The sequence below is a fragment of the Rhinolophus ferrumequinum genome, chromosome 17, assembly GCF_004115265.2.
Source record: "Rhinolophus ferrumequinum isolate MPI-CBG mRhiFer1 chromosome 17, mRhiFer1_v1.p, whole genome shotgun sequence".
Lineage (NCBI taxonomy): Eukaryota > Metazoa > Chordata > Mammalia > Chiroptera > Rhinolophidae > Rhinolophus > Rhinolophus ferrumequinum.
The window spans coordinates 48,626,682-48,769,327 of record NC_046300.1 but is presented as its reverse complement, the minus strand read 5'-3'; the positions used below and the strand labels follow the sequence as shown (position 1 = coordinate 48,769,327).

General features: G+C 47.3%; 3 protein-coding genes and 1 pseudogene across 5 annotated transcripts; 2 read left to right on the top strand and 2 right to left on the bottom strand.

Moving 5' to 3' along the window:
- Positions 1–10,125: 10,125 nt before the first annotated feature.
- Positions 10,126–56,242, top strand: DCP1A (decapping mRNA 1A). Its single transcript, XM_033132031.1, has 10 exons — positions 10,126–10,340; positions 13,450–13,490; positions 15,805–15,932; positions 33,517–33,583; positions 38,331–38,469; positions 43,708–43,821; positions 51,288–52,040; positions 53,933–53,998; positions 55,431–55,649; positions 55,951–56,242. The coding sequence occupies exons 1-10, from the start codon at positions 10,206–10,208 to the stop codon at positions 56,029–56,031; spliced, it is 1,743 nt and encodes a 580-aa protein (XP_032987922.1). The 5' UTR covers positions 10,126–10,205; the 3' UTR covers positions 56,032–56,242.
- A 14,280-nt stretch (positions 56,243–70,522) lies between these two features.
- Positions 70,523–93,190, top strand: TKT (transketolase). Its single transcript, XM_033132174.1, has 14 exons — positions 70,523–70,751; positions 77,828–77,945; positions 78,812–78,925; positions 79,747–79,844; positions 83,538–83,729; positions 85,368–85,486; positions 87,262–87,455; positions 88,160–88,324; positions 89,499–89,655; positions 89,779–89,909; positions 90,596–90,679; positions 90,786–90,879; positions 92,124–92,246; positions 92,906–93,190. Exons 1-14 carry the CDS (start codon positions 70,645–70,647, stop codon positions 93,079–93,081), a joined length of 1,872 nt encoding a protein of 623 aa, XP_032988065.1. The 5' UTR covers positions 70,523–70,644; the 3' UTR covers positions 93,082–93,190.
- Positions 93,191–99,282: 6,092 nt separating this feature from the next.
- On the bottom strand, positions 99,283–102,215 carry LOC117036704 (60S ribosomal protein L32-like; annotated as a pseudogene).
- Positions 102,216–113,541: 11,326 nt separating this feature from the next.
- PRKCD (protein kinase C delta) lies at positions 113,542–142,347 on the bottom strand. Of its 3 annotated transcripts, none has more exons than XM_033133038.1 (18): positions 142,112–142,347; positions 126,162–126,284; positions 124,772–124,971; positions 123,418–123,478; positions 123,087–123,249; positions 122,957–122,988; positions 121,772–121,857; positions 121,418–121,547; positions 120,649–120,749; positions 119,941–120,037; positions 119,617–119,717; positions 119,316–119,489; positions 118,979–119,070; positions 118,339–118,401; positions 117,189–117,327; positions 116,824–117,012; positions 116,097–116,225; positions 113,542–114,222 (listed from the first exon to the last, which is right to left on the bottom strand). In XM_033133038.1, exons 2-18 carry the CDS (start codon positions 126,274–126,276, stop codon positions 114,064–114,066), a joined length of 2,031 nt encoding a protein of 676 aa, XP_032988929.1. In that variant the 5' UTR covers positions 126,277–126,284; positions 142,112–142,347; the 3' UTR covers positions 113,542–114,063. The 3 variants fall into 3 exon arrangements, with proteins under 3 accessions (XP_032988929.1, XP_032988930.1, XP_032988928.1); XM_033133039.1 differs by having other exon boundaries at positions 119,617–119,714; XM_033133037.1 differs by lacking the exon at positions 142,112–142,347 and adding an exon at positions 141,922–141,944.
- Between the last annotated feature and the right edge of the window lie 299 nt (positions 142,348–142,646).

The following is a 142,646-nucleotide window of genomic DNA, read 5'->3' as shown; positions in this document are numbered from 1 at the left end:
ACAGAGAAAGACAGATGTGATGTGATTTTGCTTATATGTGGAATCTAAAGAACAAAATAAACAAAACAGAAACAAACTCATAGATATGGAGAACATTTTGATGGCTGCCTGATGGGAGGAGGGTTGAGGGAGCGGGTGAAAAAGAGGACGGGATTAAGAAGTACAAATTGGTAGTTACAAAATAATTGTGGGGATGTAAAGCGTAGGGAATAGAGTCAATAACATGGTAATAACTATGCATAGACTTGTCAGGGGGTCACTTCTTAAAATATATAAATGTCTAACCATATGCTGTACAGCTGAAATTAATATAAAATACTATTGAATGTCAACTGTAACTGAAAAATTAAAAAGGGGGGGAGGGTGAACAGCAATAAGTGACCCAAATTTCCAGATATAAAATAAATACGTCATGGGGATGTAAAGTACAGCATAAGGAATATAGTCAATAATATTGTGATAGCGTGGTATGGTGTTATTTAGTTGCTGGACTTACCATGGTTATCACTTCTTTAGGTATATAAATGTTAAGTAACTATGGTGTACACCTGAAACTAACGTAATATTGTATGCTAACTATATTTTTAATAAAAATCTTTTAAAAAAATAAAATGAGCATGCAAAAAAAAACCAAAAAAAAACCAAAGCACCAGAAACGTGGTGCTTTGTCATCATAACAGAGCTCAGATGTACTTTATCCGTGTTCTTATTGTAGAAATGTCCAGTAAAGATTGTTCGATCAATTTATTCTATACAAAATTGAACTGCCTGAATATCTATTGGAAGAAATGCTACTGAGTCCTCAAAGATTTGTTGTTTATGTTTTTGGTTTAAAGTTAGAAGTAAACTGTTTTAGTATACATATATCTGATGGTGATGGGTTTTAATAAAACTGAATTGAAAAGCTAGGTAGATCAAAAGAAAGCAAGGTCTGTGTTTTTTTCTCAGCTTTTAAAATGCTATTTTGTCCCCATCTGCATCTTGGAGAACAGGTGAACATAAAGCAGAAGGCATGGCCACCACGAGATCACACAGTCAGCAGTTTGCTTTGCTCTGCTCAGTCCTGTGAACTACTAATAGATCTAACACTAATAGAGCTAATGAAATACTAATAGGTCTAATAGATATAGGCCTAGTCCACACTTTCATAAAGGTCAGTTCTCTTTTGTTTCCCAATATTAGTACATTTACCCTCTGCCAGACCTAAGAAGAATGATATAAACTCATTGGCTTTGCCTCTGAAACCTATTTTACACTACCAGTTTCCAGGACAAAAATCCAAAAAAACTACTCCATTTTTATAGTCCATGATACTTTTTACAAAGACCTTTCTAGCTTACATCAGGAAAGATCTATGCTATTCGAAACTTTAAAAATCAGTTGACTTTGTTGAGGGAAAGAAAAGACTTCTTGCTTATTCTGCGAAGACACACCAAAATATGACATTAAGATTACCTGTCAGTTTGGTTCAACTGATGCATTTCTAGCAATAGCAAGCTACACAGCTTCTTTGGTGTGATATGTCTTTCAATAGATCTCTTGGCTGTTTCCTATAGATGATATACCACAATCCTCAGGAATTCACTGACTAAAGAATTTGAGATTTTTTTATTCACACATATTCCATTATATAGATTGTGGATGGACATTTTTTCCTCCTAAGCCTCAGTTTTCAGTACAATCCTTTAAATGCAGGAAACTGTAGAAAGCAGAAAATGCCCATACGGTAATGTTTCACCTAAGTAATCATATTTCCATTACTAAACCATAAGGCAATTTAGCTCAAAAACAGACAAATGGAAAGTTTGAAACTGTGTATATTCTCAGGGTTTTCATTATTGAAAAATAAAAGGCCATCAATCATTGGAAAACAAAAATAGAAAAGGGGTCGCTAAATAAGAAAACAAAAACTTTTCTATATGAAAGCATCTATCAATACTTAGGAAATACATGATGTTTAGACATTGACAAATCAAAAGCTCCAACTTCCCCCCAAATTCCTCAAAACTCAGTTACATCTATCACCAACAGTCCCCCTTAGATTGTCTTCCGGTATTAATCATTATACAAATACACTTTTAAAATACTTTGTAAAAGCAACAACAAAGACTAAGAAGCATCTGAAAGGTTAAATAAACATTAAAAATAACTTTTCAAAACTAGATGTAGCTTTTTTAAGAAGTAACTTTGCCAGATTTTGCTGCTGGAAGATTTCACAGAAAAACAACTATATAACATTTTCATATAATTTTATCCAGAAAGACATTTATGTTGTATGATATTTTTAATACCTATCTTTCTTTTTTCGCTTGTACTTACCAGCAATCTAAGTAAAATAAAATTACAAATATACAGAACATACAAAATGAGACTCTATTTGGTTCACATTTTAACATTACCTTTCTACACCATCTGCCTCTGGATTTTCAATGAAAAATCTTTTGGTTTGAAAATCTTCATCTTCACCAAAAGACAGTTTCTAGAGCTTGGGAAAGTTGTCACGCTAATACAATCACAAAATGAAATGGCACAGAGCAGCTTAGGAAGATATAGGAGAGTGGGTGTTTTATTACATTTCTGTACCAGATCATTGTTTCTAGGAGGTAATCTATAAATTTTTAATCCTTCTAGTGTTCTTGAGCAGTGTAAAAAGGACTGCTCCTGACCTAGTTCAACCTCTTTTATCACAGGAATGGCAATAATTTTATTGTGCAATTAGTGCAATTTTATTGTGAAATGGTTATTCTATTATCTTTTGGGTTAATGTCTTTTGAATGGTAAGGTGTAATTTATACTCTTCTCTTTAGATAATGAATAGTAAGATCTCCTTCAAGGTTCAGAGCAGGTACTATTCCTTAAATTCAAGGCTGCAGGCAACATACAGATGAGTGAATGGGTTTTCATAGTGTGATGGTTAATCTCCATTCAGTTATAATACATCAGTAATTCAGAGTGATTTTAATGTATCCTGTTCTACATCAATTTCTGTTATAAGTACAATAGAGTGGGAGGGGGAAAAGAATAGAATTTCCTCATAAATGAGCTTTCAGGATAAATGAATTCAAGTTTACCAAAATAACATAAACTATTATGTGGACCACCTTTATTATTCCACAAATTATATAATGAGTGGTTTACACAAGAAAAACTCCCCATGAATTTTGTCAGTTTTGCCTCAAGTAGACCACATGTTGAAGACCCAAATTAAGACAATATGTAAACCAAAAAACCAAAAAGCATTAAACTTATGTATGTAACACTGGTTTTACCTCACAGTGGAAAAGTGCAATGACAATAAATAATTCATTCTTAAGGATATTTCTGTGCAAATTCAATTCATTGGAGTTCAACAACTTATTAATATGCCCTAGCCACTGAACAATCAAATTTCAGGTTCAGGAAAGCTAAAAGTCATTAAATGAATTAAATGCATTATGATGTAAAAATGATTATGATGTTCATTTGCCCAGATAAACAAATGTTAGTAAATGAATAATAATAATATAAGAACTGAACCTGGGAAGCTCCAGAAAAGAATTCAGGAACAGAGTCTATAGGTTCTGTTATCAGTACTTCTTATGTTTTCATATTAATCTGTAGAGTCAACCAAGAAGGTTTCAGGTTTCAGAATTGACACAGGCCTTTACTCAAATTCTCCTTATTGTGTTGGCTTAAGAAATAACTTGTATTTTAATAAGCCGGGGGTAAAAAACAGGCAGAATTTTTTAAAAAGTCTGAGCGTGTACGTGGAAATGCTTATGGAACAGTGCATTTTAAATGACAGCCTCCCATTTTGGCTCAGCAGGTTACCTCATGATGCAATCACAAAATCAATTGCCGACTGGCATAGGCAAAAATATGTTTGGTCTTTAGCCACTTTGTGACTCTGCAAATTTGTTTGCCTAGAACTGATTGTAAATGCAGAGCTCTGGCTGAAGTTCTTTTAAAATCTTGACTTATTGTCAAAGCACTAAGCAGTGTTCTGGTACATCACATGCCTAATTTTAATTCTACTTCAGGAGACTCGGCTTTCACTGCTGACTTTCTAAACAACCTGGAGCAGTGTAATTAGTTGGTATAGGCTGGACTGAGGTAACAGAAAGACTCCAAAATACACACTCCTTCAAACCCGACACAGTCCACCTCTCATTCACGTCAGTCTGCTGAGAACGGTGCCCTCGTCAGCAGGCAGCCCTCCTGTGTGGTGATTCACGGTCCCAGCGCTTTCCATCCTGTGGCTCTGTCACTGCTCCTGGCCTCTCAGCCGCCTGCACCCAGCCAGAAGAAGGGGGAAAGAAAGTGTAGAGGGGCAAGGGGCTCCTATCAACCTTGGCCTGGAGAAGGCACATAGCGTTTCTGCTAACACTCCACTGGCCAGAATTGTGTTATAGAGCCATACCCAAAACCGAGGGTCTTGACTGAACGCATGACGTGGATTTAACATGTAGCCCCAGCACTCAATTTAGTTTCTTCACAGCGTGCTCCATAAGCCTCATTTATTAACTCCCGAGGCAGCAAGAAACAATGGCCATGCCCTGACTATTGGTCACAGGTATGGGTTTAAGCTAAAGATAAACATCATGCCCTAAGTTGTGTTTCAGCCCTGAGCCCTAAAGCAGAATGAGCCCCTGAAACCAAGCTGAGGGGCTCCAGAAGCTGATCGCAAGGCCTGAAATTAGGATTTACTGCCCGTACCTCACTCTTGACCAATCAGTTTCACAACCCCAAACCTCTTACTCATGATGACTTATGATTTTTGCTCTATAATGCCTTTTGTCTGTAAGCCATCGGAGAGTCAGGTATTTTGGAGCATGAGCTCACATGTTCTCCAGATTGGCGCCAATCTTAATGAACTAGTTCTTTTCTCCACTGTAAACTCCTGCTGATGAATTGCTTTCAGTTTGTGCACGTGGGCAGATGAACTCTTGTTCAGTTTGGTAACATAACCCAAAGGAGCTTGGGAAGTAAAGCCTAGCTGTGTGCTTAAGGCGATGGAAACATATAAAAGGACTGCTGGTGAACAGCAAACAATTTCTGCTATTGGCAAGGCAACTAACCTTGTACCTCTGGGCTCCTTCATTTACAAATGGGTAACTATTATCTACATCCATACACCAATCTTGAGTTTGTGACTATGTATACCAATGAAGCATTTGAGTTCCATAGGTAAGCAGTGTGTCAGTTGAATATACTATTGTTTATGCCATTGCTATGCTATTGTTAATTTGAAAAATTACATTGGGTTAAATAACAGTAAAAAACATAGAACTTTCCACCAAAGAGCATTATCGAGAATTCTATGTTAAATGCAATCTTTCCTGACAATAAAGGGATAAACTAAATGGTGTCCTAATCCCACATTCTTTTATTCTAGTTACATTACTCCATAAGGAACAGCTATTTCTTTCTTCCTGGTTGAAAGCATTAGTACTTCTGCACCAGAACTGACAGACTAAACTAGTTCACAATCATAAATGTAATTCTAGAAAACATCTAGCACCTTTTAAAATACTTTCATAAAGTAACATTTAAATACAGAGGTATGAGACCTTTCTAGAGAAACTGAAGAAAAGAACTACCATCCTAAGCATCTGCTAAGGACCAGGTAATGAATTTTATGGTAAGTCCACAACCTTTTGGATGTCAATCATGTAAAATAAGTATCAGTAGTGAGACAGCAGCACAAGGATAGCCAGTTTCACTCACGTGCGGTCAGTGTAATTTAAGAGTGTGCCAGGCAGAATGGCAGCAAGATACATGATCTACCTGGAAGCCAAGGCTAGAAGATGCTAATCCCAACTCAGCAAATGAATCATTATATGACCTTGGGAAAATTAGCTAGTTTGGTTTCTCTGCCTAAAATGACAAACAGTAATAAGCAGATACTTTTTGAACAGATCTTTAAAATCAGAGAGGGAGAGGGAAAAGAGGAAGAGAAGAGAGATGGAGATGGAGAAAAACTAAACATGGGGAAATTTACAAGACTGAAAATGTGCTGAATGATTGTTCTGGACTATATTAAAACTGTATTTGCTTCAGGAGGCATAGAGCCTAAGAATCAAAATATATTAATACAAGCAAATCAGGCATTATTACTTGTTTAGCACTTATAACAAACAAATGCTTTGTTAGATGTGAAGTTGAAACAACCATCCCTTCTCTCAGGTTTATGCAACAAAGAAAAAACATCCTAACATTCCAATTAATCCAACAAATACGTATTAGATCTTGCCTCTGGCCAGGCACTGAGAATGTGATGGTAAACAAGACAGACGTGGTTCCTGCTTCATTGAACTGACAAGACAGACAAAACGTAAGTAAACTAAAAAATTACAACTTGTCGATGAGTGTTATGAAGAATGTGGACGAAAAAGGGGTGCGGTAATAAATCTAACCGAAAGTAACGTGAGTGATCTGATCATAAATTCCTAACTGGGTAGGTCAGGGTACGAAGTCACGCCCCAGGCCTGCAACTTCTTTAGTAAAAAGTTTTTAAGCCAGCCCTGTCCCTTGTTCTTGTGCATCTAGGTTAACACACCTTTGAAATGCCAGAAGTAATCTTCTTTTCCTGACCCCTCAAGGAAGCACTTAATTTTGTTAGCTACTGTGTTTCCCCAAAAATAAGACCTAGCCAGACCATCAGCTCTAACACATCTTTTGGAGCAAAAATTAATATACGACCTGGTATTATATTATATTATATTATATTATATTATATTATATTATGTTATATTATAAGTAAGACCGGGTCTTATATTAATTTTTGCTCCAAAAGACACATTAGAGCTGATGGTACGGCTAGATCTTATTTTCGAGGAAACATGGTATTCTGTAACTTGCTTTCTCCCACCTTCTTGTAAGCTTCCTTCCATCCCCTCCTTAATTCTAAATGTATAAAAGAAGCTGCAAAACTGTCATTCTCCAGAGATTTAAGATGTTGCTTCCCAGCATGTCGTCAGTTTGGCTTGAGTAAATTCTTATAAAAATTCTCTACAGGTTTGGACATTCTTATGTTGATGAGAAAGTGAGGAAAGGGACGACAGGATATCACAGAGATACCAGAGAGAGGAATGTTCCAGAAAGGGGAATAACAAGTACAAAGACCCTGAGGCATGACTCATTTGGGGTATATATGGGAATAGCAAGGAGGTTGGAGGCTAGGAAGACTAGGGTGGAATAACTGAAAGGGCAATTCATGGAAAGTGGAGATGGAAAGGCAGCAGGAGGCCGGACAGAGGAATGTCTCCCAGGCCATGACAAGGACTTTGGATTTTACACTGGAGAAATGGGAAGTCTGTGACTAACTGACAAAGTTACACAGCTGGCAGATTTGGAACTAAAACACTGACCTTCTGACAAGGATTCTAGCCAGTTCTACCTTAGACCCCATGATTTTAAATGGAAAGTTTTTTCTTTTTTTACAAAGCCACCCAGTCAGAGAGACGTGGGGTTTGGATGATTGGAGTTTACCTTTTCATATTTTAAATTATTTGTATTTTAAAAAAAAATAATTGACATGAAACACAACTCAAAAGTGACCAAAGGTTTTCCAGTGCAGAGTTAAGACTCCTTCCCACCTCTGATCCCAGGCACCCACCTCTTTTTAGTCTCTTCTATGGCCTTAAAGGTGTTGGATTTTAAGATGACATTCATTCACTAACACTTATTGAGTCTACTCTGCCAGGGGCTGTGCCAGGTACTGGGGACCTAATAGACTAAGGTGAATCTCTGCTCTCTCAGAGCCTATTACCTGCAAGACACAAGAAATGACTTAATGGGGTGGCCAGGTGGCTCAGTTGGTTAGAGCGCAGTGCTCATAACACGAAGGTCACAGGTTCGATTCCCACATGGGCCAGTGAGCTGTGCCCTCCACAACTAAATTGAAAACAACTTGATTTGGAGTTGATGGTCCTGGAAAAACATACTGTTCCCCAATAAATAAATAAATAAATAAATAAATAAATAAATAAATAAATAAATAGAAATGACTTAACGTTTGATTGACAAATATTTTAAGGCAAAATCAGACCGCACAGTAAGAAAGGATGATTTTCAATTCCAAAATTATCACATTCTCTTTAATAAATTTTATGAGCTATATAGGGCATTAAAGACATTAACATGTTTTGGGGCACAGAAACGTGCATTTTGAAGGGATTTTCTATTCTGAATATGAAAACTCCCTAAAATATCTTGGTGTTCTTCACTAGTCTAGCCCTGCTCGATCAAAAATAATAAATAAAGGATGTCTTACATTATCTTAGGAAATCTATGTAAAAAAAAATAACTAATGAATAAGTCAGGGATGTAATGTACAGTATGGTGACTATAGTTAATAATACTGTATTGCATATTTGAATGTAGCTAGGAGAGTGGATCTTAAAAGTTCTCAACATAAGGAAAAAAACTGTAACTATTATAGTGACCGATGTTATCCGGACTATTGCAGTGATCGTTTTGCAATATATACAAATATCAAATCATTATATTGTACACCTGAAACTAATATGTTATACGTCAATTATACCTCAATAAAAAAATAATAATTTTTAGAAAGAAAAAATCAAATTCAGTTTCAGGTGCGCCTTTGAATTTTGTACCTATTCAAAAAGTACTTACATTGTATGTGGTTTTTTTTTTTAATTAGGGTACAGATTGTTCAAATGTTTGTCTGAAAGTAGGTGTACAGCTGTGTCTTCAGGAGGAAGAAAGGCAGCCAGGCTGTAGAGAAAAGGACCGTGGGGTAAAAGGGAGGAGTCCCAGTATTCTTATACCAGATCCCGACTCCTGTGGATCTTTAAGCCAGTGAGTTCTCCACCAGGCTTCAATTAAATCATCTGTCCAACGAGGAGGACCACACTTTCTCTACCTCACCATTGGAGTGTGAAATGGAAGGAGCTACTAACTCCTGAAGCACTAATTCAAACATTACCTCCTCCATGAAGCCTTCCTAGACTTTCTTGAGGAGATGGAGTCGGTGGTTCCATCCTCTAGGTTCAAGAGAACCATCTCTAACACTGTCCCAATTTCCTTGCATTGTCCTACTGCTTGGGGTTTCTCCCAGAGCCAGGTAGTTGTCTTAAGCCGTCTTTGAGGCTCCCAAAGGCCTACCAGTTCATATGTAGTTAGGAGTTCATTAAATACTTGCTTAATGAATAATACCTGTTTCCTTGTTTGCATTTGTACATGCTTCTTATGTGATTCTGAAAAGAATGTAAGACATGAATCCTCTTTCCATTAACAAATCGTCCTGGGATGTAAAATCATAAACAATACTTATGTTATGGGGGTTTTTCATTTCAAAAAATTACATTCCATTGGAGTATTTTTTCGATTTAAAAAAATTTTTAAGGGGGGGGGGGACACAGAGCTCCCTCCAAGTCTCTACACCTTGTTCTTCTCTAGCTAGTACCTAGCTCTTTAAAATGCCTTAAAATGTCCAAGAAATGTTTACTAAAAGAATGAGCTATTTTTTAAAATCTTTAAATGATGCACGACAAACTCAAGCCTTCCCAGGCTCTTCCCAAGACAGGATGTAAAGATTTACCTGGGATTCAGACGTGGAAAATAAGGAACAAAAATGGATAGCAAGACACTCCTGTGTAGTTACATGAGGATTCGTTTGGCTTTTTCCAAAATTTTCTTTCAGAAAAATACCAAATTGCTAACGGTAGTGATCTAGTGAGCTCTTAGATCTGGGGTAAGTTTCGGGGTCTCTCCCCGAAGAGAGGTCTCTACCTCCCCGCTTCTCTGTGCTTTCTAAACGGCCCGGGGAGCCTTTCATTGCCACGGCGAGGTTTTCGTTCTACCGCCCCGGGCCCTTCCCGTGAGCCAGCCGAAGTAGGCCCGCGTCAGTCTCCAACCTCAACCGGCAGGAGCTCGGAGAAAACTCGCGGGCACCTTGTTCCGGACCTCGGGACAGTTTAGTCCGCGGAAAGGAAGCGCCTGGACACCCGCCTGCCAGCTCAGCCGCATTTAGGTGTACGCGGAGACAGATGGCTGGGGACCTAGGACCCAAGGACGCCGGAACCTGGTGCCCGGGGGATGAGCGCAGCGGAGCATAATAGCTAACGTAGCGCCCCGCTGCAAGGCCCAGCGGAGAGGCGGAAGTTGCAGGCGCTGACGCACTGGGGGAATTTTGCCTCGAAGGCACCTTCCTGTCCGCGACTCCGCCCCCTCGGAGGGGCTCGGCTCCGGAAATCAAGATGGAGTCGTTGAGTCGAGCTGGGCAGGAGATGAGCTTAGCGGCCCTGAAGCAGCACGACCCCTACATCACCAGCATCGCAGACCTTACTGGTCAGGTCGCTCTATACACCTTCTGCCCCAAGGCCAACCAGTGGGTGAGTGCCGCTAGGACACTGAGGTCGCCCGCCGGGCTGCCGCCTCTTAAAGGGGCCGCGCGGACCACCCTGGGCTGGGGGCGATGCTGGAGGCCAAGGCGGCATAGACGCCTCCAGGGGCTGGAGGAGAGCCTGGCCGGCGCCTGAAGGATGTTGGGGGCCCGGGATTGGGAGAGAGGTGCAAGAGAAGTAGGGCCCAAAACATCCGGGGGAAAAGCCGATAGAGGGGAGGATTGGAGGAGGGTCAGTCTCCCCTTAGGGTCGGGTTCGGGGATGTGGGCGACCTGCCTTCTTCGCAGATGTGTTAGAGGATATGAGACCGGTGGGGTCAGAAAGATGCCTGAAAGATGGAGGGTTTGAGGGGCATTAATTAAATTACATATACATAATCTATAAAGTAAACATTCCTCCCTCCCCCCCACAAACACGTAAATAAGAGCCCCTTTCGCACAGGTATTTGGATTTAAAGCTTGAAATCCAATTAGTTTCAATTCTTGGAAAAGAGGAAGTGGGGATAGTCCGTCTTTTATCGAACTACACTGTATTTCCAGAGTTTTGGAAAAGAATTCAAGGCACTTAGAAAAAGGGCTCTCACATTAGTTGGATTCCCTTGAAACCTTTGGAAAAGAGACCCTGTAAATGTGTCTCGTTCCACCTATGCTGCTGGTGATGTCACCTCCAAAATCTCACATCAGACTAAATACTTTTAAGCTTTTTTTTGCACGCGAGGGGATCCGAAAAGTTACAGTCTGTTCACTGAACTGATTTGTTGACCCATTTGAAGCTTCGTTTGTTGTTTAAAACTACAATTTTCTGTTTTCTAGAATTGACCCTTAATGAACTCATTCAGTTATAGGCTTTACATTTACACTTAGAAAATAATCGTAAATATTTGATGGATTGAATTCATAAATTATTGATGTTCACATTTCAGTAAGAAACAAAATTCTTATGCTAACAAAACTCTGAAAGATGATCATCGTAGTATGGTCCTTTACAATATAATACAGATATGTTATATTTATACAGTAACTTTGTGAAAATCATTTGGCATTTTTAATTCAGATGAAAACAGTTGTCAAAATATCTTGCTTTGTATTCTTCTTTCCTTGATCTGGAAGAGGTATGAGAAGCCACAAAGAACAAAATTACAGATTTCTTCTTTTTTTAAGTGTAGCCGTTTTAGACATTGCCTTAATTTGAATTGTTCTGAATAATTTTTCTTTTCTTGGTCTACACATAAATTTGTGAAATATGGATTGCAGACAAATGTTGAAGACTTGGGCAAGGATTGATTTACTAACCAGCTTTTCTAATTTTTCACAGACTTTGAATTTTTTGGAATGTTAATTGTGGAGTTCTTTAAAAATAGAAATACAAGCCATAATAACCTGAATTGAGAAATAAGCTGCCATTGTTTGTTCATTTGGATTATGGCACATAGAGCATAACTAAAATCTTTTCTCTCTTTGTTATTTTACAGTGAGTTGTGACTGCATAGTGTTTTGTTTGGGCATGTTTTCTTTCACTGTGAGACAGTTGATTACCAATTTCTTATACTAATAACAAAATTGAAAGTCAAGAAAAAGCCTCTGAATCCTTAGGAAGGAAAAGCTCCATGATGATACATAAACTAGGGCAATACTCCTAGAAGAAATCAAGATAATAATTTTTAAAAAAAATTTTATCCCAACAAATTCAATTTGATAAAGTTTTCTAACAATTTGTTGATTACATTAAAATATTTGGGCCCTATCTGGACTGAAATGCAGACTAATATGGTTATTTGTTTTTGTTTTTTAAGATATTGTCACTATATTTAAGACCTAAATACACTCTTGTCACAGCAAATTAAAGAAGGTTGTGAGTTGTACTTTCTTAATCAAAACATTTCACTTTAAGCTAAAAAAATTTTTTTAATTGTTTGTAAAACCTACAATAATTACATTAAGCCAGAGAATTGTTTCAGTATTCATGATGCTTCAACAAAGTTCTAAAAATAACAAACTAGTTGTGTTTGACAGTAATTCTTAACTAACCACATTTGATACTCAATGAAAGTATACCCAAATCCCCCAATGATGAAACAAAGTATCCTATAAGATAAAATTTCCTTTTTTTCCCCTACTAAATTTGAGAAACTTTACAAGTGAAGAAATTGCTGTACCAAGGATCTTGCTTTAAAATTTAAAAATCTGGGAGGCCCTATGGCTCAGTTGGTTAGAGCGTGAGCTCTGAACAACAGGGTTGCGGGTTTGATTCCCACATGGGCCAGTGAGCTGCACCCTCCACAACTAGATTGAAGAAAACGAGCTGCCGCTGAGCTTCCGGAGGGGCGGCTGGATGGCTCAGTTGGTTAGAGTGCGCACTCTCAACAACAAGGTTGCCGGTTCAATTAAAGATTGAAAACAGCAACCGGACTTGGAGCTGAGCTGCGCCCTCCACAACTAGATTGAAGGGCAACGACTTGGAGCTGATGGACCCTGGAGAAACACACTGTCCCCCAATATTCCCCAATAAAATTTATTTTTAAAAAAATTAAAAATCTGGCTAAAACGTTTTTGCTTTAAAAAGTGAAAGCTAATTCTAGGTTTTTCTCCTTTAAAATTTGTAAAAGAAAAATGCTGCAGATACAGGCATGTTGCTGGATCAAACATTGCATGTACGTTAATATGCATCAATAGCATGGAAAGGATACCAAAAAATCTGGTAACAGTAGTTGTGGAGAGAGAGACTTACTTGACCTGTTCAAAAGTGATTAATTTTAGAATAAATAAGTTGATCTTTTCTGTTTTGTTTTGTTTTTGAAAAAGCATTGAGCTGGTCTTTTTATTTTTTTCAATTACAGTTGACATTCAGTATTATATTAGTTTCAGGTTTACAGCATGATGGTTCGACATTTATATAATTTACAAAGTGATCCCCCTGATAAGTCTAGTACACACCTGGCACCATACATAGTTATTATAATATTATTGACTATATTTCCTATGCTGTACTTCATATCCCGTGTAAATAAGTTGTTCTTAAACATGAAGTATTCTCTTTTGGAAATATTTGGGGTTGGATCGTGAGGGGGAAAAACTAATTGACTCATTGTCTATTGTAGGAGAAGACTGATATAGAAGGGACCTTATTTGTATATCGAAGGTAAGCTTTCTATAAGAAACTTTTTTTATATATGCATATATATGTATTTTTTAATATAATGGTGACAATGTCATATGAAGTGGTTCAACCCTATTGTACATTTGTCTTTGGAACCTTCCAGCTTGACCCTTCAGGTATTCATTCATCCTAGCTGAGATCCTAACCAAGCGTCCTCTGTGAGCTTTCTTGTGATTCATGATAGACAGAACTAGAACTTGCTTAGGAACATAGCAGAGCCATCTTGAAATAGAAAACATTTTCTGTTAATGAATGAGTCTAAAACAGATGCCTTCCTCCTTTCAAACACCATATTTTAAAAAAAGAAAAGAAGATACATAGTTGAGAAAAATGTAATACATGGACTACTCTATAAAACAACATAGTCGAAAGGTCAGTCCCACTGTTCCTATGGTTACGAAATGAGAGGTTATCTTCTATGACTCTGGTTCTGTCCCCTTTCCCACCTTCCCCAAAAGTTCTGGATTGTGTACATTGTCTTTAATAATGTGTATTTTTAGTTTGAGATTCCTTTAGAAAGCCTGCATAATTGCACATTTTTTTATTTTCAATTTTTCTGAGAATTAATTATCTTAAAACATGATTGGTTTGCTAATTGCAAGTTGTGTGGCCCCTAGGAGCTGCAGGATATGGTAGTCACGAGTTCCTTATTTTCCTGGATCCCTTTTAGGTCTTGCTCTGACTGGGGCAGGTTCCTTTCCTTGGTTTCTGAAGCTTAGGGATTCGGCAGGCATTATTACTGACATCTGGTTCTTTTCCCTTTTTTATTTTATTTTTCTTTTATTTTTTGTGTTGTGAGTTACCTTTTAATAATTGCCTTTCTCCATTGATGTTAGTTAATAAGAATTTGACAAATATTCTCTAAATTTTGTGGGGGGGGAAATGCCTTTATCCTTCACCTGCTTCATTATTCTTCGTAGCATTATAAATCACTAGAGACTTTTCAACTGTTGTTAGAACTTTGGTATCTGTAATACTTGGAAAGTACTTTCCTGGCCTTATTGTTATAGTACAGATCCACTAATTATAGAAAATGTGAAATTTAGTGTAGCGAGTGACTTGACTTAATAAAATTTATGAAGGCTTATTAGGTATTGATTCTAATAAAAAGAGATCAAAGAAACTCTAATTAGGAAATGTGAGAACATTTTACATACTTTGGATAAAGGTATATCAGGATGTCAGAATATCACTTTGCAGAGACCTTAGCATAAAAGAAAAATGGATTTGGGGGTCAGAAAACCTAAAGCTAAATCCTAGTTGTGTTATTTGTGTAGACACAGGCTTGAATCATTCTGAGCTTATTTCCTAATCTGTAGAACTGGATTATAAAATCTCTCCCATATACACAGAGACGAACATGTTACAGGGGAGCATTTGAGATATTGCTTCCTGGCATATGTACTTATTTTGGCATAAACTCATTTTGGCAATAAACTCATTTGGCAATAAACTCATAAAAATTTAAAAAAATAGGAGTGTTACATACATATGAAGAATGTCTAAAGGATCGTGTACTAAACCATCCTGATACAGGAACCAAGGACAATTCTTATTGTAGGATTTGAGACATTTTCTCTCTAACTCAAGAGAACTATGGAAAGATATATTGGGTGCAGGAAAAATCATTATCGTAGTGTCAGACCTTCATTATAACCAATCCTGTATCATATTTAAAATAAATTACATTTTTATTGAGCAAATGTTTATTAAACATTTATGTGTCTATCTTGGGATACATCTGGGGAAAAAAATAAGGCAAAACCCGATTTGCATGGAGCTTAAATTCTAGTGGAGAAAGACAGTAAGTATAAAAACTAATAAGTAAACAGTATGGAAAAAGAAAGAGGAGGGTTAGCGGTATTGAACTCGGGAGCAGGTTGGGAGCATTAAAAAGAGGAGTTCTCAGGTCGACCTCATTGAGAAAGTGACATTTGAACAAAGGCTTGTGGGAAATGAGGTAACTGGATTCTGGGCAGAGCTATTTAGGTGGAAGCGTGTCTGTAGGGAGAGTGGCAAGATGCTCTCAGTGTGACTGGAGCAGGAGGAGCAAGGGAGAATGTGCAGGAGGTAGATGAAGGGCGTGCGGGGGCATCAGCTAAAGCCTGTGGCCTTAACAAGGACTTGGGCCTTTTTGCTAAGGGACTGAGTTCTTGGAAGCTTCTCAGAGGAGAAGGGTTATCGGACTTAAATTTTTAATATGTGTAATGCAATAATGTATTTTTTGAAGTGGAAATAAAGAAATAACATTTCTGCAAACAGTAACTACAGATTTTTGTCTTCTATTAACTCTAAGGTCAGCTTCTCCTTACCATGGTTTTACCATTGTGAATCGATTGAATATGCACAATCTAGTTGAACCAGTGAATAAAGATTTGGAATTTCAACTCCATGAACCATTTCTTCTGTATAGAAATGCAAGCTGTGAGTATATCTGTTCTATTACACTTCACATATTTACAATTAAAAACGACTTAGCTTCTATCTGCACATTATTTTTGGAGTTACAAAAAAATTTTGGTCTATACTCTTACAGTCATAAATGAGTCTCTCAGTAAGATCAAATCTTTTAAATTGGCTTCTAAAACTGAAACACTTTTGTATACAGTAACTTACATTGTTTTAGTTAACTATATTATTCCATATAATAGCATTACATTATATTCCTGTTGTTTGTTTTATGAAGATACATTTCAGCCTTTGTTTTCTTGTGACGGTTATTGGCTGCCCATGCCCCTGAGACAGAACTTAGTTTGATAAGAGACAGGATGCGGACAGACACTGATATTTCTGTCCACAAAGTAAGTACTATCTTTGCCCTCATAGTGGTATTTTTCCACCTGTTGAGTGTCTGTTAGGTAAAGCACTGGGCGAAGAGCTACTGTACTTTAGTGTTAATTGCACAATAACCTATGTAGGGTAAGTAGGCATTTAAGTCAACTGAGACCCAGAGTTGAGTGGCAGCTACTCCATTGGAGAGTGAGGATAACTTTTTTCCTGCTGCCTAGTGAAGGGTCCTTTCAGGCATTTTACAGACTCTAAGAATGTCTGGCTGCAGTCAGCAAAGCTAGAACGGCCCTTTCAAGATGTAATGTACTAAAACGTATTCGGTGCTTGGTTCCTGTATTTTGATACGGGTAGTGAAGTTATGAGTGAGGACAGAAGACTGCTGTAACTCATCTAAGGACATTACTGGAGAGAAATGTTGCTCCTGACTTAAATAGTAAAAGTGACTGTTTGAATTTCACTTCACTAGGAGGTAACTAGTATTGAAGGAATGTCTTAAGTATAAAATACAAAAAGCTACTAGAAATACGCATCTTTTAATTCCCTGAATGAAAAATGCCAAAGTCTGTTTTAAAGCTAGAAGCCCCAAATTCTTCTCCCTAGCTAACTTTTAAGTATCAGAGTGAAATAGAATCTGTCTCTTGACGTTTCAGTAAACTATTTGTCCAGATCAGTACCTCTCAGAGATTTTCATTTCTGTGGACATACTGGAAATGCTTTTTAATATCTGTAAGTTCAGATGGATTTATTTAAACTAATGTTAACAGTAGAATTATTCAGGTGGCTGTTTTCTGTGTGCTGAACGTTCTGTTAAAGGGGAAATTCTGCAAAGGAACACAGATTCAAATTTTTTTTTTTTTTAAGAGAAATTGGCTTAATTCTGCTCTTTACTACCTGGAAACTTAATCTACGTATTGATTCTAAGAAAAGTTTTGATAATTAAAATAGTAGAGAAAATTATCAGAGGCCCATAGACGTAATTGCCATTTAACATAAGCCTGAAGTGAATCATACTGTATTTCTTTCACAAGTAAAATTTCTTAGAAAGTTGAAAGTGCAACATAACACAAATATAATCGAACCATAATTAACCAAAATTTAATCAGAGCCTCAATTACCTAGAAATAGTTCTGTATTCCATGTATAGAAGAAAAAGCAAATTATAAGAAAACAAGCTAATGTTTTAGTTTGTGAAAATTTAGCACATAATTTGAGTGTAACCTGGGGTCAGCATAAAAATGTCAGCATTCTACAACTTTAACCCCACTGTAGTAGCATAGGTTAATTGATTGTAATGGTGAGACTTTAAATCATCAGGAGTGTTTATTATCTTAATTAGAGTATTCTTGAGTAGAAAAATATACTAACATTATTTTCAAGAGATTTTCAACAAGAGGTTGAAACAAAGATTTTCTTGGTAAAACAGAAAACTCACTTAACCAGGTCATTCCATTCCCTATTAATGGAGGCTCTGAATCATCTCCTAAGGGCCTTAAAGTTTCTGATATTACTAATTAGAAATTCAAGAGCACGTCAGCATGTTTTCAGACAGAGAACGGCCCGAAAAGGTCAAGTGCAACACTATGGTTATATTAGAAACAGTCTAGAAGAAGAGCTTGGAGAAAATATTTAAAGGAATAGCTATATCGGGGAGAAGTAACAAGACAGCATAAAATGATTCTAGAAGTGTTAAGGCCTTTCTTGAGAAACAATATGTTTTGTCTGTCTTGTCTTAAAAGTGGAAAGCAGTCTTGTCAGGTCAGCAAGCTATTGAGTTGTTTAGGGGTTTGTTCTTTAAGTAAAATGTTAATTAGTGTCTGATTGTGTATATAGGTAATTATACCTGATTCTGTAGCTGCTCTTCTGTCGTTTTCTTGTGGGAAATACCACCGAGACACCTGACCCATTTTACTCAAGTTAAACCTTCAGATCTAGCTTCTTTCACTCAAATCAGGTTTTAGAGTTATTACAATAGAAAATTGAACTATAACTTTTTTCAGTTCTAAATTGTTTATTTTGTTTTATTATTTCTTATTTATATAAAATACTTATTTCTCATCTCACCCCCAAGAAAAGGTAAAATCTTACAGAGAAAATGCTTACTCTAGCCAAAGGCTTAGATTTGGTGATTTCTTGACTCTTTCGGAAGGAGTATATTTTTATATACTGTGCAAGGGCCTTTGGCAGCCACAGGACCCCAGTGGGGCTGCAGTGAAGGTTGGGGAGACTGCAGATTCTGTAGTTACCGAGCAGAAGTGATATTCCCAGCACCTTATTTCTGATTTCCAACTTACGGATGAGGAAACAGGAGTGCCAGAGAAGTTAATAAACTTGCTCGAGTTGCAAAGGTTATAAGTGACAGAACCAGAATTTAAATCTAGATCTGCTGAGCTTCAAAGTCATTGTTTTTTCTCCTCCACTGCAACAGTAAAATTGCTTCATCCATCCCCATTCCAGAGCATAGTTGTCCCATAGGTCTCTGATGATGGAAATGTTCTGTATCCCTACTGTCCCATACATAGCAGCCATCAGCCACATGTGACTGTTGAGCACTTGAAATGTGACTGTTGCAACCAAGGAAATTTTTTTCTTTTAGTTTATTTAATTGAATCAATTTGCATTTAAATAGTCACATGACGCTGGTGACTACCATATTGGACGTTTCCGGTCTAAAGCATGAATCCATGCTCAAACACACCCTTTGGTGGTACCATACCTGAATCGAACAAGCACTTGGGAAGCTTTGGATTAGATTTTTATGCCTGCCATTTAGTCATTCCTTTTTAAAATTCATAAATGATTTCTAGATAGAAAGGCTGCAGAAGATATCCCTGAGGGTGACTTTGCCATGGTGACACTCTTGGCATGGAATTCACTTTGCAGACAAGAATTCTGTTCCAGGCTTCGCCACTTTACTGACTGTAACCTTGGCTAAATCACTTAAACCACTGATGTGACCTGCTTGTCTTACGGTAAAAGGCCATCATGTATGTGAAGGTATCTTGTCAAACACTTACAAATATAAAACATTATAGAGTGTCTCTATCTTGGACTGAAGCCAAATGATCTTAGTGAAAGAGTCATAAGGACTTTGATATTCTCCAGGTTTTCTTCCACCCAAAGCCCACAGCGTGATGCTTCTTCCCATCCTTTCTGACTAGCACCGTGACAAACTAGGGACTCTGTTTATCTTTACAGATATTATTTTCAGATGTAGGAACATTATCAGGCAGCCAGAGATACAACAAGTTGAAAAAATATAAATGTTAAAATGGGAACTCTTAGAGGGCACAAATTTTTTAAAACTCAGCAGAAGCCATTCTGATCAGTAGGTTATGGTGTTCGTTTTTTTTAAATAATTTTTAAATTGTAGTTGACATACAATATTGTATTAGTTTCAGGTGTATAACGTAGTGATTAGACATTTATATAACTTACGAAGTGATCACTCCAATAAGTGTAGTACCCATCTGCATGGTGTTCATTTTTGTCAGAATACTGGAATACATAGTACCCGCCTGGCTAAAACTTTGTATTAATGTAATGTTTTAGTCTCCCTAAAAAACATTGAGAAGAGCATTAATTTTATCTGTGGTTAGTTGACAAAACATAATTCTTTTGCTGTGTAAACGTAATGCATTACCACCAATCTGCTGATCTTCTCTTTTCATTTGTAGATAGAATCCATTTTACTAACTGGATTATTAAACTGTTCTTTGTAGACTCTGAACTTCTAGGGGTTCTATGACATAGGTATGTCAAGGAAAATATCCTTCACCTTCTATCCAGCAATATCATGACCGAAAATCTTCCTACAAACATTTAGAAATGCCATATAAAATATTAAATGAATAGTTTAGTCAAAAAGGGAATAGCGGACATTGTGGGAGGCCAGCATCAAAGTGAAGACCAAAAGCTACAGTGGAAAGCTTGTGAGTTGACACTGGCTGCCCGCTGTTAGGGGGTTTTGGGGATTGGGAGCTCTCCTTAATGTAAGGACTCCATTATAATCACGTGGGATCAGAAGACAAAAAGTTGAAGCTGAGACACACATACCAGCATACAGCCAGGTCCGCTATGGAGTTACATATTAATAAATTAGAAAGATACAGATCCAGCAACCGAGGGACATGACAGGCAAGCCGATCTGTCTCACTCCGGGCTGTGAGTTAGAGGGAAGATGTCTCCCCTAAAAATGATAACCAGGAGCCTTCCCTCATTCAGATTTGGAGTTCAAGTTCTACCATTCGTTTGGTATAATTTCTTATCCAGGCCAAAAAGTTAACTTAAAATCAATCCTGAACTTTTGCCAGACATCCTTAACCCAAATTGCCCCAGGATCTCAGTGACAAGCCTCAGTAATAAGTCCAAAAGTACTAACTGTACAAGGAAATAATTCATAGTCAGTGAAGGTAGTATACAAAACAACAGAAGGGTTAGCCAGGTATAGATTATAAAATAAAATGACAGGTATGAAAAATAACCAAGTAGAACTTCTAGAAATTAAAAATTTAATTATTGAAATAAATTCTCTGCTTGGACTCAGCAACTGGAAAGCATATTGGGAAACTGGAAGAGACATCTGAGGAGAGTATCCAAAATGCATCCCAGAATAGGAAAGAAATGAAAAATATGACAGAGGATAAAACTGGAAAGTCTAACATATGACAGAAAAGAATTTCAGAATGATAAAATAGATTTAGAGAGAGGCAGTACTTGAAGAGATTATGATTATGACTGAGAATTTCCCAGATAATTCTCAGATTTAGCAGTAGAATAAGTCCCCAAACATAATAAATAGAAATAAATACACACCTGAACATGTTATGGTAAATCATCAAAAGCAAAGAGACAGCAACAACCAAACGCTGTTTGATTGCTTACAAAGAGCACCAACTGGACCAACAACATATTTAGTTGTGGCTACTGAGTGTGCAATAAAATTTCGGAGTACTGAGGTTAAAACAACCAACAATTCAGTAATTCAAGAGAATAAAATAAAGGCTTTCTCAACAAAAATAGGACTTTTGTCTCCAACAGCCCCTTGCTGTATGCGCTTTTGAAGCAGCACTGTCCAATAAAGTAGCCTCTAGCCACATGTGGCTATTGAACATTGGAAATGTGCCTCGTACAACTGAGTTTTAAGAAACAATAATGAGCAAAGAAAAGGAGGGATATCAAAATAAATATTGACTGTATAAAACAATGAAATGACTAGTTTGAGAAGCGGTATTAAAAAGGTGAAGCAAAAACACTAGACAGCAATGACACAGAAGTTCTTCAAACCTAAAGCATCCCAAAACAGAAGGGAGAAACTGATTCACCTTTGACTTTTCAATTAAGCTATGCGTGTTCAAAAGATTCAGGGTAACCACTGCAGAACAAAAATAGGATGTCCTAACTTTTAAACCAGTACGAACCAGGATTGGAAAAAAGTAAATAGAAACCATGGGAAACAGAAAGCCTAAAATAAAATGGCAGACATAAATAAATCAGTATTTAGAACAAATGTTAAATGAACTAGACCTACCAGTTAAAAGACAGATACTGAGATTGGCTAAAGACACAATTTGCCAATAATGCTGTTTTCAAAAAACTTAAAACTGGAAAACCTAGAAAGCTTGAAAGTCGGCATAGAATGAAAATATATCAGGCAACTATTAACCAACCAAACAGGGATGATGTAGCTTTGTTAATCAGAGATGTTAGGTTCTAAGGTAGAAAAACATCATCAGCGATAAAAGCTGCCACACGGAGATAAAACAATTCCAAAGTGGTTTGTACCTAGTATATGTCAGAAATACGTAGAATGTTAAAAATCCATAATTATAGTGGGAGACTTTAACAGGCCACCTCAGTAATTGACAAAGCAGACATTTTATTAAGGTTGTCAGATACTTAAACAATACAGTCAAGCTTGAGCTAATGAACATATAAAGAACCCCGCGCTTCCAGAAATTTAAGAATTTGCAATTTTTCCAAGTACATATTAAAATTTTATAAAAATTACCCCATGTAGGCCACCTAACCTAAGAAGTTAGGAAAAAGAGAAATCTGAGTTAAATTGAAGGAAAATATAGATGGATAGAAATTAATTGCAGAAAGTAGAAATTGGAATAGAACAAATCCACAAAATTGTCATAAAACTCTCCCCTATAACATGACTGATCCAACAACAGAAAGAGTAAGAGGAGACATAATAGGCAATATTAGAAATTATGTATCATGTATATATTGCAACTAAAGGTTGAGAACACACATTTTTTTAAAAAACAGAAACCACTATAAAGAACTTTTTGCCTAAAAGTTTAAAACTTAGACTGTGCAGACAGTTTCCTGGAAAAAATATGGTGTAATAAAACTTACTCAGGAATAAATACATTCGAATGGACTCACAATAAAATAATTGGGTCAGTAATTTTAAATCTCTCCCATCAATCACATCAAAAGAAACTGCTGAGAGGAAATGTTCTATTCAGGAAATGGTACTAGGACAGTTAGTTCTCCATATAGAGACCAGCTTCTGAAAAAGCAAATATGAGATCTATACATTTCTGATCTTATCACAGGAAACTTAATCTTCACAGGCCACTTTGGAAATCATGCTTCTATTATTCACTGTTCCTTCAGTAAGGATTTGGCGAGCACCTTCTATAAGCAACCTACCTCACTAAGTATGTTTCTCTTAAAAGGTGCTTTTCCCCAAGACCAGTGTCAGGGATCCTTTGATTTCTACTCCTTCACGCACATCTCAGAGGGGAAAGTGGTAACCTAGAATCTGTTTTTGTGTATATTATATGCTTACTTGTGACTTAAATTATGAAATGCCCCAAGAATGTTTTGTAAGGTGGGTTCTGAGCAATTTTTTTTAATCCAAAATTTGGTATTTGAATCAACAAAAAAGTAAAAGCAAGCAAAACCGGTTCTTCTCTTTGTTACAGTAGTATAACCTGGTTAACTGAAAATGTTCAGATAAAGTTTTGTGGTACCATTAAGCACTGCAAAATCGATTCTAGCACGTAATGATTTTCTTTTGCCAAAACTATTTCAGTAATGTCTTTTACTTTGTTTTTAAACAACAAGGTGATTATTTAATTCAGATGCACACCTTAATTCAGTGATATTTATTGAATATCTGCCCTTTACCAAGCACTTTAGCAAGCAAGTGCTACATGCCATTTTGATTAAAACTATTGTGTATTTACAAATAATTTTATTTTCTTAGTCCTTGGGTTCTATTGTATTTTCTAAGGAAATTATAAGCAGAGGTCATTAAATTGGGTGAGAACTTTTAGTGTCAGAACTCTGCCTTTCTGGTAAGAGTCAAGTTTCTTAATGAAATATGCTACTATATTAATCCCAGTGCTATGCCTATTTATTTCTAACACAACCCTGTAATTAATGGTAAAAAGTAATTATTTAAGGTCTGTGATTTGTATCAGTTGTAAATCTGAATGATTAGGCTAGTAATAGTGAAAATCTGATCCGCTAGAGAGACAAAGACAACTCTTCATGTTTCCTCCACCCACCCAACATTTTAAGGCCTGGATCTCCCACTAAATGCCATTTTTCACATTTCAAAATGTTTTCTGTAATTCAAAAGTACTTTGAGAAAAATGAATAAAATTTGTTGCTCCATAACCTGCTTAGCAAAAAAAAAAAAAATTCCGTAACAACAATTGAAAATAAAAATATTAGTGCTATTTAATATTTTTAAGAACTTACCTCCAAAAGCCTGTGAGAAGTACCCCTTCGTTTCTGCTTCACTTACAACTTTTCCTTTATATCGGGCATCAGTCTCTTGATAGAGAGCATTTTTAATTAAAATTAGGTCACTAGAAAAAGCAGGGAGATTCATTTCCATAGTGTTGAAAATGCAGCTGCCAAATGGAAAGTTTTAGTAGAGGAAATACTGTAGTGTGTTCTTTTTTCTTTCTTTCTTTCTTTTTTTTTGGTCTCTGCTTGTCCTTTCTCAGTTCAAGGGCAAGATTCAGAACAGTAGAGGTGGTAGGTGGCTGTTGGCACTTGGCGTGAATCTTCAGACTTTAAAGCACAGTGCAGGATATTTCCTTGCAAGAGAAGTTTATAATTTGTCAAGTCAAAAAATGTGAATTCTACCTCCAAACTGCAAGCAGAATTTTTAAACAATTTTAAAAGTTCCACAGGTCATTCTTTGTGATCTTTAAATTCAGTGCTTCTTACTTAGCCTGAAGAAAGGCATTCAGTCTTCCACCATCAGCAGCAGCCCTGCCGTGGTGGGTATGATTCTGTAATCGGTGAAGGAGAAAGGATCTATCTGTGGCAACTGCATTAGTCTGGCCTTCTGAACCAAGATAAGGAAAGAGCCTTGCTGTTGCCACATTTATAGATTGAGGAGGTAAAAACACCATGAAAACATAAAGTGACTTAGACTCCAAGGCTGACCCAGTGACACTGTTAGATCAGACATTTCAAAAATCTGTTACTTTATATCTGTTGTAGGCCACTGCTTCATATTCTAGTGGAGACTCTCTACCAGGTACCTTCTTAACTTTGTGAGTCCTTGAATATTTTCGGATTTACAAAGCAGATTCTTTTCATTATGTCTAGCTAATTACTGGCTTTTCCCCATAAGCTAGTGATGTCAAGTAAAAAACAATTTTAATTTTTTTTTTTGTTATTGTGGTGTTACCTTAATTGTAAAAGATTTTAAAAGTGAACCATGCATGCACCATTTATCTCTTGCAAATAATTACGTAATGTTTTCTCTTTTGGGAACTCAGTAAAGGAAGGCAACAATTACTTGTAGCTAAGGGCAGAAATGTGTTCTTAGTAATATGTATGTGTATAGGTTTTCACCTTGTGTTTACAGAGTGAAGTTCATTGTGGAAGTAAAAATAGAAACACAGAGTAACCACTAGTCCAAGAAGATTTGAAGCCAGATCTTTATTTGCAAGCCGAATAAACCTCCAGACTGAGCTGTTCAGGTTCAGTATCCCGGAGAATCCAGGCAGAGCCGAGCTCCTCGCAAAGTCACTGCTTCCAGGCATTCTCAGCTGTTTCTTTTTACTAAAAGAAAGACATAGGATAAGCATTTAAGAATTAGGATATTTTACACACACACACACACACACACACACACACACACACACACACACACACCCTCCCCCCCCCCCCCGATTTCTATCATTCTTGTGACAGAACGGCGTGTGTTCACGCAGTACCCGCATTTCTGCCGGCACTAATAGTCAGCCAGAGCTCTGGGGGGAGCTGCCTGCCACGGCCTCACTGATCCCACTGAATCCTGAGGTTTCTTATACCCCTGTGGGCATTTGCCTTACAACCCTGGTTTGGGAGATCTTTTAGAGACTGTGGAAGCAGTATTGCTGGTAAATATTTTAGTAAATCTTTTAGTAAAAATCTTTTAGTAAATTGACAGAAAAATATGTAGGAGAGAAGTTAGGGGAAAGGAGAGAAAAGAAGTCCCCCTTTTCTTCACCATTATCTGACCTATTTTCCAAAGCCCCTAATGTAGATTTTTGGAAGCCCAGAAAACAGGAATTCAACTCTGTGGAAGCCAAGGGCCTTATTTGCCACCCTTTGTTGTCCTTTATAACGCATAAAAATGACAGTATTTGTGTGGGTCACCGGGCTGAATAGACCACCAGTGGGGGTTGGACAGGTCCTACATTCTGGCACACCCATTGTCACTTGCAGCACACACTTAGGGGAATTTCTGTGCTAGTGTGTGGCGAGTAGTGTGTGGCAATAATAGCAATAAATCTTGACAGTAGAGATAAACCCTCGTGTGATTCACTTTTATTTGGGCTTGCCTATCATTTAAGAATAAAAAGTTTATAAATAAGAATAATCAGTTGTGATATTCTTGGGTTTATTTTCGTAATCCCTAAAAAAGTTCAATGGTCATTTCATGTGTCTGGATCCTAAACTAAGATTATGTTAACAGAGACTATGGAAGCAGTATTGCTGGTAAATATTTTCAGTCTTGATTTAATTTAGAGTGGGGTGCCAAATTTTAAAATAATAAGCCAAAAGAGCTTGCAGCATAGCATTTTAAAATTACCTGGCCCAGGTCTTTTAGTCAGTTTTCTATAAATAGGTATTTACAATTTATATTTTTATAAGTGGGCTCTATCTCTACCATGTTAGTGTTCAGTGATGTTTTAAGATGTGTGTTCTTTTGGCCAAAAGGAGTAAGCTGCTGAGGTAATTGAATCAGATCTACCAGCCTTACTTACAGATAAATGGCATTTCCTCCCGTGCCTGTTTGCCACCTAGCACAGTCTCCTGTCAGAATCGCAGGTAGGTCAGTCTTTGAGTCCATACCCTTTTTTCTGTCTAAGTGTGTATTCTTACACCCACCCACCTCAGAGCCTTTCTCTTCTCCCTTTCCCAACTTTTTGATGTTGATGTGGTGCCACCAGGTTTTTTTCTTATTTGAAATGATCTGTCAAGGCAGAGGCATTTGCTTTTTCACTTGCCAAGACAGGCTTATGGTTATGTAATCTATTCCATTCTTACATTATTTTTATAATCAGAAGGGTCTTCCTTATGTCTAGAGTAAATGTTTTTTACTATGTTCAGAGCTCATTTTCTTGTTTTTGTTTCCTTTTGTATAGGGGATCTTTGTCAGTATTATCTTTAGAAAGTTTATAACTCTGAACACCATTACCAGAAAGCTTTTATCAAACCCCCCTTTCTGCTTGGCACCATACTGAGAAAATCTCCAGCCTCCTTAAATCCTTTTAGAAAGTAGGTCAGATCTAAATAATAAATGAATCAAAAAGACATGTATTGGAGAGTGATTCCCAGCTCTGTTTTTGTGACATTTGGCAAAATCTCTAGAAGTCTCAAGGGATTTTATAAAGGCTCCAAATTAATTTGAATTTTCTTGATCTCGTGTATGCCATATACCACTCCAAGTGAGAAGCAGAGTGAAGCATCACATCAAATTAAAATAGGCTACTGGATCTTCAAACAAGTTCCTGGGGAAATGGAAAACTTTTGCCCCCCAGCTTTTTAGAATTTCTCAATATTAAGTAATCTAAATACCTTTAATCTTTGTCAATCTTATGTTTTACACTTTCAGAAGAAAAGGGCTGTCATTTGAAAAGAAAAGGAAACGTTTAATTTTGAATATTCTTTTCTGCGTCTTGTTATTTTTCATGGAAGTACGACCTAAAGGCAATTAAATATCCTGTCACACTCCCTTACTCTTCAGTGACTTGCCTGTACAGCGTGACTTACTTGGGATAGTTACTAGCAGCTATGGTATATAGTGGGTGTCCAATAATTAGTTTGCTTCCATCTTGAGAAAAGCCATTTATAATACAGGATGCCATCATTATTTGCCAAAGCCAAGTAATACTGTGTTGCCACATCCCTGCATCCTCTGGTATAGTTAATCAAGGAAAATCATTTTAGGTTGTTTCAGCAAGTGAATTGCTGATAGCGTAAGTTCTCTTGAGGGAAGAATACTTAGCTTTGGTTTAGAGACAAGGTCCTCCGCAGTTTTAGCTATCTGGGGAACTTGTCTGTCTTTCCTCACCAGTGACAGTGACAGGCTTAGTGGCAGGTCTTTGGGCCTTCTTGCCAATTGCATGCACTGAGCATTTGATATGTTGGCAGACAGAGCTGATTCTTTGATGCGTGTCTGAACCTCTACAGGTCTGCTTTTGGCAGAATCGAGTGTGACTGTTATCCTTTACCCATTAAGCTATCATTACGGCTTCCTTATCTTTATTTCTTCTGCAGACGTGCCTTTGAAAGCATTTGGCTCTTTTTTGGTAGTTTACTTGATAATGTACAAGAGCAGAAGGTATGTGTCTTATTTCTAAATTTTAGTGTATTTCTTCAAAGGAAAAAGGGAGGCCCTAAGTGAAGATTTGTCATAATAAATTGATACTCTGACTTATTTTGGTAATACTGAAAGAATACTGAATTCTTTCCTTAGAGTTTGGTTTACAACTCCCTATGAAAACATACTTAAATGCCTCTGGTTAGCCAAAAAAAAAAATGTGTGTTCCTCTCTGAGCCTGATGCATATCATAAACTTTTTCTCATCACCATAAGTTGTATGTGTGTGTGCATTAGAGGAAAACCAGAATCGTTTGTGTTTGAACTTTTGTGTTTTGGGTGTTCTTTAGCCAAGGTTGGAAGAGGCATATTTAGAGAAAGGTAGGTGTGTGTAATCGCCATATGTGTAGTCTTTTCAAAGCCTAATCTGATTTACTCTGTGTTGGAGCAATCTTTAGTTGCTAAGAACATAGCTAAGACTCTGCAGTAGATAATAATTAAGTCCTCTGTAACAAGGCTGCTTCTGTGCTCGTCCATTGGGATGTCAAAGCTAAATTGAATCTGTTGACTTACATCATGTAAAATATTCCAGGATTACTTGGACATTGCTTCTGTTGAAGCATCGGTAGTGTTTTGCAGTTCTGTAAACTAGAAAGACTATGAAAATGGGTTCCAGACATGGGAAAGTATTCACAGCAGGCTGAAAACAAAACCCTCTGCTGTCTCATCGTAGTGCAGTCAGTCATCTGCAGGACACGTGGCCAGGCTTGGGGTCTGACAGTTTGGGAGAGTTTTAGGGTAGCTGGGGGGTTTCCTGCCAGAGAAGCCGCCTTGTGAACGGGGTAGGAAAGAATTCCTGTTCATGCTCTTGATTCATGAAAATGAAGCCATTCACTCACTGTGTATATCAATAATGTTTTAACTCACTCTACAATGACAATAGAAAAATCCAATTAAGTTTTTATTTTAATTGAAAAGGGAATTTTTTTACATTGTGATTGGCCATGAAGTCTTTTATAGAAATATGATTATCTTAATTCACGGTAAAACAAAAAAATTCGCCATTAAAATAGCTTTTATTAATAATGGCTTTCTAAATTAATATATAGGTACTATTTTTATAGAGTTCAAATAATAGCTATTAAAGAGGGACTTTGGGGGTGGCCGGATGGCTCAGTTGGTTAGAGCGCAGTGCTCTTTACAACAAGGTTGCTGGTTCAATCCCCGCATGGGCCACTGTGAGCTGTACCCTCCACAACTAGATTGAAACAACTACTTGACTTGGAGCTGCTGGGTTCTGGAAAAACACACTTTAAAAGGGGTGGGGGGGGATTTTTAATTTAGTTTCTTGTACTAGCATTTATGTTTACTATATTCTGTCATCCTTTTAGTGTATAATTTTTAAATTACTCAGTATTTTATGCTTCTTTTATGTGTTGCTTTAATCTTCAAGCATAATTGAAGCTCATTAACTTTTTGTTTCTTTAAAAATTTGTTACTTAAACTAATGAAGCAATAGATATGTAGTGGCAAGATTATTGGCTTAGGAGTGAGAAAATCTGAGTTCTAGTTCTGAGACTGTTTTTCTCTGATTTGTTAATAAGTCACTTACTCTTTCCATGAGTCTCAGTTTTCCAGCCATAAAAGTGCATAATGATACTTCTGATCCAAACAAAATGGTCTTGTTTCTCCTTGCTTCTCCCTGTTAAGAACTTGTTTCTCCTTGCTTCTCCCTGTTAAGAACAACTACAAAACCCAGAAATAACACAAGAGACAGTCAGAAGAACTCTGAAGGGTAGAAAGAGGAAGACGATCGTTGTAGGATCCAGAGCTAACAGAACAACACAGCAGCAGAGTGTCTTACAACCCTCCCACTCAGCAGAATAAGGGGACCCACACATGGTGTTTCTCAGCTTCCAACCTGGTAACAGTGTGGCCCATGTAGGCTCATTCTTCCACTAGATCAAGTGGGACTTCTGCGAACAATACCAGATGAATCCAGCAAAACTGGCAAAAAGGATGAGAAGCCCTACTGACAGACCATAAGTAGCCACCAGCGAGGTGCTTTCCCTCCCTTCCATGAAGGGAAGGTAGGGTCACAGGAGGAGTCACATCACAGCCTGGCCTGGGAAGCAGTCTTCATCTGTAAAGGTCAGAGGCTTCCTTCCCTACCAGAGGCACATCACGTGGCCTAGTCATGGGAAATTCTTCCCTCCCCTTCAAGCAACGCTGGCTGAGAGCCTACTAAATTCCTACCTCAAGAAATTAGAAACAGAAAAGCAAAATTAACTCAAAGCATAGGGAAGTAAGGAAGAATAAAGGTGACAGCAGAAATTGGTGGAATTGAAAATAGAGAAAAAAATCAATGAAACAAAAGGCTGGTTCTTTGAAAAAAGTCAATAAAATTGATAAACCACAGCAAGACTAACAAAAAGAAGAAACTAATTACCAGTGTCAGGAATGAAATAGTGGGTATCACTACAGATCCTCCAGACACTAAAAGAGGAATAGGAGAATGCTGTGAACAACTTCACACTCATAAACTTGGCAACTTAGAAGAAATGGGCCAATTCCGTGAAAACCACAAACTATAAAACTCAACCAAGATAAAATAGATTACACGAATAGTTCTATACCCATTAAAAGAAATTGAATGCACAATTGAAAAGCTTCTGAGAAAAGAAATCTCCAGGCCCAGATGGTTTTACTAGAGAATTCAAAGAATTAACACTAATTTTATAGTTTCTTCCAGAAAAAAAAAAAAAAGGAAACGCTTCTCAACAGATTTTGTAAGGCCTGATACCCAAACAAGACAAAGAAAGAAATGGAAACTACAAACCATTCTCTCTCATGAACTTAAATGAAAAAATCTTCAACCAAATATTAGCAAATCCAACAGTATGTAGAAAAACAAAAAAATGCTCAGATGGGCTTTATTTCAGATATGCAAAGCTGGTTCAATATTGAAAATCAGTCAATGTAATCCATATCAACAGGCTAAAGAAAAAATAGAAGAAATATAATGTGATCATATTTTGTGTTTTTTGACACACAAAAAAATTATTTGACAAAATCCAATGTCCATTCATGATAAAAACTCTCAAGTTAGAAATAGAACTATCTCCTTGAGAGCGTCTACAACAAGTTTACAGCTAATATATTTATGATGAAAGGCTGAAAGTTTTTCCTCTAAGATCAAGAACAAGGCAAGGATCCACTGTCATCACTGCTATTCTGCATAGCACTAGAAGTTCTAGCACTGCAATAAGGCAAGGAGGGAAAAACAGGAGGTCTATAGAATGGAAAAGAAGAAATAAGTGTCCCTATTCACAGATGACCTGATCGTCTACGTATAAATTCTTGGAACTAATCAGTGAGTTTAGTAAGGTCTGAGGATGCAAGATCAACACAAAAAAATCAGTCACATTTCTACATAAGATGAACTTGTGGAAACCCAAATTTAAAACAATGCCGTTTATAATGTCTACAAAGAAAATTAAATATTTAGATATAAACTTACGAAAATATGCACAGGATCTGTGTGCTGAAAATTACTGATGAAAGAAATCAAAGAAGACCTAAATAAATGGACAGAGACACTGTATTCATGTATTGAAGGACTTGACATAGTAAAAATGTCAACTCTTCCCAAATTGACCTATAGGTTTAAAGCACTTCCTATCAAAAATCCCAGCAAGGTTTTTTGTAGGAATAGACAAACTTATTCTAAAATTTATATAAAAAGGCACAGACCCCAGAAGCTAAAACAATCTTGAAAAAGAAGCGTAAAATGGGAGGAATTATTCAACCCAATATGAAGGCCTACTATATAGCTGTGGTAATCAAGACAGTGGGGTATTGGTAGAGGAATAAACATAAATAAATGGGACAGAATAAAGAATCCAGAAATAGAACCACACAAATATGCCCAACTGGTATTTGACAGAGGTACAAAAGATTCCTCAATAGAGAGAGGAGAGTGTTTTCAACAAATAATATTGTAACATTTGGACCAAAAAAAAAAAAAAAAAAAAGCCTTGAAACCTTTTTATATAAAAATTAACTCAAAATGGGTCACCAACTTAAATGTAAAACTATAAACCTTTTAGGGGGAAAAAAAAAGGGGGAAATTTTGGAATTAGGGTTCAGCAAAGAGTTCTTGGACTTGACACCAAAAGCATGATCCATAAAAGGAAAAATTGGTAAATTGGACCTGGTCAACATTGGGAAAAAAAAGCTTTTGCTCTGGAAAGACCTTATTAAGAGAATGAAAAAACAAGCTACAGACAGGGAGAAAACACTTTTCAAAACATACCTGACAAAGAACTAGTATCTTAAATATATGAAGAACTCTAAAACTCAACAGTTTTAAAAAAATCCAGTTAAAAGAGGTAAAAGACATAAATAGACATTTGACTAAAGAGGATACAGTATATAGATGACAAAGAAGCACATGAAAAGGTGTTCAACATCATTAGCTATTCGGGAAGTATAAATTCAAACCATAGTGAGATACCGTTATACGCCTATCAGAATGGATGAAGTTAAAAATAGTGAGAACAACAAATGCTGGCAAGGATGCAGAGAAACTGAATCGCTCACATATTGCTAGTAGGAATATAAAATAGCACAACCATTCTGGGAAGCAGTTTAATAGTTTCTTATTAAATTAAACATGCAACTGCTGTGACTCAGTAACTGTACTTTTGGGTATTTAGGCCAAAGAAATTAAAATTTAGGTTCACAGAAAAACTTGTACACAAGCATTTATAGCAGCTTATTCATAATAAACAAACCTGGAAACACTCCAGATGTCCTTCAAGAGATAAATGGTTAAACAAACTGGTATATATTTCATGTATATCATGAAATACTACTTGGCAAAAAGGGAATGAGCTATTGATACAAGCAGCAACTTGGATGAATATTGACAGTTAATGTTGAGTCAGAAAAGCCAATCTCACAATGTTGCATACTGCTGATTCTATCTTGAAATGACATTATAGAAATAGAGAACAGATTAGTGTGTTTGCCAGAGGTCTGAGACCAGGGAGGGGGACCACAGGAGGTGGATGTGGCTCTAAAAGGGCACCAGGGATCCTTAATTTAATTGGTATCATCTTTCTTTCCTGATAATACGTAAAATAGCGGTTCATCTTATAATTAGCGGCATCTTAGGCTAGTGGCATCTGGTAATGTCTAAAACCAACTGTTTCTGCAGTTTTCATCTGAATATTTTACCTATCTGATTCTATTAATAATTTTATAAAACATTTTTGGGGAGAAGCACTTTTTTTTTCTTAGAAGGTACTGTTAACAAATTGAGAGTCTGATGATAAACTCTGACATTCCATGGTAATAATATATTACGTATATGTTGAAACCTCCTTTCCCCTCATCTTTTTTTTTTTCTTTGTTTTTCAAGTGTCAATATACAGTATCTGGTTTTATGACAAGAATGACTGTCATCGCATAGCCAAACTCATGGCCCAGTAAGTATTTGTGTTACTCCATAGATTTATTTCATTAATGATATATGAGAGATGAAAAAATGATTTTATCTCTTCTCTTTGTTACTGGAGTGTACTAACTCATGTATTTCCCCCCTAATTTCCTGTTTATTATAAAAAAAAAAATTTGGAAAAGGCAGGAAAGCCTAAAGAAACCTGAAGTTACTTATAATCCTACTACCACTCCCAGGGTTTGTTAGTGTGTTAGTCTGTTTCCTTCCGGTCTTTTTCTTTAGGTTACATATTAGTTGTTTTTAAAGTACATTAGGTCGATGTGTTCGATTGTTTCTTACAAAAACGATCATTCTATACATCCTACTTTTCATGTCAACAGCATTTTTCCAGAGCATTAAATAGTCCCCTGTAGTATTTCTAACGCGTGCATTGAATCCAGTCCTGCAGTCAGATTGTAATTTAACCAGAACCTTACTGTTAAACATGTGCTTAGTGCTGTCAAACCGCAGATCTCCAGAGGATGTCATCTATGAGCAGGGAGCAACCTAACCACCATCAGTGGATCTGATTTCGGTTCTGTCCAGATTTCCTCTCTGACAAGTGGTCCTGTATTCAGTAGCCAGTAGAGAACTCCTACACTCATCCATGCTATTCTTGACACAGATTCTCGGTTTACTAGTCCCCGATCCATTAATGGATTGTGTTCCAGGAGAGTTTTTATAAGTCAGAATCTTGGAATTTGGAAAATAATTTTCATTGAATTAATGTTCCAAAGCGTGCCTCACTGTCCTTTCTTAAGCTAGCCAGCAGAAGCCACCCCTCATGTGGCCTATCTGTATCGCTGGTACTGCCAGTGTGGATTCTGGGAGCCCAAGACACTGTGGTGCTAGAGGGGCTTGAGGTGGTCCAGAGCTCTGGGCAGAACGCTGCAGTGGGTAGTGTATTCTGGTACACTTACAGTTCCTTTTCAGTTTTTGCCTGCACTTCCTCAGGAATGTGGACCTCTCTTCCCCTCTGTCAGATCAAGAATCCCTTTGCTCTCCTGCAAAGTTTTTATCTCCATGTTTGGCAGAAAACTGATTCTTATAAAAATGTAAATAACCCCAAAACCTCAGTTCCAGGTATGTTTGCACTTTAGAAGAAGCACACATGGCTAAGGCTTTAATCCAGGACTGCTAATGTGTCCTGATGGGATGTTTATCAGCCCCCTGCTCTCCTTGCTCTGGCTGTGAGCTCCTGGGACAGGCCATGTTTATTTCTGGTGCACCCCTGAGGACATGGTTCCTTACAAACTTGTGTCACTCATATTTGAAAATGTGTTTGGGCTCTCTAGAACCACACTCTGTTTAGAACACCTTTTCTGTGAGGAAAAAAAAAGATAAAAATTGCTTTTCTACAAAGCCATTTATCTGACGACTGCTTTTTTGTAGTTTTGAAAAGTGGCAGCAAAGGCAACAAGTATCTGAACTTGGGAACATATTAATACAGTTGAGTGACACAGGTTTGAACTGCGCGGGTCCACTTGTGCGTGGATCTTTTTCAGTGAATACTTCAGTACTGTAAATGTATTTTCCTTATGATTTTAATACCATTTTCTTTTCTCTGGTCTTTCAACATACAAAATATGTGTCAATCAACTGTTTATGTTATCAGTAAGGCTTCCCGCCAACAATAAACTATTAGTAGTCAAGTTTGGGGGAGTCAAAAGGTATATGCAGACTTTCAACTTCCTGGGGGATCAGCACCCGTAAGTCCCATGTTGTTCCAAGCTCAACTGCATATACGCTTTCTCCTACAGATTGGGAGCTTTGGGGCCTGAGTGAGAGAATCTGGCCTTTTTAGCTCTAACAGCTATTCGCAGGAAACCATTTTGAACTTTTTTCTCTGTCAAGGCAAATGGTGCTCCTAATATGCAAAACTTCAGATGGTAAATGAAGCTGAAGACTAAAGATCTACCTGAAAATGTTGTATTGAACCCAAAAATAGGATGAGGAAGTAGAAATAGGAAACAGTGGGAAAAGAAGAGCATACAGGGTTCTTTCACTAGAAATGCCCAAAAGAGGAACATTTCCTTAAGCTTTGTTTTTACTTGAAGCCGGGGAGGTATTGAAAGCGATTAGAGAATGTCCTCGTGAAACTGTTGATAGTGAGTTTTCAAGTGTCTGGCCTATTTATGGCTGAAGGGAATACCTTATATGTTAACATTAACTTTGTGATAAATGGCATACTGGACACCAAAGATAAAAAGACTACTTGATCTTTCTTTGCTCTAACTTTGCCTATACAGCCTCTATTTGCTACATATTTCAGAATGTCACGTCTGCTAACCAGAAATACAGGTAAAATTCTTTTTAGCATATTACGTATGTGTCTATGTAAATGTACCTGTCAGGGCCCATTCTATCTAATTTAGTTCTTCCCATCACTGGTTTGACAGCTGCAATGTAATAAAAATTCTCCAAGTAAAAAATTGATTTATTCCAAAAGATGTTTATAAAAAGAGAAACTATGTAGGAGAGCAAGCAAACTTCTAGACCTACTGTATTAAATTTGAAATTCTCTTTGGTTAGGGGCAAAGTTAAAAATCCACTAAACTTGAAAAATGTTGACTCCTAAAGAGGAAATCCAGTCTGCCAGAAACCGTTGAACAATAAAGCTCGTTTCAGTGTTTGCCTACCTAGACTATAAAATTTGGAGAACTTGAGGAAGTGAGCTTTATTCGTGATCTTACAGGTAGTCTGAAGGGCATATTTGAGGATTTGAGAGGGCGAGAAGCAACAGAGCTCCTCACAGAGTTTGAATTGGAAGAGGCCTTAGGTCCAATTCTCATTCGTGTGAGGGCCCCTTCCACGCCACCTGACAACTGCTGCTTCCAGCAGTGGTGAGCTTTGTAAGGTGTCCTGGACCACGGTGAACAGTGATGATTATTATAAATGTACTTTTGAACCAAAATCACAGATCCAGTCCAGGTCTGGGGAGAGTTAAATACCAGCGTGAGTAAGCCAGGCAGCATGGCATGAGGTAGGTAGAAACAGACTGTACCAGAGTCCTTAATAAAGGTGGTTTGAGGCTGGTGTGGCCTATAACTGAGTATTAAATAATAATGTCATTTTAAATAGTCCTTTTTTCCTGAATATTAAAGGAGTGCCTGTTAATTATGGAAAATAAAGAAAGTACAAAAAAGTGAAGTTGCTTGTATCCACCATCAAGAAAACCAGTGTACATATATCTCTCCAGTCTTTTCACCCTTTGCAACAGGCCTCACAGTTATGATAATACAGTACTTCTTTTCCAAGAGATGATTACCAGTATGGATATAAAAGAAACAATATTTATTCATATCACATGTCAGTCTTCTTTCAGTCTATGATAATGTCTGTGGTTCTACCTTCGTTTTAGAAATAATCCTGTTAAGAGCTATAAAACTCTAGATAATCTAAATAATTGACATCATTACCTTAAAGCAGCATTTTCCAAACAGGAATCCTGCCTCAGGAAAAGATTCTATGGCCAAATAAATTTGGGAAAATGTATAAGCCCTCTTTTCTTGGAGATTGATAATAAATTTTAACATGTTAAAAACTCAGAATGATTCTGCAGTTTAAAAAAAAAAATCTGTTAAACATTGTTTAATCCAATGTTTTCAAAAAAAGAGTCATCCCAAACACACTAATGAGAGTTCCTGGGCTATTTCAAAGCAGTGAACTGACACTGAGTGGCCTATTGTCCTGTTTCTCTAATTCCATAAAAACAAACCTTTTACTGCTGAATTGTTTTACTGCCTGTCGTCATCACCGTCATAAAAATTCTCAATTAATACAATGATCACGTTGTGACTGTGCCCGTAACATCTCGTGGCAGGTAGGCATGTTCACTACACTTGGGAACGAAACCTGAATAAGTCTTAAAATGAAAAAAAAAAATTAGTTGCCTTTCTAAGATTTTTTATTTTTATTCCAAGCTTGAAGAACAGTATGAGAAACAATAAAATATCCAGGTACTCACCACCTAGCTTTCAGTTCCTGACATTTTGCGTCAGACCTTTATGTGTGGGAGAGAAGCTATTCTTAAGAGATGAAACCCCACAGGTGGACTTAAACGCCCTAACCGTATCAGTGACATTCTTAACCCTCAACTTCGCTTGCTGTATGCATCTTCAAGTACAGAATTAGCTTAAGCAGCACCAATAAAAGTAAAGGGCATGCCACAATCACCTCACCTCAGTTACCTGCTTAGTGCTTTTTAAGGGGAGAATAAGGGAAACCTTTTGTTTGCTTGTGGTGCCATCATTCACTTTTGAAGATTCACCAAGACCTCTCGTTTCAAGAAGCTAATCTATATTTCTCCTTGCCAGCCCAGTGTCATGACAAACTTCCCATAGTGGGTTGTTCAGCTATGCAGGCTTCCTTTGACTTGGTGTAATTGTCCATTTTCAGATTTACTTTACCAGTTAGTTTGACTGACTTTGAGATACTTCAAAAAAGAGAGAGAATTTAGTCAAGTTTTTAATGTACCTACTTCCACCAACTCTAGAATGGAATTCTGTATTTTTGTCCTTCTAACAGTGAGATATATTGGTTGGCACAGTTGTGAATAAAGTGGTAAGTTAGTCACATACTCCCCGGGTGAGGTAACCGAGTCTCTGTTACGTATTGTGAGGACAGTGTTGTCATGTGACATTTTCTCTTTTTCCTTGGAAAATGGACACCAAGAGAGTTCTTGGGTCAGACTGTATCTAAACAGGTTTTTCTAAAATCTGTTTCTCCTCCCCTAGGGTGGTAGAAGAAGAGACACGGCGGTCCCAGCAAGCTGCCCGGGATAAGCAGAGTCCCAGCCAGGCCAATGGCTGCAATGACCACCGGCCCATCGACATCCTGGAGATGCTAAGCAGAGCCAAGGATGAGTATGAAAGGGTGAGGCTGCATGCTGACCAGGAGGGCCACAGGGGCCACAGGGGAGGAGACCTTCAGGGGGCTTGTGGATGGGGGAAGTCCCCTTCAGCGCCAGCCGAGATAATTGCTTCAAGAAGAACACGTCCCCTATAGTTTTAAGCCTAAACAATAAGGAAAGAAATTTTCTTACTATAGAGTCCTTAGCTTGGCATGAAAATTGGAAATGCTCTTTTTCTATTCCTGTAAAATTATTATAGGAGAAAATGGTTTTGGTGTGCAAAAGTTAGCCTGTAACAGGTAGTTATGGAAAAGCTTCATGCCTCTTCTTCACCTCTGCAGTCTCTGTTAGGTCTCAGGAATTTATGTAGTCTTTGCTAAGTATTCGATAACATGCACCCTGTAATACTAAAGGCTATATTTACAGTCTGTAATTGGTGGCAATTGCACACTCTTCATTAAGCATGATTTGGAATCTTACCCACATGAGAGGCTTTTCTAGAATTCACTTTGTCCTTTCTGTTTTGTATTTTAGTTTATGTTAACTGATAACATTTTCTCCCCAAAGTTGAATAAAAGGGAAGCTGTGAACATTCATTAGTTTATTCAATGCATACTTGTGAACGGTTCACTGTATGCCAAGCAGTGGACCTTTCCGGAGTGGTCCTCAAATCTTGTAGCTTTGGAACTGTCCTGGCTTTTCACTTGATGTCAGCATTTCAAAGCCCATGCTTCATTGGCGTGAGACTGAAGGTTTCCACTGCTGCACTTTGTTTCAGCAGAAATAAAATGATCACCTTAATCTTTACTAAACTGAGTTAAGTACGTCTTTTGTGTCTTGTTTAATCCTTACCTTACCGAAAGATCAAGGAACAATGTATGAATAACACTCTCTAAGACCGTGTTTCCTACACAGTGCTACTCTAACACTAGCCTCTAGGTTGTTAACAGGTGATCCTTGAGAAAAAAGGTTCCAGTTGGTCAAAGTTAAGGAAACACTGTTAGCATGGCTCCACCTCCCCCGTCCTTAATGCTCAAGGCTCTGAGAAGTCCCACAATAAGGAAAACAGTAACACCAATTCCCAGATTGATTTGACAACAGGACCATTTTTCACATGCTACCCTTTAAGAATCTAAAGTTCAAGGAACAAACTTTTGAAACAGCATTCTGAAAAGTAGTTTCCTCTGACTAAAAATAGTCATATTCACCATAAACTACAATAAACCTTCTACTTTCAAACACCAAAGGAAGTCCCACTTCCTGGGTAGAAAAGTGCACAGGAGAGCCTGTGAGAAGTTTCAAGTTGTACCAAATTCCTCAGTGTCTCATAGTCTCATAGAGAATTAGGAGGAATTTAGGGACCTGTGAAAATTAATACAAGGAAAGCAGTCACCTCTGTAATGAATTCATTAATTCTTCAGAAACTAGATGAGAATAAATTTCAAGAATCATTTTCTGAATTTTTAGGTTATCGTATACTCCCCAAATTCCCTCTCATCCTTAATGAGATCTACATATGTATCTTGTTCTGTTTTTATAGAGGCTTTTCTGTGTTCTGATAACAGGTAACTAATAAGTCCAGGACTTTGTCACCTGTTCCTAGTGATGACGAGATCCAGGTACCACACGAGACAAAGTGTAGAGGCTGAACACTAGAGTATGCACTCCAGGAGGTGGCCTGGCTCACTCCTCAGCCTGGGGAGTGAATGGCCACAAAATGAAAGAAGGAACTAAAGCCTGGTTTCTGTGCACAAAGCTATAAAGGAACTCTAGGTCAAGTGGGCAATTTCAAAATCGGACATAATTTCTAGTTCGTACACATTGCAAAAAATAAGAATATGGAGAACACAGTAATTACTGTTGTAAAGAAAATTCTTCTATGGTATAGAATAAATAAAATGTTTTCTATGCTTAGATGAAAACTAACCTTCAGGAATTTAGTTAAATCTTTGGTATTTACTTTATAATGTATTCTTTGTGTGTTTGAAAACTGTCCGTAAATGGGTGGAGCTTCCTTAAACAACAGTTTTGTTTCTGGTCTGCACTTGGCAGCCAAGTCTAACCAAATGAAGTTGGTAGTAGCAGTGACCCATGACTTCCTATCTTAGTGTTTGAGTGGGCCTCCTCAGTTGCCGCATGGCTCCAGGTGGCCCTTTGTTTATCTTTCGGTAGAGACTTGGGAGATTGACAGAGTCCAGGGCAGAGGGGTAAGCTAGGCCTCAGTGATGGGATTTAATCCCAATGCTAAATCTCCTCTGTCCAGGATATGTAATACAATGAATGAAATTCCAGACTTTTGAGTGAGGGATTTATAAGACAGACTGTACATAAAAACTCTCTAATAAACATTTTCTCCCCCAGTTTTAAAGTTAGTTTTATCCAACTTTCCTATTTTTTAATGCGAACAAAGATAGCAGAAACCACAGTCCTTTATACAGGCCCCTTCTGAGTTGCTTTTAGCCATGGGATGTAATCCTGGATTTTGGTAGGGTCTTTTTATTGTTTTGTTTTGTTTTAGTTCATTTGCAAAAAAATTTTGTTAAATGCAGACTTTTTGGGTACTTAAAAATACGAGCACTGTTATTTTTCTGATTATGAAAGCAGTACATATTAAATATAGAAAACTTTATATTTAAAAATTACAATAAAAGAAAAAACATAATTCTGCCACCTAAAAATATTACTGCTAATGCCTTGTTATATATCCTTTCAGAAATACGTATAAATATGTCCCAGTGTATGTGGTATATTTGTGTACAGTAGATTTTTTAACTGGTTTTAAAAGTAGTTTTTATTGACTCTTCTGTAACCTGTTTTTCCCCAAAGAACAATATCTTTTTATGACAGTAACTACACAAGGAGATTTCATTTGGTAGGATGAAAAAAAATTTTTTAAATAGTTGTGATATTAATAGCTGTGTGTGAGTATGTTTCCTTTTGTGCCTTGTATAAACAAAACTCTAGATTTTTCTGATTCTTTCTATTAAGAACTCAGAATATATTCTTGTAGCTAAGTCATCATGTACAGCATTTTCTCTTAAGATAAGTTACTTGAAATAGAATGATAGATAAAAGGATTTTGACATTTTAAAGATTTTTACCAGATATTGTAAAATTTCCCTTCAGGAAGTTTGTCTGTGATTGTCCATTTCCCCCGATCCTTACAAGTACTGGCAACTCATTAACAAACAAAATCAGACGAAACTTTCCAAGAATGGCCTTGCACACAAATAAAAAAAGTATTCGATGTTCTGGAGACCTTTCAAAATACAGCCCCATCTCATAGCTGAATTAAGTATTAAGTATTGCAGACTCAGATGCCTCCAAAACCATGTAGGCCATGGTGGTGCCTACAGCGGGTCAGGGTGCAACTGATACAGACAGCCTGTCACTGTGTCAGGGGCAGTTGCAGCTCGGCTCCAGCCAGTTGTTACCACATCATCCAGCTTCTCTCTGAAAAATGACAAACGGGGGTTTTTATGTGAAAACTCCCAATTTTGAAAATGTTCCGGAACATTTTATACCTCTCTTTTCAAAACTTCTTACGAACAGTGTTTTGAGTTATATTTTCTCTAATACAATTCAATTCCAAGCATTCTCCATAATGTGTTGATACAGATTGATGGTGATATTGTACAAAGAAGTAGGTTAGAAGAGAAGATGTTTCATAGGCTTTCACACACTACTTCACCTCTATCTAAATGGGTAGCACGATGTCAATAGTGTTCTGAAATAATACAAGCATTAAGGCATTTGAATAGAGAAAGTGTGTATCGTTCGTTCCTGTAACATTCAGGTACCTTCTCCTTCGCTAAGCACATGTATTTATAGTATAGTATCAAGAAAATGAATCTGTCTCCAGACTGCAGTTTGGGCCTTTTTATTTTACCTTTGAGTGCTCTAAACAGGTTTTGGTCCATTTTGACATGAATAGTGCTTACCAGATGCTGGATCAGATAGCCCAAATAGAGCTTAAGTTTCTAAAAAGTCGTAATTCTGTCTCCATCTAGTGATCATTTGTTTTTAGTATTCTTTCTAAGAACAAAAATATTTTCACTTTTAGTGTTCTATACATGTTGACAGGAGTTTTAAAACATTTTGTGACTTTCATTATCTGTGATTGTGCTATTTAGAGATCTAAAATTTAGTTTAATTTTTAAGAATATATGATGATTTCAACAAATGGTTTTGGCCATCTGTATTCAAAAAACGGAGGGAAAAAAAATAATCCCAACCTAAACGTAACAACCTTACACAAAAATCAGCTCAAAATGGATCAGAGAGCTAAACAGAAAACATAAGACTATAAAAATTTAGGAGAAAAATATTTTCACTGTATGACCCAGGAATGGTTTACTCTAGAAAAATGAAGCTTTTGTCCACACAGAAAACCTGTACGTGATATATTCGTTTATAGAAGTTGTATTCATAATCACCAAAAACTGGAAACAACACAGATGTCTTCCTGTGGGTGAATGGTTAACAAACTGTAATGCGGTCGTGCAGTGGAGTACTACTCAGCAGCAAGGAGGGGACATCAATACCACATAGCAGCTTAGATGAATCTCAGAGGCTAAGTGAAAGAAGCCAGCATTCCATTTTGTAAAACATTCTCAAAAAGACAAAACTGTAGTGACAGAAAACATCACTAGTTTCCAGGAATGGAGGGGAGCATGTGACTGCAGTGAGACAGCGCAGGGGAGTTTTAGGGAGATAGAGCCATTTTCTATCCTGATTATGGTGATGGGTGCACAGATAGATCTGTATACCCCAAAAAGCTTAATTTTACCATATGTTAACTTAAAAAATAAATAAATAAGACCATTTTTTCTTTCCTTTTTATTGTAGCTATATGAGAAGCTGAACCTGTTGTAATTTCACAATTAGATACGTAAATCAAACCATTGTGTTATACGCCTTAAACTTATACAGTGTGTGTGTATGTCATTTATTTCCCAATAAAAGTGTAGGGAAAAATATTTTTAACGGAAAAGAATATGTGATAAAGTAATTCTATTGGCTTTTCCTTAAAAGGGTTATTAAAACAACAATTGTTGCTAACACTACTGTCTAAAATCAAGCGCTCAACTTGTTAGAAGTTTTATTGTGTAAGTTACTTACATGAGGGTCCAAAGAAAAACATTTCAGCGGGTTTTTTGGTTTTTTAAAATAGCATTTCTGATCATCTCAGATGCTGTCTTGTAAGCCAAATAATACACAGCAAACCTTTTCACGTGATATACTTTTCCTTTTAATTTAAGAATCAGATGGGCGACTCAAATATCTCCAGCCCTGGGTTACAGCCAAGTACTCAGCTCTCCAATCTGGGAAGCACCGAGACTCTAGAAGAGATGCCGTCCGGGTCCCAAGATAAGGTTTGTACAGCTGAAGCCCTAGCTTTGTCCAAGATAACCAAACACAGAGTAACATTTTGTAAGGATTTTAATGCAGTACAAGTTTGATTTGTCATGTATCTGTCAAGGTACATAAGGGTAGCAAAATAATGACATCCACTCATGTCATTTCCCCTGGTCCATGTAACTGTCTTTCATCTGGATTTGTAGTAGACTCCTGATTTCCAGCTTTTCCCCTTGTCACTCCTTTGCCTATTCTTAACTCAGAAGTCAGAGTAATCCTGGTAAAACATAAGTTAGATCATGGCATTCCTCTGCTTAAAACTCTCGTAGTGTCCCATCTCACACAAATAAAAACCAAGGTCATGGCAGTGGCCCACAAGGCCCTACCTAATCTGGCCCCCGACCCCTGGTCTCATCTTCTACTTCTCTGCCCTGGTCTGTTGGCCCCAGCCTCACTGGCTCTTTAGCCTTTCCACAAACGTGGCAGACTTGCCCCTGCCTTGGGACAGGTCTTTGCACTTGTTCCCTTGGCCTAGAATACTTTCCTCCCGTATGTAGCTTGCTCCCTTTCTTCCTTCAGGTCTCAGGTGTCCTCCATAGAGGTGAGGCCTTCATGACCACCCTGTTTTAAATAATAACCCTTCTCTACCCCTGTCCTACTGTGCTTTATTTTCTCCCTAAGCCTTCTGCCCAGCTAACATGGTTTGTGGTTTTCTTATCGATACATTGTGTTTCCTCCCCACCAAACTGCAAACTCCTGGGGGGCAGGCAGTTTTGTCTGCTTTGTTCATAGCTGTATTCTCAGCAGCTAGCATTGTAACTACCCTGTTTCCCCGGAAATAAGACCTAGCCGGACAATCAGCTCTAATGCATCTTTTGGAGCAAAAATGAATATAAGACCCAGTCTTACTTTACTATAGTATAATGTAATTAATATAATACCACGTCTTATATTCATTTTTGCTCCTAAAGACGCATTAGACCTGATTGTCTAGCTAGGTCTTATTTTCAGGGAAACACAGTATTTGTTGACTGAATTAGTTTTCTTTATAACTGATCGCTTGATGAATGAACAGATACCAAGTAAAGCCCATAGTTTTTTAATTGAACTTTTTGTTTTCAGGTAATTATAGGTTCACATGCAATTGTAAGAAATATACAGAAAGATCTTAGTACCCTTTACCTATTTCCTCATTGATAACAGCTTGCAAAATACAGTACAGTATCACAACCAGGATATTGACACAATCTACCCATCTAGTTCACATTTCCTCAATGTTATTCGTATTCATTTGTGTGTATGTATTTAGTTCTGTGCAATTTTATCTCAGGTATATAGCTTTGTATCCACTGACACAGTCAAGATACAGAAGACTTCCATTGCCACAAGGATCCTGTGTGTTTCCCTTTTATTACCACGCTGACTTCCCTGTCGTAACTTTCAGGCTGTCTCCCTTTCCCCTCCCAACAACCACTAATGTGTCTCCAGTTCTATATGTTATATAAATGGTATCATACCATATGTAACTTTTTGAGATTGTCTTTCTTTACTCAGGATAATTCCCAGAGATTCATTGTTATGTGTATGAATAGTTTGTTGTCTTTTATTGCTGAGTAGTGGTAACACTTGTAACCATTCACCTGTAGAAGGACATCTGGGGCTTTAGTTTGGAGGTATTACAAATAAAGCTTCTATGAGTATTTATGTGCAGATGTTTGTACATGAATTTCTGTTTCTCTGGGGGAAATGCCCAAGAGTGCAAATGTTGGGTCACTTGATAATGATATGTTTTAGTTTTATAAGAAACTGCCGTACTGTTTGGCAAAGAGGTGGTACCATTTTACGTTCCCATCAGCAATGGGTCCATATTGTTTTTAGGTATTTAGATGATAATTAAGCCAGATTTTGTATACTACGTTCCTATGCTCCATTTTTACTATATTTGCATTTAGGGTCCTGAAGGACAAACATATAAGTGGTGCTATGTAAAATTTAATTTTTTAAAAATGTATGTTGAGAGAGGGAGGGAAGGAAGGAGCAGGGTCTCTAGATTCCTTCTGGTCTGGTTTATCAGCCGTGAGTGTTCAGTGGGCTAGTCGCTTCCCATTTCTTTCTGAACCATGGGGTCTTGCATTGTCTAACTCACAGAGTTATTGTGAGACCCAAATGAAGAATTGGACCCCCAAAAATACCTGCAGAACCATAAAGCACTGTCCAACAAAAGATCAAAGAGTAAAAACTCATAGACACAGACAACAGTTTAGTGGTTACCAGAGGGTAAAGGGGTAGGGGGGCGGGAAATGAGGGTAAAGGGGATCAAATATATGGTGATGGAAGGAGAACTGACTCTGGGTGGGGAACACACAATGGGATTTATAGATGATGTAATACAGAATTGTACACCTGAAATATATGTAATTTTACTAACAGTTGTCACCCCAATAAACTTAAAAAAAAAAAAGATCAAATAGTGTGACAAACCATAGGTGCTCAGCCTTTCAACAAAAGCACTGGTGATGGATCTGTGACACACAGAAGTGATGTGGTGAGCATTCAGAGAATTGTGCCCTCTATTGTGAGTAGTGCTGATATTATTCCTTCATTTCTCACAGACATTTAAAATGCCATTTTATAGACCAAAGTGACAAAATTTTATAAAATACTGAGATCTGAATATTGTCAGAAGTCATGTGATTAACTAAAATTAGCTTCAATCCATAATTAGTCCTTACATACAGATAGTACATTTGTTTAGTAACACTGCCATCTAGTGCTGAAGAGCAAATAATGCTGTCAAGGCTTAATAATACTGAATTCCATTTCAGTTTCATTATTCACTTATTAGAATTCCCTTGGGACTATTTCCCTAGTTTGTTTTGTATTCTTTTTTATTCTCATGGTTAAGAATAATGCGTACCTTTATAGTGTGCTCAGTGCACTGACAGGTAGGAAATCTGACATGGACATAATAGATCCAAAGACAAATATGAAATTTTCTAAACAGCAAAGCTGTGGGGTGAGGAAGAGAGAATTCACTGTAAAACCTGAAGCAGTATATTAGAATTTTGTTGTGCACAATATATGCTGTTGCTCACTGAATTCTGTTTCCCAAGGGAAATGGTCAGACTAACTAACACTCAATTTAGGTGAAGCATTATAAAATTCAGAATCCAAATTTTAAGCATATTTGGACATGAAGGAAGAATAAAATTTCATCTTTTCTGTGGATGATGGAAGATGAATCCATGAATAAATAAGTGCAACTACTAGAGGAATGTAAGCAGTTTTTCTTGTTGTAAGGTCCTTTCAGATGCCGAGACTGTATAGCTTTTGGGAGCTTGTATGGAGATGCGTGCTCTACTTATTCAACCTCTTGTGACTGCTGCAGCCAGTTACATATTTCCAAAAGTTGGTACATTTTGACCTCTAGCCACCTGTTAGTTATTTAAGCCTTAGCTGTACCTCAGTTTTCCAGAGGTCAGTATCACCATTCAGTTGGTTAGGTAACCTATAATCTGCTTAACTGACATCTCAGTGTGGTGGCATAAGGGTAAGAATGTGGACTGTATTGTCAGAACTAGATTAGAGTCTGGCTCTGTTGTTGTATTTGGGCATCTGTGAAATGTCAGTAATAATCAGGGAATTAACTCATTGCTATCACAGTTTCATTTATTCCTTCTTGTGGGAGATATCTCTGAAGCCCTAAGGCTTTACGACACACTCTATTCCAGAGAATGTACAAGAATCCGTTTCTGGCCTGGCAGAGTTGTAGGGAGGCAGCATTGAGAAATCAGGAAACTTGCTGCTGCTTTTGCGTCCAGGTTCAGGGTTCCACCATATGGTTTGATTTTTTAATATGAAGTAGGTTTTAAACCATTAGAAATACCTATTTTTAACTGTAAGTATAGAAACATTCCAAATATAAGTGCAGGTAATTTTAATTGTTCAAAAGTTGATTGATGTTCTACACAGATAAAAATTGCTACCTGCCATTCTTGAAGCCTAAGGTATATTTCATGGTGAGGCTACTCCATGTCCTATTGTTTGATTGCTCCTTTTCTTATAACTTAAAAATAGTATTCTTGTCTGGGAGGACTCTTTAAGTTTCTGCAAAATGGCCCCATGTGGTCTGCATTTTTGAAAGCAGTTATATTTAAATGTTTCCTGTGTGTGTGTGTGTGTGTACATATGTGTACATACATATATATAAAACAGAATGTGATGGTTAAAATTTATAAAATTTGCATTAATGAATAAAAATTAGTGTCATTTTCCAGTACTTTCTTTGCCAAGCTATCTTGATCGTTTTGTTCTAAACATCATGTGTATGAAACGGAATTAACCCAACTCAAAAACGGGCAAAGGACTTAAATAGACATTTCTCCAAATAAGATACACAAATGGCCAACAAGTATTGGCAAGAATATGGAGAAATTGGAACTCTCTTGCATTGCTAGTAGAAATGTAAAATGGTGGAACAGCTGTGGAAAACAGTCTGGCAGTTCCTCAAAAAGTTAAATGTAGAATTACCATATGATCTAGCAGTTCTATTCCTGGACATATACCCAAAAGAACTGAAAGCAAGGACTAAAACAAATGCTTTTACCGTAATGTTCATAGCAGCATTATTCACAATAGGCAGAAACAACTAAGTGTCAATTAGATAAACAAGATGTGGTAATCTGCATACAGTGGAATGTTATTCAGCCTTAAAAAGGAATAAAATTCTGATACATGCTACAACATGGATGAATCTTAAGAATATGCTAAGTGAAATAAGGCAGTCATAAAAGGACAAGTATTATATGATTGAACTTATATGAGGTACCTAGAATAGGCAAATTCATAGAAATAGAAAGCAAAATTGGGATTACCAGGGACTGTGGGTGGGTGGGTGGGGGGTGGGTGGGGAGAGGAAAAAAGATGGGGAATTATTTAATGTATACATAGTTTCTGTTTTGGTTGACAAAAAATTTCTAGAAATAGTGGTGGTAGTTATACAGCATTATGAATGTACTGAATGCCATTGAGTCTTACATGTAAATATGGTTAAAATGGTAACTTTTATGTATATTTTACCATAATTTTTAGAAATCGGGGTGGGGGGATCATCTCTATGTTCATCAATAGACATTTATGATGACAGGGATCCAAAAGTGAATAAATCAGTGTTCAGCTTGGGAAATGCTTTCTCCTATGCAGCCTAGACAGAGAGAAAGAGAAATCTGTCCCCAAAGAGAGAATTCATTGTCCATTTTGGATTACTATATTGAATGAATTTGAAATGTTACCAGTGAGTTTTAGACAAACAGCTGTGTCTCTAATGACTCCTCGGGTCAGGGAACATCAGGGTGGTTTCTAATAGCACAGCCTTGATATCCCATCAGGTGGTTTTGTTGTTATTTTGCATTATGGGTGTGTGATATGGGTGTATGTATAATTTTTAATGTTATTTGTGTTCCTTAAAATATATCCAAACACAGATTTATCATGATTGCTCTTAAAACTATATGGTGTTCATATGATGATAATAATAGCCAGCTTCCACTTTAATGTTTGTTGGGCACCAGACACTATATTGAGAATTTAATTTTCACAGCAGTTCTATGAGATAATTACCACAATTGCCCCCGTTTTTCAGGTGAGGGAACTAAACAGAAAGATTATATCCTTTTCCCAGTTAACAGCTGGGAATTGAACCTAGATATCTTTGATTTCAGACCCTAAGCTCTACAGTTATGTTTCAGAAGTAAAAATGGGAGGAAATTAAACCATATAAAATCTTTTGTGGTTTTTTACATCCGCAGTTTATAATTAAATGTTAGTGCTGCCTTATATTTGAAGTGAGATTCTGAATCTGGAAGATCCCTTAAAGTACTAGAAAGCGTTATGACAGAATAATCTGGTTAGTCTCACTACGGCATTATTAGTGGGGGCCTAAATTTGCCATATGAGAATTCCTTCACTTAAACCTCATGTCACATTGATTTGCCAAGATATGTTTGCTTTTAAATAGTCATAGAGGTCTCTGTTGAATGTTTTCTAAGAGAAAACAGTTTGGTGTGAAATCACAGTTTTTTACAACTGGAGGAGGCTTCTGCCGCCGCACGTTATTTCGCACCACGACGTTCACCTCAGCCCTGTGCTGCCACCTCTCTCACCCGCAGATGAGGCCGCCCTCACCAGCGCAGCAGTACGCAGTGGCACTCCCTTCCTGCCTGTCCCTCACGTGTAAACCGTCCTCGGTGCCGGCCTCCTCTCCCCTCCTCTCTCCTTGGCCAAGGGAAGCCCGGTGCCTCTGCCCTTCAGAGCCCGCTGCCAGTAAGCGCCCTCCCTCCTCTCTTCCCCACACCCACCTAGCACAGCACAATGGCCCTGGCTTCGGGCATACGCGATAATTGTTTGTCAGACAGACGGGTGAATCAAACATTTGCCTGGGGAAAACTGAGCTCATTTTCCTGTATAAATGGGATCGTAACTTAGTACTATCACGATTATACTTCAGATGCAATGTACTTGATGGTCTTTGTAGACTTTCTGAGTCTACATGCTTCCTGAAAATCATGCTTCAGTGAATCATTTCATATAAACATATATCTAAACAACTAAGTAGTCCATCCACTTTAGGAATAAGACCATAAATTGAGGCTGCCTGTGTTTTCAAAGTACTTAGGTTTGTCTCCCACTAGAAAGTAAACCCTGTCAGGGAGGGCATTTTTGTTACTTCTTGCTGTGTCCCTCGGGGCCCAGGTCAGGGCAGGACCTGACACGCTGTGGGTACTCGGTAAATAAAGGTTAAATGAATAGGCAATGTTGTGTGGAGGTACAAGAAAGCTCACGAGTGGAAAGCATGACTATTTCTCCTTTAAATCATTGCAATGGTATCAGTAAGCCAGATCAGTAAAATATATGTAAGTTTAATATTTTCAGGCTTGAATGCTATGTCTTTTGCTAAGGAGTCTGGTATTTGGGAGTAGGAAGGAGGAATGGCCTGCCATTTAAAAAAAAAACATTACATTTATTTTCTGGTATCTGAGACCCAGTCCTCATAGTTCAGTGTCCAGCTTTTTATCAAGAACAGTGAAAATAAAGGTAGGATTACTTGATCAGCATTTGGTCCCTCTGTCCTCCTGAGTGTTATTTTCCTACATGTGTTACTGGCACAAGTAATTTTGTAATAATGTAATTGCCCCCTCGTCTGATATTCACTTGCCTAGGAAAAAACTGAATTCTAATACTATCACCTGGAGTCCCTAAAATTTGAACTTTATTACTAATTTCTATCCACCAACTTGGGGAAACTAAATGCACGCACCTTGGCCGTAATCGCTAGTACATCTTCAGTTTGTTCCATTTCCTTCTTTTCAGACTCCATCCATCCATCCTGCAAACAATTTTGGCAAAGAAATTTGATGGAAAAGAAGTTTAGTTACATTGGTTTGCAGGAGATTTCTTTCATTGTGTGGTTTGATTTGTTTTTCAGTCTGCTCCATCTGGACACAAACATCTGACAGTGGAAGAATTATTTGGAACCTCTTTGCCAAAGGAACAGCCAACAGTCGTGGGTCTGGATTCAGAAGAAGTGGAGAAGCTGCCAGGAGATGCCTCCCAGAAAGAGCCCAGCTCATTCCTACCATTTTCCTTTGAGCATTCAGGAGGGGCCGCTCAGTCAGAAAACCTGGGTGTCCATCCTGCTGCCCACCACTCAGTTCAACCTGAAGTCACCACCCCGGTGCTGATCACTCCTGCCTCCATCACACAGTCCAGTGAAAAGCAGGCCCCAAGCTATGCAATCCCGCTGTGCCCTGGGCTCAGTCCCACTTTGCCAGCAGAAGCTCCTACTGCACAGGTTCCCTCCAGCTTGCCCCGAAACAGCACCATGATGCAGGCAGTGAAGACCACACCTAGACAAAGGTCTCCACTCCTGAGTCAGCCAGTCCCTGAGCTGAGCCACACCAGTCTGACCGCCAGCCAGAGCCCCTTCAGGACCCCACTGAGCATGACAAGTGCCGCTGGGACATCCCTCCCGGGCGTTGAGCTTCTCCAGAAACTCAAGTTGACCCCACAGCATGACCAAATACAGACACAGTCGCTTGGGAAAGGTGCGGTGGCACCCAGCTTTTCTCCAGCAGCCGGCCAGCTGGCCACGCCTGAGAGCTTTATAGAGCCTCCCCCTAAGACAGCAGCAGCGAGAGCCTCCACCACCCTGAGCAACATGGTGCTTGCTCCCCTTCAGGTACTGGAGGGGGGAGGGGGGGGTGGCTATAACTGAGTGGGACAAAACTGCAAGGACTGACTTTGACTGACACAAGACAGAGTAGTTTTTTTAAAGAAACAACTGTTGACTACGTCAAGGGCTAGAAGAAAGGGGAGGTCAGAAGTCCTGTAGTGAACAACCAAGTAATTGGCAAATGGTGTTGTAACTCAGTTCCACTTCCCAAAATTATTTCAACTGAGAAAGCTAAGAAACAGTATTTTTATTTTCCTATGAGGGTGTGCATTTTAGGGTTTTTGCTTGCTTTTGCCTGATTGTCCTAGACTGGGTTTATTTGACTCAGATCCAAATGATCCCCAACTCTGTTCCATTTGTAACGTCTTCGGTACTCACTGAGTGCCTCCTGCCTTGTACCAGGCACACTAGGGTGCCCTACGAGCATGCCAGGTTTGGAGGTATGAGGTCAAATAAATCTGCCTGGTGAGACTCATGTCCAGCTGAGATCTGAAGACTTAGAAGTTAGCCAGACAAGGTTGAAAACGTGTTTGAGGCAAGAATAGCACATGCAGAGGCCTGGAGACGAGAAGGCCCTTGCTGAACTGGACTGTGACAGGATCTACTGTGGAAAGAAACTTGCGGGGAAGCAGGTACTGTCAATTGTGTTACGGAGTTACAGGTTTGTCCTCAGAGCCGTGGGGAATCTTTCAAGTGCTTTGAGCAGAGGGTGGCTTGCTGGGAAAGGAGAAGACAGAAGTAGGATGACATGTGAGGAAGGAGGCAGTGGCCGTCACCCCTGCTTGAGCTGATGGGGGCCTGAATTTGGGAGTGTGGGCGAGGGGATGTATGAAGAGGGGTGATCAGTGGGACTGGGTGGTACAGTGATTGTGGGGGCTGAAGAGGTTTGTCCCTCGATAATTTATGCGGCTGGTGAGTTGCAAGATCACCGAACTGAAAGGCGGTAGAACTTTCTACTCTAAAATGTATTGGTTGCTTTTTCAGGATTTTAGTCTCATGCCCTTATTATTAACCCCCAATCTTAACATTTTACCAAATAATATTGTATAGAAGATCCTATCATAATAATTGTATATTATTTCTTAAGTTAACAGGATATTTTGTTTCATTCCTTTGAAATCTTGTATAGAAAGAAGAACTGTATTATTTTGGTTACTTTATTAAGTTGTCATTTCGGGCCATTTCTGCTGAGGTTCTCTGCAGTATGAGGAGAGTGTTCTGTTGAAGTATATGCCCCTAAAATGTGCCTGCTGCCCCTGTTCCTGTTGCTTTGCAGCCATCAGTCTTGAATGCCACCCCTCCAGGTGTTGGCCTCTTGGACAGCACCCTGCTGTCTGGCCTGCAGCCTTTCAAGGAAGTTTGCATATGTGTACATTTCATTTACATGACAGTATCGGATTTTAGGACCAGGGTTTCACAGAGCTCTAATGTATTTTGCTGTACAACAAGAAGTTCTTTCTCTCTCAGTAAATGAGGACAAAATTTAGCATGTGTATGACTCTGGATGAAGACTGCTTATTGCCACCTGTCCAAAGTTTAAATCGCCTTGTTAGGTATACTGCCAGGATCTTGCATCTCTGCAGACTCAACAGCAAAAATAGGCGTGGGCTGTCCCCAGCTCTTACAGGAGTCAGGGTTTCAGCTTCTTCCTTAGAGTCCCTTAAAGGCTTTGCACACACCTCTCTTCTCAGAGGAACTAAACGGGTCAGCGTCTATTCCGAAGCTCGAGTCGTGAGCTGCATAGTCACAAGTTCCTGTCAGCTTCTTCCTATAGGAATCGAGCAACTGGTTAATGTCTGAACTATTCCTTACTGGTTACCTAGTTTTTTCCCCAGTAACTAGGAAATCTTAATTGAAACTTGCAACATCTGTTCATCTTTTCTTTTTAAACATTGCAGTCTATGCAGCAAAACCAGGATCCTGAAGTCTTTGCCCAGCCTAAGGTGTTACCTAGTGCCATCACGGTAAGAACGCCCTTTTTCTGAAGAACACATGGTGTTTAAGTTCTGCTGGGTGTAAAATAAAACTGTTACTTGAGTGAAAAGTTTAGATATACCCTCTCCTAGGGCAGGCTCCCCCCTGCCCCGCCAGACAGAGTTCATTGCCATGACCTCTGTAGACCTTGAGTCATCTCTCTGTATGGACTTCTTCCCCGACTGTGTGCATACGGGCGGCGGCAGCCTCAGCGCGGGAACTCACTCCGTGCTCGTCAGGGGGTGACTGTGAGAGCCGGCCAGCCTGCTTCCCGGAGTAGGAAATAAATATTCTCTGGCCTGAAAGGGCTGTGACTTCCCAGTTAACAGAGGGAAGCGTCCGCCCTGCTGCCGTGCTCTCACTGCCTGACAGCAAGCCTCCCAGGCCAGCATGTTCTGTCCCTTCCTTGTCTCCTGCCCTGTTTATAAAAACTTGTCCCCACCCTCCATCACCTACAGCCTTGGAATGGCACACGTAATTTTTTCAGTTCCTAAAATTTAAACTAAAGCCAACTTCTGACTGGTCTTGTGAACCAGTCTTCTCTGTAGTTTGTCCTGCTACATGGTGATCGGCCATTCTCAGCCTGGTTGCACCAAAAAAGAAGCCATATGGCCCAGACACCAAAACTACACCCTTAAAACTATGGCAAGATCTTTGCTGTTTGTAAATGAGGAAGGTGACAGACAGGAGATTGTCTGTTGATTGTATAAAATGTGAGATTTATTAAAAATACTGGTTATTACTGGTTTGTGTGTTCTGATAGCCATTGGCTTAGAAGCACATCTAAATGGGGGAAGGAGGTAGATGTTAGTTTTATTTTTAAGAAATTGTGTCTTTCATATCTTCAGTGGTATAGTAAATATATTGAACACTACAAAAGAAACGAATGCTTCATATAATTGGATTCTTTTCATTCTCTTTTTATTTAAATAAAATTTACATATGAGAAAATCAGATTTTTATGAATTTTCCATACACATATGTCCCTTGAGTAGCTACCCAAGATATGTAACATTTCCATCACCCCGGAAAGTTCCTTCATGCCCTCTTCCAGTCAGTTCCCAGCCACCCATATAAAAACTTTACATTTTTAATTCATCGTAGAATTGTTCTTATTGTACATACTGTGCACAATAATTTTGATCATATTCCCCTTCTATGATGATCGGCCTTGGCTTCCCATAACCACTCTAGGGCATTCTTACCACAGAAATGGGCTTGTCATCCTTTAGCTAACAAGCTTCCTAACCAGACTTAAAATGCTCAAGTGCTTCTACTGAACGTTTATCTGAACCCCAGATAGTTAGCGTTGGACTCTGTGCTCCAGTCTCCTACTGCTTATCAGGTTTTCAGGTTTTCCTGCTTTGAGCCTGGCTGCTGGCTTCTGCACTTTGGTACAAAATGACCATTGTTCCCCTGCAGGTTGCAGGCCCCCCACTGGTTACTGCAACAACCACAGCCGTGTCTTCAGTCCTGCTGTCCCCAAGTGTTTTCCAGCAGACAGTTACAAGGTCCACAGACCTAGAGAGGAAAGCAAGCTCCCCTTCTCCTCTAACCGTTGGAACATCAGAAAGTCAACGAAAGCAGTCCATTATTCTCAGCAAGTCTCAGCTCCAAGATACGTTAATACATCTAATAAAGGTATGTAGGATATCAGTTTAGTCTTTGAATTTTCATTCTTTAATTTAAAAAAAATTGTAAGTTCTTTTTAGAAATTAGTTCATAAAGTAAATTCAGGGTGAGCCAGGACTAGTGTTTCTTCCTGAGCATACACTCGTGCTGGAAAAATATCTGAGTGAATTTCAAAATGTTAATTATGGTTGTTTCTGTGTGGTGGGGTTCTTTGGATAGTTTTAGAAAGCATTTATATGGCCTTTTTCCTAAGCTGTTACCAAGGACGTAAGTTCTGATGTGGTGACTATGACATTACCATCTCTTCCAGAATGACTCCGGCTTCCTCAGTACGCTTCATGAAGTCTACTTGCAGGTTCTGACCAAGAACAAAGACAACCACAACCTATGACTGGAGCAGAAATCATTCTGAACACGGAATGTCAGCCTCACAAACAAATAGTCCTCATCATGGAAAATTCTAAACAGAACATTGAGTTTGGAGAATCCTGAAATTGAGCCTATGAGAAAGAGACTCATTCCTTAAGAATGTTTTCCAAGTGACGTTCTCAGTGATAATTGAGGTTTCACTGTGAAGCATCACCAGCAGACCTTTGTTTTGAAAAAAAACAAAAACAAACAAAAAAAAGAAACGTTATGTTAAGTTGTGTGGGTGTTTTCATCAGCTGTAAGCAAGTATGTGAAATAAGGAATCTGATTTTTAGCTGCTTTCACTTTCAAGGTCTTAAAGGGAGGACGTGTCACCAGCCTTGCAGCAGTCAGAGTCCAGCCCAGCTCTTATCCCTTCTGCCTCCCTGTCCCCCTAGAAACTGAGCATTAGGCGATAGTCCTGTTCTGAAGCAAGCAGAACTCTGTGTGCAGTAGCTTTGAGTTTTACAGATCAGAGTTTAAGTTGGGAAATTAGGACTGATTTGTTCAAGTGAATTATATTTGATATGAACACCCCATTCGGGCCTTTAAAGTTCTGAAAATTTCTCAATTGTTTTGTTTTTAGCTGTCCCCAGTGCTGCCAGCAACAGGCTCCCAGGATGGTGATACTATTTGAATTAGGACCCTGTCAAGCCCTGTGGTGGTGTGGGAGGAGGCATGTCATACCTTTGACACAAAGGCTGGGGCTAGTAAAGCTCAAATTCTATCAGAAATTTTGCTTTAAGTTAAATTGTCCAGTGGTTTTAAAAATGTTACGTTTCGCCTTATTTTCCTTTTCTGTGTAAACACAGTTAGAAGTCCTTGATTGTTTTCGTTAACTGACAAAAGGACCAGTGGACCAATCCGACAAAGCCATTCTGGTTCCATTCCTCAGTCTACTGAGAATAGTTTTAAAACTATGCAGAAAAGGGAGCTGTTACTCACACTGCCCTTACTTTATTGTAGAATATGGAGTAAACAAAGTGAAATTCAGAACTTTACCAATGTATTCCTAGGCTGTGAGTACTTTTGCAGCCCAAAGTGTGAAAATATGTAAAGATGCTTTGTTATGCTGCTATTAATCTGCCATGATTTATATTTATTCTTTTATGGCATGTAATGGTGATTAGTAATATTTTAATGTAGATTTTGATTTATTTCAGCAATAGTAATTTTAAGATAATTCTTTGAATGAAAGTGTCTTCATTTCTACGATACAGGTCATTTTGTAGTATTTAACCAATTAAGATGCACTGCTTACTTTTCTGAGCACTATTTAATGACTGGGTAAAAACCCAAATGGCTCAACCAGCTAGCATAAGGATTAGCTGTGAATAATGCTGACAGATGTGATGGTTCCTCGGGAACAATCATTTAAGCTTTAATGGTAACTCAATCATAAGTCCATAGATTTTTTTTCTAACTGAGATTTTAGAAAATCACTTGTGAATTACATACTTGTTTTAGTTTAATCTTAGTTTTTTTAGCATAAAGAATGCTTTGTTTGATTGGCTTTTTTCTTACTCTAACCATGCTTCCTTGGGCAACTTTTCTGCTTCTCAATTTAGTGTCTTCTATTGCTATCTACCTAGTTACTTGTGAATTGTGCAGAAGTCGGGGAAGCTTATAAATTCTCATACTCAATCAGGAATAGTTTGTTTTCAAAGGTAGTTCAGCCACCCAAAGGTAAATTCAGCAACCCAAAATGAATCAATCATGCATCACCAGAAAAGAGAAAGTTAGAGTAAGATAGGAGTGTTACTGACACCAGGAGATGGTGCCCAGGGAGCCATGACTGTTCTCAGAAAACAGTTGCACCAGCAGGTTTTATCACACCCCAAATCTAGTCTCAGTGGGCTTTGGTAAACAGAAGAGTCAAGGGATTCTTGTTATAATAGACATTTGAATTGAAATGACTTGACTATGTATGATATTATGAGGGAGTTCAGAGAGAATATCCTAAAGAAAGTCTGTAATCAAATCTGCTAATTTTCACCCTTTAATCCAAAGGAATGAATATGATAGATGGTAAAGAGAATCTGTGATAAAGTTTCCTTAATGTGAAAAATAAACTTTTAAGTGCCCAATTTATGGAGACTTGAAAAGGGTAAGCCTGTTTCAACTCCCAAATTTTCAAAGCATTTATTGAAAATTCAGAAGCCAGAAGTTCACCGTTATGATTACCAGGAAGCTCAGGCCAGAATGAGTCTCTAGAATAAAGTCAAGCCAAGGCCGAGCCTGGATAGTTGCAGTTGGATAACCCTGGCCCAGAAGTCACAGTTCAGTTGCCTTATTCCTCGTTCGGGCTCACTAACCAGAACCTCATGCTAGCTTATGTTGCATGTTTACATTGCTGCAGTGTCTTTATGGAACCTTCATTTTAAACCTTAGTTGCATCGAAATGGACACCAAAACAGAGATGCTTCTTCCTAGGTTTTGCAGAACTCCAGGTGACCTGCATTTAGGCCACCCTGTCTATCTGTGCGCCCACCCCCAACCCGAGGGTGGCACTGCCCTTCTGTTGTGGTTAATGTGATGTCTGAAAGGACTCCTGCACCTCCCGAACGGCCTTGTTCCTTTACGGCAAAAGCTCCTCTCACTATGCATCTCTCCCGAGATTTGTAAAGCGTGACTTTGAATCCTAAGTTTTCAGGAGAAGCATTTCATGCTATCTGCATGTGAGTGTCCACAGCTTACCTTCGAAGGCTTTGGGATCACTGTCCTAGTGGTGGTTTAAGAGCCCAAGTTGACCTGGATCCTTCTCTACCAGAGGATGCACAGGCTTAGTTTAGGATATGTCTGACCCAATTTTGCATGTCAAGTCTTTGTTCATTTTCTGCGTTTTTTCCTTGTAAAAATTTTAAACCCCATCAGATACTCCACTAGGTAAATATTTTTAAGCCATGCAGCTTTATTACTCTCCTCCCCAAAGAATGTAGTTTGAAATTTTCTCGTTTTGGTAGTAGAGGCCATAACTGCCATTGTATTACTAATAATGCAACATGAAATTGAAGGTGCCTAACTGCTTTAAAGAAAAACAAAATCAGCCATCATATTGTAACTGGGCAAAATGTGGAAACACAGAGGAGTGAGAGGTGGCACAGGCACGAGTGGGCCCAGTCCACGTGAGCGAAGACGTGTGTCCTGCATTCTTGCTGCTCATTTGCTGCTGAGCACGTGTTTCTTACTTATCTGGTTTTTTTCTGTTGTATTCAAAGTACCTTCTGGAACCAGTAGTGCTCAGGTGTCTAAAATGCTAAGATCTGTACCAAGTAAAGCAATTTATACTGGGCTTTTTAAAAGCTGTGCTTGAGACCATTTCCCTGAGTGGACTGGGGCCTCACGGAGCCTGTTTTTTTTCAGCAAATTCGGCAGGAGAGGTGTGTGCAATGTTTTCACTCAGTTTCGTATTTGATTTGATATCTTCATTTGAAACGCTAAGATGCAATATGTTTCACTTTGAGTGGGGAAAATGCAAAACTGTGTTTCCCTTTTATCTGTGTGATTTCTTAAACGTGTTTTTAAAATGTATTCTGAAAGGTTTTTTATTCTGTATTACTGCTTTGGCCATGTGGCTCTCGTGACTTTCAGTGTACCAGATTCTCAGCTCCCTGAAATGTGGGGATGAGAAGCTCTGGAATTACAGCAAGATTTTTGTTCCATGAGCGCAATACTGCATTGTTAACATTTTTAATGGTATGAATTTTATACCATCTGCGTATGTTTGCAAATATTAAGTTATTACATGTTTTCAAATGAGCATTTTTCATCCTAAATTTTATATGTTTGCAAATATATTTTTTTAATAAAAGTTCAAAACCAAGTTTTAGCACCTACTAAATTTTAATTGTGTTTTTATGTAAGTTGTAGATGTTGAATGAGTGGTTCCGCATTGCCAGGGCCTCATCCTGGTGAGACGGGGTGGGTTGGGAGAACAAAACCAGAGAAAACGCTTGTCTACCTGTTTTCAACCTGTTCCAGCCAGCTGAATCACAGGCCACACAGAGTCTTAGGTCTGAGACCTAATAGGAGTGGACATGAAAAGAACTTCATTTCCTCCTTTGAGTTTCCCCCAGATGGAGGGCACAGTTGCAGTGACGGCCAAAACACTAGTTGTAGGGGACTTTATCCTGTGGGTCACTTCCAAAATTCACTAAATTCACGTGTATTGAGCTGTCACGTGCCAGGCATCCAGAATGATAAGGAAGGAAAGAAAGGACAGTAAAATGTGATCATTATGGGAAATAGAGAAAACTTGGAAAAAAGCGTGTTAATCATGTGTCTTCCTAATAATTAACGTTTTAGTATGTTTGCAAACAAAATTCTCCCTAAAATGTTTGCTACACCCACCTGCTTTTGGAGAGGATATGCTAACTCTTATTTTAGGACCATTTCTATATATACACACACCGGTCATCATTAATGCTGCGTGCTCATTCAGCACTCCAGGATTGCTCATTTTCTTGATCTGCACAATAACCCATTTTAGGGAGAAGGAAGTTGAAGCTGAGAGTGATTGAGGTACGTGCCAAAGGCTGCTTATTAAGCCAGTGGTGGGCCAAGGACCTGAAGTCAAGCAGACCAGAGAGCTGGTCTAGAATTCCTTTCTTGACTCCATTGCCTCCATGATAAATTATTCTAGATTGCTTTTTATAGTTTCTTAGGTCACTTGTTACCACTATTTATTAAAAGCTAGAGTGGTCTGCTCAGCTGCTGCTTTCCATCTGTCCTGATCTAGGAAACAAGGTAACTAGGTTACCTGGAATTTGGTGAAAAACTAAGGTTAGTGGGTGCCGAATAAGCTGTAAAGGATGGGGTTTTAGGTTTCTGAGTTGTTTCTAATGATGTTTTCACTCACTGTTTATGGATCCTGGTTCATAGATTAGATGTTGTTAAAAGCCTGATCTTTAAGTCAGGAGAATGTGAATGAGATTATTGAGGTTTCTGGGAAGTCCTGTTTGTCTCAGAGAACTACCGAGTTTCCCCGAAAACAAGACCTAGCCAGACCATCAGCTCTAATGCATCTTTTGGAGCAAAAATTAATATTTAAGACCCGGTCTTATATTGCAGTAAAATAAGACTGGTTCTTATATTAATTTTTGCTCCAAAAGACGCATTAGAGCTGATGGTCCGCTAGGTCTTATTTTCGGGGAAACACGGTATCAAGAACCAGCCAGTCTCCTACGAGATAAGCTAGAAATTGGACCACCGGTGGTCACTGTGAAGGAAGCCCACCTTTAGATGAAGCCAGGTCCTGGGAAGAGCAGAAACAGTCCAACCCTGAAGCTCAGTCTACATTTCCATCTTTCAGTGCATAATGAGTTATCTGTTACGTGTAATGTGAAGAGGCCTGACTGGTTTCTGAAAGGGTGCAATCAATTCTAGTTTCTAAACCTCTTAGCGTTTGCTAAACAGAGAAAACAACTGCCACATACACAGACAACCCACGGTGAACCTGTGCTGTCCAAACACGGGCCGGAGCATCAAGCATCACGCCCCATATCCCTTCAGGTTCACCAGGTAACTTAGCTAGAAGTAACGATGACTAGTTAGAGGTTTCATGTAACCAACAGAAGTAGAATGGCTTGAAAGGAGGGAATTCAAAGTCATTTTGAGTCACATCTTGTTCGACAAACATTTCTTTCAAATGAGTCTGAATAAATTTGAAGTGCAATTCTACAAGTAATCATAACTGACATTTGTCATGTGCTGCATGCTTTCTATGCATTCTCGTTAAACCTTCTCCACACCCCTGAGTGGTGGAGGGAAAGGGCCACACATGACCCCAACTTCCTGTCATCCTGGGAAGTGGCAGAGGCGCTGGCTGTGGTTGGACTGATGTCAGTCCATCAGTCTGAAAAGGGCCCCAGAACGTGGAGCCAGGAAAGCGGGCACAGTCCAGCGTAGTCTTACCAGGTCCCTGTCACTCCAGAAAGATGGGTCTGGTGCTGCCTGAGTCCTGACAAAGCTCTAGAAGGCACCCTAAGCAAACCACCCCCCATTTTCTATGGAATCTCAACAATGCCGTGGCTTCTGAAGCAAGCCTCAACAAAACCTCAACCCCTACATTTGCTACCCAAGCTCCATTTTGTTGTTTCCATCTGTGATGTGTCCCGTCCCCCAGAGATTGCCTCTCCCAGGCAGGGAGGGGTCTTTCCCCTAAATAGAGCTGGCTGACATCCTCTCGCTGTCCTGCTAGCACTGAGAGGGTCCCTGATTTTGGTTTGACCCTGCACCTGCCAGACCCCCAATGGAAAAGGGGATTCCAACAGTGATATGTGAGGCAATAGTGGCCCCCTTTTACCAATTACGGTCTGCACCAGGGGACTCCACCCCAGCAGACACCTTGCCCCCTTTTTAAATATTTTGTAATTCCACTTTTACTGTCCTGTCCTGGAATTCAGAGAGCATGTGACCTCTGCCTATACACACAATTTTAAAATAATACCCTAATCGTGATAGAACTTTACAATGAAGTGCTATATATTAAGTATATAAACACTTGGCATGACTACACAAATTCTCAAAATGACCCCACACAGAAGCCCTGCTCTTCACTCTGACACTTGTCCCCACCCTATCCAAACGATGGCTGCTGTCCCATAAAGGGCCTGTCCAGGGCCCAACGCACCTGGGAGGCAGCTTCCCCCACGCCTCCATCACCTGCAGCCCTGGCTCTCAGCATTCAATGCCCTGACTCACCTGGGCTCCCTCCCAAAAGGAGACTGAAGAGCTGTTTGCACTCAGCCCAAGAAGCAAGGTTATTCATTACTGCTCCCGGAGGACTTTGGAGTCCTTAAATGATGGTCCCGTGTGCCGCCAGGTGGGAGGAGACACACGCAGATGCTACTTGTTAGTCTTCATCTGACCCTTGGGGCGGAGGGTGACAGCTATTCCGTCCCAGAAACCATGCTTGACACCACATGTACACACGTGAGCACACATGTACGCACACACTTGCACACCCATGTGGAGAACCAGGACTGCTTGAGCCCCTTTGTACCCACAGTGTGGCACAGAGCAGAGGTAGGTGCATGTCACTATTTGAGAAATAGAGTGAATTTCACCTACTCCACAAGCTGTTACCTCATTATTCAGATGAGGAAACTGGCGATTGAGTGATTTGCCTAAAACAATCAGTCCAATTTCACCCAGCTAGAGCGCGGCAGGGGCAAGAGTTGTCCACGCCACCTCCCTCTGGGCTTGTGGAATGTGGAGAAAGCCTCTAGGTCCCTGGAGAATTTTGAGGAGCATTTTGAAATGACAGCAGCATTGCTCCCCTTGATGGGCAATTGATCAGGTAAGGGACGGCTTTGCCTATTGTGATTATTCCCAAGTACCCCTCACGGATGTGGCTCTCAGAGGGCTTTCTCAGGCCTAGGCCAGAGGAGGGTAGGGAGGCTCACAGGCACCCTGCCAAGCAGGGAAACTGAGGCCCAGGGCAGGAAGTGGGTATAGACCCATCCTGCTTTTCCCCTCCATAGCCGTAACTGCTTTCCAATTCAATTTTTTAAAATTTGAAATGGGTTTATTGTCTCAATCCCCCTTACCCATGCCAACTTGGCACCAGTACAGTTTTGTTGCAGGAAACACCGTTATTTCAATACTGAGGTCTGTGGTCACCTCCTTGGAGCCTTCCCTGATCTGCAGCCGCAGCAGGTAATGCTTTTGTACAGATCACAGGACAGTGAAACATGTGCACATAGCCCCTGCCAGCCTGTGACTCACCTGTCACCTCCTCAGAACCAAGAACAGAGACAGGATCGTCTTCCTTCCCCAGCATCTAGCGTAGCATTGGCACATGGGCCTCAGTAAATGGAAGGAACAAATGAATGGATGAGTGAATCAAAGGGACGATAATGGAAAACCATTTTCCTGTCCTGACTGGATGACCACCAGCAGCAGTACTTTTCTGTTTTACACGGTAGCACAGAGCTATCCTTTCCCGAGGCCTCGTCTAAGTCACCAGAACGGGAGGCCAGCTGGATGCCCTTGCTAATCCCGGGGATAGGGGTGGGGAGAGAGATAGTAAAAGCCATTGTGCTTGGAAGGCAACTAACCTGGGTTTGGGGCTTTCTGTGTCCCCTCACTAATCCTCCCACCCAGCTGTATGAGGGAGGCACCATTAATGCCTTTGTGTTTCCCAAGAGGAGCTGTAGCTCGGACAGTGAAACAACCCCTCCACATGCCTTTCTCCAGAGTGCTTTACCCCTATCCTCAGTAACCATTCACTTCAGCTATTCAACAACCATCCTGAAGGGGCGGCCGGTTGGCTCAGTTTGTTAGAGCGCAGTGCTCATAGCACCCAGGTTGCTGGTTTGATTCCCACATGGGCCAGTGAGCTGCGCCCTCCACAACTAGATTGGAAAAAAAAAAAAGACGACTTGACTTGGAGCTGATGGGTCCTGGAAAAACACATTGTTCCCCAATATTCCCCAATAAAAATTTACAAAAAAAAACACCCAGGAGAAAATCCACTCCATTTATCTCCCCATAATAAAACAAACACGTGCATTCACAGGAACAAAACAGTCACCTCTACCCGCCTGGCTTGCTCAGGAAAACAAAGGAGCTACAAGAAACGAAACAAGGGTGAAGATCTCTCCCCACCCCATCCTCCAGCCCATGCAAGGTGGGGCCCAACTGCCCTGAAAGTACCCTGTCAACAGCACTGCCCTAACCCAGCCTGGCACGGAGCCCCTGGGAAGGAGCTTACGGGCTGTTGAGGCAGCTCCCTGGTCGCCGCCCAGGGAGGTGCCCAGGCTCCACTACTCAAATTGCAAGCTACAATGACTAGGCACCTTTCCTTTATGCACAAGGAAATCAGGCCTGGCAGAGCTTGGCTGAGCTCCATACGGGTGCTTACCTTTCAGGAGCACCAGGGCTCTCCAGCCCCGGGCCTGGGGTGACTCAGAGCGTCAACCACCCAGTCTGGTCCTGGGATTGGCCAAGGACACACAGCATCGACCCCAAAAAAAGCCCTCTCTCCTGGAAGCACAGTGCTGGCTGGAGTGGAAGCTCAAGTATTATTTGTTACAGTATAAACTCAAAGGCAGTGCAAATGTCCAGCCAAAGGGAGACAGCGGTTGACCTTCCCCAGTGGTATGACCACCAGTAATAATCCTGAGGGAGAAAAGCATATACACTCTGTGGGAAAAGGTTTAAGATACACAGCCATGTAAGCAAAAGCAAGACGTGCAGAGAGCTCATGACTCTATTTAATATATTTATGTTCATGGATAGAAAGGGAGATAAAAAGACTGGAAGGAAACAACCAGAAAGTCGTCCATGGTGATCTCTGAATGGCAGGACTATAGGCGATTGACGTTTTCTTCTTTGTGTGTGTCCTGGATCAGCCAGGATCCAACCAGAGAAGCAGAATCTATTAAAGATCTACATTAAGAAATTTGTTGCAAGGAATTGGCTTGCTCCATTGTGGGAGCTGGGAAGGGCAGGCTGGGCTCACAGGTGGAATTGCTTTTCTTCCGTCTTTCAATCAATTGAATCAGGTCCACCCAGGATACCCAGGATAATCTCCTTCACTTAAAATCTGATTACAGGGTGGCTAGTTGGCTCAGTTGGTTAGAGCACAATGCTCATAACACCAAGGTCGCCTGTTCGATTCCCACATGGGCCCAGTGAGCTGCGCTCTCCACAACTAGATTGAAAACAACGATTTGACTTGGAGCTGATGGGTCCTAGAAAAACACACTGTTCCCCAATATTCCCCAATAAAAATTAAAAAAAAAAATCTGCTTACAACTTCAAACACATCTGCAAGATATCTTCACAGCAACTAACCCCAGTTGAATAACTGGGGACTCTAACAGCAGAATTGACACAAAATGAACCATCACAGTATTTTTGCTAAATTTCCAAATTTTCTATAAGGAACATGTTACCTATATAATTTTTTTTTAACTAGTAAATGACAAAACCACCATGAGATACCACTTTGCAACTACTATGATAGTTAAAATTTAAGAGACAGATTATAACAAGTATTGAAAAGGACGTGGAGAAGTTGGAACCGTCATCCATTACTGTTAAAATTGTAAAATAGTGTAGCCACTTTGAAAAACAGTTTGATGGTTCCTCAAATAGTTAAACATGGAATTGCCATATGGTCCAACAATTTCACTCCTAGGTATATACCCAACAGAACCGGAAACAAATATCCATACACAATTTTTATATCAACATTCAGAGCAGCATTATTCATTACAGTAAAAAAAAAATGGAAAAAGAACAAATGTCCATCAACCCATAAATGGATAAGCAAAATATGGGGTATCTATACAATGGAAAATTATCATTCATACAAAGGAATAAAGTACTGTGAAAGTTAATAAACAGAAACTTCATTTAAGATGGAGTCAGGAGGCTGGAAGAGAGAACTTTCAGGCACAGTACTGATCCCAACAGGAAGAGACATACCTTGCATCTCTGACAGGAAGTGATCCTACTCTACTACCGCAGGAGGAGGAAGAAAAGATTCCTTCTAGCCCAGTAATAGCTCAGCCAATGGGAGGCTGCTGTAACATTATCAAAAGAAGGATTTCCTGAAAAATGCCTCCTGAAGGAAATTTCGGGCATTGAGAGGAGAGATGGACTTATTAAAACTCAATTAATCAGCGGTAGCCAGTTAGCTCAGTTGTTTAGAGCATGGTGCTAATAACACCAAGGTTGCCGTTCGGTCCCCAGATTGGCCACTATGAGCAGTGCCCTCCTTAAAAAAAAAAGAAAAAAGAAAACTCAATTAATCAACCTACAAGTCCATATAGAGTGGTCACAAGTGGGCACAAGGCTGGAGGCACACTCGCACAGGAGTCTACAGACCTGTAAGCCCTGGATCTGAGTGAAGGAAAGTGCCCTGAGAACCCAGACTGGGATGTTGGCTCCAGTGCAAGCCCTGTGCTGGCTTGGGGCCCCCAGCACCTAGCCCAAGCATGCCCCAAGGGCACACATGTAGGCCGGCCCTGCCAAAGCAATGCCCAGCACTGTCAGTTAGGAACACAGCTGCTCAGGGCCCATTCATGACTCATGGGGGCTCTCCAGGGACGTGAAGGAGGAGCACAGCAGGATAGCTCTGCCCTGAGTTTCTTTCGGACAGCAAAGCAAGAGTAGGAGACCCCACCCACCAGCACCCACCTCCTGGGGGTTTACTCCCAACCCAAACACATCCAGGGCAGCAGCCTGGCTTATGAAACACAGGGGTAGCTTAACATAACCACCAGAAATCAAAAGAAAAAAATGCATTCATAAAAATGCACCCCATCCCCCAATCTCAGCAGTATTTTTTTCAAGATAGAATTTTGTTTTGATTTTTTTTGGATTATAAAAGCCAACACTGTTCACTGGCATTAAATTCCAACAAAAGAGAAATGTGTAAAATAGAAATTAAAAGTCCCCCTCAGTCCCACCATCTAAAGTCCCCCACAGCTTGGAGTGTGTCCCTGCAGCCTCTCTGCTTTGCCCATGCAAACTGATAAACACGCATATACTCTGGCAAACACACGTGCACACACCTGCTTTTATTTATTTTTGACAGAAACAGGATCACACTACCTGCTGTTTCCTGCCTTGCTTTTACTCCATCAACAGTGTATCACATCTTCCCGCCCCACACGGGGCTTTCAGGGCTTTACCTGCCGCTCCACACTCAGCCCTGTGGGACACGCAGCAAGTCATTGAACTCAGGTCCTAAGGGTCTCTCTCCCCAGTATTTTTCCCTGGAGAGTTCTCAGCACCCGCAACAGAATTGCCTGAGAAACGCAGAGTCCTAGGCTTCACCCCAAAAATTCTGATTCAGAAGGTTACGTGTGGTACCCAGGGATCTGTGTATTTAATAACTGCTCAGGCAGCTCTTGTGACCTAGTCAGCTAGGAGACTGTCATGTCTGGTCTTTGAGACCATTAAGGAATTACATTTCCCCACAGGCCCATCTAATTTCATCCCCAAGAGTAAGATCATTTCTGAGGAGGTTTGGTCATCACGCTGATCAGGTAAAATTACTGCTCAGGCCCCCACCAGGCCCTGTCCTCTGCCATCATAGACATTTGGCTGGTGGAACTTCCCACAGGACCATTTCCCAGGCACAGACTTCCCAGTCTAAGGGCATGAGCATTGTGGGGAACCTTCGCATCTGAGGGTCCGGTTGGGTGCCCAGGGCTGAGCAGCAGGAGGAACTGGACCTTGGCTGTGCCCTGTGCCTTAGGTGGGAGAATTTAAGGAAGATTACGTTAAATTGGGATAAAGCAAAGCCGGGATTGGATTACAGAATAGTTAAGATTATGTGCTCTCTTGAGGGTGGTTATCCCTTCGAGGGGTATTACTTCTGGCATTTCAAAGGTGTGTTAGCCTAGATGCATAAGAGCAATGGACAGGGCTTGTTCAAAAACCTTTCACTAAAGAAATTACAGGCATGGGGCGTGACTACCCACCATGATTTTCCCAGTTAGGAATCTAGGATTTATTGCAGCACCTCTTTTTCTTCCACTAGATCCAGGCGGTGTGAAGATTTCAAGAAGGGCATTACTGTCACAGGGAACAGCCTGTGCAAAAGCCTCTAGGCAAAGCAAGCTTAGTGTTTTTCAAGGAAAGCAAGAAGGCCAGTGTGGCTGGAATGGGGTTGTGGGAGTAGACGTAAGTAGAGAGAAATGGGAGAGAGGCGGAGGGCGGGGGGATAGAGCATGCTACCATGGAGGGGCCTGATATTCTAAGGGTGGAGGGAGATCAATGGGAGGTTAGCTGGGCAGGAACAGGGATTCTCTCTGGCAGCCATGGAGAGAGAGGCTCTCAGGGAGGCTGAAAGAGGATGGGGGAAGGGGAGCAGAGGAGCAAGATGGCAGTTTGAAGCCAGGCAGAAAGCCAGCAGGACCCGAGGTCTCCTTCCCAACTGACATGTGATTTATGAGGAGCATGTGGCTGAATAGACTCAGGACCTGGGGACAGGAGTAGTGCCTTGGACAAATAGAGTGTTGACAATACCTCCCGCCAGCCCAGGATTCTGGTTCTGAAGCTGACCTTGGTGAAGGCCAAGAGCTCCTGAAATGTAGCTAAAGCCCAGGATGAATTGGGTCTCATTCACCTGGAACCCCAAGATGAGAAGAAGCTAGAATCAGGGGTCTCTAGATGGAGGGGCATTTTCTTTCCATCACTATGGGGTCCCTAGAGCCAGTGAATCCCATGCCACCATCAGTGACCAGGTTGGGTATAGGGGATCAAGGATTAGTCCCATTGGGCAGGTGGGGAAATTAGGGTTTGTAATAGGAGGCCACTGCTCTAAAGGCCACAGAGTTGGAAGGCACAGAGCTTCCAAATGGTTTCAACGGTGTGTCCTTTTATCACACCTTGAGCAGCCTGAGGACAGAGCTGGCATACCCCAGGGTTACCTCACTCTATCCAGTCTGCAGTGCTGGCTAACTTCGGGCCAGCCTCAGGTGGGCAGGCTTCTGTGGGCTGGGCCAGCAGGAGCCAAGTGCTTGAGGGTCTGGCTGGTATGTGGGAGCCAGGCCAGCAGAGGAGCAGCCAAGGAACACTTGGGGGTGAGGTGGGTGACTCACTCACATCCAGTCCATTGTCCCACATGACCCAGAGCTCTGAATGTGGGCTCTGCAAAGGACACCAAGTGGACACAGGCAGCATCTGGCCCCTGGTGCCTTCCACAGTTCTCTCAGAGGCTCAGCATCAGACAGCTCTGGTGCAGGCCCCTGCTCAGCCACCAGCTCCAGAGGCCTGCCTTTATCTCTCCTTTTTAACATGGAGCTTCCGCCTGTGGAAGATATGGTAAGTGGCATTGACCTCATGGGGCATGTAGGGTGGGTGGATTCCAGTAGACAGTCACTTTGATGATGGTACCCCTAGTCTGGGGACTCCCATCCCTCTGGGGGACAAAGAAGTCTGTTAACAGCGGAGGTGGGCGCTCTCTTGGAGATGGGGCTTGAGGATGGGGCTGGTCTGCTAGGACAGAGCCCCACACCCACCAGCCCTGTGACCTTGTTGACCTTGCCAGTCTCAATGTGCTCATCTGTAAAATGGAATTCCAGTGAAGCCTCCCCTGTCAATTCCACCCAAGGACCTTGGCGGAGGAAGGAGACAGACCAGTCTGCAGTGAAGGTGCAAGTCAAAAGGCAAACTCTGAGCCAAGCCTAGAATCTGGAGTAATTATTTTTATTTGTGTGTTTGGTAATTACCGCGGGGCAGTGCCGCCTGACGCACAGTAGCTCGGCAGCCCGTAGCTGCCGGCAAATGTTGGGGGAGGGAAAAGAAAGGAAGGGGAGTTCGGGCAGGTGAACAGCATCCGGCTGGTTCCGGAGACGCCGGACTGAGCGGCGGCCTCAGTTTCCTGATCAGCGCGGAAGGACTGGAGAACCCGCCGCCCAGGGCAAGGGGGCGGGGCGGGGCGGGGCGGGGCGGGGCTGTCAGCGCGCGGCGGCCTCGGGTGATGCGGCCGCCCCGCCTCCAAGGGCGGGCCCAGGAGTCTTAACGCGCCCCCGCGCGGTACCGGGCTTCGGCCTCTGCCGGTTTTTGCACGAGCCACCTCCTTACTTCTGTGTCTCCGCGTCCTCCAGCCCCCTGCTCGCCCGGCCGCGCTATGGAGGGCTACCATAAGCCTGACCAGCAGAAGCTGCAAGCCCTGAAGGACACCGCCAACCGCCTGCGCATCAGTTCCATCCAGGCCACCACGGCGGCCGGCTCTGGGTGAGCGCCGACCTGGGAAGGGGGCGCCGGCCTCGGCGGAGCTCAGGCTGGGGTGGGGGAGCCGGTTCGGAGGCCGCGGTCGCCGCCAGCACGCCGGCTGCCTGTGGCGCAGCACGGTGCCACCACGAGAGGGGCGGCGAGGGACGGGTCAGGTGGCGGAGGCGCGCGCCTCGCTGGGCCCGGGCCCAAGCCGCCTTCCGCTGCGCCGCGCCGTCTCGGCCGGGCTTCCGCCCTGCTGGCCTCGGCGCCCTGTGCGCCTTAGGCCGTCTCTGCTCTCGTAGTACGATTTCGGCTGCGCTAAGGTGCGGAGGACGAGGCTCGCAAACCGTGCGGCCCCTCTGCGTCCCTGAGGGAAAGGCCACCAGTATTGCGCTCGTGCGGAGCCAGGCCCTGTACCGTGCGCCCTACGCGCGCGGCCCTCTGGACCCTGTCCACGCCCTGTGCGGGGAAACCGAGGCTCCGAGTTTAAGTCAGTTGCCCAAGGTCACTCACGGCGAGAGCTGGAATTTGAACCCAAACTGCCCAACTCGAAAGCGCCTGTTTTAACTCCTCATCTTGCCGGGAGACTCGGCCTGGCCCTCTCCCCACTTCACACTGCCCCGCCCTTTGGCCATCTCACATTCCTGCCACCCTTGGGTTGGAGTCCGAGTTTGCCGCCGGGGATTGCTGAGACTCCGAGCTAGGGAGTGGGGTCGGGGGGAGAGCGGAGGAAGGCAGCCACGTGGATGCAGAACCCTGGCGCCGGAGTGAAAGGGAGCTCTTAGATCTGACCTGGGGCAGGAGGTGGGGGGAGGGGTCAGAGAGCGGGTACTTGGAAGGCCGAGAGAACCGAGGACCGAGCCCCAGGGCTCGGGCAGTAGGAATGCGGTCCTGTGGGCAGGGCCAGCAGCCAGGTGCACTTTCCCCAGGTCAGAGGCTGGGGCACCCATCTCCCAGTGTTCTTTTGGGGCCAGCCCTTCTGGCCGAGAAGGTGCAGAAAGGCTGATGCTGATCCCCAGAGTCCTCCCTTGCAGACGGCTAGTGGCCGGGACAGTGATAATAACAGGGGCCACCATACAGCTGGAGGCCACCGGTGGGGGAGTTAAGGTCAGAGTCTGTCCTGCTCTGAAATGAGAGCAATGGCAGCTCCTACTCACTGGGCTGTTTCAAGGATGCAAGCCTCTCCCTTAGGGCCGGGCATGAGGCTGCACAAACAGGAATACTTTGGGTTCATGAAATGAATTTGGGGGCTGGGTGGGGGGTGATTTCCAAGAACCTTCCCAACCAAGCCGTGTGCTTAGAACAAAGACAAGATGCTAGCTTCTGGACAAGTATATACGGTCAGTATTACTAAGTGCATTCTTTTTTGTACCTCCAGGGTGGGTATGTTCTACCCCTTTGTGCCTGTAAGACATCCAGAGCTCAGAAGGGATTAGACCTCTGTTGGCAGGCCCTTTCCCTTCCACCCCACCCCCGTGCACACTTTGGACCTCTTATCTCTATTGGGTTTGTATCAGTCCTACTCATTGTGTGGGGGCCCCTGCCCTGGCAGGGACCCAGCTTACTTGCCGTGCTCCCTCCCCCAGCCTGGCACACAGTAGGTCTGCACACCCTGTAATGATTCTTGGGTACTACAGGTCCCCTTCTCTTGGCCATTTCTGGGGGTGACTCGCCCTGCAGGGCCTTGTTGAGCCCTACTGTGTGCTAGGAGCTGCTATCGAGCCAGGCTCTTGGGGGTCTAGCTAGAGGGACAGCAGTTACCCAACTAGATGGTGTTATCCCTCTGAGCATCTTGTAGGGCCAGGTGAGACCTGTGGACAGTTACAGGGTTACTGAGCCACACAGGTATCTCTGGTGTGACACAGCATCCTTTATTGCTAGTATTCTCCTGCATTCTGAGAAGAACCCTAGGAGATACGTACTATTTCATACACATTTTATCGATGAGAAAACTAAGGTTAGTGCATTCAGTGACTTGCCCCAGCTGGTCATTGGTGGTGGTTCCATGCTGCCCAGTGAGGGGCGTCTTGCGTTTTCAGAAAGACTTCCTGGGCAGATAAGAAAATGGAGAGAAATTGGAAATGGGGAGATCAGATGCAGTGATGGTAGGTGTCAGTCAGCTTGAAGGCACTTGGAGAGAAATGAAACGTGCAGCTGTTGGGAGATCCCAAAGGGAGGGTGTGTCCAGTGGGTCTCCTGGGTCTTTACTGCCTAGTTAAACTGATTCCTGTGGGGGAAAATACTGTCTGAGAATATAACAACTGAGGCTTTACACTGGGTTTACTTTGTGGTGTCTTACGGAGGAACTCACTGAACTCCAAGTGTCCATTTGCAAAAAGAAAAAGTGTAAAATGTAGTGATTTCTGCGTGTTTGTGAGTGTGTAAAAGATACAGGAAAGAAACACTTAGAGAAAATTTATTTTTCAGGAGGAAGTAACCCTGCTATGCAACCCCTGTCACAAGAGACTTCGAAAGATGTGTGCCAAGAGCTATATGTGTGCGCAAAACTAGTTTTGGAAGACTTGAGTTCAGGGCAGGGTTCCGGTCCCTGGATGTTTGTTTTGAGGCTCCCTGTTTCCTCACCACAGTGGGTGAGTTCCATCCAGTGAAGACTGAGTCCTGACTCCTTGGCCCAGTCTGGGCAGCAGTCACAGCCGAAGTGACCGTCTGTCAGGGTGCCCCCTTTCTGGGCGAGCTTACATCCCTGGTGGTGAAAACAGCACCTAGATCAAGTCTTTTCATTGTCATTCACCCACACCGGCTGGACTCACATTGTTCCATTGAGGACACAGGCTGTCGGGTTCAGAATTCGATGGGGTCCTGATTTCTCAGTAGCTTTCCCATTCCTTTGCCATCACTGACCCCTTGTCAGTGGACCTCAGCAGGCCCCAGGGAGTAAGGACACTGGCTTCTGTGTCAGGGGAGCTGAGGGACAGAGGGCTCTTTGTGGAGGCAGCACCCACAGTGGCCAGAGCTTCTCCGGGGTCATCTCCTTCCACGTGCAAAGGGAACTATGGCAAGGGTCCAGCTCATCCAGGCTTTAAATAAAGGAAACCCACTGGCCTTACCGAGAAGGGGCTTCGCTGCTGAAGCTGGTGGTACTGGTTTCATAGTTCTCCCTGACCAGGCCTTATCCAAAAGATTGTGGCCTTATCCAAACATTGCTAAGTGTCATCTGAGGACAGAATTAGACCTAAATTGGGGAAGCGCAGGCTGTGCTTTTAACATGTCCCCAGGGCTCTGACCCACAGCGTTGGAGAGGATACTTGCGAGCCAGTGTCTACCCAGGCCTGGCTAGTGGGCACAAGGGCACAGGAATCTAGTGAAGCCGGGCTCTGTTCATAGCAGCTGTGCCCTTGGCAGAAAGGCCCTCCCCACCCAGGGCCTCGGTTTCCCATCTTTAAAGAAGAAAGTCATAGATAGTGCTTTCTAAACTAGGCCCCTCAGGAGTGTGAGGGGGGAGCAGAGTGAGCAATATCTGGGGTGCTACCCCCTGCTGTTGCAGGTTTCACATCCTGGTGGTCCATGTGACTTTGAAGTGGCTGGAAGTGCATCCCTGTCCCCAGCTCTGGCATTCCAGGATGTTTTGGCTGAGTGCCCAGAGGGCCCCTTCAGGTCTCTGGTCTCTCTGGGCAGAAAACCACGCCCAGGGCCTGCTTCTCGGCCCTGACTGAGGCAAGAGCGAAGCCCGTTGAGATTGCCCCAGCAGCAGCGTTTCCCAACCGGGTGTGAAGACACCTAACTTCCCTGGACTGACTCAGTTTTCTGCCCGAGAGACTAACTCGGTGGGGCTGATGGTCAGTGTTTCTTGAAGCTGGAAACCAGGTGCAATCCCCTGCACAGGGTCTGGCTGAGACGTGCTCGTGGCGTCCCGTGAGCTGACAACTCTGTGGTTCTGAAGCAGCTCTGCTCCCTGGACTCAGCTTCTTTAGGCAGACCTGTTGTCACTTGAACCTGGTCCTACAAAATCAGGAACTGCCTCATTGCCACAGACCAGAGCTATTTGCCCTGCATGCTGGAATACTCTGAGGGCAGGGCCTGTCCAGAGCCGGGTCCTGCGGCGGACTCTACTCTTTGCCTGACCGTGAGGCGGAGTCCACTCTGAGGGGTGGGCTTGGGGGCTGGAGTGAAGCCACCAGCAGGTGGGTCTGGCTGACCTGGCCGCACCGTGTTGGGCTTCTTGTTCAGAAGGCCTTGCACCTCAGGGCTGCACAGCTGCGCAGGGGCTGTGCACACTCTAGAACTTCCTCTGCTGGGCTCTCAGCGCCTTTGTCTTCCTTTTAAAAACAGATCTTGACTAGCTCTGTTGAGGTGTAATTTGCAAATCATGACATTTTAAGTGTACGGTTCAGTGGCTTGTAGTAAATTAACAGTGATTTACAGTAAGTTTTAATGAATCTACCACATAGAATTTTAAGGACGCTTTTCCTCACCCCTAAATGACCCCTTGTGCTCATCTGCTGTCACTCTCCATTTCCACCTCTACTCCCAGCCCCCAGGCAACCACTAATCTCTTCTCTGTCTCTATAAATTTAACTCTTCTGACATTTCGTATAAATGGAATCATGCAGAATGAGGCCTTTGGGGTCTGGCTTCTTTCACTTAGCATAATGTTTGGAAGGTCACCCATGTCTAGCATGAATCAGTTCTTCCTTTCTTTTACTTGCTGAATATTCTGTTGTGTGGATTTACATATTGTTTATCTATTGATCGGTTTCTCATAGCATTTTACTTTTGTCCTACCTCTTCTGATGGCAGACTGTGTGACCTTGGGCAAGTCACTTCCCTTTTGTGGACCTTGGCTCCTTTCTGCCTTCCATCCCTGTGGTCGGGGTTGGGTGGGGGATGTCACAGCCCCAGACCACAGATGAGGAGGTGGCAGCACTAAGAGGTTAGGCGTCTGGTCCTCTAGCAAACGGTGGCTGATGGTGACCTGGCCTTTTCGAATGCATTATCTTATTGGGACTCTTGGAACCCCCCACAGAGCATCCCCATTTACATACAAGGGAGAAGCTGAGCCTCAGGGAGGGGAAGCACTTGCTCAAGCCACACAGCCTATATCGCCACCTGGGACACTTTGCAGAGGGAGTCCCTGAAAGTGGATACCTGGCCCCTAAGGACCTGTATGTTTTTCCTTGGTGAGTGTGGAGACAGTTCCAGCAGTGTGGCTGGATGCAGGCTTTGGAAGGGATAAAATATTGCAGGCTCACCCCTCATGGGCCTAGAAAGGAAGAGTTAAAATCAAATAATTTTCAACTTCTGGTGTCTCTTCATGGCTGAGCTCCCTCCCTCCACATCCACGCTGGGCCTGGGCACGCTTTTACCACATGCAGAATGTGCTGGTGCCGTGCCTTTTATCTGTCATGCCCCTTTGCGGTAGCCAGGTGGGAATATCACCCTAGGGTCACAAGGTGGACAGGGCACTTGCACCTTCCTTTTTCCTTGGAGCAGCTTGGCCCACTGTCCACCTACCTTTCCCCCCCATTCCTCTCGTAACAGGGTCAAGACTTTTGAAACAAGATTCCTCAGGGACGGGGCTGCCCTTGGAAGCGGGAAGGGCAGGAGGTCGACCTGACTGGTGTGGACGGGATGTCCTCCAGCTAAAGTTTGGCACCGGGGACAGGGCATTTGGGTCCCTCTCAGGCAGAGAAAGTTTCTCGTTTACATTTCCTCACCTCCCTCTTTCAGGTCTAGTGGTCTTTTCCCCATGACCAGGAGCTCGTAGAAATGGTTAAGTATAAGACGGTTGTGTGCCGGGAATGTGGGTACTAAACCAGCATGGACAGTTCTGGATTTCTCTACTAATGTGTCTGTGCTGGGAGTGACTTACCCCTAACCCGGTGGGGAGGGAGGCGTGGGAACTCCAGGTGTTGCATGTGCCCTTGGGTTTGGCATTGGGCATGTTTTAGCGTGAAGGGACCTCAAGAGCAGCCTCAAGAGCTGCGCTGAGCTGCATGGAGGGGTGGCAGGGAGGCACGTTCCCTGCGGCTGACATCGTAAGAGAACTGGGCCAGAGGGCTTCAGGCCACGTTAGGCAGGAATTACAGCATGTCCCAGCAGGAACCCCAGTCTATTCCCGGGGGCAGGGCCTGGATTAGTCAAGTGGGTCCTAAGAGACCTGAACAAGTCTCATCTCTAGGATGTAATGCTTGTGCTTTGTATTATTGATACTTTTGCCCAGTAGCCGTTCAAATAACTGCAGTTAATAGAATGCAAGAGACTAGAAACAGGGGGCCCCTTGACCCCACCACTGCAGGGCTAGAAGCGCAAGCTCTTGGCTTTTGTCAGCCCCACCTCAGCCCTTGTCATAGGCAAAAGGGGTTTTTATCTTTTCGTGATTATAGCCTTTGTAGAAGATGAGATTGTGTGTTTTGCCTTTTAAATTCTGCACAAAAGTATGGTTCCTAGTGGCTACACCAGCCCTCAAAATGCCCCTAAAAAAAGCTGCCGCGTAGCTTAATGGTGTGTTGGGGAGCCTGAAGCCCACGTTTTCAGACTAGCAGCCCCACGAGGCTGGGAGGTTTGTGGTCATTCCATGAGCCTCGGTCCCTTACCCCCTGCCCATGGCATCAGGACCAGTGCCCCTGGGGCCTGGGAGGGCAGGGCACCCCTCACAAGTAGTCAGAGTCCGACGTAGTCCCACCGAGATGTAGCTCCCTGGTCAGTCACAGAGGCCACCACTCCTCAGCTGCTGAATCCTTGTAATTCCCGCTGGGAGCCACCAGTCCGGAGCTGGGCTCCACCTGGCACCAGCCACCCGCTAGATGCAGTGCTGCCTTGCACTGGGTCCCGCTTGCTGTGTGCAGTCTCGGCGGCCCTCCTTCCTTACCCTAGTCCAGCAGCAGAATTTTTCAGCTGTGTGACTCTAAGGGTCTGGACGGTTGGTCCCTGGGAGGGTACAACCCCCCACGCCACCAGCAGTGTCTTCCTTGAGATCCATGTAACCCTCCCAGGAAGCAGGAGCAGGAAGCTCTCTGACTGCTTGGGATACCCCCCCACCCCCAGGTGCCTGTACATGGGCTGGGGTGAGCCCTGTAGGCCATGTAGGTCAGGGTTCCAGGACCATAATGCATGTCTGTCTCTCTCTCGGGCCACAGCCACCCCACGTCATGCTGCAGTGCCGCGGAGATCATGGCTGTCCTCTTTTTCCACACCATGCGCTACAAGTCCCAGGACCCCCGCAACCCTCACAATGACCGCTTTGTGCTCTCCAAGGTAGGACCCCGCCTTCCACCCTTCACCTGGGGCTGGGGTCGTGCGGGCCCTGGACAGGTGAGAAGGTGCTGGCAGTAAGCCACCTCCAAGGGGACCCACCCCCGGTGTAAGCCCAGGCCTGGCCCACCCTTCTCCCCCAGGCTCCTTCTCCACCTGCCAGGCCCAGCCCCTCCCTCAGGGTCTTGCTCTGTGCTGAGCCGCTGGTAAACTGAACATGCATGAGGGAATCAATGACCAGGGTAACAGGGGACAGCAGAAATGATCTGCCGGGTGTTTTGCCTGTTTGGTGTTGACATGCAGGACTCGAGTCCAGGTCTGGGTACAGCTTTGTAGCTTTCTACGCTTGTCTTTGTGCTCTGCCAACACCCCAGGCCATAGCTTGCTCCCTCAGGAGTGGCAGTGCATTGCAGCAGGGCTTGGGATGGGGCATCCCGTCCTGCCCCTCCCACATGAGAATCACAGCCACAAACCATGCTACGAACCCCTGAAATCCACCTGTACCCAGGCCTGGCTCCATGGCCTCTGGTCTCTCCAGGCAGGCATGAGAGCTTAGAAGTCTGTCCAAGTCATTCGCATGCCACAAACCAGGGATTATGGGGGCCAGCTGCCTGCTGGGGTTTTGGCTTCAGCCGGCCTCACAGCTGTGCTCCCCCTGCACCTGTCCTAGGGCCCGCTTGGCCTTGGCTTTGAGCACTGCAGGCTGGAGAAGCATGGAAGGAAGGGAAGTGGCCTTTACTGGCTTCCTCCCCTGAAACGGATACTTGGCCAGAGGCTTGGCCAGGCCCCAGGTTTCAGTGTGTGATGGGAAGAGCCCGCCAGTGTCGGCTCCCCGTCTGACCTCTCCGTCCACGTCCGTCCCTTGGCAGGGCCACGCTGCTCCCATCCTGTATGCGGTCTGGGCTGAAGCCGGCTTCCTCCCCGAGGCGGAGCTGCTGAACTTGAGGAAGATCAGCTCCGACTTGGACGGGCATCCTGTCCCGGTAAGTGTGCTCCTCTAGTTGCCGCACAGGCTCCGCCTCCACTCCCCGTGTCCCCACACCTGCTGGAAGGGGCTGCAGGGGTGCCCTTTGAGAAGTCAAGCGTGCTCATGGTGGAGAAGGGCACTGAAGTGAGCAAGGAAGAGGTGTGTGTTTGGGGGGCTCGCTCTCTTCACCCCAAGCTGGTGCTGAAGGGCAAGCCTTTCATGGCCCCAGCCCAAGATGCTGAGTCAGCTGCGGAGACAGCCTCTCCCCAAGCACCAAACACCCAGCTTCCCTTCCCTGCGGGGCCTCCCTGGCCATAGACACACAGCTCAGGAGAAGATGTTTACCAGGGTGTCAGTAAGGGGTCGCAGGATACTGGTGACGCTCCAGGGGAGGGATCCAGTTTGCTCCTCTGGGCGCTAGCCCCAGCAGGTGTTTGGAGTTCATGGGTTACCATGGAAACTCACACACACCCTCCCCCATCTGGGTACCCACTAGGGCCAAACGATCTGTCAGTTTTGTCATGAATTCTCTTGGCCACTGTGTGAGGTAGATGATGTGGGCTCCCTTTACAGAAGAGGGAACTGAGGCCCAAAGCGGTTCAGCCCCCGACCTGAGGTCACACAGCTCCTTGGTGGGCCGAGCTGGGATTTGAACCACACGTACAGTTACTGCCGTATGAGGGTGAGAAGTTACACTCTGGGTGGAGGCTGCCCGGGGGCCCAGCCTGTACTGCTAAGTCTGAGTGGGGATGAGGCCGGCCCTTGTGTCCTGGATCCTGGGAGGTGAGCTGCTTCCTTCTCTCCCCTGTGACTAACTGTGGTCCTCTGTTATGACAGAAACAAGCTTTCACCGATGTGGCCACTGGCTCCCTGGGCCAGGGTCTTGGGGCTGCTTGCGGGATGGCCTACACAGGCAAATACTTCGACAAAGCCAGGTAACACTCCCACTCCTCACCCCCACCTGGAGTTTGGAGGGAGGGGTTCAGCCTTAACCACTGCCCCCAGGCACATCCTCTTGCCTGAGTAGGAGCTGAGTTAACAGTACATATGTGCATGTGTGGCCTGAGGCTAGTACCATGGCCAGTTCCCTTTTCAGATAAGGAAATAGGCTCAGAAGAGTGAAGGGACCTGCCCAGAGCCCCTTGGTAGTGACTGGCAGGACCAGGTTTGAACCCAGAGCCCGTGCTCCTGACCAGATGCTCTTTGGCCAGAGTGCTTTGGCTGACGAGTACCTGTGTCACCCCCAAGCCTGGTTCTTGGACCCAGAAGTCTCAGCAGGCTCCACCCCCCAGTGTCGGACTAAGTGCCACAAGTCCAGGCTGAGCTGCTTGCCTTTATCTTGGGAAAGGAAGAGTGTGTGTTCTGGAGGATTCTGGGCATCCCTGAGCCCCACCTACCAACCAGGGAAGAAACAAACATTGGAGAAATTGACCTGATCGTAGAGATTTGCTGCTCCAGCGCCAGGTGCTTTGGAGAAGAACCCCCTGAGGCAGATTTCAACCACAAGGCTGTCTACTATGGCCCCATTTGGCCTGCAGATAGGTCTCTGCTGTGGAGAGGGGAGGAGTGTTAGCTGCAAGCTTTAAGGAAAGCGCTTGTCAGGTGGTTTCTTCATGCCTTTACCTTCGGGGCCCTATACTTGGTGCTCAGGGCTTTATAGGCTTTCACCTTGATAAGCCCCCTTTGGGCTAAGTGGCGGCATGAGTACAGTTACCCCTCCCACAAATTGGGAAACTGCACTGAGATGCTTGCCTAGTGCTGGGAGGTAGGACTTGAACCCAGGGCTTGCATCCGGAGTCTATATTCAGTCTGCAGGCTGCTCTGGGGGGCCTGAGGGAAGCACAGGAGGTTTGGGAAGCCCTGTGGGGAGGAAGCTTCCTAGAGGAGGGGCCGATGGAGCCTGGCCTGCAGGTGGCAGGAAGGGTCCGGCTGTGCAGTGGTGGCTTCCCCAGTTCCCTATGGCCCGCAGAGGTGGCTTCCCCAATGTCCCCAGTCCACCCCACTGATGGAGAAGGGCTACAGCCAGGGTAGTCATGGGGATATGGTGGTGACTACAGCCCCACTGAGGACAGATAGCTGCAGGGAGCCTGACTGGAAGCTATACACCGCAATGAGCACCTACTATGTGCAGGGGGAGGGGCTCCTGAGACTGCTGTCCAGGAGGTAGGCTGGGGCCATGAGGCATCCCAGACCCCCTCAGGCCAGCGTCACCTGGCAGCACAGAGCTTGTCTTCAGTCCCTGGCTGGGCTTTGGGGCCAGGCTCAGCTATACCCAGGGTGATGCTCCACGAAGTGAAGAAACGCACAGAGAATGGGATGTGTGTTCGAGAGGATCTTATTTGGCAAAGAACTGGAGATGTGAGTTAATTAGTCCTTACAGTTGCTTGAAATAATTCCCTGCAAAGGGTCATTTGCTGACCCTAACATAATGGAATAAGCCAGTGTAGGGAGAAGGGGTTTAACTGGGTTCCCAGCTGCCAAGGTTGGCTAAGGTTCAGGGCCTGGGACTGCACCTGGGGTGGGGGGAGTGGCAGGGGTGTCAGGGGAATTATCAGGTCCTGCCAGGCTCCAGGAGGAAGGTCCTGATAGAGCAGACCCGGCCTCCAGGCACGTCGCCTGTCCACCAACGTGGAGCATGTATCAAATTGGCTCTTCTTCATTTCTCTTTTAACTGTTTTTTTCCCATTATGAAATGCCTACTCATTTGAAAAGTACAGAAAAGCATTAAAAAGACATGAACATTTTCTTTATTCTTAACCATCCCCCCCATTTAAATCTCAATGTATCATATTTCCTTCATATTATCGCGAGAAGAAACTTAGAAATTTGTAATCCTTATATTTATATACTTTTACATTCTGCTTTTTAGAACATTTTCTCACCTTGTAACTGTCATGGGCTAGCTGTAATGATTGCATGAGTTCCGTTTTATGGATCTGCTGAAACCCGTTCAGGCAGTCCTCTGCAGTCGGACATTTGAGGCGGTTTCCAAACACCTCTGCAACAAACACTGGCCTTCTGTTTAGGGTCCCTTCCCTTTATGACAACTCAGAGCCTCAGGGTAAGCCCTGGCTTCTGTGGGGCCCTCTTGTTACAAGCCTCTCCAGTGTCTTCCCAGGACCCCAGGATGCCCTCCTGACCTGAGCCTGGTAACCTGAAAAGGCCAGTCCAGCTTCCTTGGAAGTTGGTGTGGGCTTGGGAGAATAGCCAGTCTGCTTCCCTGGAATCCCTTTCTGGGAAAGTTGATTCTCTACAGGCCTCTGTCTCCGCCCCATCGGGCTGGTGACTTCCAGGAACTTCTGTGCTAGACCCACTCCCCTCCGGGGTCTCTGGGCCCTCTTGCACCTGCAGGATTAGCTTCAGGAAGCGTCTGTTAGTGGGGCCCTGGGACCTTCTGCTCCTGGCCAGGACACCAGTGGCCTGGCCTGCTGGTGGCCACGGAAGGGAAGGGTGGTGGAGCCCTCCTCGACTTGCTGGCCTGGTGAGGTGCTGAGTCATGCTGACAGTGCCGTGGTGCTGTCCCCTTCCCGTCTCTGGCTCCCTTTGCATCCCTGCTCAGCTGCATGACCTTCAGAAAAGTTCCTTGACCTGTTAGCCTGTTTCCATGTCTGTGTGATTTGGGAATAACAACTGCACTTAACACCCCCCAGAGCGTCACCTAGCCCAGGGCCCCTACCAGAGCCCCTAGGAGCCCCTCGGTGCCACATGCAGCCCATGCGTGGGGTTCTTCTTTCTATGTCTGTGGCCTCTGCCCCTCAGCCATCCACTCACATCTGGGGAGTGCTGGGGGGATGGGAGTGTGTGGGGGGGTGTCAGAGTCCCTGAACGGGTCTCCTTGCCTCTAGCCTCACCCCTTGGGTTCACCCTTCCCCGGGCAAGGGAAGGTTCTTATTGGGTAACTTGTCCCAAGTTCGTTGCTCTTTTTCCCATGTCACACTGCCTTTGAAACAATCACAGTTGCCGTGTTGAGGGCGGGCGAAGGCCTCTAGGATGCAGAAAGCCCAGACCCGGCTGCAGTCTTAGGCAAGAAGCAGCCTTGGAGCCTAGGGGAGAGCCCACCCTGTGAGGCACATGTCCCCGCCTGAGCCTGGTCCTTGAGTCCCCTCATCAGTGCTCATTCCTCACCTGAGGTCTCTCCTTCTAGGTGCTTCCTGGTGCTGTCACGGCCTGCCCAGCTCAGCTCCTTTGAGCAGAAAGGTCCCCTTTCCCTCTGTCCCATGCAGCAAGTCCCAGGGCTCCCCCAGCACTTCTGGTTTGTGGAGAGAAATGAGTGCTCCCCTGCAGTGGGGAGTTTACCCCCCCGCCCGCCCAGCTGAGTAGTTAGTCCCGATGAACGTTCATTTTCCTCATGCCCTGACAACCCCCCATTCTCTAGGCCTTACTGACCAGGCAGCTGTCACTTTGGATCTCTGTTTCATGGCAGCCAGTACTTTCTGGACTACTGACAACTTCCCTCACAGCCAGTTCCTCACGGTGTGGACTTGGGGAGGGGATCAGGGAGCCGACGGTGTCCCTGCACGTCCTGTGTGGCTGCTCCTTTACTCAGAGGGCAAGCTCCTCGGGAGGGATAGGCCAGGAGCACTGTCCCAGGTGAGAAGCACCCGTCTCATACCCGCCTCCATCTGCAGCTACCGAGTCTATTGCATGCTGGGAGACGGGGAGCTGTCGGAGGGCTCTGTGTGGGAGGCCATGGCCTTCGCTGGCATCTACAAGCTGGACAACCTCGTCGCCATTCTTGACATCAACCGCCTGGGCCAGAGTGAACCCGCCCCGCTGCAGCACCAGCTGGACGTCTACCAGAAGCGCTGCGAGGCATTCGGGTATGTGGGCGGCTGCGGCCTGAGCACCCGCACAGCTTGGGAGCCATCTGTGCTAGAAGGTTTGCACGTGTGGAGGCTGAAGCCAGAGGCTGATGAGTCTCAAATTTTCAGGGCTTGACTAACAATTTCAGACTTTGGGCGTTTGGATGTATAGTGGCGCCCAGGCCACCTCATGCTTTGCAGGCCAAGGCCCAGTTCTGAGCGAGCGCCATTGTGTGGTTGTGTGGCACGCTAGTTGTCAGAGCTTCCACACAGCATTCTCTCACACGTCCTTTGTTCTTGGGTGAGGGAGGGGGAGGAGTGCGCAGTATGAACCAGGCTCGCTCTGCGAGGCGAAGGGACATGTGGGGATTTGAACGTGAGTCTCCTGTGCCCGGCCCGAGTCAGCGTGTGGGACAGCAACAGTCCCCCTCTCCGAGTGAAACGGAAGAAACAGTTTTCAGACTTCCACGGGCCTTGAAAGGTTGTGAATTCAGTCACGTTACAAAGCAGCAGGGAGGTCCATCTGGGTGGGTATCCGCCAGAGGGATCCTCACCTCAGTGTCCGCCCCTCCCCCAAGTACCAGGTGCTCTGCAGCCAGGTCCCAGCTCAGCCTCAGCTGAAGACACTGGAGGACCCTGGGCCAAGGACATCCAGGCCTCTGAGGGCCCTTTGCAGACGAGTCAGTGACGGGGAAGGTCGAGGTGGACTCGCAGGACCTATTACCCAGACTGACCTGGTAGAGGGAGGAAGTGAAGAAAGCAAGTATTCCCTGTTGGGCAGAAGAGGAAACTGAGCCCCAAAGGGCCTGAAGGGCCTGGCCAAGGCCACATCAGGCTGGGGACTTCAGTATAACCCTGGCAGCCAGGTCTGTGTCTGTAACCTTATGGCTCTGAAGCCAGATTCCTTATGTCCTGGCTCCATCACTAACCTGCTTCATGACCTTGGGCAAGGTTACTTCACCTTCAGTGTCTCAGTTTACTTAATCTGTAAAATGGGGGTGGCAACAGCGCCCCTACCACCTGGGCGGGTGTGTGTGGTGAGACTGACATGGGTTAATGTGTAGTGCTTGGCCCAGTACCTACACAGAGTGTGCACTCGGTGTGTGATAGCTGCTATTTTCATTATTAATATGCCGTAAAGAGTCTCAAAGGGATTGCCTTAAAGAGAACGGTCGCCCTGCCCTGGTTCCTCTCCTTCCCCTAGATATTTGACAACGTGGCTCATTTTGAAGTTTCTAGCAACCATATCCAGCATCTGTGGAGTGATTAGATGTGTCCCCTAAATAAAAAGTGGGCCAAAAAAATTCATTAAGAATCTAATAGCAGATTCCAAACCTAGTGCATCATCCCAAAAGCAGCTTTCAGTAGGAAATGAATAGATTGGGAACAAAAGAGGCAATAAATGGACTAAGCTTTGAATTATTGAGGAGAGAGGAGGAAAATATGTTCAAAGCAAACAAGAGGAAGGAAAATAATGTGAAAAGAGAAAATAAATCTAGATTGGAAACAGGAATGTTTTTTTAGATTTCCCGACTCCTCCAGGTCTTTCCCAGTGGCAGTTGTGCTGTGGAACGAGGACAGGCTTTCCCTGGGGACCCCATTCAGGGTCCTCGGGCAGCTGGCCCTTGCCCCTCACTCCCTGCTCTCTGTCCCCAGCTGGCACTCCGTCATCGTGGACGGACACAGTGTGGAGGAGCTGTGCAAGGCCTTCGGCCAGGCCAAGCACCAGCCAACGGCCGTCATTGCCAAGACCTTCAAGGGCCGAGGGATCACCGGTCCGTGAGCATGAGCCTCCTTCCCCACTCCCACCCCTGGGGCTGGGCCCGGGGCTGGGTCCTGGGCCTCACTGCGAGGGTGGGGGTTTCAACAGGGGAGGCGCGTCTCTGAGGTCTTGTGTCTGGGGAAGCAGCAGCCCTTTGCTGCTGTAACAAGTGCACCCGGGCTGGGGAAGGGGGAGCAGGAGACTGTGCTCCCTGAGGTGACTCCGCGGTCAGTGTAGCTGAGCCCAGACTCGAACCTGCTCAGGCTGGCCGTGGCTGAAGGGCCTGTGTAGGCAGGAGAGGAAGGGCTTGGGGAGGGCCTGTGGGTGCAGAGAGGACACTGGTGTGGGAACATCCTGCACAGCCCCTCCTTGGCTGGCACCTGCAGAGCAGGCTTGACGGCTCCAGTCGTCTGCCCTGAGCTGAAGGGCTGACAGAGAGCCCCTGGAGAACCCGGAAGGACTTGGGGTTTTCTCTAGAGGTGAGGGAGCGGGACACCTCTCAAGCTAACTAGAAAAGTACTTCACAGAGGTGTCCTGTGCGGGTGGAGAGCCTGGGAGGATCTGGTAGAAGGTTCCTGAGCCAGGCATGAGTGGTGCCAGCATGTTGCTCCCTAGCATGCAAGTGTGGGCTCCAGACCGTGAGGCTGGGCTGGCCTCCGCCCCTCGCCCATTTTACAGATGGGAAAATGGGGCTCAAATGGGACACTTGCCCAGGGACATGGAGTCTGTGGCACTAGGTCGGCTTCACTGTGGCGCGTGCCCTTGCTGTCCCCCTGGTTGCCTAGGGGTCATGGCTCCCTCTGCCTGTGTAGACTCGGGGTCCCTGAGGACATTCATTGCCATCTAGGAGGAGGTGCCCGGCTGTGGGAGCCTCCTGGGGGGGGTGGACGTGGAGGCCTCTGGGATGTTGTCACGGCCCCAGTGCTGCTGCCTGACAGACCCCTCAGGTGTCCCCACCGGGCAGGATCTGGAAAGCTCGCTGCTTCTGGGAGTTTTGGGGCGTCTACAGGGCTGCTGGGTGCTGCCTAGGAGGGTCATTCCTTGACTCTGCCCAAGCTGAGGTGACCTTGGAGGAGAGGGTCATTAAGCCTTGCTGGTCTCTGCACAGCAAGGCGCCATGTGGTTGGGGGGGCCCACTCTGTGGCATCAGGTACCTGGGCAGTGCTCGCCCCGTGCTAGGTCTCAGCTTTCCCTCTGATGGCCAGGATTCCAACCTGTTCAACACACTGTGATTTCTATAGCAGACCCCGCTGCAGGCTCAGGCCGGGGAGCCAAACACAGAAGAGAATGGGGCGGGCGATCTGCCCATCCCTGCTCCCCTCCCCGCTCTGGCTGTGAGCTGCTGGAGGATTAAGTGTCTACCGTGTTTCCCCGAAAAGAAGACCTAGCCGGACAATCAGCTCGAATGCGTCTTTTGGAGCAAACATTAATGTAAGACCCGGTCTTACTTTACTGTAAGACCCGCTTTTATGTAATGTAAGACCGGGTCTTGTATTAATGTTTGCTCCAAAAGACACGTTAGAGCTGATTGTCTGGCTAGGTCTTATTTTCAGGGAAACACGGTATTCAGTGGGGGCCAGGTGTGTGGAGTCCCGGTCACCACGCCCTTCCTTTCCCCACCCCCATGGTACCCAGTGCAGGCTCTGCTTGACTGTGGCGATCCCATGCCTCCCTTCCCCCTGGCCTGCCCTTGATGGGGTGGCGGGCCAGGCTCCCTGGAGCAGCATCCTTGCCCTCTCGGAGCTTCCATCTGACCTGGCCCTCTGTCCTCCTCTGTTGAACCTACAGGGGTAGAAGATAAAGAATCTTGGCATGGGAAGCCCCTTCCCAAAAACATGGCTGATCAGGTCATCCAGGAAATCCACAGCCAAATCCAGAGCAAAAAAAAGATCCTGGCAACTCCCCCGCAGGAGGATGCCCCCTCAGTGGACATCACCAACATCCGCATGCCCACGCCACCCAGCTACAAAGTCGGGGACAAGGTAGAGTCCGGCCTCCCTTTTCTGGACGAGTGGGGTGGGGTGGCTCTGGTCGTCTGGCTCCCCGAGGCCGGGGCCGAGATGTGACTCTGCAAGGCTGGGAAAGGCAAGAGACGGATTGGTTCAGGGTGAGGAGGAGCCCTAAGGTTTTGTTCCTGCCAGTTCCCTAATGGAGACAGCCCGCTCTGGAATTATTTGCCTGCAGAAGCTCAGAGGGCATAGTCACACAGCAAGCTACTGGCAGCTCCGGGATCAAAGCCCATGACTCCTGAGTCCCCATCCCTGGTTCATCAGGGCCTCAGCCTAAGCTCCCTCTCTGGCCTGGCAGAGGTTAGCAGGCCAGCCCTGCTCCAGGGCCCTCCCCTGGCTGAGCCTGTCCATGCAACTAGCGTCGGGCTTTCTGACTCTCTCTATTTCTGTGCAGCGTAGGGTGAGTTCACAGACCTCTGTCACAGGAGGGGAAATTGGGGGTGTTAGGACATCTTTTGCAGCTCACATGGCCCACGGCTATCCTGTAGGGACTCCCAGGTTCATTATAGAAGTTCTCAATGGCAACCTTACAACCTTAAGTTTCCACAGGGTTGTGTTGTTGGGTTTCCTTTTCGGCCCCAGTTTTTATTTTCCTCCCTAAAAGATGTAGTCCGCCAGACGGCATGCAGGGCTCCAGGCCAGACCTCACATATGCCTTCCTACTGTCCTCTCCACAGATAGCTACCCGCAAGGCCTATGGGCAGGCCCTGGCCAAGCTGGGCCACGCTAGCGACCGTGTCATTGCCCTGGACGGGGACACCAAGAATTCCACCTTCTCGGAGACCTTCAAAAAGGAGCACCCAGACCGCTTCATCGAGTGCTACATTGCCGAGCAGAACATGGTGAGTGGCAGAGGCAGGCAGATGTGTGGGGCTGGTCACGGGCTTGGGGCAGAGGTCTGAGGCTTGCGGGGCAGGGCTAACGCCCTTCTGCTCCTTTGGGCAGCTACAGTGGCAGTGCCAGGTGCTGCTGTGGGCTAGCCCAGGGAGACCCCAGCATTGGCCCTTGACCTTGAGTAGGCACAATTCGGAGGAACGTCATGCCCAGGTGCACAGGTACTGGATGAGTGTGTAAACGGGCGCTGAATGGGGCTGCAGGTGCACACAGGAGGAGCTGCGTGTGGGCCAGGTGTGGTGGTGAATGGGCTCTCTCCGGGAGTAAAGGGCCTTCGTGACGGAAGGGGGCACAGCGAGGAGGCTTGAACGTGATGGACTAGCCGTCGAGACTGCGGAGCCCCTTTTGTGCACAAGGCTCTGGGCCCGAGATGCACACAGTTGCGTTAGCTGCCCCTTGTCTGGAGCTGAGGTGGTGAAATAGGGAATGTTGTTTTGTTCTGTTTTTCAAAATACCTGCTCCTCCTGGCCGTGTTGCCCAGCCAGCTCTGCATGCTTTACAAACCAGGAGCTTCCTCTCTGTGGAAGGTCTTCCGACTGAACCTGAGATTGTCTCTGTGGCTTCTAGCCTTGGCAGCTGGAGGGTCCAGACTAGACTGGCAGGTTACGTGGTCTAGCGAGGCCCCAGGTGCCGGGGAAGAAGGGCTCGTGTCACTGGTGGGCTTCAGAACTCTGGAGGCTTTTTCTGAAACCAGTTGGTTCCAGCCAATCTGGAACTAGTGTCTGTACTCGTAGTGCTTCTGGGCGAGGGTTTCAGGGCTGGAGCCTCCACAGAGAGCATGGGAGCTCAGGTCTCTGCAGAGGCCCTGGGGCTGGTGGGGGAGATTGGAGAAGCAGAGTGGTGGGGGTGGGACTTGCAGAGGCTGGGAAGAATGAACCGTCTGTGCCCAAATGTAACTAGCCTGCTCTGTGAAAGGCTTTGCTTGTTGCTAGGGGATAAAAAAAAGTTCCCCAGGACAATAATTTAAAGAGAACTTTTGAAGTGGTTATTTCAAGGTAAAGGAATTTCATGCATGTGCAGAAATCATTTGCAAGGAGGAGAGCTGACAGTTACTAGCACGGGAGAACCCCCACCCCCACCCCAAGAGGCTCCCTGGCCACCGTCTTCCTCCTCTGCCCACAGGTGAGCATCGCCGTGGGCTGTGCCACACGCAACAGGACCGTACCCTTCTGCAGCACTTTTGCAGCATTCTACACGCGGGCTTTCGACCAGATTCGCATGGCGGCCATCTCCGAGAGCAACATCAACCTCTGCGGCTCCCACTGCGGCGTGTCCATTGGTGAGTTGAACCGGGGCCAAGATGGTTATACCTATCACTTCCCTGGACTTCTGGACCCGGTGGGGCCAGGATTCCATTCCACACATAGAGTCTTACTTCTGCATATCCTTTCCCACACCCCAGGGGAAGACGGACCCTCGCAGATGGCGCTGGAAGATCTGGCCATGTTTCGATCAGTTCCCATGTCAACTGTCTTTTACCCAAGCGATGGGGTGGCTACAGAGAAGGCGGTGGAATTAGCAGCCAATACGAAGGTTGGTCACATGGCTGTTCTTTTTTCTGCTAGTAACTAGCTCTTCCCTGGGACGGGGGGGAGGCCAGCATGCAGGCATAGAGCTGGCCACTTACTGCTTCAGAGTGGTGTCTCCTGACCTTGCCCCTGGTGTGTGTGGCTTGTAGAAGTTACACTAGGAAAAATGAAATGCACACCACCCTTCGTGCCTCGTGGCAGACAATGCCAGTTGATCATCGCTCTTGCTCCACTAAGAATCCTGGCAGTATGCCTATCTCGCCTCCTTGCCTTGGATTCACTAAGATAGGAGCTGAGCAACGTGGTTCTGACCAAAGAGCCGTGCTGCCATAGGTCAGATTGCCCTGTGGTTCCCGTTCCTCAGCCTGAGGGCCAGGCCAGGCCGGTGCACTCTGGGTGAGCGGCCCACTTGCAGGCCAGTCTCTCTGATGGAAAAGTGGGGCTTAGGGTTGGCAATGCCATTGGGACACCCTCGCTCAGGAAGAGTGTTTAGAGAAATGCTCACTGCAGAGGATAAGAATCCTTTTTCCTGCTCGAGGAGCAGCCAGCATGAGGTGAATGCAGACACCTCCATGGGGACAGTAGGGTGGAGGAGGTTTGCAAGTGGAAGTGATGCCTTTCTAGAAAGACTGCTCTCTGAGGTTGGATGTGTCACATCCTGTAACCCTCAGTTTTTCTGTTTTGTTCCAGGGCATCTGCTTCATCCGCACCAGCCGCCCAGAAAACGCCATCATCTATAACAGCAATGAGGATTTCCAAGTCGGACAAGCCAAGGTCAGTGTGCTTCCTGTCCCCGTGACACCCCACAGAGTGAGCCTGAAGTCAGGGCCAACCCAGGCCACCAGTCTCTGAGCCTCACTGGCCCCTTGCATCACCCCAGGTGGTCCTGAAGAGCAAGGATGACCAGGTGACTGTGATTGGGGCCGGAGTGACCCTGCACGAGGCCTTGGCTGCTGCTGACCTGCTGAAAAAAGGTAAGGAGGGTGGGACCCAAATAGTTTCGGCGCTGACTGCGTCCTAGGTCTTGGGGGTGGGAAAGGATCTCATCTAATGAAATGATGATGTTAATAAAAGCCACCCTTTGAGCACTTCCTGTGAGACTAAGTTCTGGGGCTGCAGTGGCCACAGTCCCTTCTCCATGGCCCTAGAGTTGAGGTGCCCCAGGATGGTGGTCAGATCAGAAGCCCTGGGTGCCTGCTGATAGGGTCGAATCGCCACTGAGCTGGGCGCTACTTGAGTTATTCAGCATCACCGTGCCCCAGTTTCCCCATCCATAAAACGGACTGTCACATTCTGCATGGGGCTGTCCTGGGGATTCAGTAAATGCTGGCGTCGTTATTGCGAGCTCACAAATGTTCACTACCGACACTGTCGTGGAAGGTGAGCACGAGCCTTCCCTGCAATGTAATCACAGTCGATGGCCCGTCTCAGCTGTGCTGAGCAGAAAGGAGGGCGGACGTGAACGTCCTTAGGAAAAGGACCTCAGATGTGCGTGGGACTGATAAGCACAGGGGAAAGTGTGGAGGCCCAGGCAGAAGGAATGGCGTGTACAGAGCTGAGGAGCTGGAGAGAGGCCACGGCAGGAGAAAGACGGGCGGGAGAAGCTAGGGTGTAGAGCGGGGGAGGGTGTGGAGCGGGCGTGGCAGAGTTGGACTTGTCCTTCTGAGGTCATTCTGCTGGCTCGTCGCCTGGCCTGGCACCCTTGTCTTGCCTGTGGCCACAGCTTCCCTCCCCATCAGTGCGCGATCCCGTGGCTTCGGTCAGACACCTGGAGCCGGCCCTCTGGCTTCCCCTTCGGGGAGGGTGAAGGAAAGCTGCTGAGGCCCACACATGCCGCTCAGTGTTGTTTGACAGTCTGAAGGCCGAGAGGTCCTCTGGCCCAGGGCGTGAGGGAAGAGAGACGGGCCTTCCTCTCTCTGCCCGAAGACCAGGTGCTCCTAAAACAGGCCACGGAGGGCTCCCGGGAGGAGGTGGGTGGGTGCAGAGTGCCAGAAGACATGGGCGCCACAGAGAGGCAGAGGAAGGGGGCAAGCACGTGGGGACAGTTGGTGCTCCCCAGGACAGGGACAGGCTGCAGACTGAGCTTTGAGCTGCGTGACAGCTCTCAGGACACCCCCGGCTGGCTCCTCCCTGGGGGCCCGTCACCGGCCACTGCAGGGCAGACCCACAGCACCCAGCCCGTTCCCCTCAGCTCTGCCTCCGCATCTTCTCCCCTCAGAGAAGATCAACATTCGCGTGTTGGACCCTTTCACTATCAAGCCCCTGGATCGGAAACTCATTCTGGACAGTGCCCGTGCCACCAAGGGCCGGATCCTCACGGTGGAGGACCACTACTACGAAGGTAATAGGGCCTGGGCCAGAGAACCAGGTGGTCAGGGGAGGGCCCGGGGGCATCGGGCTGGACGTCCCTCCTGTATCCCAGCCCCACAATGGCAGCTATGGCCCAGAAACCCAGACGTGTCCCTGGAGCAGCTGGGACTTGGCCTATTAGGCGTCAGGCTGGGCCCGGGACCCCGCGAACTCTCAGGTGCTGCAGTTGCTTCATGCAGCCCCTGCCACCCAGGAAGCCAGTGGGGGTTCCGACCTCATGCTAAGAGTGGGGAAGGTGGCTTGTGTCCTCCAAGTTAAGGCTATTGTTGAGAATCGAACTGAGAAAGCAACAGAATTCACAAAGCGGCCCTCCATGACCACACACCACCTTCTCACAGGAGAGGAGAGGGGCCTAGGCTCCTGGCAAACGCAGGTGCTAGTCCACTGATGACAGTTGCCCAGAGGATGGTGTTAAATACGATTCAGAGGCCACATTTGTGCTCATGAAAAAAATAAAGTATGGTGATTGATTAGTGATACCTGCTGTGGCTACACTTGTGGAGAAGGGGTGGTATGTGTGCCATCTCTGCCACCCTTGGGTTAGGAAATAAACTGAGAGATTGGCAAAGGGCCAGGGGACACCCACAGCTGAGACCAAATCACTTGACTCACCTCCTTTCCTTTGCCCAGGTGGCATAGGTGAGGCAGTGTCCTCTGCAGTAGTGGGCGAGCCTGGCATCACTGTCACCCGCCTGGCTGTTGCCCGGGTACCAAGAAGCGGGAAGCCAGCTGAACTGCTGAAGATGTTTGGCATTGACAAGGACGCCATTGCACAAGCTGTGAGGGGCCTCGTCACCAAGGCCTAGGGAGGCCGAGGTGCGGGCTAGGGGTCTACACATTCCGGAGAGATGCTGGCAGAGGTGCTCAAAGATGTACTGAGAAGAGTAGTAAATATATGTTTTGAGAAAAAATGAATTGGGCCCTGAAGTGATTTTTCTTTGTGTATGCAGCCGGTGCTGGTTCTGGGGAAGAAGGGTGGAGGGAGTGGGAGGGAGGGGTTTGGCGCCTTTAGCTCTGGGCCAGGGCCTGGGTGTCCCAAAGTCCTCTGCAGTCCCCTCCCCTGGGCCCAGCATCTGCTTACCACCACCCGAGCTCTTATCTGCCTCCCGAGCTCTGCTAGGTGACAGTGGGCTACATTCTACCTTCAGCTCAGGCTGCAACCCACATCGCCGCCGCCGGCCCCAGGGAGGCTGGGCGCTGCCTCAGGCCAGGAGCTGTCCGGGGCCCCTCGGTCTCCTCACCGCCCCAAGACTCTGCAGTCAGACATCTCCCAGGGTGGGAGGTGCTGCGTTTGCTTCTTGTCCCCACTGCTTGCCATGTCCTCTTAAATCTCAGAGAAGCAGAGTGATACAGGGCAGCTCATGTCCTAGGGAAGAGGGTGACCTCCGGGTTGGCATCAGAGCTACAGGTGGTTTAAACAGGAAGGTTCAGCTGCCACCCTGCACCACATAGCAGGGATCCTCAAACCTGAGTGTACAGGACTCCCTCCCCTCGACTTGTTAAAATGCAGGTCCCTGGGCCTTGCTTCTTGAGCCTGGGACTCTGCATCTGACAGCTGGCCCAGAAGCTTTTTGGTGTCACACTTAGCAGTGCAGAACCCAGCTCCAGCCTCTCTACCTGCTGCTGTTCCCTCGTTACATGGCAACAATTTATTTCTCCCCCTGCCACCTGGGCGCAGTGAGAGTTAGCTCTGTTTATGGCGACCTGCAGAGACCTTTGTACTGGCCTAGGACAAACTAATGCCCGGGAAAGCGGTCTGGATGCCCCTGGCCACTGGTGGGGTCCTCAGGAAATCCTCAGAGCCCTTGGGGAGGACGAGACACATTGCAGACGTGTCCGCTTGTCCACCTGACAATCGGGACAGAATGAACCGGTCAAACCCACAGATAGCAAACCACTGCCCACTTAGCTACTTAGCCAGGTTTGGCTGTACCAGGGGCTATGTGCCTGCATTCAACTCACCAGTGCCCGAGGGAGGAGGCAGAGCAGGGGAGGAGACCTGGGCTGGCTTAGCCATTCTCCACCTCTGGGCCAGAGCTCCTCAGCCTGCAAGCAGTAGCTGGGAGTGACTGTAGAACTAGACTTGGGGTTCTGAGCAGCCTCCGGGAGCCTGTGAACACCAGGGCCTGCGGGAGCAAATCCACATGGGGTGGAAGGGGAGCAGGAGAGCCGCCTCTCTTGCATGGACAATGGGTAGGATAAGGGAGACAGTTCTCAGCCAGAGCTCTGGGTCCTGACACAATTATGCCCCCTATGATGTTCTCACAAAGATGAAGTCATCTAAAGATGCATTTCTTAGAATGCACCCCTTAAGCTGCGCATGACTGAAATCCAAAATAACAGCAGTAAACCAGAAAAGAGTAAGGAAATCAGGGCAGCCGGATGGCTCAGTTGGTTAGAGCACGAACTCTGAACAACAGACTTGCCAGTTCGATTGCCACATGGGCCAGTGAGCTGCACCCTCCACAACTAGACTGAGGGACAACCACTTGGAGCTGATGGGCCCTGGAGAGAGACAATATTCCCTAATTAAAAAAAAAAAAAAAAAAAAAGTAAGGAAATCCACAAAGGTCTGAAGCAGGAGGCCTGGGACCGGGTTGCTGGGGTGAGTGCCACCTGGTGGTCTTCCCTGGTAATGCAATGCCTGGAACACTCCTCCGTCCCCTGTCCCCACCGCCATTTGGAGCTGAGACAGGAGTGGGGAGAAGCTGTTGTCAGGACTGGGCTGCAGCCTGCAGGGAACAGTGAGGAGCAGGAGTGGGAGGTAAAGGTGACATTACCGAACACCTGCAAACCAGTGCTTTATGTATATACATCTTACTTAGTCCTGATAACAGGGTTATCCCCATGTTACGGGTGAGCTAGAACTGAGGCTCGGAGGACACACCAGTTACCCCAGCACAGTAAGAGGCAGGGGTGGGATTGGAACTCGGGTCTCTGTTACTCCAGAGATCCAAGCCTCTGCACCCTATTGCTCCTGGGGCCTCCGGGAGAAGGGGCTATGCAGCAGGTCCCCTGGAGAAGGGCCCTGGATCCTATAGGACAATGACCATGGGGGGTGTGGAAGGACCTCAGATCCTACAGGTCTGTCACCAAAGTCACCTGTAAACCTTGGAGCTTACAGGCTCATACAAGGAAGTTTCTAGAAGCAAGTGGTGGGACAAGGACACCTGAATTGTGAGCACAGGCCCAGGCCTGCAGGGAGGCTGAGGTGGGCCCGCTGGGCCTATCTCCACGTGGTAGCCATGGACCCCTGGACTGTGGCAGCCCTGGCGAACCCATCAGGAGAGGCGGCTGTCTTCACCCCAGCCTGCCAGCCTCTCACAACCACAGCTTGTGGAAGAGAAGATAAAGCCTGGGCGGGCAGGCGCTTGGAGCTTGGGCAGGATGGGGTAGGGGGACTGGCAATACTATACCAAGGCCCCTGAGCCTGTCCCCAGACCCAGTTCTGGGACAGCAAGAACACAGGAAACAGAAGTTTAGGGATCTAGGGGTTATGGTAAGCCCCTAAAATTGCCTCCTGTTATTTTGCTGAGATGACTTAGTGCAGAATGTACTTGGTGCAAAATGGGTTAGAAGATGGTCAGCTGGTCCCTTCTGGGAGTCTGAGGAACCTGTCATTTCTTCCTCAGCTCCCGGCCAGGGAAGACGAGAAGCCAGGTCCATGGCCGGACCTCTCAGCCAGAAAGGCTTGGCCAGGACTCATGGTTTAAGCAGCTGAGATGGCGTACACGTGGCCTGAGGAGGGTCACGGCTGCAGGTCAGCTGAGCCCCACCATAGCTTCAGGACAAGCTTTCCTGCTACCGAAGAAGGCCCCCCCGCCCTAGCTGGCAGAGAGGGAGGCCAGAGACCACTTTTCTTCACGCTGCCACACAACTGTACATGTGACGTGGCTACAGGTACTGTGGGGGTGTGTGTGCCCTGGTCACTTCTCAGCCCCTCAAGGGAGGCTGCAGACAGCTGAGCCTGGGCTGGAGGCACTTCACAAAGCTTCACAGACCAAAACACTGTGGAGTAACATGTGGGTTCTGATCCCCGCTACGCTGCTCTCATTCTGTGCCATTGGGAGAGTCATCACCCCAGGCCTCAGTTTCCTCACCTGTTGAATGAGACTGACAGGCACGTCATGAGGCTGCCGTGAGAATGAAATAAGAGATGTAGTGATGTCGGCACAGTGCCAGGGAGATGAGGGCTCAGAAGACCGTTGCAATGCCTACCAAGTCGTAGGCAAGGGCACCTAGTAGGGCTAGTGGAGTTTAGCACTGGGCTCTGTGTGACTTCAATACTAGGAAGCACCGGGCTGTACCTGCAGCAGCTCAGGATGCCCTTTTTTTTTTTTTTTTTTTTTTAACTTTTACTTATTTTAAGTGTTTTTTTCCAGGACCCATCAGCTCCACGTAGTCAAGTAGTTTCAATCTAGTTGTGGAGGGCACAGCTCACAGTGGCCCATGTGGGGATCGAACCGTCAACCTTGTTGTTAAGAGCAACCGTGTTCTAACCAACTGAGCTAACCGGCCGCCCCCAGGATGCTTTTTAACAGCTGTGTTATTTTTCGCTTTGTTTTATTTTCTTTTAAAGGAGGGCACAGCTCACAGTGGCCCATGCAGGGATCGAACCGGCAACCTTGGTGCTACCAGCACCACGCTCTAACTAACTGAGCTAACCGGCCATCCCAACAGCTGTTGTATTTTAAATTCACCTATTGTAAGTGTACGTTTTATGTTTAGACCCCCACCAAAAATTTCATTTTCCCTGTCTCAGGGACATAGACCTCAGCAACTAGCCAGTCTCTCCCTCATCCCCAAGTTGCATCCCTTTGCAGGAAGCAGTGGCCCATGTGGGAGAGGACCCTGCACTCCTACCCGTAGGGCTGGGAGGGGTGGACTCATGCAGCAGAGACCCTGGGCTACAGCAGTGACTCCTGGTAGTCACACAACACCAAAATTGCACGATACATATGGGGAGAAAGAGGAACCTTCCAGGCAATACCCCCGTGAGAGACTGGACAGGGCTCTGTCCCAATAACTGCAGGTCCCATTGACTTTACTTCCTAAAGGATCCCAAATGCGCCACCGTCTGCCTGGATCCTGGTCCAGACGCCCATCATCTCTTCCTGCACAGAGCAATAGTTAATGGCCTGCAGCTGCCTCTTGGCCTCTGCCCCTCCCCGGATCATTCTCCACACAGCAGTCCAAAGGAACCTTCTAGAACCTGACACAAGCACTCTCCTGTTCAAACATATCCCCTCCCCCGTGGCTCTCACTGGGTTAAGCCCAGCCTCTGCTGAGGCCCTGAATGGCCTCACCTGCCGCCCTCTAGCTTCACCTCAAACCGACCGACCGCCTCTTGCTACTTGTTACTCCCATAAAGCCCTGGCCCAGCTTCTCTCAGTTCCTTCTCTGTCTCTCCCACTTCCTCTTCTGCCTCCTCTCTCTCCCCAGTCTGGGTTGGTGCTTGAATACTTAGGGCAGAGGAAAACACAAGTCAGTTTGCCAATAGGAAGGAAATGGGGACCAAAGAGGAGGAAGAAAGAGCTTGATGGTAGCAGCGGGGGAGGGGATTAGAAGAGACCGGGAGGAGATGGTGTACAAGCCAAGTCTTCGGGTGTAGACTGCGTTTTGACTGAGTGAGCCGTTGTGCCTGGGCAGGGGGCAAGGGCCTCCAGGAGGAGGGCACAGCCTACTGGGGCAACAGCACACATCTGGTTTGACTAGAGGGCACGTGTAGGGGGTGGGATGAAGTGACCTTGAATGCTAACTTCATCAATTTAGGCCCTAACTGTGCCAGAAAAGACTTCCATGTTTACTTTTGCCAGAAGAGGAACTTTTCTTTTTTCTTTCTCCAATATTTTACGAAATGCTTTTCACTGCCCAGGTCCTGTGCAAAGAGGAATTCAAAGACTAACCAGCCCTAATTCATGTCCTCCAGGCCAGTGATTTCCCAAACCTCAGTGAGGAACAGAATGAGAGATCTCCACATATACCAAGTCCCAGGCCCAAAACACCTCCTTTCTGCGGCTTTCCTGAGTCAAGACTAGACAGGCTAAAATTCTCAAAAAAGAGTTTTCTAAACCAAGAGCAAACCGAAAGGAAATAAACTCCTAGAGTACTTGAAGTACAAAATGAATCAGACTTTCCGCTGGTTCCTTCAGGCCACCCAAACCAAAACGCAGTCTTTCTGTTCTCATCCCCCACACATCTGAGAAATGTGCATGCAAGCCCAACATGACCGTCATAATTTCCAAGGCCGCTCACCCTCTCACCGGCTCCTCCTGGACAGTTCATCTAGACATCTCGGTGGTGTAAATGATATTCCTCCAGTCTGCTGCTTCACATCCCGTTGTCCGTGTTCTGTGCTCCCTCGCCCTCTCTCTCCAGTTTCAAACACAGTAGAGTAACAGAAGTGGAGGGAGAGAAGCAGAAGGAGAAATTTAAATATTCGAATTAGAAATTTAATATGTGAATCCGAAGTCACCAACAAACCACAAATAAGAGGCAGCCTTCCTTCACTAAATATTTCTAAATCCTCAAGCTTTGGAGGGTGACCGAGGAAACGGCTTTCCTTAGATCTCTGGTTGAAAGATATCTCCCTCCTTTGTGTTTCTTTCATAAGGCAATTTTATCTATTACCTTCTAAGTGTGGCGATTTGTTCTAGATTGTGAAATCCTTCAAACCCAGGTAACTTTCTGGTGCATCTTGATTTTCTCCACATAGCCAGGTGCAGTGTTTCGTACGGGGCACATGCCACATGAATGGCTGTCCAATCAAGTGAGTAATTGAGAAACAAATAGCAAAATAATACACCTACCTGAGAATACTTCATTTTGGTGGTTGAGAACGTTCCTTGCACAGATGCATTGCTGAAAATTTCCTGTATTTCATTATCTACACAGAAACAGTTTTCCTGCCATGTGCCCACCCCTATAACTGTCATGACATTCACTTTTTTTTGTTGTTTTGGAAGAATTCTATGGTTTTATTAAAACACAGTTTGCACACAAGCTGTCTATTCATTTTCTTCACTGTGCAGCCGAGCATTGGGATTGGTGACTGATGGCCAGCTGGGCTGCTCTTTCTAAAATGGCTTCGAGGTTCTTTGAGGAGACGTTGTGAGCAATCTCAGCACAGTAAGATGTGTTGCACGTCAGCAGCACTTCAAGCTCCTTGACGTTGTGGACCAGGAACTTCCGAAAGCCACTGGGCAGCATGTGCTTTGTTTTCTTGTTACTCCCATAATCAATGTTGGGCATCACGATCTGGCCCTTGCATCTTCTACGCACTCTGTTATCAATGCTGCTGAGTTTCCGCCAGTTACGCTTAATTTTGACATATCGGTCTGACTGGTGCCAGATAAACTTCTTGGTGCTCTTTTTGATGATCTTGGGCTTCACGAGTGGTGAGTGGTCTGAGGGGAGCCATGATACCGGGTAGAAGATGAACCGACATTTACTTTTGTAATAGAATGTTAAATCATGTGACCTCTGGAAGTTACTTGCCTGCTTTTGCAATACCAGATAGGTAACAGTTCACTCATGTAGTTACTGCTTCTAGTGTTCTTTGTTCCTTAGGCTATCCTGATTCATGTTTCCATCTAGAATAATTTTCCTTCTTCCTGAAGGACTTTCTTTAACATTTTCTATAGATGCTGGAGATGATTTATTTCAGCTTTGGATGTCTGAAAAACTCTCTATGACACCGTTGGCCATAGAATTCTAGATTAACTGTGTGTTTTTTCTTTCAGGACCGTATTTTGCCGTGTTTAATGCACTCCCATGTATGATGTGCACTCACGTTTTTGGCCCAAACTTTCAGGGAAAAAAACCTTTCATTTTAATTCAAATTTTTATTTGTTTATATTTAGGTACTTGTTTTTTGTATTATAAAAGAATTTTAGCATTTATTTTTTAACATATGGTACAAGACATTTTATGTAACAAATAATTACAAAACACAAGAACAGATACAAGGTACAAGAAATTTTATGTACTGGTAACCAATTTACAATATTTACCCATCATAGAAGGCCAAGAACTTTTCGTCGTTGCAAGTTCGTCTTAAGTTCAACAAAACCGATTATCGTATTCCAGGGTAGTATTTTGCTTACAAATATAGTTATTCACTGCTAGAGTTACACTTTTAACTCATAAGCATAAATAAAAGAATTAAAAACATTTATATACATACAGAATTAGTACTACCCATGTATAATGTACATCCTTATTTTTCCCTCACAAATTTGGGCAAAAATGTGTGCATTATACACAGCAAAATATGGTTTTTTAAAGATTTGCCCCCATTGGGTCACTTGCATTGCTTTGAAACAGGAAGATGTTGTCATCCTTATTTGTCGTTCCTCTGTAACATATTTTTCTTTGCTTCTTTAAAGGTTTTCTCTTTATCCTTTTTTTTTTTTTTTTTTTTTTTTAGCAATTTAATTAGGATATGCTTTGGTGTAGTTTTCCTTCTGTGTATTGTGTTTGGGGCTCATCGAGCATCTTGGATCTATACTATAGATTTGTAGATTTCCTCAAATCTGGAAATTTTCTGACATTTTTTCTTCCAGTATTTTTTCTGTACCATCATCCCCTTCTTCTTCAGACATTCTGCTTACATATGTATTAGACTGCTTGAAATTGTACCACAACTCACTGGTGCTCTGTTCATTTAAAACAAAAAAATTATTTTCCCTCTGGGTTTCATTTTGAATACCATGTATTGCTACCGTGTTTCCCTGAAAATAAGACCAAGCTGGACCATCAGCTCTAATGCGTCTTTTGGAGTGAAAATTAATATAAGACCCAGTATTATATTATATTATATTATATTATATTATATTATACCCGGTCTTATATTGTAGTAAAATAAGACTGGGTCTTATATTAAGTTTTGCTCCAAAAGATGCATTAGACCTGATGGTACAGCTAGGTCTTATTTTCAGGGAAACACGGTATGTCTTCAAGTTTACTAATCTTTTTATCTGCAATGTCTAATCTACTGTTAATCCCATCCAGCATATTTTTCATGTCAGACATCATAGTTTGCATCTCTAGAAGTGTGATTGGGATTTTTTTAGATCTTCATATCTCTGCTTAACTTTTTTTAAAAAATAGGCTCTATTTTTTAGAGCAGTTTTCAGTTCACAGCAAAACTGAGTGGAAAGTAGAGTTCCCATGTCCCCGTACCCCCACACACACATGCATAACATCCCCCCATTACCAGTCATCACCAGAGGGGACATCTGTCACAACTGAGAACCTACACGGACACATCATTATCACCCAAAGGGTTGACTCCTGGTGGTGTACATTCTATGGGTTTGGACAAATGTATAATGACATGTATCCATCATTACATACCCCTATCTGGTACAGAATTATATATTCCGTATGATATTGGATAGTTTCACTGCCCTAAAACGCCTGTGCTCCACTTAGTCATCCTCTACTTGACTTTTGAACATATGGAATACAGTTATAATAACTGTTTTATGTCTTTGTCTGTTAATTCTAGTAGTTCTAATACTACTAATGTTGGTTCTGGGTCAGTTTCAATTGATTGATATTTCTCCAGTTTCTTTTCATGCCTGGTCATTTTTGATTGGATACCAGACATTATGAATTTTGCCTGATTGGGTGCTGGATAATTTTTGTATTACCGTAAATATTCTTGAGCTTTGTTCTAGGATGCAGCACCCCCTGGCTGAGGACTCTGACTTATGAGGCTTTCCAGTCTGGCTGCTGGGAACAGGCACTGTTCCCAACCCTGTGTGAGTTCTGAGGATTGTTGCTGCTCATCCGTTCACGTGGTTCTTTCCCCACTTTGGGAGGTTTCCTTACACACATGCACTAATGATTACTCAGCCGAGTACTCGATGAGGATCCTCTGCAGATCTCTAAGCTTTTTCCTTTCTGCAGCTCTCTCGTCTCCAATAAGCCGCATTGTGGATCTAGCGAGCTTGGCTTCCTGGACTCTCACAGCTTTGTCTTTTCAACTTGGGGAGTCCACGGGACACCATCTGGGTTCCCCTTCCTGTGTCTCAGCCTGGAGTCTCCAGGCAGTAAAGCTGGTGCAATCATAGGGGTCTCCTCCTTAGTTTCTCATCTCAGAGAATACTGCCCTTTGTCACCTGATATCCAGCATCTTCAGAACTGTTGTCTTATCGATTTTATCTTGTTTTTTTTTAGTTTTCTCAGGCAGGAAAGTAAATACAGTCCCTTTTACTTCTTCTTGGCTGAAAGCAGGATTCCACATCATTCATTTGGGTCAACAAATTATGATATGTTTATGTGACTGAATATCATATTAAGTTGGTGCAAAAGTAATTGCGGTTTAAAAGATTAAAAATAATTACAAAAACCTCAATTACTTTTGCACCAACCTAATACAATCATGAAAAAGAATGCCTTCACCAGTCACAAAAGACTACATATTGTATGATCCTATTTATTTAAAATGTCCTGAACAGGCAAATCTATACAGTCAGAAAGCAGAGTAGTGGTTGTCTAGGGCTGAGGCTATGGGAGATTTAGGGGATAACGGGTAAAGCATGAGGTTTCTCTTTTGGGTGATGAAACAGTTCTAAAATTGTGGCAATGGTTGCACAACTCTATGAATATACTAAAAACCATTGAATTGTACACTTTAAATGGGTGAAAAAGAAAAGAAAGGCACTTGAACTCCAAGGATTTCAAAAGCATGCCAGGAAGAAATCCGGTGGCAAAAGAATCCTCTGAGCCAAGATAACTGTTTACACGAAGCTTCAGAACATGAAAAACAATTCTCTAGATACATTCAGGGATGCCTCTGGAAACTACTTGCTGGCCCTTGCATTTCCAGATAGCACTAAAAGCAGGTGCTGCTTCTCTCTGGAAGAACGCAGAGGAAATAAGGTGTGTGTTGGGGAGTGGGGTATAAAGGGCAGTAATTTTATCGCTAATGATTTATTTCTTAGTCTGGGGCAACATCAATCTCTGTGCTTTTCTTTATGTCTAAGAGTTTTCTTAATAAGATTACTTATCAGATAAATCACTCAGCCTTTCCCCTGATGTCGGGTGCCCCTCCTTTTCTGAGCCTGCACAGCTCATTTGCAGCTTCCCCGGCAAAACGGACCTTTTCCATCCCCCTTGCCCGTGCAGTGCCTCCCCGAATCTTCCAAAAGCGCCAGAAAAGCCAACCAACCTCATGAAGGCAGCTGCTTCTCTGCACCTGGGCCCAGGGTGGCTCTGCTCTCTCCCCCTGGCCTGCGTGTCAGGTTGTCACGCTGCCACTACCAGGACTACAAGTTCCCCCATTAGCACAGCTGCCCCTGCCGCCTACGAGAAATGCCAGACTCATAATAACCCCCACCTGCAGGCCACACAACCACCTCCTACTGCACCAGAAGCTGGTGAAAGCACTGCATTGCCCATTCCTCTCAGCTCCCACTGGTGCCCATCCAGCCTCACAAAGGCCAGAAACTGGGTCAGGCCTAGCCCCGGGGTGCCAGGTGTGTGTGTGTTTGTGGTGGTGGGGGGAACACAGCCTCACAAAGGCCAGAGACTGGGTTAGGCCTAGCCCCGGGGTGCCAGGTGTGTGTGGGGGGTGGGCACGACCCCACACAGGCGTGAAGTTCAGGGGACCGCCATCCTTGGCCCTGGACTCCCAGGGCTCTGCACACGAGGGGCTCTGCTTGGCTCCCAGGCTTTGGCTCCTCCTGGTCCCTAAGCCTGGCACTGCTTCCCTGACCCCAGCCTCCCACCTACTCATTCCATTTAAATTTTAAAAACTGTGAAATGTCACCTTCATAAAGAAAAGTACATAGAACAAATAAATGGGCAGTGTAACAAACCATTTTAAAGGGATGCCTGGGTACCCAGCAGTCAGGTCAAGAGATAGAATACCTTAGTGTTCTTTAAAAAAACACTTTTAAACATTATGAAATGTTTTTATAAAGCAGATTAAAATAAGCATCCACAGACTCTCCCTCAAGCCCTACGAACCTCTAACGATTTTCCTTACGTGCTTTTTAAAAAGACACAAATGATATGAAAGGCACTAATTACCACTGTCACGAAATTCTGTTGAAAGTTGTGGCAGCAGCAGAAAGAGCCACTGATGAATGGAGTGTGGCCCCTTCTCTGCCCTCTCTTGTTTGATCTTACAGCCCACACTGAAATCTCTCCCAGATTTTTAAAAAGAGACAAAACATCACAGATGAAAGTCAAGCCCTTCAGCTACCCTGTGGACCCCCCAGAGGTACCCAGTGTCCTGGCGGGAAGTTGTCACCCCTGCCGGTCTGTGCATTTCCCTGAAGTTTGCATCCCTGAGCTCTGTCCGAACTGCTCTGCTCTGCACTGTTTCATCCCCACCCCTCACCCGCACATGTCCTTCTGCATTATGCTTTCCCCCTTCACGTGGTTTTGAGATTTTATTGGTGTTAAAGGAGGGAGCTCTCTCCCACAGTGAAAGTGGGTGAACCAGCATCCCGCTACAGGAATTCACCTCCAGCTCTTGATCTACTCTGAAGACATTCGGTTTTTTTTTCCAACTTTGCACTTCACAAACACTGCAATGAACATTGTCATGTGTGCCACTCTCAATGTTCTCCAGCAGTGAAAACGCTGGGTTTTCAGCACTCCCAAAGGGTGCCAAATTGTCTTCCAAGGAAAAGGGAGCCAATTTACATTCCTGCCCTTGCTAAGAGGGCCCCACTGCTTTGCCTCTAAGCTATGCTTGATATTATACTTCAAAAGTGTTGCAGGTCTGATGATGGTTTCTCCTCATTATTTGGATGTTAGGATTAGCCGTCTCCTCTTCCAGGAGGCCTTCCCTGGTCCCTGCTGCCCTCCCAGGAAGAGCCAGCACCTCCTCTGTGCACCTACCATCCCCTGCACTGTAATTGTCTGTTTACAGATCCCCCTGAGACCATGAGGCCTGTTCCACGTTTGTACCAGTTTCTCAACCTCCTGCAGAGTCCCTGACGTGCAATTAGTGCTCACTAAATGCTCACAGAGTGAATTAACAAGTACAGCCTTCATTTCAGGGTCATGGCCACAAATATACTAGAAAAGCCTGCAGCGCAGGATCTGACCTTAGTAATTGCTCAAGAAACATCAGCCCAGCCAGCATATCTGCTCCCTGGTGCTACCAGGAAGGGATACATTTGCGGGCCTGCGGCAGGTCTGCAGCTCTACCTCTGGAACATGCAGTGAAAGGTCATGAGGGTCGAGGGAGAGATTTCAGTGTGGGCTGTAAGATCAAACAAGAGGGGGCAGACAAGGGGCCACACTCCATTCATCAGTGGCTCTTTCTGCTGCTGCCACAACTTTCAACAGAATTTCGTGACAGTGGTAATTAGCGCCTTTCATATCATTTGGTTTTGATTTGTGCCAAGAACTGGGACATTTGACATTCAAATGTTCTTTTTCACAATTTAAAACCCCTTGCCATTCATATCAGCCTTAGACACTCATTTTCCTGCTGTCGAGCTGTCTGATGGCCCAAAGCCCACAGAGAGGGAGGGAGTAAAGGACCCTGCTGCCAGGTCTGGAACCCACTCCTGACTCACAATCCAGGGCTCTTCACTTCACTCCCATCCCAGGAAAATCGTGTCCCCTTTCTACAGGATTCCTGGACACTCCTAGCCTGGGCCCAGCCATGCCTTATACTTACAGCATTGTTAAGGCAAATATGCATGAAGACATATAAAATGTTCATGAAGTTAAGAGTAAGAATAATAATCTTAGATTTCCTGAGTAACTACTGCACGAGGAGCTTTCTACACATCGGCGTCAGAACAACCCTATAAAGCAGGTACTATCATGCACAAGCTACAGGCGAGGGAACCGAGCTCAGAAAGGCTGAGTAGCAGCTGGGAACAGGACAGGCCCACGTCTGTCTCCAAGCCTGCATCCTGCTGTTTGGCCATGAGCACTGCCACTCTTGGCACATACTAGGCTGAGTATAAGTCCAGTATACATGGGGGCATTAGATATCCAGCTATAGCAAACCCGAGCTAGGGTTTAAAAACAATCTTTTTTTTTTTTTTTTTAAACTACACTTCGTTCCCAAACAGAGCCAAGGATAATTAAGCTAACAGGATCCATTTTTAATTCAACGCAAGCATTTTGCAAAGTGTGTCTTATTGGCTTAGCTGTTTCTGAACTCATGATTTAAAACCCAGGAAGTGGTTGGGAGAGGCCTCGCCAATACTCTATTGATGGCCAATTTCTAATGGGCTGTGGCGAGCCGCAGCTGCCTTGCTCTTGAACTGGCTCCCAACCCTCAGCTGGGGCTGTGGGCCCCCACCACCTATCAGCTGGTGGACACAGACTACTGAGGTCGTGGGCTTTGCTCATCTGCCGCTCATGCCCCAAGGCAGGACTGGGAGCCAGCCCTGCTTGTACCTACTCTGCACCTTTGCCCCTCCCCATACCAGAGCAGGGGGAGGGGAGCAGAGTGAGCTGAGGGCTGTGCTGGGGGTGCAGTAAGCACTCAGAGGGCACTTCCTGTTCACTCACTCACCTTTGCTCATTCATCAATATTTACTAACCGCCCAGTGTGCTGCGCTCAGTGTGAGTTTGCAGAAAGGAGGAGGAACCAGGTTTCTACCCTATAAAAGGGAGAAGGTTGGGGACACACCTGGCTGCTCCCTCCAAAAGTCTTCCTTTGTGACCATGGCCTAGCCCCTCTGCCTCTCGAGCTTCAGTTTTCCACTCTGATCCATGGACATCCCTACTGGTGATCCATAATTTCCAAGGGTCCTTCCAGCTCCAAGTCAGCCTGCCTGCACCCCGTCCTAGCAGTCCTCTGCTGTCCCTGCCTGCCACCAGGCTCACCTTCCCTCTTCCTGGGACATCTGAGAACAAGGATGTGGGGACAGAGCCAGGAGAGCAGTTTCCAGGCTCTCGGCCTCACGTGGAAAGGTGCTGGCTCGGGTAGTAAATGGCCATCAACTGTGATTGGACGACCATCCTCTGTGGCTAGTTGGCCGTCAGCTGTAACCAATGAGCCATTGGCCCCTAATATAACTGCCGTGGCTACGCTAGCAGCAAATGGTGGCTGAGCTAACGAGCGCGGATTGCAGCTAGCAAGTGAGTTTGGTTGGCAGAGAGAAGTGGACGGCAGGTTGCGCGGATCGTGTGGCTCCTGCTTCCTGTGTCTCCAACCCAGCCACCAGCGAGACTATAGTGGTATGACTCCCCTACCTATGGCTCCATGAGTGTTCCTTTTTGGCCTCACCATATCCTGCGTTCTTGGGCGGGGAGCGGGAGCTGAGACCCTGCATGACACATGGCACAGCAAGCAGGGTGTGGTGTCGACCAAAACTCTCCGAAAGGTGATGGAGCAGTTTATACGTATGAAAGCTCAGTCTCAGGAAGACCAGGAGGAGCAGCTGCCAGAGAGCTGGACCCCCGTGGAGGGGTGGGAAGACGTGACGGTTCTCCAACCAGCATAGGCCGGAGAAAGCGAAGGTTGTTGAAGTCGTGTGGGCTGGAAAGTGCTTGCTGAGGCAGCCTGGATGCAGGACTTGTAGTCCCAGGAGGAAACGCTTGCTGAGTCCTCCGTGGGAGATGTGGGTGAGGTCAAGGTCATCCCTCACCCCCAGGTTGGGGAGGACTTGGAGCCCTCGCCCTGCAGAGAGGGCACACACGTTGTGGGGCCGGTGCACAGCCCTGGCGAATGACTGTGGACTATGGGGAATTGCCTTCCAATCCTGGTTTGATGGACCACTTGACTGTTTGCTTGGGAACGTGCCACCATGCAGTGGAACCGGTGGATGTTTGCTTCCTGTGTCTCGACCGGCCGCCATCGAGAATATGTAAGCACCTTGACTGTGAGCCACTATTGTTCCAGCACAGTGCCCTGAGAACCCTGGCTGTGCCCAGGAAGTCCAGCTGTGCCCAGAAAGAGTGGTGGTACCCTGAGAAACCGTGGCTGTGCCCAGGAAGTCTGGCTGTGCCCAGAAAGAGTGCCAGTGCCCTGTGAAACCCTGGATGTGTCCGGGGAGACTGGTGGTACCCTAAGAAGCCCAGGAAGTCTGGCTGTACCCAGGACTGGTGGTGCCCTGAGAAACCCTGGCTGTGCCCAGAGAGCCTGGCTGTGTCCAGTATATTGCATTCACCTCCAGGCTCCTCGCACAGGGCCCCTCGCGGAAGATGCTTGTCGCGTAGATTGTGAGGCGAGACCCTGGAGGAGTAGAATGTGGGGACAAAGCCAGGAGAGCAGTTTCCAGGCTCTCGGCCTCACGTGGAAAATTGCTGGCTCGGGTAGTAAATGGCCATCAACTGTGATTGGACAGCCATCAGCTAGATGGCCGTCAGCTGTAACCAGTGAGCCATTGGCCCCTAATATAACTGCTGTGGCTACGCTAGCAGTGAATGGTGGCTGAGCTAGCAAGCGCGGATTGCAGTTAGCAAGTGAGGTTGGTTGGCAGAGAAGTGGATGGCAGGTTGGGCCGATCGTGTGGCTCCTGCTTCCTGTGTCTCCAACCCAGCCACCAGTGAGACTATAGTGGTACGACTGCCCTATCTATGGCTCTGTGGGTGTTCCTTTTTGGCCTCACCATATCCTGCGGAGGGGAGCGGGAGCTGAGACCCTGCATGACAAAGGACAGGAGACCCATGTGCTCTCCCTGATAGCTCCTGAGCAAGCCCAAGAGACTATGGGAGACTGTGCTCAGCTGCAGGAAGCAACACAGTGGAGCCCCAAATGCAGAGCCACTGGACAAATTCCTTAACCTCTCAGAGCAGTTTGCTGATTTGTAAAATGAGAAGACTAACAGTCGTTTCCTAGTGGGGTTGTTGTAAAGATTTAATTGCTGTCAGTGATGCAGGGAAAGCATCAAGTACAGTGCTGGATCCAGCGTGTCACTGTCATGAGCTCTGGAGCCACAGATAGTGAGTGCTAGGTCATGCCCGCTGAGTGACGGACAAGTGATGCCCGTCAAGCTCCTAGCACAAAGCAGGCAGGCACCTGTGCCATGAGGGAATGCATGAAGTCAGGAAGAGAGCCCAACACTGCTGCTCTACCCACAGCGCCTGTGTCCACACCACAGGAGAAACCAATAGCAAGGTAAAATCCCCTCTCAGAAGAAAAGGGAAAACGCCTTCCCAGAAAGGCTCTGGGCTTTGTACAATCCTTAATGTGGGCTAAGCCGCAAATGTGAGGGCCCTCAGAGTATGCATTTCACAGCAGGGAAAGAAAGGAGAGGGTCTTCTAAGGCCACCTAAGAGCCTGATTTGAGAACCGATATTAAAGTTCCAAAGACTTAAATCACTGAGGCCACAGCTGGCGAGGGTTGAATTCAATCATATGAAGACCCAGGGAGTGAGGGCCCCAGTGCCCCAAACCTCACAGGTGGGGCCTAACCTGGGCCAAACTGACTCAGGCCTGGCTCACAGTTTTGGGACCCTTTCTTTGCCCCTCTTCCCCTTCCTTGCTGCCAGGTTCTGTGTTTTGTGCATCTCCCCCTCCCCAGCCCCAAGGAGAAAAGAAGGTGCCTGGGAGAGAGGTCAGGATTCAGAGGAACCAAAACCAGCTCTCCAGCCTCACCCAGGGCATTCTGAGGTCACCGCGGGGGCACAGTCAAGGTGCAAGAGGGAGCCAAAGGTCTCATCCAGCTTGGAGGGGGCGAGCAGGAGGCAAGTGCACGGTGGACTGCAGAAGTGCGAACGCCCAGCCTGCAGGAATGAGGCAGAGAGCGTTACTGGAAGTCCTGAAGCCCACTAGCACCTCCCGCCCTGGCAAACGCTGCACACCCCTTATTTCCTGCCATTTAAACCTGCAGAAAACTGGGACTTCCCAGCTCCTATCAGTTAAGCACACTTTGATAAGGAATAAATTGAGGAAATGTGATTATAATATCAGGATGAATGCCAGAGAATGGGGTTGAGATATGGACTAGCCAAGAGAGCCTCTTAAATGTTAGGGGAGCTGTCTAGATGTGTAACCTTCGTGTCTCTGGATCTCTGCCAAATGGTCCTCCAGCAATTCCTTGCATGAACATTTCCCCCGGGACTAATGACACCAGATGGGTTAAGAACCCTGCACTGTACCTAGCACAAAGCGGGTCCTCCCGGGTCTGCGCCGGCCGACCACCAGAGGGCGCTGCAGCCCGGCCCGGGCGGCGGCCTCCCACCCCACTCACCAATCTTCGACTAGCGGTGGGCCGTCCAGCGGGGGTCCTCTGGCGTCGGATCCTGCCGAACACTGGGCTTGGGCGGTGACTTTGCCTTCCAGGGTGTGACCTGTTCAGAGCAGCATTTCCTGGCTTCACCTGGGCTACTAGAAAAAATGCAGCGGATTCCCGGGTCTCACCCAAGGGGTTCCCAATCGTGGTGCAGGTTGGACCCTCCCGGGAGCTTTAAAAATAGCGATGCCTGGGTTCCCTCCAGAGATCACCATTTTATTGGTCCCGGGGAGCATAGGCATTGGGTTCCAATGTACAGTGAGGACTGAGACCTCCTGGTTAGAATTTAGCACAAAGCACGTCTTACCAGTATGCGTTGCACACTGAATTTGAGAGCCACTGCTTTAAAGGATTTGTGGTTCTCCACCTCTGTATCCCCACCCTGAGCTCCTAGACCTTTGGGTGCCTTCACAAGCTGGCACATGGAGCCACAGGGCAAAGTCACTCTGAACCTTTGGTTCTCTCTCACGTGCTCTTTTTGATCTCTTGGCCCTTAGCACTTCCCACGTCGGAAAAGTATTTAACCAGCTCTCCAACTGCTGGGTGTTCTGCTTGCTTCTGGTTTTTCCCAATTAATCCATGCAGTGGGAATCCTGGGCCCTGTGGAGACTCCTTTGGGTAGCTCTGCCTGAGAAGGGGGATTGCTGGGCATGGGGTGGGTGCATTTTAGGTTTTAATCAAAACTGCCAAGTTACCCTCCTGCAGTCCAGTCTGAAGACCCAGGGATTCATTGTGCAGCTGGCAAGCCCACCGTCCTTTCATCCCGTTGAGGAGAAAGTATCATAATGGATGCTGTTTACTAAGCATCTACTGTGTCGTGAGCCCATGGGATGTGCTTATAGAGATCCTCGTCCATAATCACCAGCGTTGTTATCTCTATTTTGTAGAAAAGGAAATTGAAGCTCCAGGAGGTCGTCACTCACTGAGGTCATACAACTAGGGACATACAGGATTTGAACCCAGGGCCATCTAACAGCAGAGCCCATACTCCGGCCTGCCCCTTCACCCCCTTCCTCTGGCCCCCTCCCTGCTGCCGGCTTCTGTGTAACTCTGCTCAGCCCTAAGCACAAAACCTGGCATACATTTCAGGTGGGGTGTGTTACTCCCGCTGGCCCTCCAGTGGGGGCCAAGCTCAGTGCTCTTTTCACACACCTTCTTGGCAGGTAGGGTGGGATAGCATGCCTGCTTCCGGACTCCTAGGTCCCAGTGAAAGTGTGGCTCTGGGCCCAGCCAGGAGAGGCATTTCCTGAGGCCGATGGGTCAGGCCTGGCGCCTACCCAACTCTGGGAACAGGCCTGGAGCTGCACAGCCTCCCAGACAGTTTGGCAGCGTCGCCGACAGCTACTTCCCCATCCCCGGCTGCTTGAAGTGGGCCCCTCAAGCCCAGCTCCTGTCCTTTCCTGGGCTTGCCTGGCATACTGGGGTACCAGCATCAGCCCTTAAGGGGTTCCCCAGAGCCAAGAGCTCCACAAGGCAGCAGGTATTAATGATCCCATTTTACAGATGAGGGAATTGAGGAATATGAAGAAACTCATGGAGGTTCCACAGTGTGTACGTACCAGAGTGGAATTCAAACCTCAGTCTCCTGATTCCAGGTACCATGTTCTTCCCCCCCACTCCACTGCCTCTGGCTGATAAACTACGAATTTCCCCATTCCATACAGTAGGAAACTGGGGCTCTGGGTGCAAACCTCTGCCTTGGAGCGGCCAGAGGATGACAAGAGGCTCTGAATTCAAACACCAACCATATTTTTGTTCCAAACCTACTCTGGACAGCCCTGGGGTGTGGGAGGTTCCTTGGGGCCTGTGTGTGTTGCAGCATAGGCAGGGGACAGGAGTCCCCACGCACCACCTTGGGGCTTTCACAGCCCCAGCACAGCCCATGCCATGCTGTCTTCCCTGACTGATCCCAAGGGACAAAGCCCCACTTCAGGGTTTGCACTGCTCTGTGAAGAGCCGGGATTCAACAAGTGTTCCCTGAGAGGATGGTGGGTGGAGAGCGGAGGGCGGAGGGAGACATTTGGTCTCTCAGGGGAGTTCGGGCCCCCTCATCCCCTCAGCCCCCTCCCCTGGCCAGCACCAGCCCCATCCTGCTCCTCTCCAGCTATGGAAACTTGTACCTCAGCCCAGAAAAATGAACTTGCTGGAAGTCAGCTGCTTGGCTGCCAGGACCAGCCAATCAGGCGCTGGGGGCACCTCACCCACGTCTAAGGACAAAGGGCTGGGGGCTGGACCAGAGGGGCTGGAAGGCGGGCCCTACCTCAAGGCCTGTGCCCCAGAGACAGAAAAAGGAAGCAGAAGGGAGAGAGGAAAAAATAGGAAGTGGGAGAGGAGGAGACATTGAGGTGGTGGGAGGGAGAGCTGCACGCTTGGGGGACACTGGCCACCACCTTGGAGCCACGTTCTTTAGTGGACAACAGGCACACTGGAACATGGCTGCCAACCTCGACCCAACCACTTAGCATTTTCTCACCTTTTCTTCCTGCCCTGCTCCCCTCCCCTTCCCCAGGTAGGCAAGGGCTCCTGAGAAATAGATTCTAGAACTCAGACACAGACTGCTTTGTGGCATAAATAGTAATGAGATGTGGAGTTAAATCTAGCATCGCCTTGCCTTGTCCCCATTTTACAGATGAGGAGACTGAGGCTTAAAATGATTAAGTGCCTATGTGTCTTGGCCACTCTGCAGTTTGAATCCAGATCTGCCTGAAGCCTGAGATGTATTAACTTTTTCTTCCCTGTCTTTCATTCCAGTCTGGGCCAGCTTCTAGGCCTTCACTCATGCTTTCCGGCCAGGCTCTTCACATCTCTGCTCTTGCAGAATGATGCCTCACTCTCCTGAGACAGACTGCAACTGGTCCCACCTCCTCCCATCTCCCCACAGAGACATCTGGGGCTCTGTAAACCACCCAGAAAAACCTTCTGCTTTAGGCCCAGGGCCCTAGAGCTAGAGGAAACCCATAAATACAAACACATTTGCATGAAAACACAAGGGTCTGTGTCTGCAGCTAACAGCTCAGTTAGCTTCCAGGACACAGCTGCCAAAAGTGGGAGCAGCAGCCACCAGCTTCCTGGGACAAACACATCCCAACGGCCAAGTCAGTACCATTTGGTGTTTATTTAGACATACAAATAAAAGAACCCGGTGGTTCAAACAGCTTATGCTCATATATATATACATATATATATATATATATACATATATATGTATATATATATATTTTTTTAAAAGATCAACACATTACCAGTCCATGTTTTTTCTCTACTGAGCAATATGTACAGCCTATTATATATGTATAATATGCATATATATATATATTTTTTCAATAGATAACTACATTCAAGTAATGAAACACAGGATTTACAGTTTCCCTCTGAGGGCAGAGGAAAAGCAAATTCACACGGTTCACAGAGGAAGTACCATTAAGAGACCAGCCAGACAGGAGCCAAGGCCCCTCGTGGGGGAGGGGTGGGGCAGCAGCAGAAATCACCACAGTCACACTGTTGCTTATTGTGGGGGGCGGGCAGGTGACAATGCAGGGGGGGGGCCAAGCCTGCTCTCCCTGGGCTGGGGGTGGGTGCTCCTTGGCTGGGACGAGTTTGGGGGCATATCTGGGAACCTCACTTCTCCAGGAGCCTCTCAAATTTGGGATTCACGAAGGAGAAGCCAGCAAATGCTGTCTGGTCCATGGAGTCGATGAGGTTCTTGTCGCTGTAAGAGAGGCGTGCCTTCTCACTCAGGAACTCCTGGTCAAAGTTGCTGTAGTCTCCAGGGGATTTCTGTGGGCAGAGGGCAGGGTAGGTGAGCGGGACCCAAGTGGTGGCCTGCCAAACACCTCGGAATCGCTTTGGGGCTGGGCCAGGCCACAGCTGTCCTTAAGAACAGAAAAGGGAATCTCTCCCAATAGCCTGAGAGGAGTCCAGCAGGAAGGCAGATACTGTTTCCCCAAGGGGGATGAAAGAAGCCAGCAGGGAGCTCTCGGTCTGTTTAAGGAGAGGTGGGCAGGCCCTGAGCAGGGTTCTGGCAAACTACAGTCCATGGGCCAAACCCCACCCACTGCTTGATTTTGTAAGTCCCACAAGCTAAGAATGGCTTTTACATTTTTAAATGTCTAAGAAAATAATCAAAAGGAGAGTATGTCATGACATGAAAATTACATGAAATTCACATTTCAGTGTCCATAAATAAAGTTTTATTAGTACACGACCACACCCATTCATTGACATATCATTTATGGCTGCTTTAAGACCAGCTGGCCTTCAAAGCCTAAACTATTTACTACTGGGGTGTTCACAGGAAACGTGCCAGCAGTGCTTCTGAGAATACAGTGAAATGGTAATAGAGATCTCAGGCTGGTGGCCCTCTGGCCAAGCTGAGCTGGCAAGTACAATCATTTTGACTAGCAGCGGGTTTTAATGGAATATGAGCCAACATTTTTAAATCAGGCAATTTGACATAAACCCCCAGATTTCTGGTTTCTTTTGGAAATAGGTAGAGCAGCGCAGCCTTGGATCCATATCCTGGCAGGTCTTCTCCTGGAGCTGACGGCCCCTTGGGTCGCTCGCCACAGGCCCCACCACTTCCCACTAACGGGCTATTGATCAGCACTCCCACCTTGTGTTTCTTAGTGCAGAGACATCAGTCTATCCCTCTTTCTATCATAAGCAAAATGGTGAGAGCAGGCTGTATAATTTTCCTGCACTGGCAAGGCCTGGCAGTGACGTGCCCAGCCCAGGAGGCGCTGAGTTTAAGGTCCCTGGAGCAGGGAAAGTGCTCTGCAACCTCCAGGCATAACAGTGGGGCACACACACAGGCTGTCCAGGAGACAGCGTGTCCTGTCGGAGGAAGGGAAGCAGAGGAGAGAAAAGGAGTGGGAGGAACTGTGATCAGAGAAGGGCCACAGAGTCCGACTTCTGAGGTATTTGGGGTGCTCCAAATTTTCGCCCCAACCTACCTCTGCTCTCCTGCTGGCTCTTTGGTGGCCTCTGTGGATTCTGGGCCTTTGTGTGAAGCATCCCTCCTCTACCCGGACCGCCTCCCAGCGGCCCCCAGCCCTGCCCATGTCCCACTTCCTCTCAGACCCACCCGGTTCTATGCATTCTGGGCTCCTGCTGAGACCTGCCCAATGACAACTGATCCTGTGTGGTCTTGTGACATCTTTCATGCTGTTGTGTTATATCATGAATGATCATCTGTGTTCAAGTTTCTTATCTCTCCGTGGGCTCCTCCATCTCTGGGGCTGGGCCTCCCCCTTTGCCAAGCAGCTCAGCACAGAGCTCTGCACCCAACAGGCACTCAGCAGTTCCAATATTTATTGGAAAATGGATTGGAGAAGTGGAGGGAGGAAGTGATTCCCAAAGCACGGTCCCCTGCGTACAGCGGGCACTACAGAACGTATGTTAAAGGCTGGCTGGACCCACGGTTCCCAGTGTTTGTTGAATGACTGAGTGAGGAGAGAAAAGGTAAGAATATCAGAGTAGAGGCTGGGACTGAACGTACCAGGGAGGTCAGGGAAGCAGGTTTGCCAGGAGGAAGGAGAGGAGGAAAGCATGTAAATATGTGCAAGAGAGGAAGGGCAAAGACGAGGGTGCCCACCCCAGAAGGCAGCAGGGACGGCATCGAGTGCGTGGCCTACTGGAGTTGGATCACATACCACTTTGGGCTTGAAGGGTGGCTCCACCTGACGTTTCTCCAGCAGCGTCCAGTTGATGGTCTTGAAGAAGGGGTGGGTTTTGATATTCCCAGTCACTCCCAGCCTTTTGGTTGGATCTCTTTCAAGCAGCTGCAACCCAGCAGGGGCCCCGGTTAGCACCCGAGGGCTGTAGGAAATTGGAGCCTCAGCAAACCCCCAAGCAGATCCAAGGTACCCAGGCAGGCCTGGCCTAGCCCAGTGGTATAGCTCAGGGCCTCTGGGCTGAGGGGATGGATCTTCTCTGGCCTGCTGTGCTCCCGGGTCCCCTAGAGACAACAGGCTGCAGGCGGGGACTGCAAGGACTCGTGAGGAAAAGCAGTGGCTGTTTACTGAGGGTTTGCTCTCTGCCTGACATAGACCTGAGCAACATATACTTATGTTTTCTTCTCAACAACTTTTGTGAGGCGGGTTCTTTCCTAGCCTCCATTTTGCAGATAAGTAGACAGACTCAGTGTTGAGCCTCAGGCCTGGCTGTCTCCTGACCTAAGCTCGTAATCACATGCCAGGCCAATTCAGTGAAGGCTACACACAGACAGGAGCTCCTGCAAACATGTCGAGGGAACAATACCCCCAATGTATTAGGACTAGACTGTCAGTGAGGCTCCATTCCAGACTCGGAGGCTTCTGGCATTCCTGTGACCCCACGTGTACCGGCCCCTGCCCCAGCCAGCCTAACGGGGCCTCCCACCTTCTCCAGGATGTCCTTGGACTCCTTGGTGATCCAGCGGGGGTAATGCGGTGTGTCTACACGGATAGACTCGAAGAGTTCGTCCTCGTCGTCACCATGGAAGGGGGACTGACCAATGAGCATCTCGTAGAGAAGGACTCCGAAGGACCACCAGTCCACAGAGAACGAGTACTTCTGGCCCTGCAGGATCTGGGACAGGAGAAGGGGTGTTGGCGCTGAGAAGGCCCAGAGCGCACATCCTGGCCAGGCCTCCTCACCCTCCTGGCTGTGGCGTGGACATCACTGTTTCAGGGAAACCTTCCTGGCTCCACCCCGCCGAGACTAGGTGTCTGACTAGGCTGGTGACCGGGCGGGTGCCAGCTCACCTCGGGGGCGATGTAGTCAGGGGTGCCACAGAAGGTGCTGGCCTGTTTCTCCGCCAGGATGTTCTCCTTGCACATCCCAAAGTCGGCAATCTTAATGTGGCCCTCCCGGTCCAGCATCACGTTATCCAGCTTGAGGTCCCTGAGGGGGAGGACAGGAGCGGGTCATGAGAGCCAATTCTCCTCCTGCGCCCTGCCCCCACGTTCTCATTTTCAGCTCTGCAGGCCTAGGACTCTCCCCAAGGGGACAAGGGAATGAGGAAGAAAAAAGGAAGGAGAAGGGAAAGAGGTACTAACACAGGTGCTTCCTGCAAGGCACCTACTTGGTGCTACACACCGGACACATGTCCGTCCTACTTTCTGAAGCTCCAAACGAGGCTCAGAGAGGTGATGTCACTTGCCCAGGGTCACCTAGACAGTCAGCGGTGGCCCTGAGCTCAAGTTTGTCTGCCTCCTGAAGGGCAAGGACCATGTGTATTTTTATGTAGTTGGTTATTTGAATAGATAACGTATACACATGATCACAGACAGCACGAATGAAGTCTACCTTCCACTAACCTCAGTCGCCAGACCCTCCCGAGAGTGAGTCTAGGCACAGACAAGCACATTACACGCCGGCTCTTACCCTCACCTTTTAAAACCTGAACCCTAGTACTCAATACACACTGTCGCCATGGGTTGGTTTTCCACTTTCTTGGCATCACACCACTTCAGGACACAGAGCGTGGCTCCAGCCTTTTTGATGGGTGCGTACTAATCTACCGTATGATGGGACCGTCATTTATTGGGTGAGAATTTACGGAACCCAGTCCCTATGGGTGGAGGCTTAGCTTGCTCAGATGGGGCTTCAGAGCGAGACTGACGGCTCTGAGGGAGGGAGACACCGTACCAGTCAGTGCCGCTCTCCAGCCAAGGTCACCAAGTACGGGCAGTGAGGTCCCAGTCCCTGCATCCGTGCCAGCCCCCGCTGAGGGGCCACAAGGAATTCTAGCAATGAAGTAGGAGGTTTAGGCAAATCCCCAACCAAAACTGATTCCAAGTGGAGACGGGGCCACAGCTGGGCCGGCCCCACTCAGAGCACTTCAGAGGATATGCTGCAGTTGGAACTGCCCCTCCTAAAGCTCCCGTAAACCCCAAACCCCAGTCCCTGTACCTGTAAATGATCCCTTTGCTGTGTAGAAACTGTAGTCCACACACTATCTCGGCTGCATAAAACCTGCATATGAGAGACAGAGAGAGACAAAGTGTTCTGGAATTTCTGCTCGCCGGCCCTTGCTTCTCCCTGGTCCCTCATCCCTACCCCCTGGGGCAGGAAATGCTGCAAGTAACTCCATGGACAACCTGGGCTTGATCAAGCACATCTTTTATCAGGCAAGTGGGGCCTGGCAGCCAAGGCAGAAAAGAAACTGATGAAGGAAGAGCTCCAAATAAGACAAGTTTGTCCTAAGAGTGTATGCATTTATATTGATACACATATGTCCACACACACAGAGCTGGTGGTGGGGTGCACGCCAGTCTGGAGGTCGCACGCCAGCGTCCTATGTTGTGCAGGATCACCACCTGTGAGGCTGCACTGGCTGAGACCCCAGGAAGGGACAGGACCCGCATGTCCGTGCTGTGCTGCCAGCCAGAGCTCACCCACTGCCCAGGTTCTCCATAAAGTGGGGGCAGCCCCGGCTACCCCAAATCTCTCCAACCGCAGCTCTAGCCCAGGCTGGCTTGTCCAGGGAAAGAAAGAAGGAATGGAGGGCAGCCCGGCAGTGGGCTCTTCCCCCAACAGGGCCCTCACGTACGTGGCGCGGTACAGCTCGAAGCGGCCTTTGTCCTGGATGTGATACATCAGGTCCCCACCGTTGAGGAACTCCATCACGAAGAACAGGTGGTCCTGGAGTGGGGAAGGGGGTGAGCAGAGGCACAGAAACGGGTGGGAGGCTCCCCTGCTGAAGGCCACCGAAGTGGGGGACAACTCTGCCCTGGGGGACATGAGGGGAGGAGACATGGGCCCCCTAGGGTGTATGAGGAGGGGGACAGCAGTGCCTGAAGTGGTCGAGGTAGGAGACATGGCCCGGCGTGGGGGGGGGGGTGGGGGGCTGCAGCTCCGGGGGCAATGACCGTGGGAGGGTGAAGCACCTTGGTCTGGAAGGTGCAGAAGAGGTGGGTGAGAAAGGGATTCTCCCAGGCGAGCGCCAGCACCCGCTTCTCCACCATGGTGCACTCCACGTCGTCGTCGATCAGAACCACATCCTTCTTGAGGGCCTTGACAGCGAAGAACTCCTTTTTGCCCTTTAGCTCGGCAAGCAGCACCTGACAGGTGGATGGCGATGCTGAGCAGGAGAGGCCTGGGCGCCACGGCGCCACCCAACCAGGAAGAAGCCAGGTAGGGTGAGAAGCAGGTGCCCCTGGGCTGCCCCAGGGCTTTGTGGCCCCTTACCTTCCCGAAGCTGCCTTTGCCCAGGACCTTGTGGAAGATGAAATTCTCAATGTTGCACCTGGTGCTGCCCTCCCAGATCTTGCCATAGGTGCCATTATCTGCTAGAGAGATGGCCTTTCAGACTCAGGTCTCTGGCTGCCACGTCTCCTCCCCTGGGGCCAGGGGTAGGCTGGGGTAAGGGCCTCAGAGAGGAAGGGGCTGCTTCCCCACCACCATGGTGGTGCCTCCTCTCAGGTATCACTTGATAGCAGAGGGAGGCCAGACCCCGTCCTGGGCCCTAGTGGGGCGTGGGGACTGTCCTGGGGGCAATGGGCCCAGCTTTACCTGGGGCATCATCTCCAGAGACTCCTGGCTTCTTCTCGAAATGCTGGTAGATCCCAACAGGCTCTGCAGACTCTGTGTCTGACTTCCGGCTGGATCTCTGGAGGAGGGTGTGGTGGTTGGGGGCACAGGTGGTCATACCACGGTCGGAGCTCCCAGCCCAGAGGGAGGACCCCAACCATCCATAACTCCACCCTTGATACCAGTGGGGGACAGCAGCAGCAAAGCCCGCTACCCCCCCAACCGCCCCCCTCTTCCAGCAGCACAGGGATGCTCGGTGAACTGCAAAGCAGTGATTACAAACAAAAGTTTTGTAAACTGGATACCACCTTCCCAACCACTTACTCAATAGATTTTTGTTCATGTTGCCTTCACGTGTGATTGGTTCTAGAATTTTACCTTCAAGTTTTGTGGCATCCCTCAAGCCCCACCCACACCCAACACATACACAAAACATACACACAAGGCTTTTAATTCCCAGTGTTCCAACCTTGAGGCTCCCAGGTTCAACCCTCAAGTAAAGAACTGCTTTACTTCTCATGAGAATAAGCCCACCACCCTCTGCTACCTAATTCGTGAACTAGATCTTCCAGAAGTAGAGTCTTGGGTATAAAGCCCTCACCCCATTGTGGTTCCCCAGGAGTGGGTGTGAGCCCTGACTACCCCCCGACCCTGCCACCCTCTGTGCGGGGTTCCCACAGTGCCACTCACCTGGCTGACTTGGTTCAACGCCTCGGCCAAGAGCTTCTGGTTGATGCCGCAGAGGTTGGCAACCTTCTTCTGGCACTTATGGTGCACATTCATGCCACAGTCTGGGATGAGGGAGAAGCAGGGCCATCAGACCCCCTGCCCAAGCAGGGGAGCCAACAGGCTACGGGAGAACGGTCTCCCTTGCCCGAGGCCCAGCTGAGGTCAGGAAAGGATAGAAGAGAAAGCAGGAGAAAAGAGGGCTTTGGTGGGAGTCTGCTGGATTTCGTCTTTAGAAAAAAATGTATCTGAAGCCATCGTGAGCACTTCAAATCTTTCATTATTTAAAGAAGGAAAAGAAAAAGCAAAAGATATGGGACCTAATTCTGAACCCTTCAGAAAATGTATGAAACAACACAGGCAAATCCCTTTTCCTCTAGGGGTTGCTTGTTTATCCTCTATCAGTGAAGCTGGGGCAGGGGAGGGGGTGTATGAGGTGTGTTTGGAGAGCACCTGCTTATGTGTGGCAGTGACTTCCTGGGTCCTACTCTACTCTTACCCCTGTTTTACACTTGAGGATGCAGAGCTCAGAAGGGTGGGGCCTCCTGTCCCGTGGTCACACAGCAGGTACATAGTAGAGCCAGTTGGGCCAGTAGGGAGGGGTCACCAAGGCTGCCCCACGTGAAATCCCCCAGCGAGGGGGCACAGGCAGCATCCGTGTATGAGGTCTGGGAGGGTAGGCCCAGCTGGGAACCCCCTCCTCGGCCCCAGCCCAGAGGTAGGTACCACGCACCTTCACATTTCAACCCCTGCTTCACCAGCCCCCAGAGCAGGCTGCCACAGTGGTCACAGAAGGTGGGGCTCATGTAGTTGTACACCTTGAATCGGTGCGGCATGTCAATGTTGAAACGTTCTTTCTGGAACTGGGGTGGGGGAAGGTCACAGGTCAAGAGTCACATATCAGCTCTAGCCCCTCCCTTAACCCCCAACTCTCCCCCCATCCCATGCAGGGCAAGATGCGAACAGGGCTCCACTGGGGACTGGGAAATCCAGAGGTCCAAGGAAGGACTAAGAAACACGGGCAGCCCGAACCCCACCCGGCTGGCCGCGCCCCCCAGCCCGGGGCCCTGCCCGGGCCCCGCCTCACTAAGGTGTCCCGGCTGTTGGTGGCTGTGCCGGTGCACCGGCCGATGATCTTGTCGATGCATTTCTTGTGGATGGCAGCGTTGCATTCTTGAGGAGGCGCAGGCCAGGGGGGGATGGGAAGGCAGCAGGAGGGGCGGAATCGGTGAGCTGGCCCAGTCCAGCCCCTCCACAAAGACACCATTCTCCCAGCCACCCACACCCTCTCCTCTGGCCAGCCCCTGAAGGAGGGGCCTAGAAAGGATGGGACAGGCAGGACAGGCCAATCTGGTGGATCTCAGAGATTAGGAAAGGCTCAGAGATTGGGGCAGGAAGTGACAGAAGTGAGGGGCGTGGGTGTTGCAGTGAGAAATGGAGGCAGGGGAGCCCCCCTTCTGTGCCCCAGGACAGCAAACAGCTCCTAAACTCTCTCTCACACACATGCACACACAGATACACCCTAACTCAAAGACACCTGGACATACATACACAGCATGTGTAATAATGACAAGGCTTCTTATACAGAATGTTTACCATGTGCCAGGCACACCTAAAAACAGCTTATATATTTTATCCCTTTTGATCTCCACAATGACTCTATTATCCTTATTTTAGATAAGGAAACTGAGGCACAGAGAGGTTAAGTAACTTTGCCTTAGGCCCCACAGCTAGGAAGTGGTAGAGCTGGGATTCAAACCCAGGTAGTCTGGCTCCAGAGCCTGTGCTCATACAGCTGGCCCACACTGCCTGGTGCATGTACCCTTATGGGGACAGATTTGCTCATACGCGTGCACACATATCTAACAGAAGCACACAGGCAACCAGGGACGGTCCAGTCAAGGTGTGACAGCCTCTCTGGGGGAAAAGAGCCCTGATGTGCAGCACCAGCTGATTTCCGGGTAAATACTCCACCGTGGCCTATTGTAGGCTACCAGTGTGATGTCACTGAATGCAAAGAGTTGGGAAGAGACACGCAGAACTGGCTTCCATGTGCTGGAGCAAGTCAGCTGCAGCACTCTCTAAACACAGCTATCATACACACGTGCACTCTGACGTGGAAAATCTCACGTGCACACACTCAAGCACACAGAGTCTTTGTCTAGACGTGCAGTCCCAACACAGGGACACAGGCTCTCCTGTGAACACACGCAGCCACTAGCAGGCACACATGTACACACGTGAGTACAAACCAGATTGTAGAGACACTTACGCCTGCATTTGTAACCTTGCTTGTTGAGACCCCTGAAAGGCAAATCCCCAGGCAGGGTGAGTGTGGGGAAGCACTGGGTGTGGCCCTCCCTACCCCGACCCCACCCCCAATGGGCACCGCCAGCCCTTACCAAACAAAATCTTTGCACACAGAACAGAAGGTGGGCTGCCTAAAGAAGGTGGCGATAAACTCGTGGTTCTTGATGTAGTGAATTTTGGCCTGTTTGATGGCTCCACGGCGGATCATTGTTGGGAACTTGGCCTCGTCTTCAACCCGAAGAGACTGCTTACAATCTGGGGACCGCGGAGTGGTGAGGTCAGCACAGCCGCAGGGGGCAACATTCCTGTAGTCCCTCCCAGGGTAGCCCTGGACAGATCGCTGATGGGGGCTGCTTTTCTAAACCTCTACTCTGGCTCTGGCCTCTGAACCTACTTCCCCAGCCCAGGTGGGGAGGGTCTTACCTCCGTCTTCCAGGAAATACTGTACAGACATCAACAACTTGGCCTGGGGTTGGAGGTCCAGCTGCAGGGGTGAGGGTGGAGGGGGTCAATGAGGGCGGGCCCAGGCCAAACCAGAACCCGCCCCCATGGTTGGTCCCCCAAGGCCAAGGGAGTCCTGGCAACCTAGCCAGACACCTGTCTGCCTGGTGTGGGAAGGCCAGGGCCCCGCCCCTGGGCCCCGCCCACAACCTCCTACTTAGGGGTATTATTACATTTGGGGAAGTGAAAGGATCCAGCCCACACCCAGCCTGGCCCCACTGCCCGGGAACAGAGTGGGAAGGGAAACTCCCCACCCTCAACGCTCAACTGCTGCCCCCTTAACAAGGATCTTAGAATGGAGGGCCCCTGTCCCCCTGACCGTGCAACACAGACACACACATACTCATGCATGCTGGTCCTTTCTGTGTCAGGGGTTCTACATGTCATCTCTGCACACAGACTGGCTGATTCTGAGGGCAGGACCCTCACCTTTGATTAACAATGTCCCTTGGGGCATACGACAGAGAGCTCAGCAAGTGTCTCTGCCTGACTGGCCCACGGTTGGTCTAGCCCTGGGTCAACTTCACTCTTAGCCCAACCCCTTCAGCGCCCCCTGGAGGATGACCAGAGTCCCCGATGGTCACAGGGTCTTTTCCATTGGGCACATCTTAGTGCAGGGGCGGGGGACTCTCTGCCGGCACTGGCATCTGTGGCCACAAGGGCCACATGGCCACATGCGGTTTGGCAGGTGAGTGGCGGGCCATCAGCCTTCCCTTCATCTACCTCCTCGATGCTGGAGATCATAATGCTGTTCCCCAACGCCTGCCCGGGCCTAGAATATCTGCACAGATTCTAAACAGAACTGGGAACAATGGGTGCCTCTGAGAAAGGGGCCTGGTGTCTGGGGTTAGGGCAGGACACACCCTTACATACAGTTTGAAATGTTTTACTACGCGTACGTCTTGCCTTTACAAAATTAAAAGGGAAAACAGTAGTCCCAGTAACGAGGATGGCTTTCTTTAGCACCTTTCCTGTGTCCAGTTCTACAATCAGCCCTTTACATCCAGCTGCTCATTTCATCTGAACAGCTGACCTGAGGTAGGGTCTTTACCAGCTTCTCCTTTTTACGGATTTGGAAACAGGCTCAGAGAAGTTGGGGATTTGGTAAATCGCAGAGCCCGGATTCAAACTCAGGCTATGTCGGCTGCAAAGCTGCACTCAGCCATGCTCACGCAACACACACACACACACACACACACACACACACACGCACACACACGCACACACGCACACACGCACGCACGCACACGCACAGCCGCAGCTCGGTGCCCCTCACCCAGAACTCGGCCTTGCCATTGTTCTTCTTGCAGCGCTCGGCCAGCACTGACACGCCCACTGTCACCTCGGACATTGGCTCCTCAGCTGCCCGCATGAGCACAATCTGGATGACGCGGCCCTCGTATATGTGGGCATCAAACGTGGACTTCCACTCCGGGTACATGGTGGGCTTCTTCTGCACCAGCGTTTTCCCGCGCTCTGCAACGGAGGCCGAGCTGGCCGGATCAGGTGAGGGCCCCTCTGCCCCTCCCTTCCCGGACACCCCACAGCCCGCAGCCCTGATAGCCTCTGCCTGGCTCTTTCTCCCCGAAGGCCCGCCATGGCTTCCTACTGTCCTCGGGACAGAGTCTCTACTCCTCAGCCAGCACGACTGTGCCCTGCTCACCTCACCAGCCTCATCTCAACACAGTGTGCTCCGGAACACAGAACTGTCGGCAGTTCGTCTTGGGCGACCTGCCAAGGCGCACCTCCAGGCCTTTGCTCCTGCTCTTCCCTCTTTCTGTGACCGTCTTCCTCTAACCCCACTTAGATGTCCCCTTCCCTATGTGTTCACTCAGTAAACACGGCTGAGAGCTCCCACATGCCAGCCCCCTAGACTGGAGGCAAGGAACATGGCAGAAAGAAAAGTTGAACTTGGTGGCTGCCCTCCTAGAGCTTAAGTCCCAGGTAGAGACGCGAACCAGTTCTTCCCTCAAGTAAATGTTAAATCATAGCTGTAATGAAATTGAAGCAGGCAAGGCAGGTGGTTCTAGACCTGCCCATGTCAGGGGGCCTGCCCCAGCTTGAGGGTTGGGAAGGCTTCCTGGAGGAAGGGACAGTTCAGCTGAGTCCTAAAGGACGAGCCAGGGTTTACCAGATGAGGGCAGAAGCAAGGAGGAATGCCGTGAGATGTGCGCCTCTTTCAGGAAGACACCCCTAACCTCTCAGCCTGGGAGGGTGCCTCCTCTCAGCTTCCCAATCACAGGACTCATTGTCTGTCTGGCTCTCCCACCTGACCGTGAACCCCACGAAGGCAGGACCAGGTCAGCTCTGGGACACAGCAGTGTCCTAAGTGCCCAGCACAGGGCCTGGTATAGTAGATGGACACGTGGAAGGTGCTGGGTGAAATAACCAATGGGGAAGGAGCCAGAAGCCCTGAACTCTAGGGAGGGCTCCATGCAGCCAGTGCTGGAGGCCCTATAGACACGTGGTGGCCTCTGCTGTCCTGCACCCACAGCTGGGAGGGGCAGGGAGATGAGGATGAGGAAAAGTAGGATCCCTCAGTGGTTCTGGGGAAACAAGGCCTGCCCACCCCCACCCCCCCACCCCCGCCAGGACCTCCCGCTGTGCCCTGACTCCCAGCAGCACTGGCTGCTGCCACTTCTCCGGGGTCCAGCCTGCAGCCCTACCTGTGCTGAGTGCCTCCTTCATCTTCACAGCACAGAAGGGGGGGTTTGCCTCATCCGCGGCCTGCAGGGAGCCCAGCTCGTAGGAGTTGAAGGCAATGCGCAGGAACGGTGCCATGATGGGGCCTGCAGGGGGGTTGTGAGGACAGAAAGGCTGAGGCGAGACAGCAGGGCAGGCCGCAGAACAGCCCTGGGAGGCGTCGGGTATCCGCTCCCCCCCAGGCTCTCACAGCATTGAGTCTGGCCTACACGGTTCTTAAAATGCACTAGCCCTAGTTGCCAATGTTAAAATTGAGACGTTTTATGTAAGTTTAGATTTGTGGCATCCCTGGTAAAACTAGAAGATGGGACAGCAGACAAGAGTTGGCTGGCACTGCTCCCTTGGTCGGCCACCCCGCCAGTCTACTCCAGGCAGGGACTACTTTTCACTCCTCTCCAAAACCTATCTGGGCCCTGTGGACCTTGGAGTCTGTGACTCCATTCCTTTGGGGAGTCATTCAATGCATCTAATATCCAACTGTGCACACCTACTAAGTGCCAGGTACCCAGCATGTACTGCCCAAGATGGGCAGGAGAGTGCCTCTTCCTCCCCACACCCTGCCCACTCAGCCCTTCTTGGTTTTCAAAATATGTTGCTCCTAACTACCCTGGCAGACAAGCAGGGCCAAGAGGACCCCTACTTTTCAGACAGGAAAACTGACACCCTGAGGCCACGCCAGAACCTAAAGTTGGGATTCCACTAATGAAGCACCCTCTTCATTCGGAGGCCAGGGCAGTGCAGGGCCCGCCCACATCAGTGGCCTGACCCTTCTGAACCCGAGGCCCTTGGGGTCAGGGGACTCTCGCCTACACAGAAGGTTGCCTGCACTTTTAAACAAAATTGTTTCCAAATATAAAACTATTTTAATGTTCCATGTAATGCTGAGTTTGCTTTTTGAAACCACACGTTGGTCCCACATTCCTCCATTTCTCACCATTCTTCAAATGGAGGGGGTCACTACAGGCAGTGACGCCGAGGGTCTTTGGGCTGCCGTTCGTGGAGGATGCTCACGTGCAAGCCCACGCCGGCACACTCATACACCTACTCGAACACTGGCTCCAGGCCTGGCCCACACAGAAGGTCCTGCACCACCTCGGCTGAATGAATTCTCTCTCATCTACTGCACGTACCTATGCACTTGTACTCCATGCTGAGCACAGGCCAGCAGAGAAGCACACTCAGACATGCACCCCGACCCACACACATGGACGAGAGCACATGCAGCAGCCACCCAGCCCTGGGATGGCTCCCCCGGCTCCTCCACAGGCAGCCAGAGCCGCAACCAGGTCTGCTGGGAGCTCTCGGCCCAGATGAGCTCACAGGAAACTGACCTCAGCCTGCATCCCAGCCCAGGGGCCTGGCCAGTCCTCTGAGGCCAGCAGCCAGAGCAGAGAGCAGGGGACGGGAGGGGCAGATGCCTCCATGTCCCCTGCCTAGGCCTGGCTCCTACTCAGAGGGAGTGACAGTGGGTGTGCGAACTCACGTCTGAGATCAGGCCCCAAAGCCTTCAGCCTGAGCCCAGCCAGACCAGGGAGGGAGGGAGAGCCAGCTGTGGGCTGCTGCTGGCTGCTCCCTGGGCTGGAGCATGCGTGAGTGTGCGAGGTGGTGTGTGAGGGTGCATGTAGGTGACTGCGCAGCTGTGGAGATGTGTGTCTGCAAGGACCTGTGAGTGGGTGGCGCGTGTAGGCACTCAGGAAATGTTGACGTGAAGAGCGAGCTGCATGGGCCTGGCTGGGAGCAGGTGCAGGAGTCTGGGTGAGGGTCCCAAACTCCTAGGCCAAGAAGACATCGTGCCCCTTCCTGCCGCCCTGCCTGGCCTGGGGGGTCCAAGGTGTGGAGCATCCAGATCATGCTCCCTGGGGATCCAGGATGACTGCGGGGTAGGGGGGGCCACTGCGCAGCACAAACTTGCTACATGTCCGCGTCCACATTCCCAGGGCCTGAGCCCAGCAGACATGGCTCAGCCCCATGCTTCCTGACAAGATAACCTCGAGACCTCCAGGTGGGGCGATGACAGACTTTCTGAGGGTCTCAGAGGATGAGGGCTGAATGGGCAGGTGGACAGGGATAAGAGAAGTAGTTGTGCCGTAGGGGCTTGGCTCCCGGGGGAGACTGGGTCAGGGCAGCCTCAGGTGGCCCAATGATGACAGTCAAGCTGCCTGGGTACAAGACCTGATACCAATGCTGCCTAGGCTGTGAAACTCTGTGCAGGGCACTTGGCCTCTCTGAGTCTCAGCCCCACCCTCCCATCTCCCAGATGAGGAATGGTCCTTGGTGTAGGGTTGTCATGATGGTAACTTGTATAGGGACGAGAGCCAACCCCAACCCCACAGGCCCCGGCGTGGGGTCTTTTTAATGCTATCACCCCTTCTTGCTTGCAGCACTCATCTCTCACCAGCACCCGTCTCTCACCTTTGCACGTTCCTGCTCAGTTTCCGAAGTACACTCACATTCCCCACGGCATCCATTCCACCTTCCCATCCGCCCAGGACGACAGTCCTGATAACTGAGCCCCCTTCTCAGCTAGGGCAACCTAGTCCCATCGAGCTGCTCAGGCTGAAGCAGCGGGCATGCCAAACACCTGCGGGCAGCTCCTCCTCCCCACCGCCTCGCCTTGGGGCCCAGCTATGACCCCCCCTGCCTCCAGGTGGCATGGGGACTGCCCCAGTGAAGGGGGTCAGAGAAGCCCCAGGAGGGCGAGGCACAGCCCAGCCCGGCAGGCGGCCCATTACGCCTGCCCTCCAGCTCTCTGCAGTCACTCAGAGCAGCTGCTGTTCACAGTTAGCTAGAAGCCACAGGAGGGAAAACCAAAACCACAGCAGGCCCTGACCCCAAACCTGCACTGCCAGGCCACAGTGCCACAAGGAGGGAGACCTCCTGGCGCTCGGTGGCAGTAACCCTACGGTTAGGTCACCCAGTGCCAACTTCCTAGGACTAAAACTAGAGCATGGGTCCTGCCAGGTTCTACCACCTCCTCCACCCCAGTTGCACTGCTGGGACCCCAGGAAGGAGACAGACACCATGAACTGGCATCTTCTCCCATCACCGTGTGACTCTGAGAGAGGTTCTGGGTCCCTGCACACCGAGTCTGCCGTTCACAGTGGCACCGTCACCCACCTATGTCGCAGAGAGTCTGAACACCGGTGGGAAGGCCAGGGGGTACAGAAACGGCAGAAAAGCAAGGTGTGCTGACTATTTATAGCCCCATGCAAATAGGCCCAGGCCCACAGGCCCCAGAGGAAGGCCACTGGCTCAGCCTCATCACCGCTCTGCAGGGCCATAGGGGTGGCAGGGACTTGACCCCACACAGGGCTCCGTAGGGACCAGCTCCTTGGAGCCAGCTGAGGCCAGCCAGGCCTTTCCCAGCCAGCTGTGGGCTCCTAGTCTCTGTCCTTCTGCTTCTCGAGCACACAGTGGAGGCAGCCCAATGACGCAGAGAGCACTGGACTTGGAGTCAAAAGGTCCGGGTGTGAATCCCAGAGCCCCCACTTACAAGAAGGATCATCCTTCTCTGATGCCAACAACACACCAGATTAGCCTTGTAAGGGCACTGACATACTTTATCCCTATGCAAGTCCAGGAGATGAGTATTTTACTGATGAAGAAACAGGCTCAGGAAGGCTAAGTGCCTTGCCCAAGATCACACAGCCCGTAGGTGGTAGAAGGAGGATTTGAATCCAGGCCTGCCTGATGTTTCAGCCCACAAACTTTCCAGTGCACCATGTCAGGAAGAGATGAAGGGAAAGAGGGGGCAGAAGTAGAAATAAGTGTGCCAGGAGCAGCACAGACAACACTCTCAGGAGGACAAATAGAGAGGTGAGGACACCAGGAGACAGTACCCTGTGCTTGACGCGTCTAGACTGGCCCTGCCCTGCCCTTGAGGACCACCCCACTTCTATACACCGAGGAGCTGCTGCCTTCCTTCCTGTCCCAGCCACTTGTGCCAGCTTCCATTTCTCAAAACCTGGGCAAGGCTTGGCCGTATTGGATTCCAGCCCCAGGGGGTGAGGGCCCACTAGGCCTGCTCCCCACCCTGCCCTAGACGAGCAGCCCAGAGGGAAGGAAAGGTGGTGCTGGGCCAGGACAGAGCAGGCATGTCACCTCCTCAGGGCGATGGCAACCTGCTCCCAGCCAGTCCAGGGCAGTGGGCAAGGCTGCCCTCTAGCTGACCAGCGTGACCGCACTGGTTGGAGCTCTTGGGACACAGAGGACAAGTATGCGTGTTGCAAATCCACATGTGTGCACATGAGTGTGTTCCAGCAAAGGAGGCAGGCTGGGGAACATGACGTGAGGGTGGTACCACCAGGAACAGGAATACATTTTCTAATTTTTCTACAACCACATTAAGTTATTTGATAATAATTTTGTTGAAGGTGAAAAATAAAACCCAGCAAGCCAAAATTTCAGCCTTTCAGAGATTGAGGTGCCCATATTTTTGTACAGAGGGGGAAACTGAGGACTGTTGCCCTCCACTCCAGCACTTCCCTGGCATTTGATTCTGTCTCACAGGCCACAGGGGAATGCCCACTGGACAGAGGAGCAAAGTGGGACCTGAAAAGAAAGGCGTTGGCCAGGCTCTTGGAGTGTGTGTGAATGTGGTGGGAGGCTCCTTCACAAAGTGTACCCGGAAATCAGGAGGTGACAGGCTGAGGTCCAGGAAAGCAAGGGTAAGTAGAGATGAGCCGAGGCCCCTGGTGGGTCAGGTGTCTGCTCCCTTAAACAGACGCCTGAGCAGCAGAGGACGCCGCTCCCACGCAACCCTCTCCTCACACACCTTGGCGCAGCCCCGGCTGCCCGCCTATGGAAGGCACCACCGGCCCCGTCAAGACTGGGTGGGGGTGGTGTCGGCCCAGGCCCTCCTAGAGATGCAGCTCCTGCCTGGACCCTGCCAAGGTCCAGCCCACATAGGCCTTGAAGGATGAGTGAAGGAGGGAGGAGGCACACGAGGCCCAGGCAGTGGGAGGGAAGGAGGTCGAGAGGGAGTGTAATGAGCAGGAGGAAGCAGGACTGTCCCTGGCAGAGTTGCAACAGGGCAAGGGGGCTGGGTGCGGTGGAAGCTGCTGGGCTGGGCAGGTAGGCGGGTAGCAGCTTGGCTAGGAGGCTGGCCTCCCCAGGCAGCCTTCCCAGACGGAAGCAAGTTAAGGAGGCCACAGGAGTTTCACAACCCAGGAAATCAGCTCAGCAAGAAGAGCAGGAGGCAGGGGAAGGGAAGGGCTAGCAAGACCCTTCCAGGGCCCCCCAGCAGGGCCTAGGCACCATGTCCCCAGCCCTGTCCTGGGAGGAGCAGCAGCTGTGGTCTGAGGTCATGGCCACGTCCCAGAACGGGGGCTGCTCCCTCCCCACACCTGCTCCTCCCCAGAACTAGCTCCTTCTCGCCCTCACCCCCCACACGCCAACCACTGCCTCCAATATCTTCCCTTTCCCTAGGGACCTCTCCCATCTGTTACCACTCCTGGCCCCTCCCCATTCATTCTTCCCACAGCTTGGAACTTCCTGGGCTCCCACAGCCCTTGGAGAAAGCCCAGGCCTCAGCCTGGCCCTGGCCTATGCTCCACTCTCACCTTTGGCTATTCTGTGAACACTCCTAAATGCCCCACTTTCAAGTCTCCCTGTTTTTGCACATGCAGTTCCCTCAGCCAGAATGTCCTCCTCCATTCCTATGTACCCTTCCAGACAGTTCTAAAGGTCCGACCTGGGGGATCCTCCCCCACTCCCCAGGAAGCCAGCTGTTGCCCCACCACATACCCTCCCTCAGGTACCCTGTGCAGGTGTCTGGGGTCCTGCTCCTGCTGAGGACTTGGGCCTGTTGTCGGGCCGTGTCTGCCTCTAGCTCAGCCTTCTCAGCCCTGGCCACACACCTGACTGTCCAGGGGATATTCAAAATTTCCACTGCTTGGTTCAGCCCAGCCCCCTGGAATCAGATGGGAATCACAGGTGAGATGAGCAGTATGATTAAAACTTCTGCAATTGTGAAAGGGGTAACAATACCTTAGGGATCAAAGAAAGACCTGGGCCCTCTTCCCAGGAAACACATGCATGTGACATTTGCACGTGACAGGTTGGGGGCTGCAGGTTCCAAAGGCCCGGCCCAGCCCCAGGTCACCCCCAGACCTCCTCAGGCCCAGCAAGCAGGCCTCACAGTGACAAGACACCCCAAGCCCATGCAACTCACAGCATGGTGGGGGCAGTCACATAAATATGTAATTGCAGAGGAGGATATGACTCGCTCAGGCAGTGAGCAGAAGGAAAAGAGTGAGAGGAGCTGAGGGCCGGAGAGTCTGTTGGCTGGGGGGCAGGAGGGCTTCAGTTTGAGGGATGAGCAGAGGTGTTATGGGCCCACCCAGCCTGAGGGTCTAGAAGGGTCTGAGAAGCAAGACTTGAGACGCTGGCTGGCATCGGCTCACACCCAGCCCTGCCAGCACGTGTGGGGAATAGGCCCTCCTTGGGGGCATAGCCCACACCAGGCACCGGCCTCGAGTCACTCAGTTAGCCCTAGGATTGGGGAAGCCCTTGGCTCAGCCAGAGAGAGGAAGCCGAGTACCCCTGAGGGAAGGACAAAGGCCCCTTCATGGCAGGACTGAGGACAAGGGGCCTCTGTGAGAGGCCGGGGTGGGGGGTACGTGTGGGCCTCTCCCAGAATAACCACACACGTGCACACACGGCACATCTACCAACCCACAGTTACACATGGGGAGCCCTGCTTGCAGTTGGGGACACACACACAGGCGGCTGTGGCCACAGGCACACACACTCCTATGAGAACTCAGTGACACCCACCCTGAGAAACACCCCCTCATGCACTGGCTCTCACGTGTCAACAGACATCCCACAACAGGCCCACGCAAACCACAGAGGACATTAACACCCCGTGCATTCACCAGCAGAGATCCATGTGCACACAGAGTGACACATAATGTACACGTGGGCACAAAATACACAGCCACGAGCCAGGAAGAACCCACACACGCCTGACGAGGGTCTGCCGCAGACCCTCAGGCACAGGGGCTGGGGAGATGAGGTGGAGGGAAGGGTATCCGAGTGCCAGGCAGGCTACGCCTCCCAACTGAGGGACGTGGAAAAAGTCCCTCCTGGCCCAGAGCAAAGTCCAAAGTGCGCCAGGGAAGGAGCAGACAGGTCAGGCTCCCAGCTGGGCAGGCCTCCTCTGCCCACCTGTCTGAGGGGAAGTCAATGGAGGCTGAAGATGAGGCCGGGGGTCACAGGTGGCAGTCACAGGCCTGGCACACACAAGCGGAGGGCTGGCACCTGTGAGGGTGGGACGACTACGTCAGGCACCCCACACATGACCTCCATAGAGCTCCAGACTCACTCAGCAGAAACTGACACAGAGAGGTGCAGCAGTTCACCCAAAGCCACAAAGTCAGTGGGGCAGCCCCCTTCAAAGGTGGAGAGGGACCCTCTGGTTCTCACACCAGCCATGCCCATCTGGCCTCCAGGGGTGCAAGGGCCTGTGCATGTGACTGGGGGTGGGAACAGCTCCTCCACAGCCCCCACAGAGGTGGGCCCCTCGTCTGCTCCTCAGCTCTTCTTTCTCTCTGTGCACCCACTGCTGTCATCTCCTAGAGTTCCCACGATTTCCCTGATGGTGGACAATCATCTTTGGGGAAAGGTGAGATGGCCACCTAAGGCTTTTGCCATCCATCCATCCCCACGAGGGGAGAGGGCCCGGATGATGCCTCTTCACTTCAGGGATCAGGAGAAAGCCGGGGCTGTAGCGTGCATCCCACGGCAGGCAATGAACAGAGGAACTGGAGAGTGAGGGCCTGGGTGTGGGCTGGACAGGTCTAGCTCGGATCGGGTCTTCCCTGCGTGCCCTGCAAGCTTGGCCAAGGTGCTGCAGCGTCATATGTAAAAGGGACTGGTCTTGCTTGCCGAGGAGGTTGTGCTCAGTACAGCTCCTGGCGCCAAGGCAGCTGTCACCATCAGCGTTATCACCACTGTCATCCTTACACCTGGCCCTCTCCCAATCCACTCCACTGCCCATTTCCACTCAGCCCTGCAGTGCTCTGCTCTGGTCTGCTGCTCTGGGAAGAGACAGGCCTGGGCAAAGACAGCCTGAGTCCACTGGCAGACTGCAGGTCAGCTGTTATCCTTCTCAGGGCCTGTTCCCGTCTTGACAATAGACACCTCTAAGCTTTCTCCAGCCCTGATACTAGAAGACCCTACAATCTTCCTCCTGTCGCTAGCCACGCCCACCCGCCCCCAGAACCCACAGCCCATACCAAGCAGACATCTGATCTGGTCTCGGGCCTTGGCAACTGGCTGCTCCACTGCACCTGTTTACCCAACACAGCCGTAGACATGATCCAAAGCTTCCGGGGCTGTTGTGAAAACAGCAGCTCAGCCACCACAAACCTGCCCTCCTGGGCACCTTGGCAGGAACCTTCGAGGGACAGCCATCCTGGATCTGTACCCAGGGCCTCTCGAACTTCCCAACAAAGGCCCACACAATCCTCCCCATTCTGCTCTGTGCAGGCGACCTCGGACTCTCAGGGCACTTTCAGCCCAGACCCTCTGGAACCCACCTGCCTCTCCAACCTCATCACGCTCTAGAGATGCACCAACACATCCAAAACAGGCCAGCTGATGTTCTCCCAGGCAAGCGCCTCCACCTCCTGGCAGCACCAGTGCCTGCCCCGTTGTTCAGACCAGACGACTGGGGGTCCTTTTCTCCTCCCCCCTCCTCCCCACCCAGCAACACTAGCATTTCTGCCTCTGCGGTCTGTCCTGAAGTCCCCTCTTCTCGTCAGCTGTTGCCCTCTTGCTGGCAGGGTCATCTTCCCCAGCGCTGCACCTGCCTGCTCACTGCTCTCCATCCTCTGCTCTGGCCCCTGCGTCCCTCTGCCCCAGGACTAGATGGGACTCTTAAAACAATAAAGCAGATCTCGTCGCTCCCTGCCCAAGCCCCCAGTGTTTCCTATTTGCCCTGATAAGCCCAGACACCTCTCCCTGGCCTGCCTCACCCAACCAGCTCCCATTAGCTCCCTGACCTCCTCAGCCACTGCCCTCCCTCACTCCTCTGCCCTTGCCACAAGGACCCCTTTTAGTTCCCTGAACAACCAAGTCCCATCCTGCTTAGGAGCTTCTGCGCTTTCTGTTCTATCTCCTGGGCCCCTTCCTCAAAATATACACTGGTTCCTTCTCCTTATTCAGGTCTCAAATGGACACTCTCTGATCTGCCCATTTCACAGATGAGGCAACTGAGGCTCAAAGCAGTCCAGTCCCTGGCTTAAGAGTACACCGCCAGTAAATATCCAGAAAGAATTTGAACCCAAGTCTGTCTACTGCCTGCAGAGGCCTTGCTCCTAAACCGTTAGGATGCCCTCATTCACCCTCTTGGCCCAGGCCCCTGGCAATCTCTAGCCCTTCAGCCTCCTGGCCCCTGCCAATACTCCACCATCATTACCATGCTAACACCTGAGGCTCCAAGCCTCTTGGCCCCGGGTAGCAAAGGCCAAAACTCAGCTCAACCCTCACTGACCTTCTGCGTGTCCCTGGGACAGGCAGGTCCCTGCCATCAGCTGCCATTGGTCAAAGACGTGTGTGTAGGGGGCATTTCTAGCTCCCCCCACTCCTCCAGCCTTCATCAGCCCCAGCCCAAAGGCTGACTCCAGGGGTCTGAAGGGTAAGGCAGGCTGGCAGGAGGGCTCACTATCCACCCCTCATCACCAGCCTCAGCTGCTCCAAGCCCAATGTCCTGTGGGGGGCCAGAGCACGGGGAGGGGCTCGGGGGAGGCCTGAGGGGGCAGCAGGCAGCTGCAGACTGCCTTTCCCTTCTATTTGTCATGAGATCTATTTTTCTCCCTTTGAAAGGGAGTGAGGGGGAGAAGAGCAGGAAGGGGCTGGGCGCTGAGTGGGCACAGCTGCTCCCCCCTGGACCTCCTCTCCTCAGAGGACATGGAACCTATTGAACCCACGGAACCCTCCCCACCCTGCAACATTGCCTGTGGAGGGAGACTCAAGGGGGGATGAGGGAACCAGAGACCGGCTTCTCAGCCAGGCTCTGCAGCTACCTGGCCCTGTGACACTGGGCCAATGCCCGGGCCGTCAGACATAATAACCCATCATCGGTACCACTTGCTGTTTTTTGAACAGTTACCATGAACCGGGTGCTAAGTGATTTACATAACTGCAGTTGCTATTCCTTAAACACTAACAATGTGTCAGGCGTGCCAGCTACTTTGCATACATTTTCTGTTGTTTCTGGCACAACCCAATATAGGTGGATACTATCATTGTCTCATTTGTCAGAGGGGGAAACAGGCACTGGACCTCAAAGCCACTTGCCCAGGTTCATTCATACAGTGGCTTGGAGCTGCCTCATCCCAGAGATGCAGCCCAGCCATGGCCACTCATACACAAGGGGGCCATGCCTGCCAGAGCTAATGCTCCAAGCCTTAGCTTACAGGCTTGGAGCAAAGGAGGAGCAGGGATTGTGGGGCCTGGGAGGGAGCTTCATGGCCTCAGACCCTCTCCCTGAGTCTCTATCCCCGCCTGGCCAGTCGGCCTAATCCACTGGCCAGACACTGCTCCCCTCACAGGCAAGGCCAGGGCGGGGCAAGCCACAGAGGGCTGGTCAGTCCCATTCGGAAACCACTTCCTGGGCAGCCCAGAGGAAGTGAGCCTCCGGAAACACCTCGGATGGACGGGCCTCTCCCCTGGGCCTAGGCCTTGGAAAGTACACAGATGGCCCAGGAGAAGTACCCTTTCTGCCTTCCAGTCCTCAGAGCCCAGCAACACCATTTCTACCAGGCATGGACACTGTGTGGGGACTAAAGAGCTGACAGGACCCCCACTTGCCTGGGAGCACCTTGGCCCATGACCACAGCAGCCCACTTCCTTCTCTGTGGCAGCAGCCATAACCGGTGCCAGCACAGCTGACATGGCCCCTCCCCCCACCCATGCTCCCCATCTCAAAGCCAAGCCCTGGTCATCCTGGGGGCCAAGGCCAGGTGGGCAGGCTAGCCAGTGAATGCCTGGGCAGAGCCCACCTCCCAGTGTGGCCCAGCCCCCTCGAACACCTGTGGTCACAGCTACACCTCAAACCTCACTCTCAGTGCCAGACACAGGCTGGGCTGTGACCCTGACCAAGTATGGCCCCCTTCCTGACCCAGAGTGGGCAGAGTGTGGTGTATGTGGGCAGGCGTCTGAGCACAGGATGCGTGGTGAGCATCCACGTGCATGTCTGAGCGTGCCTGTGGGTGAGTGCATGTGAACACCTGTGTACGTGTGTGCACATGTGCATGTGGACACACGGGTCTGTGACCACGGGTGCCGAGTGTTGCCTGTTTCTATATCCCCGTGAGAGCACAGTATATATATTATGCGGCCAAGTAGGTGACGCTTGAGAACTGAAAGGGGGCTGGCTCCAAGGCTAATGAATGGAACCTCTTAGGGAATGCGGCTCAGTGCTGGGAAGGGTGGGCCCCTGACCTCCGCCAGCCAAGGGCACATCATCCCCTCCCCACGAGATCTGCAGGAGATTGAATAAACAGAAGACCCAAAGGATACCCTGCATTTCTTCTTCCCCAACTCTCACCCTCACCCTAGGAGTGAGGGCCTTGCCCTCCTGCACCCCTCTGCCCCAATTAGGCCCACTTGTCTAATCACCCCCAAGACCTGTAGATGCTTGAAAGTCAGTAAGGGCTGCAAGTCGGGGATTGATCAGGGAGGACTCCTGGAGAAAAGACCTTTGCCAACCCTCCCCGCTGTCACTATCTAGGTTCCAAAGACCCTCAGCATCCCCTGCCATGCCCCCTGAATCCTGCTCACTGGGCTCTGGACATGCAATGGGTAACCCACAGGCTGCGTTCATTGCAATGGAGGCTGGAGGAGGAAAAGCTGGCCCCAAAGGAAGGAATTTCTAGCTTTATGAGGGGCCTCAGAGACTAGCCTTCCCCAACATTCCTTAGGGACTCAGCCCAGTTCACCCTGAATCTGGGGGCTGGGGAGGGGGATTTAGAGTCCCTCCTCTGGCCCCAGAGAGACTGGGGAAATGGGGGAACGGAGGTGTGTAAGGGAGCTCAGTTATGCCAAGAGCTGGAAGATTTCATTGCATTTCTAGTTCGGTGTCCAACCCACTGTAGGGCCCAGCGCAACCTCAGTTTCCCTGTGTGATGATGAGGATAGTCTGAGGCAGAGAACGGAGACCTGGAAAAGCTGAGATATCCACTCTCAACCCTTGGCTCACACACCACCTTCTCTCTAACTGACCAGCAAAGTGTCACCACTCCTCGCCCAAAACCACTGGTGGGCCCCAGGCTTCCAAGCTCCAAGGCCAAAGCTTTTCCTGGGCCAGAAGCCAGTTTCAGGCAGGAAGCACTCATACTCAGGACAAACTGCTCCCCTCTCTGGGCACCCAGGCCCCATGCCTAGACGGAGGCCTCGGTGAGCTGTCCCCCACGCACAACTGAGTCCCAGGATAGAAGGGGAGGAGCCCAGAGAGGAAGTCTACCCTGTCCACTGGCCACCTTTCTAAGAGGACCTAGTCTTCCCCGGATTCCTGGCTCCCCCTTGCCTTTAGTCCTGGCTCCTGCTGCCACCACCACCACACAATAATCACCAGAAGAAACAGACCTGCAACCCTCACCTGAGTCAGTTCCCAGCAGATCTGCAGGAACAAAAGAAAACAGCTGAGCAGGAGGCATCACCAAACAGGCCCTCCTCATCATTCAGCCCCAGCATGACTGACACAGGCCTGGCTCAGCCTCATCTGACTCTGACCTTAGGCGTCTTTGAACTTGGCTTTCTCTTCTGTGAAATGGGGTGTTGGGCCCAGCTTTTCCAGGGCACTGGCTATAGATCCACTCCATGCTAGGGGCTGGAATACTGTCTCAGCCCTCAGAACCCTTCCAAGCTACAGACACAGAAGAAAGCTATTCCTAATCCTCCTGTCTACAAGAGATTGTTCTGTGGGCTTAGGAGACCTAGGGTGCAATCAGGTACCATTGCCTTATGGCCTGAGACAATTCCTCAAGTTTGTCTCATCTTAAAATGGGGAGAATACACCTTCCCAGGTGGTTTCCAGGCTCCAATAATGTGACATGCCAGTTCCTGTGCTGGACTCATACTGGGAGTGCCAAGTGAATAGTGATACTTTTTTGTTCCTTGCTTTGCATCTTCTAGTAGAAGTGATTCTCACATTACCCATTGTGCCCATTATACAGCCAAAAGAAACTGAGGCCCAGGGAGCTCCTGGAAGGAAGGAATAGCAAAGGCAGCAAGGTGCCCTGGGTGTCCAGGTTGAAAGACCTGAGCACTTTTTCTGCATGCCAGGCCTCCACAAAAGATGCCCCTCTTCAGATGTGAGCCCCTCCTCCAGCTGAAGATTCCCATCACCATTCCCTGGGGACCGAGACACCCTCAGGCTTTATCTTTTTGTCTGTACTTTAAGTTACTTCTAATTTTAATTTAAACTCCAATTAGCTGTGCCAGCTAAATGGTGTCAGTGCCCTGCAGTCACAGCTCCAAATCACCCCTCACCGCTCTCTCCACCACTGCTGCTGAGACTGGGGGGAGGGGTGTCATCATGTGGGATGAACAGGGCTGGATGCTGGGAGGGTTTCTGTCAGTCGTCTTCCCTCCCACAAGCTGCCTGGTCAAAGGGAAGGGAGGCAGACAAGAGACAGATTCCCCGGGAGGATACTGGGTTGGGGGACTATCTGGGCTTTTATTAGCCCCAGCTCCCAGGAGAATAGGGACCATACAACTGGGGGGAGGTGGTCACCAAATAAGACTTAGCATGTGCTGAGCTCTCACTATGGGCTAAGGCTGTGCTAAAGGACCTGTGACACAGGACCTCTAGTCATCAACTTTCTCCATTCCGCAGATAAGGCAAGAGATTTAGAGAAGCCTAGCTCTGGTCTCTTGCTCTTTTAAGCCCAGGTCTTCTCTGGGTTCAGAGTCCAAGGTCTTGGTCATGACACTACAAACCCCAAGACTTGTCCTCTGGTGTCTGGCAACTTGGGGGGGTAGAGGAAGGTGAGAAATGAAGGTCTCCCTACTCTCCCCAGGAGCCAGGGCCGGGCTAGAGCATGATGCGTGCACACCCACACACTGGGGCTCTCACCTTTCCTCCCAACACTGTCACCCCAGGGCACAGGCACCACACACCTTGTTTCATCCCCTCTTGCTCCTGACACCCACGCCCAAGCACTCTCAGTTCCCCACAAGCACAGTTACTCCCATAGCACACAGACTCACAGTTTCATACAGTCAGACTGTGAGTGTCCCACCAGTCATAGGCCCACACCACGTCTTGCTCCCTGCTCCGGTCCTGTCATACACCAGATCCCATACAACACCCTACAGCCAGGTATAGCTGTCCCAAAACCTCCACATCACACACACACACACACACACACACACACTCACACTCACACTCTCTCTCTCCACAGCTGCCCTCTGCTGGCCTGTCCACCACACCCCAACTCAGTTCACAGCAGGAACAAGGAAACCTGATGGAACAGTCCCCTCTCTTGGTGACTTGGTCAGCCTGATCACAGTGGCTCAGTAGCAGAGGGAGAGGAAGCACAACATGTGAGTGTGTGTGCGTACACGCGCACACACACACACACACGCACAACACACTCAGAAAGACACACACATGAACCTGGTGGGCTGGAACCCTAATACCGGGGCTCCCACAATTAACAGCTTGAATATACTCATGGGCCAGTGGGTCACCACGACACACCCAGTGCAACATAGGACCCTCCAAACACACAGGGATGTATACACATAGTTGCAAAGGGCACACAGAGCTTCAGAACACCCAAACAGATACACACAACACACACACACACACACACACACACAGAGGCAAATCATACATGAGAAACAGGACTCACAGGGGCAAGCTCCAAACACAGCGACAAAGAACACCCAAGCGGACACAGACACACAACATACTTACACGCTTAGACATACAAGCGACCCAGCTCACGAAGACAGGATCCATACATACAGGGCAGGGGCCAGAGGAGAAGGGGGTCAGCCCTCCACTCACAGCAAATCCTTCTGATCAGCTTTAAGTGGGGGCTCAGTGGGGGAGGTGGGAAAGTGGGGCACTTCTGAAGGTGCCCACCTTCTTCACCCCACTTTCCTCCACCGTCTCCCCTCACCGGTCTGGGACCCCAAAGGCGTGGTGTCTGGATTGCGGAGGGGCCTGGGGCAGACAAGTCCTTGAACAGGCCACCAGGGTAGGGGGCTCAAAGGAGCAAAAGGGCGAGACGGGAAGGGGAGGGTGATGGAGACGAGCCACGCCCAGCCCGGAGACAGATGGAGAGACCGAGAGACACAGAGACTGAAAGGAGATAGAGCGAGGAGGAGGCACCGCGCGGGCGGGGCTGGGACCCAGGGCCGGGAGGCGGGAGGCGAGGCCCGGCGGACCGCCAGGCTTGGGCCGCGCTGTAGAAAAGGAGAGGCGGCGGGACAGGCTAGGGGCGGCGAGCGCTGGCCGGGGACGCGGCTCCCGGAGGACGAGATCTAGGGGGCGGCGGGGGATGGGGGTGGGGCGAAGGGGCATGCGAAGGGTGAAAGACAGACAGAGACCAGGGAGAGGCGGACGGGGGGAGGGGGTGGGGACAGATGGACGGACAGAGGGCCCCAGAGATTCGGGAGGGACGGGTGGACTTTCGAAGGAGATGGGGACACAGGCGGGTAGTGGGGCTGGGAGCTGACGGACAAGAGGGCCTCGGCCCCTACCGTTGAACCGAGGGACAGACAGACGGGGGTACGGAGGCACCGGCGGGTCCCGGGGCGCGGCGACACTTTCGCTGGCGGCGGATCAGTTTCTCAGTTTCGGAAACGGGAACCAGAGAGGGGAGGGGGAAGGGAGGGGCAGCGCGCCCTCGGGGTAGCTCGGATCCCACGTTTGGAACCGGCCCTCACTCACCTCCAAGCGCAGGGCCAGGCGCCAGGGGTCGCGGCAGCTGGGGTCCGGCTCCCGGCGCGGCTCCTGGGCGTGCGCTCAGACGTGGGTCTTGGTGGGGCCAGACCCGGACGGGCCCGGCGGCGGGTGAAGTACCGTCCCCGCCTCGGCGCGACCGGCGGGTGCCGGGGGTCGCTCCGGGGATCCCAGGGCCGCCGCCTCCCGCGCCGCTGCACACGGAAGTACAAGGGGGCGGGGCGGGGCGACCTCACCCAGGTGCCGGCCCCGGCCCGCCCCCGGATCAGGGCCTGCCCCTCGAAGGCCCGCCTCCGCGCGCTGGAGCCGGGGTCCAGCATCTCTGCCTCTGCTCGAGTCACTCAGTGTCTGGGCCTCTCTGCCCTCCCCTCACACCTCGACCCCGGTCTCCCATCAGCTCACGTACCAGCCCTTAGAGGGGGCCGCATCATACAGAGGACGCTGAGGCCCGACGGAGGGGGCGTTACCTCCGCCCCCACCCCAAAGCACGCAAGCCGGGAGGCGCCCGCGGGGGTTCCCCAGA

Excerpts from the sequence above, each read along its gene's own strand:
- DCP1A (XM_033132031.1), top strand. The coding sequence starts at position 10,206 with ATGGAGTCGTTGAGTCGAGCTGGGCAGGAGATGAGCTTAGCGGCCCTG. Across the intron at positions 52,041-53,932 it reads TGGTGCTTGCTCCCCTTCAG|TCTATGCAGCAAAACCAGGA; the intron begins GTACTGGAGGGG and ends TAAACATTGCAG. Across the intron at positions 53,999-55,430 it reads TGTTACCTAGTGCCATCACG|GTTGCAGGCCCCCCACTGGT; the intron begins GTAAGAACGCCC and ends GTTCCCCTGCAG.
- TKT (XM_033132174.1), top strand. The coding sequence starts at position 70,645 with ATGGAGGGCTACCATAAGCCTGACCAGCAGAAGCTGCAAGCCCTGAAG. Across the intron at positions 77,946-78,811 it reads ACCGCTTTGTGCTCTCCAAG|GGCCACGCTGCTCCCATCCT; the intron begins GTAGGACCCCGC and ends GTCCCTTGGCAG. Across the intron at positions 88,325-89,498 it reads ACATTGCCGAGCAGAACATG|GTGAGCATCGCCGTGGGCTG; the intron begins GTGAGTGGCAGA and ends CTCTGCCCACAG.
- PRKCD (XM_033133038.1), bottom strand. The coding sequence starts at position 126,276 with ATGGCACCGTTCCTGCGCATTGCCTTCAACTCCTACGAGCTGGGCTCC. Across the intron at positions 122,989-123,086 it reads GTGTGCAAAGATTTTGTTTG|GGGTCTCAACAAGCAAGGTT; the intron begins GTAAGGGCTGGC and ends TTTGCCTTTCAG. Across the intron at positions 119,071-119,315 it reads TCTGCACCTTCCAGACCAAG|GACCACCTGTTCTTCGTGAT; the intron begins GTGCTTCACCCT and ends TCCCCACTCCAG.